Source organism: Chenopodium quinoa, unplaced genomic scaffold, assembly GCF_001683475.1.
Source record: "Chenopodium quinoa cultivar QQ74 unplaced genomic scaffold, ASM168347v1, whole genome shotgun sequence".
NCBI classification, from domain to species: Eukaryota; Viridiplantae; Streptophyta; class Magnoliopsida; order Caryophyllales; family Amaranthaceae; genus Chenopodium; species Chenopodium quinoa.
The window spans coordinates 5782733-5921432 of NW_018744633.1; the positions used below are offsets into that span (position 1 = coordinate 5782733).

The 138700-nt window shown below is 37.0% G+C and overlaps 21 protein-coding genes across 26 annotated transcripts; 9 read left to right on the plus strand and 12 right to left on the minus strand.

Moving 5' to 3' along the window:
* Positions 1-4846: 4846 nt before the first annotated feature.
* On the minus strand, positions 4847-22293 carry LOC110701284 (DNA topoisomerase 3-alpha-like). Of its 2 annotated transcripts, none has more exons than XM_021878909.1 (24): positions 21846-22293; positions 20852-21030; positions 20694-20766; positions 18967-19089; positions 18697-18818; positions 18539-18611; positions 18321-18437; positions 17294-17377; positions 16733-16912; positions 16397-16525; positions 14750-14824; positions 12941-13030; positions 12722-12826; positions 11674-11708; positions 10449-10578; positions 10252-10304; positions 9896-9995; positions 9275-9313; positions 8180-8258; positions 7948-8019; positions 7279-7362; positions 6553-6717; positions 5704-5824; positions 4847-5232 (listed from the first exon to the last, which is right to left on the minus strand). In XM_021878909.1, the coding sequence occupies exons 1-24, from the start codon at positions 22134-22136 to the stop codon at positions 4995-4997; spliced, it is 2757 nt and encodes a 918-aa protein (XP_021734601.1). In that variant the 5' UTR covers positions 22137-22293; the 3' UTR covers positions 4847-4994. The 2 variants fall into 2 exon arrangements, with proteins under 2 accessions (XP_021734601.1, XP_021734600.1); XM_021878908.1 differs by having other exon boundaries at positions 6553-6723.
* A 2193-nt stretch (positions 22294-24486) lies between these two features.
* LOC110701285 (F-box protein At5g39450-like) lies at positions 24487-29626 on the plus strand. The gene is made up of 2 exons (XM_021878910.1): positions 24487-27150; positions 29194-29626. The coding sequence occupies exons 1-2, from the start codon at positions 25286-25288 to the stop codon at positions 29207-29209; spliced, it is 1881 nt and encodes a 626-aa protein (XP_021734602.1). The 5' UTR covers positions 24487-25285; the 3' UTR covers positions 29210-29626.
* Positions 29627-30111: 485 nt separating this feature from the next.
* On the plus strand, positions 30112-34435 carry LOC110701286 (farnesylcysteine lyase-like). The gene is made up of 5 exons (XM_021878911.1): positions 30112-30698; positions 31917-32090; positions 32710-33069; positions 33236-33411; positions 33794-34435. Exons 1-5 carry the CDS (start codon positions 30195-30197, stop codon positions 34065-34067), a joined length of 1488 nt encoding a protein of 495 aa, XP_021734603.1. The 5' UTR covers positions 30112-30194; the 3' UTR covers positions 34068-34435.
* Positions 34436-36215: 1780 nt separating this feature from the next.
* LOC110701287 lies at positions 36216-40554 on the plus strand. The gene is made up of 5 exons (XM_021878912.1): positions 36216-37307; positions 37443-37516; positions 37897-38566; positions 39241-39336; positions 39944-40554. Exons 3-5 carry the CDS (start codon positions 37922-37924, stop codon positions 40298-40300), a joined length of 1098 nt encoding a protein of 365 aa, XP_021734604.1. The 5' UTR covers positions 36216-37307; positions 37443-37516; positions 37897-37921; the 3' UTR covers positions 40301-40554.
* Positions 40555-41648: 1094 nt separating this feature from the next.
* On the plus strand, positions 41649-44701 carry LOC110701289 (RNA polymerase II transcriptional coactivator KIWI-like). 2 transcript variants are annotated; one of them, XM_021878914.1, is made up of 4 exons: positions 41653-41959; positions 42057-42162; positions 44220-44242; positions 44356-44701. In XM_021878914.1, the coding sequence occupies exons 1-4, from the start codon at positions 41834-41836 to the stop codon at positions 44413-44415; spliced, it is 315 nt and encodes a 104-aa protein (XP_021734606.1). In that variant the 5' UTR covers positions 41653-41833; the 3' UTR covers positions 44416-44701. The 2 variants fall into 2 exon arrangements, with proteins under 2 accessions (XP_021734607.1, XP_021734606.1); XM_021878915.1 differs by lacking the exons at positions 44220-44242; positions 44356-44701 and having other exon boundaries at positions 41649-41959; positions 42057-42176.
* A 19-nt stretch (positions 44702-44720) lies between these two features.
* Positions 44721-45768, minus strand: LOC110701288 (small heat shock protein, chloroplastic-like). Its single transcript, XM_021878913.1, has 2 exons — positions 45415-45768; positions 44721-45241 (listed from the first exon to the last, which is right to left on the minus strand). Exons 1-2 carry the CDS (start codon positions 45671-45673, stop codon positions 44934-44936), a joined length of 567 nt encoding a protein of 188 aa, XP_021734605.1. The 5' UTR covers positions 45674-45768; the 3' UTR covers positions 44721-44933.
* Positions 45769-47669: 1901 nt separating this feature from the next.
* LOC110701290 (small heat shock protein, chloroplastic-like) lies at positions 47670-48892 on the minus strand. Its single transcript, XM_021878916.1, has 2 exons — positions 48545-48892; positions 47670-48204 (listed from the first exon to the last, which is right to left on the minus strand). The coding sequence occupies exons 1-2, from the start codon at positions 48783-48785 to the stop codon at positions 47897-47899; spliced, it is 549 nt and encodes a 182-aa protein (XP_021734608.1). The 5' UTR covers positions 48786-48892; the 3' UTR covers positions 47670-47896.
* Positions 48893-49965: 1073 nt separating this feature from the next.
* On the plus strand, positions 49966-51611 carry LOC110701466 (BURP domain-containing protein BNM2C-like). The gene is made up of 3 exons (XM_021879117.1): positions 49966-50035; positions 50455-51025; positions 51164-51611. The coding sequence occupies exons 1-3, from the start codon at positions 49966-49968 to the stop codon at positions 51609-51611; spliced, it is 1089 nt and encodes a 362-aa protein (XP_021734809.1).
* A 584-nt stretch (positions 51612-52195) lies between these two features.
* LOC110701522 (small heat shock protein, chloroplastic-like) lies at positions 52196-53538 on the minus strand. The gene is made up of 2 exons (XM_021879159.1): positions 53167-53538; positions 52196-52784 (listed from the first exon to the last, which is right to left on the minus strand). The coding sequence occupies exons 1-2, from the start codon at positions 53411-53413 to the stop codon at positions 52477-52479; spliced, it is 555 nt and encodes a 184-aa protein (XP_021734851.1). The 5' UTR covers positions 53414-53538; the 3' UTR covers positions 52196-52476.
* A 2002-nt stretch (positions 53539-55540) lies between these two features.
* Positions 55541-57502, minus strand: LOC110701523 (small heat shock protein, chloroplastic-like). Its single transcript, XM_021879160.1, has 2 exons — positions 56821-57502; positions 55541-56366 (listed from the first exon to the last, which is right to left on the minus strand). The coding sequence occupies exons 1-2, from the start codon at positions 57029-57031 to the stop codon at positions 56056-56058; spliced, it is 522 nt and encodes a 173-aa protein (XP_021734852.1). The 5' UTR covers positions 57032-57502; the 3' UTR covers positions 55541-56055.
* Positions 57503-58137: 635 nt separating this feature from the next.
* Positions 58138-60662, minus strand: LOC110701291 (small heat shock protein, chloroplastic-like). Its single transcript, XM_021878917.1, has 2 exons — positions 60321-60662; positions 58138-58675 (listed from the first exon to the last, which is right to left on the minus strand). The coding sequence occupies exons 1-2, from the start codon at positions 60562-60564 to the stop codon at positions 58368-58370; spliced, it is 552 nt and encodes a 183-aa protein (XP_021734609.1). The 5' UTR covers positions 60565-60662; the 3' UTR covers positions 58138-58367.
* A 1705-nt stretch (positions 60663-62367) lies between these two features.
* Positions 62368-63719, minus strand: LOC110701292 (small heat shock protein, chloroplastic-like). Of its 2 annotated transcripts, none has more exons than XM_021878918.1 (2): positions 63354-63719; positions 62368-62883 (listed from the first exon to the last, which is right to left on the minus strand). In XM_021878918.1, exons 1-2 carry the CDS (start codon positions 63649-63651, stop codon positions 62573-62575), a joined length of 609 nt encoding a protein of 202 aa, XP_021734610.1. In that variant the 5' UTR covers positions 63652-63719; the 3' UTR covers positions 62368-62572. The 2 variants fall into 2 exon arrangements, with proteins under 2 accessions (XP_021734610.1, XP_021734611.1); XM_021878919.1 differs by having other exon boundaries at positions 63396-63702.
* Positions 63720-65493: 1774 nt separating this feature from the next.
* LOC110701467 lies at positions 65494-67107 on the plus strand. The gene has a single exon (XM_021879118.1). The coding sequence runs from the start codon at positions 65494-65496 to the stop codon at positions 67105-67107; it is 1614 nt and encodes a 537-aa protein (XP_021734810.1).
* An 8991-nt stretch (positions 67108-76098) lies between these two features.
* On the plus strand, positions 76099-76644 carry LOC110701468. The gene has a single exon (XM_021879119.1). The coding sequence runs from the start codon at positions 76099-76101 to the stop codon at positions 76642-76644; it is 546 nt and encodes a 181-aa protein (XP_021734811.1).
* A 6417-nt stretch (positions 76645-83061) lies between these two features.
* LOC110701293 (NAD-dependent protein deacylase SRT2-like) lies at positions 83062-88280 on the minus strand. 3 transcript variants are annotated; one of them, XM_021878921.1, is made up of 12 exons: positions 88112-88280; positions 87312-87354; positions 86969-87206; positions 86686-86751; positions 86049-86094; positions 85387-85547; positions 85173-85302; positions 84636-84800; positions 84375-84502; positions 84045-84144; positions 83611-83718; positions 83062-83500 (listed from the first exon to the last, which is right to left on the minus strand). In XM_021878921.1, exons 1-11 carry the CDS (start codon positions 88145-88147, stop codon positions 83662-83664), a joined length of 1170 nt encoding a protein of 389 aa, XP_021734613.1. In that variant the 5' UTR covers positions 88148-88280; the 3' UTR covers positions 83062-83500; positions 83611-83661. The 3 variants fall into 3 exon arrangements, with proteins under 3 accessions (XP_021734613.1, XP_021734612.1, XP_021734614.1); XM_021878920.1 differs by having other exon boundaries at positions 83062-83503; XM_021878922.1 differs by having other exon boundaries at positions 83062-83532.
* Positions 88281-88745: 465 nt separating this feature from the next.
* On the plus strand, positions 88746-91231 carry LOC110701294 (psbP domain-containing protein 2, chloroplastic-like). Its single transcript, XM_021878923.1, has 3 exons — positions 88746-89287; positions 89396-89551; positions 90728-91231. Exons 1-3 carry the CDS (start codon positions 88901-88903, stop codon positions 90986-90988), a joined length of 804 nt encoding a protein of 267 aa, XP_021734615.1. The 5' UTR covers positions 88746-88900; the 3' UTR covers positions 90989-91231.
* Positions 91232-94492: 3261 nt separating this feature from the next.
* LOC110701296 (amino-acid permease BAT1 homolog) lies at positions 94493-98355 on the plus strand. Its single transcript, XM_021878925.1, has 7 exons — positions 94493-94745; positions 94861-95043; positions 96035-96154; positions 96248-96439; positions 96554-96856; positions 97258-97440; positions 97652-98355. The coding sequence occupies exons 1-7, from the start codon at positions 94665-94667 to the stop codon at positions 98141-98143; spliced, it is 1554 nt and encodes a 517-aa protein (XP_021734617.1). The 5' UTR covers positions 94493-94664; the 3' UTR covers positions 98144-98355.
* A 99-nt stretch (positions 98356-98454) lies between these two features.
* LOC110701295 (lipase-like PAD4) lies at positions 98455-104614 on the minus strand. The gene is made up of 4 exons (XM_021878924.1): positions 104185-104614; positions 103666-104008; positions 99580-100302; positions 98455-99493 (listed from the first exon to the last, which is right to left on the minus strand). The coding sequence occupies exons 1-4, from the start codon at positions 104202-104204 to the stop codon at positions 98690-98692; spliced, it is 1890 nt and encodes a 629-aa protein (XP_021734616.1). The 5' UTR covers positions 104205-104614; the 3' UTR covers positions 98455-98689.
* Positions 104615-105825: 1211 nt separating this feature from the next.
* LOC110701297 (protein INVOLVED IN DE NOVO 2-like) lies at positions 105826-110721 on the minus strand. The gene is made up of 7 exons (XM_021878926.1): positions 110485-110721; positions 109530-109620; positions 108589-108770; positions 108229-108321; positions 107455-107706; positions 107023-107235; positions 105826-106468 (listed from the first exon to the last, which is right to left on the minus strand). The coding sequence occupies exons 1-7, from the start codon at positions 110536-110538 to the stop codon at positions 106238-106240; spliced, it is 1116 nt and encodes a 371-aa protein (XP_021734618.1). The 5' UTR covers positions 110539-110721; the 3' UTR covers positions 105826-106237.
* Positions 110722-115115: 4394 nt separating this feature from the next.
* LOC110701469 (B3 domain-containing protein REM16-like) lies at positions 115116-116496 on the minus strand. Its single transcript, XM_021879120.1, has 3 exons — positions 115893-116496; positions 115625-115791; positions 115116-115454 (listed from the first exon to the last, which is right to left on the minus strand). The coding sequence occupies exons 1-3, from the start codon at positions 116494-116496 to the stop codon at positions 115116-115118; spliced, it is 1110 nt and encodes a 369-aa protein (XP_021734812.1).
* Positions 116497-133388: 16892 nt separating this feature from the next.
* Positions 133389-135927, minus strand: LOC110701524 (B3 domain-containing protein REM16-like). Its single transcript, XM_021879162.1, has 4 exons — positions 135660-135927; positions 134347-134899; positions 134047-134213; positions 133389-133934 (listed from the first exon to the last, which is right to left on the minus strand). The coding sequence occupies exons 1-4, from the start codon at positions 135771-135773 to the stop codon at positions 133653-133655; spliced, it is 1116 nt and encodes a 371-aa protein (XP_021734854.1). The 5' UTR covers positions 135774-135927; the 3' UTR covers positions 133389-133652.
* Positions 135928-138700: the final 2773 nt, after the last annotated feature.

Here is a 138700-nt window from a genome sequence, read left to right on the forward strand (position 1 = left end):
TTCCTTCCCTCTGACCGTTCAAACCTGAGTTGCTGTCTGACGTTGTAGATGTGTCTTCGGTTTGGATGGTCTTCTGGAAATTTCTCTAACACAGATGCTAATATTTTAGCAGGCTTGACTTGAGCATCACTCATTTCTTTCACAACTAGTTTCGCAGCAGGATTTAAGACGCTCAGTTGTCGATGACCCTCTTCATATACTATCATCTCATGGTTGTGATACCCCCATTTAGAGTAACCAATCACTTCCCAACCGTCACGACTCCGTAGTTGTCGAACCTTTACTCTGAACTCACACCCACAACCTTTCCGCTTTGTATCAAACCGAGTGGCTGTACGAAAATCTCTTTCTTCTCTTTTGCGATAACGGTCACATCTCAAAATGCGATCCATTCTACCATCCCGTTGAGATTTATGAGTTACTACTACCAAGCAAAATCCAGCTGCAATTGCAACCTGTTTTGCCCAATCAATCGCCTGTTGAGCTTCTTCGAATGGACCATCATGTCCAAATATCCCACTGTAATCATTTCCGTCTCCACCATATTCCTGCATCAATTATATATTACAATAAATACATTTAACGGATAATACATTTAATTTCTATATTTACACAGAATTAACACAAAAAAAAGTATAATTATATATAATCAAACTTAATTTTTATAAAAACCCAATTCGAATTTTCAAACTAAATTTAAAAATATACCATTTCGAATTTTCAAACTTAATTTTAAAAAAACCTATTTCGAATTTTCAAAATTAATTTAAAAAAAAACCCATTTCGAATTTTTTTAAAAAATCATTTTCGATTTTTTTTTTTAAAAAAAAATAAATAAAAAACAACAACAAAATCAAAAAAGAAAAAAAAATTTAATTTATAAGGGTGGCGTCAGCCAGGGCTGCCACAGCCACTGGACTGGCGCCTGGCAGGGCCGCCTCAGCCAGTAGAGTGGCGCCTGGCCAGGACGCCAGTCTGGTGGTCTGGGCGTCTGGGCTGGACGCCACTCTGGTGGTTCTGGCGTCTGGCTTGGACGTCCAGGCTACGGTTTGGGCGTCCATCCTAGGCGCCGGAGCCACTCCGACGGTAAACCGTGAATTTTAACGGTGACTTACCTCGTTTTCCGTCGACGACGACGTACCTCAGGCGTCCCCCGCATCTCCGGCCTGCCCTCCGGTCTCCCCCGGCGAGCCAGTACGGCTCCACATTTTTTAAACCGAGATTATTTCAATTTTAGAAAATGGGCATAATGGTCACACCAAATCATATTTGCGGGCTTTATATGGTAATTTGCGGGCGATGTTTAGCGTTTCACAAATTTTTACCATGATCCCTAATAACCTTTGGGAGTCCAAGTAGGTGGGTTGAACTCTCCAATTTGCCTTTAAACGGCCAATTTACCGGTTTACAACTTGCACCTATTTCATTAAATCAAGCCTACCACGAACATTTATGACAACATATAATGATCATAAATGGTTACAAAAGGCATTATATGACCCCGAGATGTATCCCTAAAAATTTCAAGACTTTTCGACACTGATACCCGAATCCTGCAAAATTTCTCAAAAAAGTGGATATTAGCCTTCAATATTGAAATTTTGACTTTTTTTCGCCCGAAAATAAAAATTGCCGAAATGTTTACCATGATCCCTAATACCGTCTGGGAGTCTCATTGGGTGGGTGGAACCATCCAATTTGCATTTAAACGACCAATTTACTGGTTTACAACTTACACGATTTCATTAATTCAAGCCTACCACCAACATTTATGACAACAAATAATGATCATATATGGTTCCAAACGGCATTGTATGACCCCGAGATGTATACCCTAAAATTACAAGACTTTTCGACACCGTGCCTCGAATCCTCCAAAATTTCTTAAAAAGCGTGGATATTAGTCTTCAATTTTGGAATTTTTTGACTTTTTTTGCCCAGAAATAAAATTTGCTGAAATATTTACCATGGTCCCTAATACCCGGCCTCTGGGAGTCCAACTTGCATTTAAACGACCAATTTACCGGTTTACAAATTGCACGGATTTCATTAACTCAAGCATACTACGAACATTTATGACAACATATAATGATCATAAATGGTTCCAAACGAAATTATATGACCCCAAGATATATCCCCTAGAATTTTAAGACATTTCGACATCGGGTCCCCAATCCCCCAAAATTTCTCAAAAAGCATGGATATTAGCCTTAAATTTTGAATTTTTTGACTTTTTTTTCGCCCGGATATAAAAATTTCCGAAATGTTTCCCATGATCCCTAATAGTGTCCAGGATTCCCATTGGGTGGGTGGAACCTTCCAATTTGCCGTTAAACGACCAATTTACCGGTTTACAACTTGCACTGATAAGCCTACCACGAACATTTATGACAACAAATAATGATCATAAATGATTCCAAATGGCATTATATGACCCTGAGATGTATCCCCTAGAATTTTAAGACTTTTCGACACCGGGCCCTAATCCCCCAAAATATCTCAAGAAGCGTGGATATTAGCCTTCAATTTTGAAATTTTTAATTTTTTTTCGCCAGAAAATAAAAATTGCTGAAATGTTTCCCATGATCCCTTGTACCGTCCGGAAGTTCCATTGGGTGGGTGGTATCCAATTTGCCTTTAAACGACCAATTTACCGGTTTACAATTTGCACTGTTTTCATTAACTCAAGCCTACCACGAACATTTATGACAACAAATAATGATCCTATATAGTTCCAAACGACATTATATGACCTCGAGATGTATACCCTAGAATTTCAAAACTTTTCGACATCGGGCCCCGAAACCTCAAAAATTTCTCAAAAAGCGTGGGTATTAGTCTTCAATTTTGGAATTTGTATACTTTTTTCGCCCTGAAATAAAATTGTCGAAATGTTTACCATGGTCCTTAATACCCTCCGGAAGTCCAATTGGGTTGGTGGAACCATTCAATTTGCCTTTAAAACGGCCAATTTACCGGGTTTATCACTTGCATGGATTTCATTAACTCAAGCATACTACGAACAAGTATGGCAACATATAATCATCATATATGGTTCTAAAACGGCATTATATGACCCCGAGATGTATCCCCTAAAATATCAAGAATTTTCTACACCGGGCCTCGAAAACTTTGAAATTTCTCAAACATCGTAGATATTAACCATCAATTTTTGAATTTTTTTTGACTTTTTTTCCTAGAAACAAAAATTGCCGATTTCGACTAAAATTTAAAACTAAAATAATCGTATTCCTGACTAAAATTATAAAATTATCTTATTCCTAACTAAAATTATAAAATTATCTTATTCCTAACTAAAATTATAAAATTATCTTATTCCTAACTAAAATAATCTTATTCCTGACTAAAATTATCTAATTCACAAAATGATAAACAAAGTCACAAAATGCGTATTGAATAAAACTTAATTAACACTTACAAACCAATAACAGATTGACTTGTGTGGACCTGGTCTACAATAATATATATTATTGTGTACCCGAGGTTTACACACACGCAACTAACATTATATTGAATATAATGATCCTTATTTTTAACATAGTAACCTTACTTATAACATAGAAACCTTTATTAGTCATACAATCGGTGAAAGTGATCTTGGCTTAGATTTTTTGTGCAGTTGAATGTAATTCATATGTTATTTTAGTCTCCGTTAAATTCTGCCCCAAGATTTTGAGTATTAGAGGATAAAATTTAAAAATTTACTTATTTGGAGTTAATTGCACTTCTTATATGGAGGTAATCTCAATTCTCTTGTTATCTAAAATTTCAGTGTCTTCCATAGCTTTTTTCAACTCTAAAGACTCTCTTTTAAACCTAATACAACTAGCTGGATTTTCAATCCTCCAAACTCAGATTCCAAACCAGCATTCAAGTTGAAAATTTTGCTGAATATGTAAAATATGAGCTTCAATTTTTGAAATCTTGGAAATTTCAGCTTCAATTTTGGAAATTTCATATTGGAATTCCATAATTTGCTTTTTAAGCTCTTCGGATTCTTCCCTTAATTTCCCAATAGCAGATTCATCAACACCCTCGTTATTCACCATATCTCAGCCCTAGTGACTGAACAAGTGTAGGAGAAAATCTTGGTTAATCTGTCAGCCTTAGTGACAGCCCTAGTAACATGAAAAATGAATAAGAGGAGGGAGAGAGGTAGGTGACAGCTTTTATACAATTTTGATTAGGGCTTTTATATTTGGGCTTAAATAATAGGTTCTAGTTTGATGTATCCTATAGGAAACCTATACTAGCAGGGTACCCTAAAAGTTTCGGGTTCAAAATTATGTTACCCGTAATCGGAACCTGTTGCAATAAGTTCCCTTTTTTATTACCCAAAGCCGAAACCTGATCTACTGATTTCGGTTCTAAAACCTACGATTCCGAGCAGGTTTCGGTTCCAAGTCAAGTCACCCCTAGTTGATACTTAATGTTCTGTAGTACTAGAATAAGATTGGCTGTTAAATTTGCATCGTATCCCCTAAATAATGTTGACACCTTAAAAATTAATTTTGACTTATCAAAAATTTCAATACCCTACTAATAAATAGTGCCAAAATGACGTCCCTACACTATCACTATGGTTAGACGACGATGTCAAAACAGACTCTTTCCTTACAAAATGACTTATATGAGTGTCTACCAGCTTTGGATACAAGTTGTCTGCGACTCTTTTCTTACAAAATGACTTATATGAGTGTCTACCAGCTGGGACATAAGTTGTCTGCAAGTTCTTCTGTTAGGCTGATCATGCTGATATCTGAAAAGCAATCTACCTCCCACTTTTTCTTGACTCTCACAAGTTGGAAACAAGGCAACAAGATAATGAGCTAACCCTTCAACTATAATATATTATAAGCAGAGCGTACATGATATAACTTTGAATCACAGTAATTTTGGATTACACTTTATACACAGAATACAGGATGTATGATCTATGATCTAACTGCAGTGATTACTCGGATAAACACAACCTATATGCCACGGTTTGGACAAGAATTTGCAAAGTGAGATGGATCACCACAAGTAAAGCATCTTCTTCCGGATACAGGTTCACCTGTTGCTGAAACAAAAGTCGTATCACTTCCACGACCCCCACCACGGCGCCCCCTACCTCGACCACCCCGTCTAGCAGTTGTAGCATTTGCGCCTCTTCCATTGGTATGCAAAGCATTCTGTACTCCACCGCCACCGTCAACCATATCTTCCCATCTGATTTCAGGTAATAGAAAAACATTAAAGTGTATGCATAGAGCTGGATAGCTGGCTTTGACAACTACATTGTACTTGAGCAAAAACCTACAGTGTGATCACTGTGATGTACCCAGTGGTATGCAACTTTGCATATATTCTTGTAAATATCCGGTTTGGACAAAACTTACAAGTCAACAACATTCTGAAATAAGAATTTACATGAAAATAGGGCTGCGTATGAGACTCCTACAAACCAAATCTTGGAGGGCAACTTGCTTAAGGCCTATGAGGTCATAAAAACAGGCAGCTGTTATTTACACAGAAGTACTAACACAGCCACACGCCCACACCATCTAAATAATGCTTGAAGGAAAAAAAGGGTCATGGTGGGGGTACTGGGCCAAGGGACAAGGCAGGTTTAGGAACTCACCATTCAAAAAACTGGGAAAAAATAAAATCTTAAGCACAAATTTGAGATTCGGTACATACACAAAGAATCTGCACTCCTGAGATTGACATGAATAAAACTTTCTGCCCCTATTATTTGCAGTATTTGCTGTTCGCAATACACAGGGTTCTCCACACGAACTACATGATAATGAGGAACTCTCTGTAACAGCAGAGTAAAGTCAGGAAACAGTTTATGTATATCCACATTAGCAAAAGTTGATCCTAAGAACATTCAAGACACTAAACTATATGAAAGCACAATTAGGAATAGACCCTTAAAACTTGAGAAAATAGACTTCTATCACTAAAATTTGACATTCATTAGTCATTGTTTTTGTTCATAATTTCCCTAATAACTTCTTGCTTAATTATTTTGCAATTACAGATTGGGCCTATTGACAAAGGAAATTATTATTTTGTTCTCATTAATTAGTTACGAGAATAGTACAGTGTACGAATTTATACTGTCAACAATGATGAAAACTGTCATCATTCCACATGAAAAATATAAAAGCATTAAAAATATAGAAGCAACAAAGATCAACTTCCAAATTCTTGACACCTGAAAAAAGCAATTTCAAATGCCCTGATGCATTGGTCCAGAAAGCTAATAAACTAGCCTCACAGTGAAGTTGTAAAAAGCTTGATGGTAAACAAAGCCAGAAAACTGTCATCACTCCGCAAATTTTTAACCACAAGATCCTTTTTATTGGACTAGCCATCCAGGAAGAAGAGAATGCTTTGTTTACCAAATATTATAAGACAAGCCGTGAGGATATCTAGTCATTAACTACAGACTCCATATAAGTTTGGCTGGCAATAGAAAAGCATGATCAGTACAGCCTTAAAAGCTTGAAGGGGAGTGGAATAGTAATACAATCACCATACCATCAGTGTGATTTGTTGCTCGAGACCTAGCACGTCCAGATGTTGAGACCTGGGAAGGGCAATCATTCGAACTATGACCTGTCTGTCCACAGTGGGAGCAGACACCACGCTGCACATTACTTGCCATATTTCTTGCAGAAGTGGTGGTTGGAGTTTGTCCTCGCACTGCAGCTAAATGGAAAGAAAATAGTCTGATAACCACAGATTATATGGGAAAGCAGGAAGCAAAAGTTTCTAGATAATTCCTCCCTATCCATCCAATCTTCTCAACCCCCCCCCCCCCCTGACACAAACAGTTCCAAAGATTATTTAAATACATTTATGTGTGTAATACATTCTTGCATGCAAGAGCACAAAACATAAGGAATTTCAAGGGGATGATGCAAGGATGTCCATTAACCTTTCAAAAAAAATTATTATCACAAGTTATTGTGTAATCTTCCGTTGAAATAGCTAAAAGTGACTAATGATCATCACCAACTCAAATACCCTAATAGAGGTTCCCACCCAAATCAGGATTGGGGTAGGAGAGGGAGGGGTCAGATGTATACAGCCTTATTTCTATAAGAAAAAGTTGTTTCCAATACTTGAAAATCTTTGGATACAACAAGTACAGCACAAACATTAAACTGTAGAGCATTGTATTGTAGAAGAACCTACAGGCATTCTTAATTCTAGGAAGAATAATCAACCTTAAATATAGCAATATTAAGAGAGACAACATACCAGATGTCCCAGAAAGATTGTGAGGACCAGTTCCACATATTTCTGTTAACTGTCTGAGTGTGTCATCACATCCACCAACACAGCCTGGGGGAATATTCTGAATTAGTATTCACAATGGTTCCCAATTTTTTTTTAAGGTCTAGTTTAAAGTTGATAATGATAAATAAATATACGACCTCCGTTTCAAATTATTTGCAACGATTTGACATAAAATGTGATAGATAATGTCTAATTGTTGCAAATAATTTGAAACATAGGTAGTATGCAACATATCAGTTAGTCCAGTTACAGTGTTTTTGGATTAGGAGAACTGAGGAAATTTATAAATTAACTATTTTGAAACATAGTTATTTTCAATTATGGAAGGCAAGGAATAGTAGAGATCCATATCCCTTCCCTTTTTATAAATCAAATCCTTTCAATAAGGAAAAGGCAATCCTTCCTTTCGCTCTTCTTTGTGCAATCTAAATAAGAGACTATTTCTCCTCCCCACAACATCATCCCTCTGCTCCAAAAAAAATGGTTTTTTCCAGTGTACACTCTTCTCCTGAAAGTAGTACAGGTTTGTATCTCCCTAAGCTTAATATGATGAAGGACCACCACCTAAAACAGAAAAAATAAATTGCAAAATATCTTGGCATAAAAAAAAAATCTTGGCATAAAAAGTACCTAAATGATCCACACTGTAATTTGGAGGAATTTCCAACTGCCGAAACTTGAACTGTATTAAGAACACTGGACCTGGATGCCAATAAGTGATTAGTGATACACTGTGTAAATGTGAAAACTAAAAAGGTAGCCCTCAATAAGGTGGAAAAAAAAATGGAGTACTAAGGATCTAAAGCCTATACAATCTCCCAATTGACCATACATGGCTACAGAAGTCAAAATTTATAACAACCTGGAGAGCACAAGTTGCATATATTAGAGGTCACAGTTGCTTCTGATATAGATCCAGGTAGCCAAACAACATTTCTACACTGCAAATTGCAGCAAAGTCCAATTAGTACTTGCCTGAAACAAAATCTCCATAATGGATGTGTAAAGCAACAATATAGCTACAGGAAAGAATCATGAAAGATCATGATAAAAGGTTCAAGTTTGAAGAGCAAGTACAGAACACAGAATATTGATTCCCTTCTGAAAAAAGATTTTGGTACTCATATAAATGATATTTGGCTATTTGGCACATCTCTTTTTACAGAAGCCTTATTATGTTTCACAGTAGGATTTGGCACTCCTATTCTGCCAAGAAGCCTTTTTATATTTCAAAATAGGATTTGGCACAAATATTGCAGCAATAATATAAACCAGGAATAGCATGGGATAGTTAAAATATCAAACAAAAAAAAAACGCACAGTGGACTAGTGGAGCATGCGGCAATCTTACGGAGTAAGAAATACAAGAGGCATCAATTAAATTTTGTGCCCAAAAGGGTTTTTTTTTATATATAAATTAAAGGTGATTTTTATATCCTAAACAGAAGTGTTAATCTTGAGACATCATATTATGAAAGTGTGAAAAATATAAAGGGACAGAGGGCATATACGGGAAGGGGAATTATGGCAGCTTATTGACAGACTCCAATGAGCTACAAGCCTAGATTAATGAAGTAGTGAGTGTGGATAATCAAAACCTCAAGCCTTCAAGACAAAGAAAACAAAGCCAATTCAAACCATACCATGAATCTAAGTCAAGAGGCAGCCATTTAAGTATGGTGCAGTCCAGGGGTCAAAATGTCCAACCTTACTGGTATCTTTAAGGCTCTTCCATGAATTGGTAAATTGCTAGAGCCGGAAAAAAAAGTACGGTCACAAGAATATTTGCAACAATGACAAAGATCCACTTAGTTAGACAATTCCCGTGCAACTAAAGAAAAGAACACTTGTACTATGATAGTATGATCAGTTGATTCAGTTCAGGATTCAAGTTCACTAATTTAAATAAGTAAATGGAAATATTCAAGATTTCAACCACCATACAAAACATAATTACCAGAGGAAAGGCCAAGCACGAAACCATGAATTTTCCATCCTGCATAAAAGAAATAAACAGTGAATAAACAAAATTGATATTTTATTCTGTAAAAGCTGCCATCTTCAAATCAGCAATCCTTAATCCTATTAGCAGCTGACAAAGCCTCTATAGTGAAAAAGCACTCCAAGTGACTTATAAGGAGCGCATATTAGATCATATCAGAATCACACACAATATCATCCCATAAGGACATTGATGGTTGTGGGTATATGTTAAACATCACAAGAGTGCAAAACTGGCTAAAAGCAAAAAAAAAAGTCAAATCAAGGCTTGCAAGGGCAATGTAATGCACTGCCTTCTGTTAAAAACATTTATATGGCATGCTCGATGCAACCATGAAAGGGTTCAGGGTAAGTGGCACAAACCAATGCCCGTCCTTTCACGGATTCATTCCATTTCCATACATGTGATAGAATAAATTTCACGCATTGTTTTTATTTCTTTAATTGTCAAATCCCACTCAAAGTGATTTAGTGAAACACTGCAAAACACAAGTAAAGTCGCCCTGAAAATAAAGGGGAAAAGTACAATCTGAACACAAACTATGCCTAAAAAAGCTATAATTCTTTGATTTCTCACCGGTTTGCGTTTCAGTGCCATATCAGCCTGTTGGCAAAGACCACAGCGGCGAACAACACCACCAATTGTCTGCTGCTCTTCTGCCCCAGATCTATTAGTTCTACAGGGAAGAAGAAAAAAAGAAATTAAAGCAAGGACTCCAACTTGAGGAATACTCCATTCATCAGACAATATAAGTGTAACCTGTCATAGACCAACCCACAATTTAATTAATATTGCATTGACAAATGAGTAGTAATTGTTAAGATATAGCACTAAACAAGAAACATAGTGCACTCGACAATAAACTGCAATATAGATGTTCCTTAACTCTACATAGTCAAAGTATAACCAACTTTTTCGTATGTAGGTTGTACCTGTCAAAAAATATTTCCATGGCTTCAAAGAGTTTAACTTTGTTCACCCTAGCCTGCAAATTCCCTCAAAAAAGCACCAAAATTCAAAATTTATATGTGAAAAAGTCACATTAACACACATCATAAATTGCAAAATGTTCAATGAAATGGTGCAAAGGCATACAGATGCTGTTTATTTGAGGGTCACAGACACTTACATCTAAGAAACAAGCTTTCATTTCTTGCAAACATGAAGCCAAAATTTCTGCTTTTCTCTTGGTTCCTAAGCTAACAGCCCTCATATCATCCTCCATCTTGGATCTGAGATAAGGTTTCCAGAGCTCATATCTGAATACGAAAACACAAGAAACATGGATGGACAATTTAACATCAGAAAAGAGAGTAGGAACTAGGAAACCATGGATTGAATGCATTTTGCCACCAAAATCTATTGAATTAGGTATCAAACTTTACAGCCTGTTAGTAGGAGATAATAAATGATGGTAATAGTGATGAATATATACGTTTTCTGAGATTAAAGTCACATGGAAAAGCCCATTATGGGACTCCACCCCCCAAACATGTAGTTTTCTTCATAAATGTTCATTACCACTCTATACCAACTCCAAAGTGGTGCTAGATGGTAACAGAAAAAAGTTGGGACAGACAAGTGTTTCCATAGAATCGAACACAAGAGCCTACAAGACCCAAATAAAATGATCACTATCACGACCATTTATAGCCTACCAAAAGGGAGGTAAGAAGAATAACTAGAACCAACCCTGAAACATGTAAGGGGGCACCATTTTAGGAGGAATAGCAAGGGATTTAATCATTTAACAATGTTCCAAGAACGAAACATTAGATGAATAATCCTACATCATCAGTGAATGTGTTAGACCCCAACTGCGCCACCATACTCATCATCAAGCATTGCTGCCAAGAAATCTGGCTGTCATCACTGGTCTCGCCCACAACCATAAAATCCTCTTTTTAGCATCTTTGGTAATACATTATATGGCAAAGTAAACTAGTTGTAACTTGCAAGGGGTGGGCTAGTAGCCAGTACAGAGGTGGAAGTGGGTGGAAATAAGATGGAGAAGAAGGTGGTCAAAGGTGGTTGCATGGTCCCATGGTAGTCAGTGAACAAGTTTTTAGAATTTCTTTTAATTTCCTAGACAAAGGAGTTCTAGACTTCTAGTAGGGGATGGGAGTGGAGATTTATAATTCTTCCCTTACAAAAGCAGTCCGAGTGGGTAAATACAGCAACAATAACAATAGGAACCAATATTTGATCTTCTTCCATTCAAGCGGGTAAATGATTTATACTTTTAATTTATTCAGTTTCAACAAGGTATAAACAAGGGAGTCCCTATGGACTAGGTATATAAATTAGATATTCTTGTAGATGGTGGGTGAAACTTGTGAGAGCAATTGACTTACCCCATGTCATCATATCCCATAACCAATGATTCGCCCTGAAATAAAAATAAAATTCGAAATAATTAAAAGCTGAAAATCAAATAACCTGAAAAAGTTAACAGAAAGCCTATTTTCCTAATAAAGTAATCTTTGTGTTGAAAATATTAGATGATTAAAATGCATATACTGAATTGTCAGCAAAAGTTGGAAGACACTTGTTTACCTATTTCTGAATAACCCAAAAATTCAATACTAGCTACAATATTCCACATAGATGAGGTTAGAAAGAGTAACATATACACAAATAAGGAAAAATAAACCAAACCAAGCTTGATTTAAACAGGCCAGCAAGTATAGAAAATGAAAATATAAAAGAAAGCTCAGGAAAGTTATATGCTAGAAATTGGCATGATAATGCAAATACGTAATCATCAAGCAAGGTATAAGATGAACTGCACTGGAAAGAAATAAAACCATTAATATGTTTTAATCTAGTAACACTAATCCCATCAGACAGTACAAATCTCGCACATATGAGCTTCTGGTATGAGCATGGAAACAAGATAGCAAACTCACGCTTTCACTTACAAAAACGAGGGTGCTGTAACCATTAGGATACATTTTGCATAGTAACTATGGAGCTTATGATAGTATACATAGCAACACCAATCACTCACATGTCGTTGTAAGTAGCTCTAGTATCTGTTCCAAACAAATACCCCAGCATAATCTTAATAACTGCTTTCCTAAGAGTTTGTTGTGGAAACCAGTTCCCAATTTGTTTCCCCCAAACCATCTGTATCATGACCAGGAAAATGATTCTACAAAAACTCCAAAGTATTATTAACATTAAATATAAATTATATATAAGATTTTAAATAAAAGCCACACAGCACTGATTTCCACTCTTAATTTAGGCATTCAAAAATAAGAAAATTAGTTTTGATAGCGATAAGAGTAGCTGGATTTTGCAAACAACTAGAGCAGAGGAGATTGAGAGAAAATAATATAGGTCAAGCAAGAAGCAACCAATCCAATAATTAAAAAATGTAAGGTAAAGATCACTCACAAGATTAGTAGGAGAAAAACGAGTATTTGCATCTTTCGTAGCATAGAAACGATCTAACAGCTTCTTGATGTGATCATGCATGGTTGCATCAGTACCAATTCCTGCCTATATGAAAGCCATGATGCATAATTACTGATTAAGAATAAATATACAGCACTTAACATTATTAATCAACAAATAGATTTAACGTATATAAGTTTAACTAAAAATCTCACACACTTTATCCATGCAGCTCAGCAAATCAGCTTCACTTAAGAGCGGCGGTGGTCTGGTCACTCCTGAGTCTAAAGTCAACGTAGTTGGAGTAAACTGCAAAAGAAAATCTCAAGTAATCATCTTCATGGTAACATAAAGGTGGAAACCATTTCTTAACACCATTGGTGGATAGACATATAAGATATAACAACTTCCAGTAGTCATTAAACTAAATGATTTTGTTCCTATCATGAAATGAACAGTTAGAAAGGATCGAATATGATCTCCTAAAGCGATTCTACTGCACCACAATAATTGTCACAACTAATTCTGATTCAGTTTGTACTGTTGCCCTTAATTATTCTTAGAGGTATAAATGTCTGATGCTCCAATCATTGTTATGGGAGCTTTGGGTTAGATATCATTACCACTAACATTGAATATATTATTTTTAGGCGCCTAATATTATAAACATAACAGTTTGAAATTTTTCTTATTGGAAATTTAAGCATTTTAATTTGGTTTTGAATTATTATTTCTTTTTCCTTCCATTTAATTAATTTCAGTGATAATTAGTGACCGGCAGATTTTGTGAGAAGAAAGGGCATAGGGAGTAATTACCATTCTGGGAAGATTGTAATGGGAAACTGATGACCTTTCTTCTCACGAAATCTTTTAGTCACCAGATTCCCGTAACAATTGGAGACAAGATTGGAGACAGAACTAACAAAGATCTTACGACGGAATGGGATTGTTGAATGCAACTCGTCACTAAGGGGTGAAGAGCTTGAGTAAAATTCCCTAGCCTTGCCTAATATCAAGATAGAAGATGAAGCCAAACCCATTACTAATGGACCCATGAGAGTACTAAGCATCTTAATTATTCCAATGACTGCTGACTCAAATCAGTTTACAAACATCCGTCAATCTAATTCTTATCACCTTTCACAAAAATATTATCATAAAAATACGATAAGAAAGGTCTTGAACCTTGAATTTCTTTCAAAAAGATAAACCGATAAGAATTCCCCTCATGCCTCCTCTCTTGAAATCACAACATATCTAGCTGCCTCTTGGCAAGAGCCTTAAGCATAAGCCATGGTGCTTGAAAATAAATATATGAATTAGATGACAATCCTCCTTGGGAATCAAAATGGCAAATACCTTTCAACCGCATGACAATATGAAACTACCAGATTTCATATTTATTTTCTTAAGAGTGCTCAAACAAACTTACTTAATGAAAATTAAAATCATTTAGCTTCAATATTGCTCCTACAGTCTTACAAGGTAGGGAAACCCTTTATAACATCACCCCTGAAAAACTGATCATGCAGTCTTTTTTGGGCTAATGTAACCAAGACTTTCAACATCATCCTAAGAACAGCTTTTCATAAAAGGCTCACTACTCTTTGAAAAGCTACTTTTCCTCCTCGGCTTCTATAGCCCAACAACACCAAAGTAAATACGTAGTAATTAACATAATGCCATATTTAGGATGAAAATTTTCTTCTTCCTGACAAACACTCCATACCATCGAGATACAAAGGAATAATTTAAAACTCATCAAATTATTATCCAAATCTCCATCCAAAGTCACCTACTTCAAGTGTATCTTAATTCTCATCAATATTTCATCTTTTTATTGATAATAAGCTGGAAAAATATCCCACCAATCTGTGGACAATACAGCAAATCCAATGATTAATCTATTAATCATTCGAAGTAACATCATTCAGCCATGTTAACAGTGTTCACGAAAGAACCTAAAAAACAGTTGATATAAATGCAGGAAGACTTTGAGACATATCTGGTGAAGATTGAAGAGCAAACCTGTTGTCCAAACATATAAGTTGGAATCATAGAACCTCCCCAACTTTCAAAACGGTAGACATCCAAATAATTTTTCTGCAAAGCAAGAAAGACAAGTTAGTAGTGAAAGAAATATAATTGTCAATATCATAATCAAGACACGTGTCTTCATACCACATTCCAGCTACCTACCAAAATTTACATGAAAAGAGTTGAAAAAATATTGCTTGTAGATACAAACATGCCTACATCACCAATCAAATCAGCAAGATTTAAGTATGCTCAATATAGCATTAGAGGCCCTTGCCAGGATATGAATTATTCGAAAATGGTATAGTAGGTCAGCATAAGTTGCCAAGCTCAACACGAAGAGTCAAGATACTTTCTCTAGCACCAAGCCACCAAACTAAGCTCTCTTTTACTATACTCCTGTTTCCGAAAGATCTACCCTTATACTGTAATCTCGGTTAAAAGTGTTCAAATTTTGACTACAAATTCTCACTAATATACAACAAAAAAAAAAAAAAAAAAAAAAAAAAAAAAAAACATAATCACATGGGGTGTCTTGCTTATATCTTCTTAATATGCAGTTTCCAAAAAGTAACTTTTAATTTTTTACAACACAAAATTAAAAATATTGACAATTAAACATGTGCATTGAAATTGTGAAAAAACAAATGTGTAAATCAAAAGAAAATAGAGGGAATATGTGTTACACAAATGTAATCTCTCTATGCATGTATGTCATAGCAGAACTTTGAACAACTCTCTCCGAATCTGAATAAGTAAATTACTAATTTTAAATGGTCGTATCTGAATAAGTGCATCACTTCCTTACACGGAACTATCTCTCTATATTTTATAATTTATCTTTCCTCCCACTAACCCCACTTGATATTCTGTACTATTTCTCTCTTCCCATGATCCCGACACATACTCACATTATCATTCTTAGAATAAAATAACCTCCCACTCAATTAATAGCAATATATATAATTGTCCATTTCATCCACTTACACATTAAAATACCCACTTTATTACAAATGTTTAAAACTTTGTGCACCGACAAGTGATGCACTTAAATAGACACTGGGGAGTAATATTTTTTTTATTATCAATGAGTAATTTTTTTTTTTTTTAAAAAAAAAATGATTTCTGAAAACTATATATTGAGACGCTTCCAACAAATACCCACAGCATTGGTCAAAGTGGATAATGTAAATAGTGCATCAATCCAAACTAAGGCAATTAAAATAATTGAGGGAGTAAAACACTAAAACATAACAACTTTACCAAGGTGCCCTGAACACTTTAAAGCCAAAGTTAAATATGATTTTTAAAAGGAGGAGGGGAAATATAAGCAAACGTGGCATAAGACTTTTAATTAATCATTGTCATCTCGTGAAGGTAAAAATTAATCTACCAATTACATCAATAAGAAAGAGGCAACAATGTTTATTTGAATGAACTTCGGGCTCTATAAACTACAAACAATTTGAGAAGGACTAACAAAACTAAGTTTCATAGGCAATTACAGCATCCGAACGTAACCTATTTCCTAGAATGGCGGGTTTATCTTCTTGCCAGTAACTAGAAGCGCAAGCTGGCTAAAGCTATTCCTTGTATCTAGGTCTAAATATTTTAAAGAAAATTGAACTACAAACTTACAGCAAGTATCACTCTTCCAGATGCAGAAAACATTTCACCAGCTATATCAATTTCTACCGTAGTCTCAGCGCTCACAGCTGGCTGTGAGACACAAGCCAGGAAATGGCGAACAACCAGCTCATATACATTCTGCAAACATGGGAGCGCCCAAAAATCAGAATATTAATTTAAATAAATAATAAAGCTTCAAAGCACCCTTAATATGAGATAAATAATTACACATTAACATTCACATTTTTGAGGATAGTGAAAAGCAAGTTTTAAAATCAGTGCATGCAATTTATAATGAGATTACTAATACAATTTCAAACAATAAGGTAATATAGGAGAACTAACATTGTGGTCCTGGCTCCATCCAGACTCCCCAGCAGAAAACTTTGTTGGATGAATTGGTGGATGAGCTTTGTCATCATGGCCACCACTTCCAGGATTTTTCCAAAGATCTGCCTCAGGGTCCAATAACCGTTGTGCATAGGTACCCCATACTGGATGTGCTTGTTGTTCTTGCACAATTGCCTAAATTATGAAGGTTTAAAATATCAAATCAATTCATAAACAAAATCAAAATTGCAGAAAGCAAAGCAAGATAAAGAAACAATAGGTTGGTGCATATGAAGATGTCATGTTTCTAGTGAGAAACAATTAAAAAAAAAAAAAAAGGGCAGCCTGGTGCACATTGGCATCCCCACTAGGCAAGGGTCCGGGGAAGGGTCCCGCCACAAGGGTGTATAGGGGGCAAGCCCTCCCTTGTCAATTTTGACAAGAGGCCGCTCCTAGGACTTGAACCCGTGACCTCAATGTCACGCAGCGACACCTTAATCGGTGTGCCAAGGCTCCCCTTTCTAGTGAGAAATGATGACTTAATTATAAGTAGAAAGATAGATCAGAGTTACCAACATGCAGATCAGTCCTAGCCGAGAAAGAGTCAGTCTCGGTTCGAGGATAGCTAATGAAACCAGATTGGTATAGCTCTTCTGCCACCTGAGAAGACAAGCAGAAATTTTTGAAAGTAAATGATGTGATTTTGTAGACAATAGAACCAGCATTCAGTCACTAATCTAGCATACATGTTTTACTTCACCGTTTCGATGGTCCATGATACAGTATAATACGTTGGTAAGACTAAAAAATTGGAAAGTTCTAAGATGACTTTGAACTTGCACATCCACACTTAAGACCAAAGCAGCCAAGAAAGCACTCATATATAGCAGAGTGGATATGTTAGTAAATCTTCAGGGACGAAACATTCAAAATGAATAAGAATATGGGGAAGTTTACATCTGAATAAAAAGATAATGGAATTTTTAGGCAGGCCAACAAAAAGTGTACAGCTTAAGCCTTAAGGAGCTCGTGAGCCAAGATTATTACCAGGGATCCTATTTCAAACCAGAAAACTTTGTCCAAAGAAAAAGAGACAAGCAAGTCATTCAGTTAAGTATTTGTGTGCACCTATATTTATAATTCTATGTAGTAGTATATTGGATGTAATGTGCAAATGCCTTCTTGACATAGTGGTCGTGATAAAGATTAATGGAAATATTAGCTAGTAGTAAAGTAAAATGTCATTTACAAATTACATCCAGTAAACTACTACATAGAATTAGCTAATAAAGATTAATGGAAATATTAGCTAGCAGTAAAGTCATTCAGTAGTGAAAGTTATAAAATAAAAGGTTAAAATTACTACAATTAGTAGTAGCCCATTACTCAACTATGCCATGAACAATAAAACAAATCTAGAAAAAATATTTGATTACTGAGTTAACAGACAATCCTTCGAAATTTTCCGGCCATTTCTGTAAATTATATTAAGTTTGCAGTAATTGCTACTCTAATTTCTTAAATTAGCAGGATTGAAATATTTTTTGACGATACATTTCTTCTAAGATCAATTATGATAAATAGTACTCCTGGCCATACATACCTTCATGGTGCGTTCGGAACTCAATCTGAAATATCGTGACGCGCGTTTTTCAAGTTCAATTGTACTTAATGGGTAAGGAGGATATTTTAGTTTTTCCTGCTGTCTAACCATTGTAACCTGGCATTAGCATTTTGTGAATAATCAGCTCTTGAAACTGTTGATTGCAACTTAATTCTAAACAGTTTGCTATGAAAGCCAATTAAAATCATTTTACTCACAGTAGCAGTTGGTTCCTCAACACACATCTCATAGATGATGACTGCACAGGTATAGTCAAACATATGGCCACGCCTGTAAAACAGTTCAAGATTTAATCTTTAATAGTTAAAAATTTTACACAGAATGACAGAACTAGAGAGATGCTGACAAATTTTACATCCAACTGAAATTTGCAATTCCTTCCTCTGAGTTGTGAGAACAATTGATAGTCCAAAACTCTTCCGGTTCATGTGCTTGTATTTCCCAATACCTTTCCACAACAAAGCCAAGTGTTGGAAACTACAAATGACAAGAGAGCTTCTATGTCAAAGAAAATGAGGACAGGGAGAGGAAGAGGGGGAGAAGAGGAGGTAGACAAAAGGACATGCATACATGCAAGATGACCAATGGAATAGGGATGAGTTAATACAGCAACAGGTGGCACTACCTGACATGGACCATAACTTAAAACAAGACTTCTGTCCTCAGTAGCAATATTGAAGTTGAAAGCATCTTTAAGAAGCATTGTCTGGAACCTAGTGAAAGAAGCACCAATACGTAGATCTATCTCCTGCAGAAGCAATGAAAATAATACCTGTAAAAGGATATAGAGAGAAGCTACAAGAAAACCAAAAAAAGGACCACTACGAGAATGACCCAAATGTATTACTTGGAGATTTCAACCAAACAGTAGTTATTAACTTATTATGGTCATATAAAACAAGAAGAGCTTTGAGTTTGAACTTCACATAAGTCTGGCTCCCCCGATTAAACAAGGGGGAGAAAAAGAAAGCCAGTCCAGAATCTGCAACTACGGCTCACAGGCATACATGTCATTAGACTGCTCACTATGTATGTCCGGATGTAAAGAAAAAACTTTATAATCTTCATTCCAATATCAGCATGTAGTTTTCTTTCTAACTCTTTCGTTATATGTTCAATTGATTTGCAACACAACAAGTCAACAACCAGTAAAAGGGTTACAAGCCCTTGCCCGAGCAGAAATATATAGGAAGGCCAGCAAACAGGTACAAGTCGTTCAACAACATGCTTCAATTCCACCCACTCACGTTTCCAACAACACAAAAAAAAAAAAAAAAAAATAAATAAATAAATAAAAACACGCACACACAAATGATAAGTGCCTGTTTGGCCGGGCTTCTCAAAGAGCTTCTGAGGAGTAGAAGGAGAAACTTGGCCAAACATTGTAATTTACAAAAGTAACTTTAGCTTCTTGAGAAGCCCACTGCAAAGAAAAGTATGTTGTTGTAGTAGAAGCTACTATTTGTTTCTTGGTTCAGTTTCTCAGGGAGGAGATTTAGGCCATTAAATGAATTTTTTTGCCGACCAATATGCCCTCATAAATGGTTAAAAAGAACCATATATCCTCACATAAAATCAAGTCCTCTGGTGTCTCTCTCCTCCCCCTCTCTCTCCTCCATCTTTTGTCTCCATAGATTTGTCCACAAGTGCATGCTCTATATCTGCTGCTAAAACGACCTCGAAGAATTACCATTCGCCGGTCTAATGGAGATTGTGGTGGCGAAATTGGTACACAAGTAGAGGATCGGAGGGTGGGGGGATTGATGAATCAGATAAAAGTTCAGATATCTTTAGGATGGGTTTCTAATTTATGGATTAAACTTTAACAAGTGACAGACTTAAGAACAACATTAGAGATTCATTAGTAATGGTGTTGTGGTGGTGGTGGTAATAATGGCATAGAGTAGCAGCACTAGCAGGGGAAAAGTAGATCAGAAATGTAAAAAAAAAAAAATGGATCTTCTATTTTTTTAAAAAAAAATGACATGATGAATACTCATTTTATTTATCAACTAAAATTAATCTTCATTTGTAATTAATCTTCATTTATTAGATAAACATTAATCGCTTTTTATCCAATAAACATTACTCTTCATTTGCTTGGACATATTATAACAGGCCAAACAATGTAAAATTGTTTTTATTTCTCAAAAGCACTTCTAAAATTTTGTGGCCAAACAAATATGTTTCCCACAAGTGTTTCTTTAGAAACAGTTTCTAGAAAACTACTTCTAGGAAACAGAAACTGTCGTACAGGACCTTGGCCAAACATACCCTTAAAGCATTTGAAAATCTGTATACATTGAATTTACAAAACATCGAAGTTTGAAAGAAATACACAAAGAAACAAACCTGCCTTGCATCTACAGCCTCAGCAAATGATTGATTTGGTCGAACAAGGTTCTGTACTGCTTCATGGATATCCCTAATAAATCCAAGATGACAATCCATTAGATTAAACCCCATGGTATAATAAATCCCTGTAAGGAACATATTATGTAGGTTCATACCTGTCAATCAAAGCAGAAAAGCGAGCCCTCCATGTATTCAAGTTGGGGTTAGCTTCTGCGCAAACCTCAATTACCTCAAACGCAATATTTTCTCCTTCCCTATCACAATCAAGCCACAGTATAAGCCACTGGCAGCCCCTTGCTTCCTGTTGCAGTGTTCTCTTGATATCCAACTTGTCCTAAATCATTAACAACAGTTACGATTATTAACCATTCGTCCTAGAATTACATAAGTTAAGAGAACTATGGAAGCATAACTTAGAGCAAAAGTTGAACAAGGCAGGATACCTCCATATATATCATACCAACTGTCTATAACTAAAACCAATTTAAATTCGTCTTCTCCTAATTCTCATAAGACCGAAACCTACATACTGAATCAAGTACTCCGTATTCCAAATAATTTGTCTAACTCGTATCCTATAAAAGCCCCACTATAGAACAGTTGCCACAGATACCTTTCAATTATAAGAACTCCCTATACCCAAAAACACTATGCTATATCTTTGTCACGAATAACTATAACCAATTCATCTTCTACTAATTCTCATAAGTCATAAGACCGAATCCTACTTACTAAATCAAGAATTCCAAACAATTTGTCTAACTCATATCCTATAAAAGCCCCACTATAGAGCAATTGCCACAGATACCTTCCCATTTTAATAACTCCACACACCAAAAACACAATGCTATAATTTTGTCATGAATAAGGGAGCCACAAAGGCCATAGCTTTAGACGAAATTCGGTTCCTCAATCCCAGGTACCAACCCCGACAATTTAACCAACTAAACTAATTAACATCCGCATTATATTGCACAATGGCACAATGCTATTCGAAACCAACTAAAACATTTACCAACTAAGCCAATTAACATCCACGATACTTTGCACAATGCTACTCAAAACCAACTAATTAATCAAATAACAATCACACTCAACCTGAATTCACTTAATCAAATTAAATTAAATTAGATGATTTCAGGGGCAAACCTGAGGAACAGTTTTATGAACGGGAGCTTGATAGAGGTCACTAGGATCACAAGAATGCCATTTTCGATACCGCTGATCAAACTCGAGCTCCATTAGATGACCGGTGACGGATGTGAAGAGCATATGAATAGGTTGACCTCGAATTGTATAATCGAATTCGAAGATTTTGTTGTACCTGGATCGTCCTTCTCTAACCCTAAGTTGATTTCTTGACAAAATTCCGGCGACGGCTTTTGCTACTGACGGCTTCTCCGCCACGTTTAAAGCCCTAATTTGGCGGTTTCCAGCCATCGGAGAGTCGCCGGCACCGAGGTTTAGGGTTTTGTTGAACAAAAAATTGAGATTATGAAATTGAGTTGAGTGTGTGTTATTTTTTTTGAAAGGAGTTGAGTGTATAGTTTAGAGGGGTTCCTTTGATTTTCCCGCCTTTTCATATTGTAATTTATAAATATAATTCTATTTATTGAGAGTGTAGTTTTGAAAATGCAATTGATATGTAATTACAGCGGTGAATCATCAACGAGCTTATTTGGTTAAAGTTTTTAGAGATAGTATTTAAAATATCATATTAGGCCTCGTTTTATTTGATGTAACATATTTTCAATGAAAAACACTATTGCAATTTAGTTTTCCTTTATTTGTTTGCATACAAGGAAATTTCAAGAAAAATAAAAAAAAATATATGATTGAGAATGTGAGGAAGGATGAGAGGGAAGTAAAAAATGAGGTAAGGAGGAGGGAGGAAAATGTGGTTTTCTTGTTTTGTAAAAGAAAAGGTTTTCCATCATTAGGCTATGTTTGTTTTAAAGGAAAACAATTGTCATGAAAATTCACTTTTTAATAGAAAGCTGATTTTAAAGAAAGTTTTTATTTGTTTGTTTTATTAGAGGAAAACTTAAAGAGAAAAGGAAAAATAAAGTAAAAGGAAAGAAAGGATGGGAGGAGAGTATAAGGAAAAGTAATGAGTGGAGAGGAAAATGTGATATACCTTCTTTTTCAAAGAAAAACGGTTTTTCTTTTTTAAAAGTGTAATTTTCCGCCTTTAGAAAAATTATTTTCTACTCGTATCTCTTATCAAAACAAACAAACAAAGGAAAGTGAAAAGATGGAGGAAAATCATTTTTCACGAAAAAGTTTTCCACCAAAACAAATGGTCTAAGATCTCCACAAACCAAACAACGGAAAATGAAAAATTAATTTTTCATGACAACATTTTACATCAAACCAAACAAAAGATTTTTCCATATTTTTTAGGATATTTTTTTAAAGGATGTTTACCCGGTTCACCGGAGCTTAGCTCCAACTACATTCGGATCCAACCCGAGACGCACATCTGACTTATGGTGGTGAGACTCCCAAGTCCCAACAAGGGTTTCCGCATACGGTGAGACTCGGACCCGATACCTCCTAAAGCGACATGAAATTGCTTACCACTTGAGCCAACTCTTGTTTACCATATTTTTAGGAAGTTACTTGTATCGATTTTCAAATAAAAAAAATAATAATAATACTAATGTCTTCTTTTCGTCAAAAAAAAAAATGTCTTCTTATTTACATAATTTATTGAGCGCTTATGAAATAGTGTAATATACCACTTGTAATATCATACAAGCAAAAGATTTGTAGAAGACAAAGTTTTGCATTGTTTGACAAAATCACATTAGGACCACAACCTATGCTTGATATAGTTTTGGGTGATAGCGTGATACCGAAGATTTGTGATCAAATCTCATTAACATCATTGTCCATGCAACTTTGTATGTGAAAAAAATTGAGTGCTTGTGAAATTGTGCAGGATACCATTAGTAAAACCATATAGCAAAAGATCGAGTGGAGCATTTGTAAACAAAGACCAATACGCATTCAATCTATCAAATTATGTTGCATCACTTTGCAAATTGAGGACTCGTAGACAATTTTTTTACATGAAAGAGTGAGAGTGATCCAAAAAAATGGACCAACGTGATAGCAGAGTTGTATAGAGAGTCTTAGGGATGTTTACGTGACATCTTTTCACAATTATATGTCATTCACTCACATTTTAAAAATATTAGATTTATAAATTGTATAAAACTCAAACCCGCGAACTTAAGTGTGTAATAGTAAAAATTAAGATGTATTCAATGAGCTATGCCATATCTTGTTTTTTTTTTTTTCTTACTGTTCATCTACGAAGGCATGAAAATTTTATTATAAGAATGCAATCAAAATATAATAATTAATTGTTATTTCGAGGCATTATCCAACCCAAAATAATTACTTTTTAAGCATATACTAATATATAATTTAACAATGAAAAATTAACACGATAATTCTAAAGCATGATTAAAAGTTGAAATCTTTAAAAGTAAATCAAGCATAATTAGATACGGGTATCAAAATTCCAATCTTAATTAATAATCCAATTAGCCCCCACACCCACATGAATTCACCATCTCTCCACAAAATATTCCATCCCAAGAATGATTGGAATGAGCAAAGCAAAGCAAGACCAAAACCAATAATGTGACATATGGAATCTTTAGCTACCTTTGATGGTAGGATAGGTGTCATGGTCTGGACCCATCTTTGGCTAGGACCCACTTAGCCTAGCTAGTCTTCAAGCTCAAGCTTCAAAAAACATTCAACTTCGGCTGGCTCAGCAGTCACACCATCTGGGGGGGGGGTGAAAAAAAAAAAGCGGAGAGAGAAAAAGAGAGGATTTCTAGAAAAGGAGGGATGACCATTCCAAGGCTAGAAGTGGGCTAGTTTTTGCTGACTATCTATCTTCTATATTTGGAATAGTGTATTTAGTTAACGTCTAAAACAGATTACTTTACTTGCAAATTTTTTTTGGTTCATTCTTTCACTTCACACATTTTGTTCTTCCCTGATTTCATGGGGTTCGTTTTTAGTTGATGGGTGCATGAAATCTCTTACTTTACTTGTGAGATTTTGTGTATTGAATGAATTAGAGTATGGATTTGAGCCAAAGTTTCAATCTTTTTAGAAATGGGTGATGAAGATTGAAGTTTGTGAGGTAAATTCATTTCGAATTGGTTGTGTATTTTTGTTGTTGTTTTGGATTTGATTGGTTGATTATTGAAAAAACCCTCTTTAAAATGTTACTCTATTTAGTTAATTAGTGCTCATTCTGTTACTGTTGCTTGCCCAAATTGGTGTTTTGATGCAAGAATTGACCAAATTGGGAAAAATATGCTTCAATTTTAGGTTAAAATTTTCTATTTTTGGGGAATTTTAGATGGGTATTACAATTATCAGCTTATTTGTTGGTTGATAGTCTTGGTCAATGGTGATAGTCTGTATTTTTGGGCAATTTATTTGATTTGAGAATGTTGATTGATACTTGATAGAGGTTTGGGCGCTTGTTGACTGTTGAGTAAAGAAATCAGATTGTAGTTAGATACCGAGATTTCGGTATCAGTCACTAGCGAACTGTTATGTCTACTGGAGCTTGTGGTTCTAGCTTGCTAGTAGATCTGCCTGATGATATACTTCTTATAATTGGAAAGTCTCTTTCGCCAAGGGACATTTGCTATCTTGGTCTGTGTTGTAGGAGTCTGAATTCCCTTGCAGCCTCAGATAAGATATGGCTCACTCAGTGTGAGTTGGTTGGGATTATATCCCCCAAAGATCTTGTTGAGTGGCGAAAGGCTGTTCTATCGTATAAGGCCATTTGCCGGTTTCTGATCAGTGTGAAGCCATTGTTTGGAATTTGGGTTCACCAGAACCCGGAGCTTGGAAATGTCGTTTATGTCATGCCTGGTTTTGTTTCGGTAGTTGGTTGTCGGATTATCCCTCAAGAGCTAGGTCCTTTAGGTATAGAGGATGGTCCTATTCTTTGGGCGCCTGTCTTTGAGGTGATCTGTGATGATAGTGGGGGAACCGTGTTTATGTTACATGGAAGAGATAAGGATCGTGATTATATTTACCCTGGTTCAGTTAAGTCGGTTGAGAAGACTTGTAATGTGTTGTTGCTTGAAGTTGAGCCTATAAAAGGGAAAAAGAGGGGTAACTTGGTGCGCAGTGAGAGCTTTGATAACCATTCGGATGGGGAATCAAGTAGGAAGGCTTGTAGATCAGAAGGTAGGATTTCAAAGTCACAGAGGTTTGCTGAACCAAGTGTGCTAACAGTGCCTTTCAGCAAGTTGTCATTTGGAGACAGGAGGAAATTACTTGAAATTGTTACCAGCCAAGTCCGCATGCGAGCTCCTGGATCAGCTTCTGCACTGCTGTTTCCATGTTTGAGGAGTGATGGAGATAGCTTTCCCATAGACATAGTGCACTTAATTGAACGTCGAGCAATGCTATTTAAAATGCATGGGCATGGAGAGGACAACATTGATGGGATTGATAATCATGGACTACCTAGTCTTCCTAATCAGATAGATTTGAGTGAAATTAAGAAGACTCTTGATCGTTCAAGTGGCTTTCGTAATTCTCTTAGTGGAGACGATACTCGCACTCAGTGTGCAAAGAAGAAAACACTTGGCGACTATGTCAGAGACTATACTCGACAGATGCTTAGGAAATCAAGCTCATTGAACAGTAACCGCGGAGTTAGGAAGAATAGCTCTACCAGCAGCGAAAATAAGCATGCTCAACTTCACGATTTCCTGAGTTCAGGAGATACAATAGGACTGACATTACATGCGTCAACCATGAAGTTGTCTTCATACCGAGCATGGCCAAATATGCATGATAGTCGATTTGCTTTGTACAAATTGCCTATTCGAGTACCTACAGTTGGTCAAGAGTATGCTGGTTTGTGGGGAGGAACTTTTGGCTGGCCTCCAGGAAAGCCTACTGAAGACAAACCTGGAAAGGCTTTATTCTTTCTTGTTCTTTCTTACTATGAAGAGTCACCAGGGGAAAAACTACTTATTGCTACCAAAATATTAGAAGGCACCCATTATGTTCTGCATCCAAATGGTTCAGCTATGTTCATTGTTAATGTAAATGAACCTTCAGATGAGCCATTCCCTTGGGATTCTGGTGCAGATGCCCTGCCTCTTACCGTTAAGCAATCTTTTTCTGGTGATGGTATTGCTAATGGTTATGGTTTTAGATATCCTGGCGCAAAGCCTGGTTCACTTTTTGTTCTCCAAGATGGAATGCTTGCATTTCTGTGGAAAGAATCCAGGGCTATTTTGACATTGCAGAGGCTTGATTTGGAAGAGCTTTTGAAGAAAGGCGAGAGAGTACCTGCTCTTCCGCCTATCACCAACTTTTCTTATTTAACAAAGTCCTACTCAAATGTGTTTGCAGGCTTTGCCAACATGACAACTTCTGTAACTTCACCAAGGTATGCCACTTAGATAATTTTATGTTGTTACTGCATATGATATGCTTTTCAAATTACAATAGACCTCTAGCTGCTCTTCTTTTAGAAACAGAAATTTACTCTGTATACTTTAAACACCTTGCTCTTGCAAATACTAGTAGAACCTAATTATGTGTACTTGTAACTATCTTTATTGGTAAAGTTATTTTCTAATGACTTCTGTTCAAGTGGATGTTTAACTTTCCTTTATTTGTTTATCTATGGCTCATTTGGTTATTGTAAAAGAATCTACTGTGTAATTTATGTGAAAGAGGCGAAATCAATTTAGGAGATCCACAAAGGACTCCTCAAGTTGAGCTGTCTATATGCAAAAGAAGAGTTGATCTGTGAGCTATTAGAGATATAATCTATGCACTGTGGGTGTTGGATTTATACATTTTTTGTCCATTGTTGTATCATTCAATTGACCTCGAAATTAATGTTATCACGTGTAGCTCCTAGTAAATGTTCTTGTTTTAGGCTTGTACATAGGAGCCATTATTACCATCTTGTAGTGACAAGAGTAAGAGAATAATCAGCCAGAAGTAAGATGCAGGGAAGTTGGTGGTCTGTTATAGGGGTCGTTGATGATATTACACGTGGGCAGTATGTAATGAACGGCGTTGTTAATTTACAAGATTCTGGTGCCTGAGTATTGAACTTTGTTTAGGTGGTTTGAAGCAATATGTATGGTCAATACATCTAATGAATTTATTTGAGTGTATTAGAGTAGGTTAGCAACCCTGTTTGACATAGGGGAAAGTGTATGCCTTTACTTTACACACATCGCTTTCTTTTAAAAGATAGATATAGCCCACCATTTCCATTGTCAATAATTGAGTTTCCGACATTTCTTGACAGTTAAGTAAATATACCAAGTATTTCACCCTAACTCAAAACCGAAGAACATGAAGTTTTCTTGTAGAAACAAAGACTTGGGGTAAGTTGCATTAGAAGCACTGCAGTTGCCATTCCATTTCCACTTGTGAACATTTAATTTAGCATATGCTGAAGGAAGGTGATTAGATCATTATGGTTCCCCTGTTTCTGTGATATTTTCCAAAAGAACGGTGAAGGGAGAAGAATAGAGAGGGGACGCCAGTTAGCATGTTTTATAACAAGGACGATAGGAAATATGATGCAGTGTTTGATCTGGTACATATCTTAGTATTGCCTTTTGACTTTTCAAGTCTTCATAAATTAAGATTGGTCACTGAATTATATGTCAAAGCATTCGAACAAAAGAGGAGGGGGTGCAATGTGGTGCTTGGACTTCTTTACCAAATCAATCATAATTTAGAATCTATCAACTAGACTTGGGTGTACGTATTGGATGCAGTACGCATCAACATATCCTCACCATAACACAAAATTAGGATACGGGACACTGTCCTAAAATCAGATGGGGATGCAGTGACAATATCAAGAATAATGAAACAAAAGTTATTAGGTAAACCATAAACAGGAGCCCTGGCCAACAAAGCAACTTGGTTCTATGGACCAAAGTATTGATTTTGTGAAAGTATTGGTTGATCCGTTGATGGGCACCCTTCATGCAGCTTGCTGCAATGCTGCATGTATTAGGGGACACATCAATGCTATAAGAGTATAGGCCAATAACAACATTAGGGTTGTGCATCTTAGTGTATGAATTGTTCAGTTTAGGGTCTTTGAGTACCCCAAAGTTACGGAACAGTAACAGCTGAAACCTGAACCAGGAACTAAAACCATACTGAATACCAAAATATTTGGTTCGGTTATTTGTTTCAGTTTGGGGTTCTCAGTTTTCAGGGTATTTCATACAGCCATAGTACCGTGTCAACTTGCTCACTCTGTCACTTTGCTTGGCCCCTGACTCCTTGTATATGTGATTCATCTGTATGACTACCCTACCACCATGTATAGTTTTGTTGCTTGATGCTACAATTACGACTTCATCTGTTATTGCCTTATTGGTATTGCTTTTCTTCCACGCTATTAGCAAGCTCAATTTACTAATGTTTCCTTTTCTTCATCTATCTGCAGGAGAAATCCTTCATAGAATGCATTGAAGACTTTGTACAGAAAATAAGCTCACAGCCATTGGTTTTGCTCAACATAAAAGTTTGGATGCTTTGAAGCTCTCGGCAGCCATACGGATACTAATCTTCTTCTCACGATACTTTATTGGCCATAAAGAACCTTCAAAATAGAGTTTGATTTTTACTTAATTGCGTAAAAGTTGAGGTAGTGTTCAAAAAAGTTCATGAAAAATGTATACATAAACATGGTTAATATTGCTTTGGTAATTAGCATAGTCTTTAAGACTAGTATGTTATTTTGTTGTTGTCTGTCTGATAACGTACATTTGCTTCCATTGTTAGGAGAGCCTTTCATGGCATAATATTAATAGAACTACTGTCAAAGTCATTCAAACTTAGTTTCAATATCAAGGGAACGAAACTCAAATTTTCATTAATCATTATCATAGGAATGAACATTTAGCCATTTACTGCCTGCCTTAAATGTGCAAAAAATGTGACCATTAGTATATGTAGTTATAAGACTGACTTCGTATAACACTTTGAATTTCATGCTTACAAACACACAATGAGTGTTTATATCTTGAATCATTATGCAACAACAAATAGTATACATAGTAACATTTTAAGTCTCGCGGTTAAAAAATTGAAGAAAATACTACCTAAATATCACAAAAATGGTTACAATTGTTTTTCCACACTAACATATTACGGAGTAAAAAAGAATTGCCTCAAATTGACTTGACTTCCTCCTCGCAAAGTCATTAGTGTGCACGTGGGCGTGTGGTATTGCATAATGCAATTCATGTGCATCATGTATATTGAATGGTGTGTCCGTGCTTTTCACAAGCAATCGAGTGTATCTTGACTTCCTAGTCACAATCATTAATTAACACTTAATCTAACCTCAAGATCTAAGATCTAATCTTCCATTTCTTAATCAAAACTTGCTAAATTATTTATTACACCCTCCAAAATAACCAACTTTGAACATTCTAGTCCACCATGAAACCACCACAACTTCTCCCATATCTTCTCTTCCTTCTCCTTCTTTCCTCTCAATCTCTCTCCTCTCCGCCACCTCCGGCCACCGTTTGCATCATCGGAAGCGGAATCTCCGGCGCATCAGTCTCCCATTTCCTCCGGAAATACTCGCCGGAACCCTCCCCAATCGCCGCCATTCATGTCTTCGAGAAAAACTCCATCGTCGGAGGTCGTATGGCTACGATCACAATTGCTAACAATACCTTCGAAGCTGGTGCCTCGATTCTCCACCCTAAGAATTACCATGCCTCGAAATTTACTGAGTTTCTTCAGTTGAAAAAGAAGGTTTCTGAAGATGATGATTGTGATTCTTTAGGGATTTGGGATGAGGGGAAGTTTGTGTTTACGACGTGGAGTTCGAATTCTGGGTTTTCGATTGTTAATAAGGTTGTTTCGTGGCTTAATTCGTTTAAGCTTTTGTGGCGTTATGGATTTTCGTTGTTCAGAATGCAGAATTATGTTGAGGTAATTTACTTTCTTTTCTAAAATTAGATAAGAGTTTTTTTTTTTTTTAATTAATTGGGGCGGAGTTTGTTGTTAGATACGAGTATGTGTCCAAGTGTTAAATTTTGAAGAGTCACGTACTCACGAGAGAGTGTCGAGGATTTAACACGGGTACTTGAAACATAAACTTTGAATTTTTAATGTGAGTCGTGTAAGTGTAGAACTTGGAATTTGGTTATCATTTGTTGGATAAATGTTGATTTACTTATTTTATTGCTTGCTAGCTAATGAAATGTACTTCTTTTGTGAATATATAGTTTATGGGATGTTAATTAATTAGGTAGTTATATAAAAATCAACAAAGAAGTATTCTGATTTTGTGATTTATATAGCCATATATATGTATTTTTGCTTTGTTCATACAAATGAGTTTCTAATCAAAGAAAGAATAGCTTGAATGGGAATGAATTTCCTTCTTGACTTCTATTAAAAAAAAACTCATAATTAGCGCAAAATCATGTATACATTGCATTATTGTTTACACAGTTAATTGGGAGCTAAGTATCCTGAATTTGGGGATATAGTTCACTAAAATTGTGTTTGGAACTTTGGATAGCAATGGTGGAGGGAACTGGGAAGGGGTGCAAGTGCAAAGGGAAAAATTGAGACAGATTTTAAATTTCCCTCCAAAAATTTCCGACATTATAAGTATATGTTCTACATAAGTGGAAATTGGACTCCTCCATTAACCATTTTCCTTCTGCCAATTCGTTCTGATCAAAGGAAAGTGGATCCATCACTCTCCATTTGACCGTTTACCTTCTGCTAATTCGTATCTGAAGTTCTGAATAAAGGAAAGTGGATCCATCACTCTTCCTCCTCTTCCTTTGAGATCCTCTCATCCAACACATTGGAAGGTTTGCATAGTTCATGGGCTGATATGAGTATATGTTTTATGCAGTATGCTAAGTTTACAAAATTGTATTTAATGACGACGATTTGTGTTAGGCATCATTGCAATTTTTTTGTTAAAAGTAGGTTGAGTGGGCTAGTTTCATTGTAGTTTGATGACTGCTCATTTGGGAGTTGGGATACGGTTCCTATCTTTAAAAATTAGCCCTAATCTTTTCTCATTCTGTTAAATAGCTTTTGATTTGAACTTCTTGTCTTCGAGGTGATGGGGTGTTCATCTGTCTGGTGATGGATACATCACTACTAAGTATTTTGGTTTTATTGCAGAGTATGCTAGATAATTTCTTGAAGTTCTATGAGGGTTTTGATACAAGGCCTGTCTTTAGTGGTGTGGAGGAAATGCTCAAATGGTCAGGTTTATATAATCTCACCAGCCGAACATTGGAGGAGGAATTAATCGATGCAAACCTCTCTCCTGTACTTATTAATGAGCTTGTCACGGTAAGGATTGCTAACAACTACTTACAAATAATTTTCAGGATACTTTTTACTTTACTAATGCTTTTTTTTAATCAAGCGTGTAATGAAATCTGTCCAATTTTGTTTAATCTGTTAATGATAAACTTTTAGCCGATCATTTCTTGTTCATCTGCTTCCCTCACCATCAGTTTTTTTTTTTTTCACTGTGCCTCAATTGGTATAGGCTTTAGTTTATACTTCTGGATAGTTGAAACTCGACACATTGTCTGCTTAATAAGTCAATATATTCAGCAAGCCCCTATACATTTGTTTGACTAGATATCTACATGAAAACATTCTTCCCCTATTTGGAGGCAGGTAGTGCTGTTGTATGGTACTTCTTTCTTTTATATTGGTGACAATTTAAGAAATGATTGTGAAACAGGGAAACAGCTCTTTGTGTACAATATTTTCAGGACAATATTTTTAAAGTGGACATTCTTGTACAATCAACATTCAAAGTGAAATTAAGAAATAATGATATGAGAGCTTATGATGAACCAAGCTTAGCTTGATTGTTATTGTTGAAACTTGAAAGTATTCAGAACATTTTTTTATGTTAGTATCATAGAAGCTAATTGGCTGATTTAATAATTTACAGGTTATCACACGGATCAATTACGGTCAAAGTACCCGCATGAGTGGATTGGCAGGGGCAGTTTCCTTAGCAGGTTCAGGTGGTGGGTTGTGGGCAGTTGAAGGTGGCAATTGGCAAATGGCTGCAGGACTTATTAATAGTTCAGATGTCAAATTGCATCTAAATGAAGAGATACAATCTGTCTCCCATGTTGGAACTCATTATGAACTTAACTCGACCAAAGGAAACAGTTATGTCTGTCAAGTCACAGTTTTTGCTACACCACTAGATGAACTAAAAGTTAAGATTGAGCCACCAATATCAATTCCTGATAGAAAGATGCAGCACACTCACACTACCTTTATCAGGGGCTTGTTAAATCCTGTAAGTTTCACCTTTTGTTAGTTCTACTTGTAATTATTGTTGCATAAAGCTGTTTGTAGAATTCTATTTGGCTTATGGTATATTCTATCTCTCTTGGTTCTTTTTTTTTTTTTTCCAAAAAAATAAATTTGAAGATTGTTTTAAAAATTCTTTTCACTTGATGAAGGCATATTTTGGCCTGGGAAGAGTTGGTGATATTCCGGACCTGGTTGGTACCCTTGAGGATTCCAAGATTCCTTTTTCATGTATATCTGTTCTGAAGAAGCACAGCATGGAAGATATGACGTACAAGATGTTCTCACGCAAACCTGTGGATGATGCACTGCTTGATCAAATATTCAGGTCAATATTTATTCATTTCATTCTTTTACCCTATGCTTATAATTGAAGGAAGAAAGCTTGCTTCCTAAACCTTAACAGAACATAGTTATTACATAAATTATACAATTGCACTGCAAGGACTCAGTAGTGGCAATTGTAGTCTTGTAATGAAAATGCTTATTTGTTAGTCTTTGCTTCTATAATTGACACCCATAGTGGCATAATTTTGTAATCATGTATAATACGTTGTATGAAGGTGATTTGCTTCTGTTCTGATATAGATTTCTTAAGGGCTATATGCTGTTTGGTACATTTGGCTTGTTTGCTCTTGTACTTTTTCCGAAAGTTTTATCTTTTTTCATCTTTGTCTTGGAATAATTAGTTTCTGTTGCCGTCAATGCAGCATCAGGAAAGAGACCATTCAAATAGATTGGGCTGCATATCCTCACTATGAGGCTCCAGAGGCATTTGCACCCTTTATTTTGGATGATTCACATCTGTATTATGTCAATGCTTTTGAGAGTGCGGCTAGTGCAATGGAAACTGGTGCAGTTGCCGGTGAGAATATAGCACGTTTAATCTTATCAAGACTTTCTACTGAAGCACTCTCAAGGTTACCTACCATGAAGAGCAACACTTTCAGCAGTAGCAGGGATGATCTGTACTCCGATTTGTAGTCTGATGCATCATGTTATGAAGGATTGTGAGTTTATGACTCATTGCACATGTGTAACAATATTATTAAACTTATCTGTATCTTATGTGTCAAAAATATCTATGTTAGATGGACTCGGGTACTCATGTTTGACATGGATATGTATCCAAGTGTCCAACTCGGCTATTTTGTGAAAAAATCTATAGTTTTGAACCAAAAGTGAAGTGTCCAAGTGTCATACCCATGTTCGAGTGTTGACGGTTCGACACGGGTATTTGAGGTGAAATGAAGAGTCCATGTAACATAGCAAATATGTAAGACTTACATAATGTTTACTTTTCTCTTTGCCACTTCGGTATACAAATAAGACTTTGGCTATGCATTTATTTATCTTTTTTAGTGTTTTCCACTTAAGCTTTTTATTTTCGTAGGTAAGACAAAGGGCTTACTAGGTTAGAATCTCTTGGTGGTAAACTTGACCTAGGTTAGTAGGTGAGACATTTTGGGAGTAGGAGAAAGGCCGAAAGGGTAAGGACTAAGGACAAACATGGTAGTAGTATTATTTGTGCAAGGTCATCAGACCGTCTTAAGGTAATGAACACAAATTATTTTATGGAGTATAATTTCGTCTATATTATTTACCTTATACTATACTTTTTAAGAAATACGGAATAGTATTTATATAATTAATCTTAATACAAAAATTAGAAAATTAACTAAAAGAAATAATTTTACAAGAAATATCCATAGAACAAGACCCAATATAAAATAGTTTTGAGCAGTTGGACTATGGTCTTGAGAACTGGAAATTTAAAAGAACAGACACATGTCCATCTTTCAAGTGGCAGCATATTTCAATCTTTCAACAAGTGGAGTTCTCCTACCAGACCCCTCCAAATTAACCCAAATTCAATGACTTTTCACTTCCAAACCTCAATATTTTCATTTTCTTGTAATAAGAAATTAACTCAAAATAATTACATGTTCTAATTTTTTGTAATTCTTATGAATTTTACTGTAAATTCTGAAAACCCAGAAAGTATTGAGAGTATCTTTGACTTCTTCAATGGCTGCTGAAGCAGAGAAAACCAAGAGACAGAGATTTTACATTGAACTTAAACATGGTGAAACAACCATTGTTTCTTGGAAGAAGTTACTCAGAAAAGCAAAGGAGAAGGATCAATGTGGACCCCACTTACCTCCTTCAACTGCTCTTGAAACTACCAGAGGAGCTATGGTAATTGTTCTGTTTCTGCAAATTTGCATTACAATTTTTTTTTTTTAAAAACTTTTTATGTTGGTTGTGAGTTTACTTTATGTTGTAATCAATTTGATGTGAAATTAGTAGTTGCTGTGTTAGCATGCATGTGATATGCGAGAATTAAATTCAATTGGGATTATAGGGGTAATATAATGTTCAATTTTGATGTAGGGATTCAAATTCTACTTAGGTTCAAATTTATTTGTTGTATTAGTAGTTCAAATTACCGTATCAACGTGACAATTAATTCCGAACTTGTTGGACTGGGGGAGTAGTCTATATATACTTTAAGCTACTAAGCAGACTTGTTGTGGCATAGTATAGTTGAGTGATAGTAGTTCAGTCAAATTGGTCTATCAATGTGATAATTAATTCCGGACCTAGATGGAGGGAGTGCAGTTTGTAAATCCTTTCTAGCAGTCTTATTGAGGCGCAGCAGTAGCTGGTAGATCCTTACAATACCATACCAAAACAAGGATACTTATGTTGGGAATCCTAATACGTAGTAAAAAGCATTGGTGCTCCATTGAAGCTGTATATCGTGTGTTTTTTATCGTTGCAACTTTAGCTGCAATAATGTGGATGATTTGTGGTAACTGAGAATATTGTGCTGGCTATTCCCTCAATCTAACATTAAGGGGCCGTTTGGTTCGCACAGGGGAATCGGAATAGAGAATGAAAATCCCCAATTTTGGGGTGTTGTTTGTTTTTAATAACAAAGGAATGGATTGAATAAAAGGTCACCAATCCAACCACCTTCACACCACCACATCACCACCTTCACACCAACCAACACCACTGAAAACCAGCCCAGACCACCGCCGCCCCTCCCCCGACCACCGCCAACTCTCCCCCGAGCCTCGCCGTCCTCCCCTCCCCCAAAAAAAACCACCCCTAGCCCCGATCTCCCTTGACCCAGAAATTCGCCGCCCAACACCACCTCACTCCTTCACTGCTCCCATGCTCCAATTCAAACACCAACCCGCAAAACTCACACTCCAACCACCAATTCACCGCAGCCAGCCACCAACCATCACCAGCCGCAACTGCATCTGCTAACGAACAACCCTAATCGCCAACAATCGCAGCGATTTACGCCGACTAATTGGAGTTTTTCGGGGCTGGGGTGGAGTTTTTCGAGGCTAAGTTCAGGGCTAGGTGGGGTTTTACAAGTTGGGGTGGAGGTATTCGAGGCTGGGGGTAGAGTATTGGGTGGTGTTTTACGGGGCTGGGTGGTTTTTTCGGGGTGGTGGTGTTTTTCAGGGGTGCTAGTGTTTTCGTGGCTTGGGGTTGAGTTTTTTGAGGTTAGGTGGTGTTTTCAGGACTAAGTGGGGGTTTTCAGGGTGGTTCTGGTGTGGTTGGAGAGTTTTTTCGGGTGAGGGGAGGGCGGCGAGGGTCGGCGGTGGTCGGGGGAGGGGCGGCTGTGGTCAGGGTAGGGGCGGCGGTGGTTAGGGTTGGTTATCCGGTGGTGTTGGTAGGTGTGAAGGTGGTGATGTGGTGGTGTGAAGTTTGGCAGGGAAAGGGAATGGAAAAGTCTAGGGGGGTGGGGAATGAAGTTGGAAGGATTTGGGGTAACGGAGAGGGTAAAGGGAATGATTAAAAGTGCTTAACAAACAACAACAAAGGGAATCGGGGCAGTTGATTCCCATTCCCTTTCCTGAATACCCCCAACCAAACGGCCCCAAGGGTTTTACTTAACTTGGATTATCTATGTATCAGTTTCCGTTTTGCTACAGGTGACTGAATATTGAACCTGTGACTGATGCACTTGCTACAAATCTGCACATTGTCACGTATCTGTTCAGGCACCCGCACCAAGCTTAGCAAGCCTGGCATATTGTGGAAATTTTGCATATTATTGACCTACCTGATATGTTCAAGGGTATCCATATGCATGCTGTAGAGTTCATTTATGGCACTTAGGGCCTCTTTTATGGGCATTAGTGATGTGGCAATGTGGCATGAAGTTTTCTATCTTATGCAAGATTCAGATTCATATTGGTAGGTTCAATTAGAATGGCTTGCAGGGTTTTCTTGTTCACTGCTTCTGATAAAGCAAGTTCTATATATTTGCGCAAGAAACCATATTCCATTTGTTTGATATTGGTTTTGAGACATATTTCTCTCTGGATTCAGGATGGGAACCATGATGGTGGCCTGTACAAGGATTCTTTCATTAGGAATAGAAGTGCCAATGGCGCCAAACATATGTATGATACTCCTCCCTCTTCTCTGTTATGATTATGATTGTCAATAGTTGATGCTTGCATTTTGAAAAAACTTTTCTGAAAAACCTGTTCACCCCCAAAAATTCTTCTATATTGATACCTTCATTTAATAATTTTTTAAAAAATCTTTCTGCTATCTTTGTTTGAGATGGTTTATAGTTGAGCTTACAATGTCATGTAGATGAGTGTCAACTGTCAAGTGCCTCAAGTTTATCCTCTAGCCACAAGAAATCTTTGGGGACTATTTGACGGATTTTTTCTGTTAAACTTTTCGTGGTCCTCTTTAAGATTTATATTCTGTTAAGACTGTTGGTGAACGTAACCTACTTCATAGACCTTAGAATGTTTCTTCATGTCCTCAGAAATAAAGACATATCATCAGATTGCATGCAGCCGAGAAAGGGAAGAGTAGAAGTGACGAAAATTGAATGTAAGAAGAATGATGGTCATTCATCAATTAAACATGCAGGATGGGAGAGCTTGAGTGCAAAGGCCGCTTCCAAGTCCAGCAATCTGTCAGACGAGACCTTTAAACAATCTAGTTCACCTGCTGTGGTAAAAGATCATCGATCCAAAGACCTGCAATTTAGAATGGATGCCCCTGTCTTGACCTATTCAAAGAAACCTGACAGACTTTGCAGTAGATCCAAGTGTCCACCTCTGAATGCAATTTATGAGGATGCTTCTATGTTTCCGTTGAATACAACACATAATTTCCTGCAGATGACTCAGAAGATATCTTCTGAGAAAATGAAAGTAGAAGTTGGAGGTGATTCGTCTGATATTGTGCATCAGAACTTTGAGGGTAGATGTGTTCCTGTGAAAAACAGCCCTACATCTGGGATGTTGTTTCATAATAAAATATCTTCCAAAAAATGGCATAATGACAAGAGTTGTGATTACAGGGGACTCGATGCCATTTTACCCGGCTACAAGTCTTCATTGAAAGATTCAGCAAGTATCAAAGTATCTGAAAATTGTGGCATCAAAGATGTTATTTCACCAGCCTACAAACCTTCAATGAAAGATTCAGTGAGTACCAATGTGGATCAAAGATTTTAGTATATCTTATATTTATAAACTTGGTTTTTATTTTGTATTTCGTAAGGAATCTTATATAAGGCTGCAGTCATTTGAACATCCCTACGACTATGTAGTTAGTATCATCTTTGTTGTTTGCTGCTTCATGCATGTTGTACGAATATTTTTTTTCTTTAAATGACTACCTTAGAGATTTATGATGCTAATTCCTTTGAGTTTGTGTATTTCTGGTGTAAATGCATGAGGCTGTTCAGTAGTGTTGGCACCCAAGTAAAACTGATGTGGTGTTTCTGTGGTATTAGAAAAATGTCAGAGCACCTGTTAAATGTTAATACATGTCTCATGTGTAGAGCCCATCACTGTCTGTGGCTTGCTAGTGTTGCTACCAAACAAAAATCCTTCGGTACCAATTAGTCTGAGATAGGAATTGTTGTGCATACCTCACAGAATAGCTTCCTGCGCTCTATATGAGAGCACAAAATTCAAATACCAATGCACTCTCTTTGGTGACATTGAAAAAAGATTGTAGAGAGATACTCCGTAGAAGGATATTCTGTACAGACCGAAAGTTAGAGTTGATCTTTTATTTTTGTGGTATCGATGTGACGCTCCAATTAAATGCATTTTGTATTTTCACGGTATTTTAATGTTCCCTATTTGATCAGCTTGTAGGGTTATGGCCTGGAGTAATGGATCACCATACTTTGACGGAAGCAATGAGCAGAGCAAAAAGTAGAAGAGCAATATCTGATACAAAACCGGTAAGCTTCATGCTTTTTACTGGCCATATTTTGAGGTTCTTATACTTGGATAATATGTATCCTTATTTCTGCTGAGAAACCACACCCTGGGGTATAGAAGTTTGGAATTTTATAATACTTGTTGAGCACAAGAAATAGCATGATACGGAGTAGTAAATGTTGTACACTTGTAATCCTGGAAAGTTTTTGTGCTGTTTTTGACGGTATGAAATTTAATTAGTGAGTTCTAAATATTTGGAATATGCTGCTTTGTCAATATCGCTATAGCCTATACATACAAGTCGGGTGTTAAGCTGCCAATAGAAAAGCCAAATTATAGCTTTTTCATCTGTGCCTAAAGTATATTCAAGAAAATAACATGTCAATGCACTATTGCTTGTCAATTTTATATGCCAATACATAACAACTCGATGAATGCACAACCTTAAAAAGACACCTTAAAAGCTGAGCTGGTGTCTGCTCGTAAATTTTAAATTCGAGTCGTTCTTTTAAGGGATTTATTTAAGAAGGTTGGTTTGTGGGATTTGGCATCTGTTGATTATCTATCCATCTATCTAGCTCATACAATTGAAGGATAAGGTTGAACTTGTTTATTTTCTTTGTTCAGGTTCGAAACATGGTGAATGATGTTTCTAGAAATTTCAATCGAATTCCTTGCCAGAAGAGGAAAGTTACTGATTTAAGCAACAGCAGTAATCCCATTCCTTATTGTCCCAGAAAGATAGCTCCTAAAAAGGCATTAATAGAGCAGCCTGTCCTACAAAGCAAGAGTTCTTGTCCATTTCCAAAGAATGTGAAACTAACTTTTAAGCAGAAGCAGCAGGTCCCTGAGAAAACAAATATGAAAGTCAGATTCCTTTTGAAGCAGGAGCATGAAGCTATCAAATCTAACGCGCAAGTCACCAAAGACACATTGGATCACTCGAGAACTGCTGCTTCTCTGACGTGCAATCAACCAATTTGATATGCACATCCTGTGAATAATGCATATATTCTCAAAGAATAGCGATCTTCGTAGCAATCGTTTAGGCTAATGATATCCCATAGGACAACACCATGCATAATTTAGGTTAGAAGTGTAAGTCTAGGGGAAAGTTTTGGCCCTTTTTTTCGCTAACTGCAGGTTTGTGATTTCCCCTACCTTACAGTTGTCCTGACTGGGAAATTTTGGTGGTCTTGTAATCTTATATTTTGTTTATTAAACGATTGAAAAAACACTAAAACCTTAAGTTATAGTTCCTGAAACACAAGCACCAAAATAATCAAACTCTTCATTTTACCTCAAGTATGTGTGTCGGATTCTCGACACTTGGACATGGGTATGACACTTGGACACTTCATATTAGTTCAAAATCATAGAAATTTTTCACAAAATAGTCAAGTTGGACACTTGGACACGTACCCGTGTCGGACATAAGTAGCCGAGTCTGAGTAACATAGCCAAAATGGGCTTAGGATAGTAGACTCCATTTGTAAAAATTGCTATTTGGGCCAGCCCACACCCTTCAAATGCTTGGTACTTTTGGTCCAAATACATAATTATTTGACTAGATGAGTGAGTACTTAATCCAATAGACTGCTAATCAAGGTGATCAACTGATTATGATTTCAGAAGTTCCATCATTCTCAACTAATTATTGATATTGTTTTTTTTTTTGACACAAAATTATTGTTATTGTTATTGTACACTTATAATCGTAAAGTTAGTAATCGTTCTAATGAGTTCTTAAAGATTGGCCTATTGCCTACACAAATTCACCTATAGGTCGGATTTAAGTAGCTTTGGCTTCAAAAGTATATCATACAACTGATACAAGTACTTATCATTTCTAAAAATCAGTTGCAAAATTGGCTAATGGTCAGTATGCAATATTATTATTTTTAAAATGCGAATTACTACGTATATTATAAAACAGGTTGACTAACCGACTACAATGTCTACAACTACGAGTACTCCGTACTTTTTTTTCTTAAGGGGACACTAACTACAAGTACTTGTACTACTTCCACTTTATATTTTTTGCAACTTTTGCCAAAAATGAATGCTACACATTACTCCGTATTTGCTACTAATGTTATTTCCTTTTTAGATTGTCATTTATCTCTATATATTTCCTTATCACATGCATTTCTATTTTATCTCAGTAACTATATTCACAAACAAATTTTACATTAAATCCGTACACCCTTTAAAGTTAAAAAAAAAAATAAATTGAAATATGGGTATTATATTTTGTCTACGCGTAGCTCATAAAATTTAAAATGAAAATAAAAAGGTAATTTTATAAAATTAAAGGCGGCAAGAAAGGAAAGTGAAAAGCCCAAAATGTGATTTCTCAAATTTGTTTCAACTTCAAATTTAAAACTGCTCCCAATTTTCACCGCTCACATCTCCACTTTCTCTCTCATCACACCATTTTTCATATTCTCCAAAACCGCTTCACTCCCTCTCCTCCACCACCACCACAGCCGTCGCACCTTCCACCACGACGTCGAAATGTCGGGGAAATTCAAGCGAAAAGGCGATGATAACCACGCTTCCGACGCCGATTCCGACGGAAACGCTCCTCCTAAGAAGTCTGCTAAATCCAATGACGACGAAGATGGAATTGTTGTTTGCGAGGTTGTTTTTTCTATCTCTAATGATTGAATTTGGAGTTGATTATTTGTTTGGTTCGGTTTTTAATTGATTTTGAATGATTGTTGAACTTAAACCCTAGATTTCGAAGAATCGGAGGGTTTCTGTGAGGAGTTGGCAGGGGAAAGTTATGGTTGATATTCGTGAGTTCTATGTCAAGGATGGCAAGCAAATGCCTGGTCGCAAAGGTATTTTTATTTAATTTGCGACTTTTTGGATTCATTTTCGGTAATTTTGCTGGTTTTTTAAGTGTATTTTTGGTGTAAATTGTCAGTTGAGTTTTTTCTAGGGTTTATGTTTGGTTGTTTAGCAAAATTGCAGAGAATTATAAGCTGGTAGAATTTTTTTGGATTATTTTTGCTCATGTTGAGTGTATATGGTGGTTTTGAAGTTCTGTTATTGCATGCCAGATTTTCTTAGGTTAGGTTTTGCGTTTTCATTGAATTTGAGTAGTAAATTATGTGCTATTGTTGTTGCAATTCAGTTTTTAGTTGCCTAGGTTTTGCGATTTTTGTTGATTTTCTCATGAGCTGGTAAATTATACCCTTTCTTGAACCGAGGATTTGTAGATATGTTGAATAAAACTCTAGAATTCCTCGAATTTTCGACTTATAGGAAGTGCTTTAGTTATTTCCTTGATTAATAGGTGGATTTTTATGCTGAGATTGGTGACTTTTAGCATCTTGAAGACTTAGCCCACTTAGGTTCTTGAAGGCAATCCCCTGTACTAAGTAAAGGAGAAATTATGTCGTAGTTTTCTGGTGATTTGATAGTTGAATATTTAGCTTAGTAAGATCATTCAGGTTTTCATGGTGTCTGGAATTTGTAGTGGTGGCATGCTGTAGACTCTTACCTCACATGCATGAGAGGAAGGTGCAGCTAAATGCTTTATAATAGATTAATAGGATTTGCCTGTCATTATTGGAACCTGGACTTTAAACTTGTATTATAATTTGTTGTTTAGTGGATTGAGGTGAGGTTGATTAGGGAGGGGTAGTGGATTGTGGATCAAGCATATGAAGAGATTGGAGACAAAGTCGCAAGCTCATAATATTGTTGTTACATCAACTGCCTGTTTTATTGGTGGAATAGTTGCAGACCCCTTCCCTTTTTATGCAGGAATTTGGAATGTGGTATCATGAATTTAAGAGCATGGTTTTAGCAGAATGTTTCTATTGGATTCTTTTATAGTTTGATTTATGGTTAATGGTTAGCAATTTAGCATCCAAGTGCTGTTGCTGCAAGCTCTCCAAGTCATTTTTGACTGATTTTGAAATATTTGGCCAATAGTTACCATTTTTCTCTGCCTTTTGCCCCTTTAAACTTGGTTTTTTTTTTTATGATAGATGCTTAGACTGGTATCCTCTCCCTTCCCTGGGGGAAAATATGCTCCAATTGAGGAGATTATAATTGCTGATTTGTTATGCTTAGTCTTGTAGTTGCAGTATTATATTTATTGTGCATTATAAGAAACTTGTTCTGAACTCTGGAGTATAGGCTTGAGCTTCTTGAGTGCTTGACTGCATGAGTCAGGTCTTGCACTTGGCATTGCTTTTGTTGATGTTATGCTGATCTTGTCTTCTGTAAATAAAAAAGTTGTTACAGAATAAAATCATTTATTCAGTTTTAGAGCTTGCTTGTTTACAATTGTATTGGCAATATGAGCTTTAGTCCGCCGAGGTGTACTATTAACTTGGCAATTAATTTTAGGCGGTGAGAGTAGGTTGTTACTTTGTTGAGACCTTGTCCATATTACTTGAAAATCAACTACGGAGTACAGTATTTGCTGTCATCTGATTTGTCTACATTGCATCTAGCATCTACTTCCCATATCATGCTTAGCACAATATGGTATTCAACTATACTAGTATTTATTTTGCATATATCTGTATATTAAGTCATTTCCAATGAAATATTGTATGGAATAGAATGTTTGTGAACGCACACATGCAGTGATGCAGGAAAACTTGTTTAAACTCTTTAAAGCACCTAGGAAAAAGAATTAATGGAGACTTGCTTCTTATTTGAAATATAGTATAATGTTTATTAATGTATGCTTTGCCCTAAAGAATTTGGCTGGGTTCAATAACTTTGTTTTAGACCCCCGCTCTCAACCCCACGTCCCCACCTAACATTTACTATGCCTTGCAAAGGGTTTCTGTCACGTTTCTGTATGATGTTTTCTGCTGCAGCTAAATGAAGCTGTGTATTTTTTTTACTGATCTGTAGTCATTGCTCATTTCAGGTATCTCTCTTACCATGGATCAGGTATGTATCTTTGCTAACTGGCTACAATTAGTTTCACTAATCACTATTATTATTTCTGCTGTGTTTTGTTTGCAATTGGATTCTGACCTTTGTTTTTTCATTGGATCCTGTAGTGGAAGGTGCTTTGTGAGCATGCTGAGGAGATTGATCAGGCTGTGACTGAGAATACGTAGGGCTGGAGGGCTGGGCTTTGTCGATATAGTTCTTGGATGCTGGTTTTGGGTTGTTACATTTTGCTGACTAGGACTGCGGCAATAGGTATTAGTGTAATTTCGGCTAGTATTCTGTATTTACGTAGGGTTATTGGATAATGTAATCTGCATAGCTTAGACTTGAAAGAACAATATCTCATGACTGCAGGTTGTCCACCTGTTTACGGATGCCTACAGACTATTTTGTTAAATTGCAGTATGTGCGTATTATGCTTATTAACGGAATACATTGATGAGGCAGTTTTAATACGGAGTACACTACTTAATTGTAACAAAAAGTTGTTTCACTATTATAGAATCATATAACAACCAAGTCGTCATACAACTTTAAACATACATAGAAAGCAGATTTAAAAGTAGAGCTTCTTATTTACCTAGAACAATTCCGAAGAAAAGCTCTTAAATTATACCCAGCTCGAATTGAGTGTTCAATGCAGTTCAGAAGACATTACACATGTAATGGCTCAGTGAGCTGAGCTTTATATAGATCTAACTGGAATGTGGATAAGTTTGTGCTCAAACTTTATAATTTTAGGCACAGTTATGTAGAGAACGCCATTCTTAAACACAGCGGTGATCTCTTCCTTCCAAGAGTTGAAAGGCAGGTGAAGTGTGGTCTCTCTTGGACTGAATACCTTGTTTCCGAAAGCATCAATACCGCCATCTCCCCTGATCACAAGCATGTTATCCACAACTTCCACTTTGATGTTCTCAGCTCCTAGTCCTGGCATGTCAAACCACATTCTTATCTCACTTTCATCCTCGGTTGTGTTCCAGGGAGTGCGCACTGTAAAATAAATACATTTCGATAAATTCTTTGTCAACGTTTGTAAAGTTTGATCACAAATCAGATCAACAAATCTACAACAAGCAATGGGAAAGGCGATGAAATATATCTAGGAAACATTGAATATGCACACCATGTTATTAGATTAGTTTCAGAAAGAATGGGAGATTTACCATAAGGGGATGTTTCAAGTAGGGCAACTTTTTTGTGGAAGTGTTCAGGTGCCATAGGATCAATCCTCTTAGGACTAACCCCGCCCTGTTGGGCTCTTACCACCAACGAAGACCTCGAAGAAGGGGTCTTCAATGACGGTGTTGAGGACACCACAGAAGGTGAGCCCAACCCAGCTGGTACCGAGCCACGGACAGAGGCTGCCCTGTTGATTGACACTAAAGTTGAAGCAGAACATGCCGTCAACACGTTGCTTGCCATTGAGTATGCTTAAGTAGAGCTTGCTAAGAATAATTTCTTCGCTTAATCAATGTAAATATCTTGAGTTTGTATGTTTTGACTAACTCATTTGAATGGGATGTATTTATAGGTATAGCAGAGGAATAGTTAAGTTGAATTCTTGAATTCTTAATGTTTGTGTAGCAGTGTTTTTTTTCACTTTATGCATTAAGAAGCCTCATTTGTTCCTAACATGTTGATGCTCTTTACTAATTGAAAGCAAAGTAATTAAGATTCTCCCAACAAAATTAGAAACATATATATACTAAATATTACAAGTACCAATATTTACATACTTTAAGAGTTGTTTATAAAATGTACAGATCTTACCATATTCAAGTTGTTTGTACTTGCATGTTATTATACTTGAAAGAAAAATGAAGATATGCCCCCCTATTAACTTTTATTCTTGCTTTATTAAGAATATATTTTGTTCATATTATGTTTTGATGGTGCTAGCTAGATTTTGGATTACCACTTTTGGCAACTAGGGGTTCTTTCTTCATATTTTTTGTTAACCTTCGCGTTAAAATATGATCGAAATAATTTGAGAAAACAACATTTTTATAAGAATAATGTAAATGGAACATTAAGAATGTAGTTATGCACTTATACATATTAAGAGCTTTTATAATCTTCAATGCATGGAAATTTTGAGCTTAATTAAGTTGTTTGCCTACGGCTATGACTCTCTAAGGCACCATGATCCCAAAAATTATAACACCATAAATGTAAGCATCCATTGATGAAACGACAAATAAAGAACTTTTAGTGAGTTCGTTTTAAGTGGATTGTTTCTCCTACTATCAATTGGTATTAGGACGAAACCTCACTTGGCCATATTAAGCGACGTTTATATGCTCTTTTATTTGTTTCTCCCCCCCATCCTAACACCTTCTTATGATCATGGGTTTATTATTATTCAAAACCAATGAAGGCAAGAGTATTATTACTTTATTATATATAGAGGATATGTCATATATGTACCTTTCTTTGGCATTTTACGTCTTGGATTCTTGTCATGCATACCATGTATATTGTGAAGCAATTTGCTATGGATTATATAGCTTCTCCTGGTCTCACACTCAAAGCCATTTAGATATTGAACTACATTATATTTTCCATACATGCTTAATTCTAGATAACTTTATATGGACTAGTTTTGAGAGAAGATTTTCCTAACTTCTCATTTATTTTTAAAATCCGAAAAAGAAGCCAGCCTTTTAGCACCATCAAATGCTACAAGTTTATGTCTTATAATCCAAAAGTACAACTTAGCTTGAATGCTCGATCATTTCTCTATATAAAAAAAATTACTCCGTAGATTATACACGTGTTAATGCACAAGGTACTTGCTTCAAAGATTATTCTAATTATAATTATTAAAATAATTAACTTCGTTATTGATTTCAAAAATATCAATACTTCCGGGAAGAAAATATATAAAAGCTCAGGTATATATAACCAGAGTAACTTTAAATGTTATTTAGATAATAAATTTTTTTGTATACATCCGGTTTACACTAATATTAGTGTACATCGAGTAGTATAAGGGTAACTTTTAGCTAATTTTAAGGTAACTTTTTGTCTTTTTTTGGGTAACTTTAAACATAACATAATTTTTATATAAATCAACAACAAGAAAAATTTTATAAAGGTAATTTAATTACATTCAATCACTAATAATTGATTTTTAGTCATTTAAAATTTGATTCTTTACTAATAAAGCGTAGATAATTTTTATTTGAATTGGGTTACTTTAACTCATATTGGGGTAACTTTTATTCATTTCAGGGATAACTTTTAATCACTTTAGGTTATCTTTATAATGAATGTAAAATAATTCATCCCATTTTTTTTAAAGTTTGTGTTTAGATAATCAATGGTACACAATTTCCATTGAGATTGAAAAGATGGATATTTACTCAACACAACACAACACAACGCAAATAATATATACAAGTATACTCTTTAACAATTAATTATTTTAATTAATGTCTTATTATATTAGAATACTTAAATAAGTCATACAAAGTACAACTTATAACATTGAAAGGAAAATACATACTTAGAGAGCTTCTCTATTACATAGCATCTCAAAGAAAAGCTCTTAAAACACACTCATAATACGAAGTATATAATTCAGTCTCCTATACATAAAACACTTCATATAGAAGACACTAAAGTAGATCTCTATTATGAGATTTAAACGGATCTAACTGGAACATGGATGATTTTGTGCTCGAATTTGGTGATCTTAGGCACAGTAATATAGAGAACACCATTCTTAAACACGGCCGTGATCTCTTCCTTCCAAGAGTTAAGAGGGAGTTGAACCCTACTATCATAAGGGCTAAATATCTTGTTTCCAAATGCATCAACTCCACCGTCTCCCTTGATCACTAGCAAGTCGTCGACAACGTTCACATCGATGTTTTCAGCTGCAAGTCCTGGCATGTCAAACCACATCCTAATCTCGTGGTCATCCTCGCTCGTGTTCCAGGGAGTGCGCACTGCAAATCAACAAGTATCATAATATATGTCATTATTACGTTATGGTTTATAATAAGCAATTCAGAAACAAGTGGGATCAATTGAACCATTTCTAATAATAGAAAATGCTCTAACACGTACTAATGTTAAATAAACTTGACAAGACTGACTCGTATCTCATTTCTCAAATCATATTATCTAACCCTAACCATGACGTGTGCATTTTAATGTTACAAGCCATAAAAGATTTATGTATGTACATTTTTACCCAAAACTAGTAAAAATATGCAATTAACCTTTTTTTTTTTTTGGTAAAGTAAGAAAAATGAAAAAGTAAAATGTAAGAAGTGGATTACTTACCATAAGGAGAAGTTTCAAGGAGAGCAACCTTTTTGTGGAATTGATCAGCTGCTATGGGATCCAATTTCTTAGGACTTCCTCCTAGTTGGGCTCTCACCACCATCGAAGGAGTCTTCGAGGACGGTGCTAGGGACACCGTGGAACGTTGGCCGAACCCAGCTAGGGCCGGGCTACGGCCGGAGACCGTGTGGTTTGACACCATAGTGGCAGAAGCAGAACATGTCAATGTGTTGCTTGCCATAATTGAAGATATTCAAATAAAAACTTACTAAAATAATTAAATCACTAAAACAATAATAATGTAATAAAATTAAATAAATATTGCAAGTTGTTGTATGTTTTGTTCAATCATTGGGAGGTTATTTATAGGTCTAAGTGGAGTTAATTTTACGTACATTGCTAATTAGTTATAATATAGTTTTTTTTGTAGGAGAAGCTTCTAATCATAACATTGATATATATTCTCTTTACTCAAATTAAAGCAAAGTAATGCGGCTTCTCCTAGCAAAAAGATGCATATAGTACAATATAAAAAAAAAGTTACAGACGTGTAAATATAATTAGTACGTACAATGTTTATTTATTTATATTTTTATTACTTTATAACTATTTACAATGTTCATATATTTACTTTTCAAAGAGTTAAGTACGTGATTTGCGTTAACAGGGGGAAAACGTTGAGTAAATAAAGAGAATGGAATTTCTACTATTTGATTTCTCCTCCCCTACCGATTTGAGACAACCTTAATAGTTAATACCTTTTGTTTTCATTATTGATTGTTAGAATATTTCTTGAATTAGCTAGTAATTAAGCCCCTATCAAAGGACTATGTAAGCTAAATAGGAGTATAGAACATTTTCAGCTTTAGGCTCATTTTTAGGCCTATTTTGAAGAAGGCTAGCTCGAACAAGCCTTATAAATATCTCTGTGATTATTTTTAGGGAAATTCTCAATGGTACTCTTAAGCTTTTTATTTTTCTCAATGGTAAACATCAAAAATTCGAATTATCTTTGGTAATCAACAATTTATGTTATTAATAAAATGGTGGCATTAATGAAATTAATCTACAATTTTAAGCCTAACTATAGTTAACTAAAGGCAAAATGACAAATATATCCTTAAAAATCAGATTTTATTTTATTTTTTTAACAATTAAATTATTTTAAAAAAAAATTAAAAAAATCATTACAATTTCCCTCAGCCATCACAACCACCCAATCGCCAGCCACCACAGCTAGTCAACCGCCAGCCACCACCCAAGCCCAGCCCAACCTCGATCCCCCTTCCTCGGCGCCGATTGCGCCCAGACCCCCTTGCGTCGGTGCCCATGAACCACCAGCTCCTCCCTACCCCCACGGAACCCTAAACTTTCTAAAAAACCATCCAAACTCTCGAAAAACCCCCACCGGAACCCTAGCAATGGTCGGGGAGGGCCGATTAGGGTTTTTCGAAGGTGGGTTGATGGTTTTAGGGTGTTTCGTGGCGGGAGGTAGATGAATTTATGCGAAGGGATTGGGTGGTTCGGTGTTCAGCACGGCGAGGAAGGTTTTGGTTGCGCCGACGCCAGGGGCGTTGAAAAGCGGTGGTGCTGGGCTGTTGGGGAATGGGTGGTTTAGTGGTTGCAGCGATAAGAGGTAGGGGGTTCAACGTGGCGCCGGCGCCGGGGAGGGGATCTTAGTGGGCATAGTCGGCGCCGGCTGGGAGTAGGGGAATTGGGCTGGCCGGGCAGAGGTGGCAGGGGAAAGAAGTGGTGGTGGGTTTTTGTAAAAAAGGGTAGTTTAGACATTTCTCTTTTTCCTCCTTTTAAAAACATAAACCATGGTTAATATTTTTTAAAATGCTTAACTAATGTTACCACTGAATTAGTTTTATAAATTATGGATTACCATTGATAATTTGATATTTTAGTGTTTACCATTGAGAAATATAAAAAGCTTGAGAGTACCATTGAGAATTTCCCTTATTTTTATTATAATGCAGAAAATGGTGATCAAAAGAAGAAGGTTGGCTCGAACAAGCCTTATAAATATCTCTATGATTACTTTTATTATAAAGGAGACAATGGTGACACGAAGGCTAATAGAGTGACATTCAAAACCAAACCCGATGATGAAAAGGATTCTAAAGAGACTCTACCCGTTCATCCAAATTCACTTCATCACCATCATCCTCACCATTTCATGCACAATGATAATAATGTAAACATAGAAGAATTGAGCTCGACGACTTCTTCTAGTGACACGTTATTTTTCATAGAGAAAAACTTGCAAGTTGGAATGAAGTTGCCACAAGATTTCCAAAAGATTCAAATCCGCCCTATTTTGCCTAAACACATTGTTCAATCCTTCCCCTTCGCCTATGAAAATTTCACAGATATACTCTCTTTATTTTCCATTAAATTCGAGTCTGAAGATGCCATCGATGTTAAAGACACCCTCCATCTATGTTTTAAAAGACCAAAGAGTACAAAAGAAATCAGGTATTTTTTTTTTTTGAAGAGTAACATATATTAATGATCAAAGTTGAGCATTATTTTTTTTTATTTTTTTAATTTTTTTTAATTTTTTAATGTTTTTTAACAGTTAATAATACAAAATAATGTGTATTTGAATGACAGTACTTGTGCGCAATCCATAGAGGAGGTTGTTGATTTTGTGGTACGAGAGTTGGGCACGAATGAAGTAGAGGTAAAAACAATGGACAAAAAGATGGAGGTGCCTAATGGAAGACAAGATTATATGATAAAAAAGGTGAAAAAATTGGATGTACCGGGCAATAATGCAGCAGTATGCCATAGGATAAGATATCCTTATACTGTGTACTATTGTCACCACCAAATAGGCATTGGCCATTACGACGTCACTTTGGTTAGCCTAGCGGGTACTGAGGTCCAGACTACGGCTATATGTCACTATGACACATACGCTTGGAACCCTAAGTCCACACCCCTTCGCGCCCTTGGTCTTAAACCCGGCGATTCACCACTTTGTCACTTCGCTTTCTTAAATGACATGTTTTGGAATATCAAACCCGCCGTCTCCAACTCTCTCGACATGGCTCAGTAAGAGTAATCGTATGATTGTGCAATTGTAGTCCTAAGCGTATGCTACTATGCATGTTTCTTGTTGTTTGATCATGAAATAATGTTGTATGTTGTACGTGTGTGGTTTAGGCCCCGTTTGGTTTAATGTAAAACATTTTCAATGAAAAATTAGTTTTCATGGAAAACATATTTTCAAGGAAAAACACAATTGCAAATTAGTTTTCCTTTGTTTGGTTGCATACAAGAAAAGTCCAAGAAAAATAAAAAATAAGAGTGGAAATGTAAGGATGAATGAGAGGGAAGTAAAAAAAGAGGTAAGGAGGAGAGAGGAAAATATGACTTTCCTTGTTTTTAGAAGGAAAATGTTTTCCATCATTAAGGATGAAATTTTCCACCTTTGAAAAATTGTTTTCCACTCCTTAACAAACCAAACAAAGGAAAATGGGAAAAAAATGGAAAATTCATTTTCCATGAAAACATTTTACATCAAACCAAACAGGGCCTTAGAGTGAGATGCATTTTGTAATTTAAATAATTATGAAATGAACGGAGTTGTTTTATGTGCAAGCTAGTCATACTAACTTCAAATTGACCTGATATAAACGACATGATTATCACCTCTAATTACCACATAACATCATTTGTCTTATTATAGTATGTGGCTCGATTGAGTCCAACAAATGAGCTAGTCATACAACTTACAAAGTTACAAAATACATTTCAAATGTAGAAAGTAGTTTAGCTTCTTTCTAAATTACAAGCAAAGTAACTATACAAAGCATATAGCTCTTATATATATTACACACCATTTATATATGTATATATATATGTCTTCTAAAAAGTTTAGAAGACTCATTTCACAAGCAATAAGTTAATTATGAATAATTTTAAATGGATCTAACTGGAATATGAATAACTTTGTGCTCAAACTTGGTAATCTTGGGCACAGTAATGTAGAGAACACCATTCTTAAACACAGCGGTAGTTTCTTCCTTCCAAGCGTTAATAGGAAGTTGAACGCTACTATCATAAGGACCGAAAATCTTGTTTCCAAATGCATCAATACCCCCTTCTCCTTTGATGACGAGCAAATCATCCATAATTTCCACATCTATGTTTTCAGCTGCAAGCCCTGGCAAGTCAAACCACATCTTGATCTCGTGCTCATCCTCAGAAGTATTCCAAGGTGTACGCACTGCACACGAATCACTGATTATTTGTGGGGTATGTTTGAAAATCTAATTATAATCTATTTCAAATTTAGGAAAAGAGCCTAAAAAACTACTTCTAGGAAGGGTTAACATATATACTTACAATACGTATGATAGGCGGAGATAAAAATGTGGTAATTTTTTGTTCAGTTATAAGTACGTTTTATATGGACATAAATATTCAACCTGATTAATTTTTCAATTAAAGTAACAATATAGATTTATGAACAAAAACATATATTTGGAGAAATTAATGTATGCATCAATGTGTAGGAGTGACAATTTTAACTTATTAACTTTAGAAAGTGATCTATTATTTATTATGATACAAATACATTTTTAAGGAGACGGAGTGGAAAATTTTACCATAAGGAGTGGTTTCAAGTAGGGCAACCTTCTTGTGGATTTGTTCAGCTGACATTGGCTCAATTCTCCTTGGGCCTGACTGTTGGGCTTTCACCACCAAAGAAGGCCTTGAAGAAAGGGTCTTAATTGGTGATGGTGTCACAGAAAGCCCAGAATGTGGGCCCAAACCAATTAGTAATGGGCTGGACGAGGCCCGGCTCGACAGTAGAGTTGAAGCAGCAGAGCATGTTAACACTTTACTTGCCATTGAAGAAAAAGACCTAAACTTACTAAAAATAAACTTCACTAAAACAAATTGTTGTTTGTTTATTCATTGATTGGGAGCTATTTATAGACTTATAGATATGTAGAGGTATAAGTGGTAACTTGTTGAGTTATTGTCTTATGATGCTTTATCTTTTTGCTATAAGAAGCCTCATTTATATCACATGGATTGAAGGCTTCTCCTAGCAAAAAGACTCGTACAAACTATGTGAAATTGACTCCATCCAAATCGAATAGGCTAACTTAAACAAATTTATTATGACTAATGGTAATTGGTTATATTTTTTTTTTTTTTGAAGACTGGTATTTGGTTATATATTATTTAGCGATATTGCAAATGTTGCAGGATGATGAGGTAAATAAATTATGGAATATTTTAAATGATTTTTTTTTGGTATACATATAATTTAATCTTAATGCGTGCATTGTAATAAGTTGTTATATATCCACCTAATAATACGAAGTACTTGTTTTTGAGTATCTAACTCAGTCAATTAATTAATAGCTTAATACGTTATTATTACCAAATACCAATCCAAACAACTCAATTTTTGTGTGCCTTTAAGTTGAGAAATTGGGAGATGTCTTGTTACTTTGCTTAGGTTTGTGGTAAGACATCAATTCCACATACTTTTATCTTTTTTATATGCCAAAACCCCATTTATAGGAATTGAATATATGACTCAAGTTCACATGTCACGCATGTATTTTTTTTATATACAATAATTTTTTTGTTGAAATGCGAATTATTATTTGCAAGTTAAAGTTTTTTGCTGGAATTCTTATGATTAAACGTTTTAAAAAAGATGTTTTATCACTTATCAGTGTAGTTATTTATTACTTATATATTCTTAATATTTTATTTTAATTTCTTATATATAAGGGCTGCATTATATGTCTATCATTTTACTATTTAAAAAAAATGGAAAATATGGTGTGGGAAGAAAGATAGTTTTTCCCTTGTACTGTAAAGGGCCCTCATATAGTCATATGTCTGGTGTGATTGGAAATATACTAGGGGCGTGTTCTTTTAAATTTTTTTTTTTTTTTTTTTTTTTTTTTTTTGAAAGCCACAAAGGTGGGTGATGAGAATCGATCCCAAGATCTCTATCTTGTAATCGGGAGGGGAGCTCTAACCACTTGAACTATCCCTCACTCTCAATTTTAATTTAATGTGTATAAGTGGTGTTTTAAATATTGCTAGTATTAATATTTCCAATTTTAATTTAATGTGTATAAGTGGTGTTTTAAATATTGCTAGTATTAATATTTCCAATCCCTAAATACCTGTTATTAGGTAAAATATTGCTAGATATATTAATCGGATGAAATTTATAAAATTTTCTACATTTTCACAAAAGGTATTACAAATTATTACTGATCAAAGTTGTGCATAACTTACAAATATAAAAGCGAATATTTATGTAATTTATACCTAATTAAAGTATGCGTGTGCAATCCTTAGAGTATGTTGTTGATTTTGTCGTAGGAAAATAGGGGACAAATGAAGTTGACGTAAATACAAGGAACAGATACATGAAGGTGCTTAATGGAAGACATATTATGTTGTGAACTTATAATGTGGCCATAGAAATGATACGATCATATACCTATTATGTTGTGAACTTATGATGTACTATTGTCACCACCAACTAAGCTAGGCATCGGCCATTACGATGTCACTTTGGTTAGCCTGGGATCCTAACTTCCTAAGTCCCTGGCCCTTCGTGCCCTCAGTCTCAACTCGATTTCATCAACCCCGGCGATTCACCCCTATGTCCCTCCGCTTCCTTAAACGAGATTAACCAATAACCATATGATGATTGAGCTTGTAGGTGTATGCAACCATGAATTTAATTATATGGTGCACGTTTCTTGTAATTCAATCATGAATATAGTTATTAATTGTAAGTATGTGTTCGTTCTAGAGTCATGAGGTGCATTTTGTAATAGTTGTGACTACATAATTAGGAGTACGTGCAAGTATCGTTTCACCTGCCATAATTATGGCTATATATTCAAAGTGACATGATTTGATCTGTATGACTTAATTGTCTCCTTTAATAATTAACCACATAACATACATACATCTTTGTCTTATAATATACGAAGTAATTAATAAGTGGCTGGAGTCCAATATACAACCAATTAAGTAATAATACAGCTTACAAAATATATTTCAAAATTAAAATATACTTAGAACATCGAGCTTCTTTTTATTACAAAGTAAGGAGTACCTAATACAAAGTACATTTCTTATTACTCAATAAAACAAACGCTAGTTTTATAGGATAATTTTATAGCGGTCTATTAAAAATTCACCATAATATATTAATAATGCATGATTGATTGGTTAGTTTTTCCACATCATCATTTGGAAATAATAATACAACTTTCCAAAATAAGACATTTTGGAAATAATAATAAGAATTTCCAAAATAATAAAGATGGTTTAATATTTTGTATTAAAAAAAAGGAAATGAAAATGATAATATCGACCTTTTCTTAAAAAAAAAAATGATAATATGGAGTACGGACAAACTAATTTAGCCAATTATAATGCTCAAACCCTTTTCAAAAGACTACTGTAAAATTTTCAATTTATATATGTAATTATGAATAATATTAAGTGGATATAACTGGAATATTTTTAACTTTGGGCTCAGATGACTTGGTAACTTTAGGCACAGTAATATAGAGAACACCATTCTTAAACACAGCTGTAATTTCTTCCTTGACAGTATTAGTGGGAAGTTGAACCCTATTAACATAAGGTTCAAGAATCTTGTTTCCAAATGCATCAACATCCACATTTCCTTTTATGATGAGCAAGTCATCCACAACTTCCACTTCTATGTTTTCAGCTGCAAGCCCGGGCATGTCAAACCACATCCTGATCTCGCGCTCGTTCTCGGAAGTATTACAGGGCTTACGCTCTGCAAAATAAATGAATTATATGTGGCGGTATGTTCGGAAATATAATCATAATTGATTTCAAATTTAGGAAAAGAGCTGAGCCTGGACAACTATATCTAGGAAGGGGTAATCTATATATACTTACTTTGTATGCTAGACTGTGATAAATTGTAAGTACTTTTTTTTTTTAGCATAAATAGTATTCCATACTTTGTATTTTATTAGATACGGCTCATTAAACTAATAAACGTAAGATGACAGATTTATGAAGAAAAACACAAGTTTGAATATAGACATTTGTATAAGGAATGGCTAGTTGAAAGAATACCATACAAATTTAGAAAGTTATTAAGTATATTATTTTAATAGTTGAGAGAGCAATAAGGACAAGTAATAAGAATCGATATATATTACTCCGTATTATGAGTTGTGACCTGAATACTGCGTCTTTAAAATGTATCAAGGAGATCTCACCTATATACGTCACCATTGGCTCAATTCTCTTTGGACCTCCTGTCTGTTGGGCTCTAACCACCAAAGAAGGCCTTGAAGAAGGAATATTAATTGGTGATGGCATCACCAAAAGCCTAGAACGTAGGCCCAGCCCAATCGGTAATGGGCTTTTTGAGGCCCGGTTTGACATAGGAGTTGAAGCAACAGTGCATGTTAACACTTTGCTTGCCATTAAAGGAAAAAAAAAGGTAAAATTACTAAAAATAAACTTAACTAAAACAAATTTTGCGAGATAAAAATGTAAGTTGTTGTTTATTCATCGATTGGGAGCTTATTTATAGAGATATTTGTGGAGGTATAAGTGGTGACTTAATGAGTTATTGTATTGTGATGCCGTTTCTTTTTGCTATAAGAAGCCTCATTTCTTACACATGGATGGAGGCTTCTCCTAAGACTCACGTATCAAAAGTTAAAAAAAAAATTAAAAAAAAAATGTGAAAGTAACTCTACCCGGCCAAATCGAATAGTTGAGCCATTGAGGAAGTGTCACATAAACACATTTAGAAACGATTTTAAATATATAATACGTACTCCGTATAATCTTATTATTGTGATATATGAAGGTACATTATCTAATTAGTACATGCATATTACTAATAGACTAGTAGTACGTAGTGCACGACATTTGTTATAAAATTTTCGATCCAAACAATTTAAGTATTGTGTCTATGTTGTGAAATTAGGAGATGCCTCGTTACTTTGCTTAGGTTTGTGGTAAGACATCAACTCCACACAGTACAGCTATCTTTTTTATATGCCAAAACCCCATTTTTAGGAATTGAATCTGATTCAACTGCACTTATCACTTCATACAATCAGAAACTTTAATCAATCACGTCCATAGGACCATTAGGTCATTAGGACTTGCACTAAGCTAACATACGTTGTTTATTATTATTATTATTATTATTATTATTATTATTATTATTTAATTGGCAATATGTTTTAACTTTGTAGCCTAGTCATATAACTTACTTTGACTTGGTTTTGTCATTTAATGTTAAGATTGAAAACACATAATCATGTGAGGTTCTATTAGATTCGTCTCAATGTTTAATTTCTAAATATCAAAATTTTATTAATTTTGCTAAACATATATACATTTATGCCTAAATGGCATAGTCAACTAATTAATATGAGGCGGAAAAAGTATTATTTATATAAAATGCTCTCCAAAAATATCATAAAGTTTTCAAAATCACGTGTAGCGCATGCCCTTAATTAACTGGTATTCGTATGTCCCGTTCAAAAAAAAAAAAAAACAAACAAACTAGGATTGGTATGTAAAAAGTTAAAAACATATCTTATTGTATGATCATAAGATATTAATTAAGCAACAAAGTCATACAACTTGATACATTGAAGCAAAGAAGTATGAAGAGAGATTCTCTATCACACATAATTATTCAAATACAAGTTTTTAAACACACACAAAACCTAGTCTCCCATATAGAGTATTGAAGACATTTAATTCATAAATATGCAATAACTTGTGATGAGAAAATTAATTAAACGGATCTAACTGGAACATGGATGATTTTGTGCTCAAATTTGGTGATCTTAGGCACAGTAATATAGAGAACACCATTCTTAAACACGGCTGTAATCTCTTCCTTCCAAGAGTTAAGGGGGAGTTGAACCCTACTATCGTAAGGGCTAAATATCTTGTTTCCAAATGCATCAACTCCACCGTCTCCCTTGATCACTAGCAAGTCGTCGACAACGTTCACGTCGATGTTTTCAGCTGCAAGTCCTGGCATGTCAAACCACATCCTGATCTCGTGCTCATCCTCATTCGTATTCCAAGGGGTACGCACTACAAAAAAAAAAATACAGGAACAAATTTAATTGGAGCCTTGAATGTATAGTTATTATCGCAATCTTTCTATATCATGCATGATATAATTTAACCTGACCTATATATAGACAAGTGAGTCGACTGAAACTTTTTTAAATAATTAATGGACTAGGAAAATAGATTGATCCGTACTTGTATATATAGACAAGTCACAATGTGAATATGTGACTATGTGAGTACCAAAATTAACTAAATAACTCATATGATACTATATATGTACGACATAGGATATAATGTTGTCAAAGTTGGTAAAATAAAAAGGTAACTAGTGAAATATATAGAAAGATTCAACCTAGGGGTGGCAAACGGATCAGGTCGGGTCATATTCGTGTTCGGGTCATTTCGGGTTCGGGTTGAAACCCCCTGACCTGAACCTGATCTGTTTAGCATTTCGGGTCGAAGTTCTTGACCCTAACCCGATTTATTCGGATTCGGGTCAACCCGAAGTTGACCTTATTCAACCTGTTTTTTTTTTTTTTTTTTTTTTTTTTTTTTGGGTAGATTAAAGAAAAATTTATTACCAATAAAAATCTTAAAAACAAAAAGAAATCAATACAAGTTGAATCTCAACCTTAAATCTGTAAATCATAAATAAATTTAAATGTAATAAATTTACAACCAAAACTTCCAATTAAAGGGATTTGAAACTTAAATTTACAACAAAATTTTAACTTCTCAAAATCCTTCACATGCTGGTTTGCTGTTCGTTTTTTCTTGCAAACAATAACAAAAACACATTAATAAATATTCAAGTCATCAATTTAGATTATATAAAATACAAAATCAACTTTCAATAATATGTATATTCAATTCCAAAACAATTCAAACCATAAACACTACGACAAAGTAGTAGAAAGTAGATGCAATTTTCACCAATTTCATAAATAGCCATCTTAATATAAGAAATATCAAATCAAACAAGTAGATCTAGATATTAAAATACAAGCTAAGAACATCTAGATGTAAAAAAATTAATAACTAATGATGAATTCGAATATAAACAACAAATGACTTCGAAATTAAACAAAAATTAACATGTTAAAAACGAAAAAAAAAAAACCTGAAAGCATGTAAATAAATTCAAGAGGAAAATTACCTTGAGATGATGGAGAAGGTTAAAGGAATGATTGTAGGACTGAAGGAAAGGAGTGAAGGAGACACAAGTGAGGCAATGAGACAAGGAGAGAGGAAGAAACTGAAAAACGGCTGTTTGCCTGTTTCAGAAGGAGAATGTGAGGGTTTTAGGGTTTTTCTCTTTTATTAGGTGGATTTTTGAGCTTGGGCTTAAGAGTTATTTTTGTTTTTTCTTGTTCGTTCTTTTTTTTTTTTTTCGGGTTGAAAATTTCAACCTTAACCTAACCCATTTAATTATCAGGTCGGGTTCGTGTCGACCCATTTAAGTTTTCGGGTCAGAAATCTCAACCCAAACCCGCTATTTTCAGGTCGGGTTTGGGTCGTGTTTTCGGGTCGGGTCAGTTTTTGCCAGCCCTAAAATTTCAACCCATTGTGGTAAAAAAGAAAAGGCAACCATTTTTTTTTCATGCAAGTATAAGAAATAATTAAGAAAAACTCCAAAAAGAAGTTGAAGGAGTGGAATACTTACCATAAGGAGAGGTCTCAAGGAGGGCAACCTTTTTGTGGAAATGGTTAGGTGACATTGGATCCATTTTCTTAGGACTTCCTCCTTGTTGGGCTCTCACCACCATTGAAGGGGTCTTCAATGATGGTGTTAGGGACACCCCGACACGTTGGCCGAAACCAACTAGGGCCGGGCTGCGGCCGGTGACCGTGTGGTTTGACACCATAGTGGCAGCACCACCAGAGCATGTCAATGTGTTGCTTGCCATTGAAGATAAGTAAGTTGAGCTTACTAAGACTATAATTAGGATATAATTAGATGTAAATAAATGTAAATTGCAAGTTGTATGTTTGTTCACTCATTATTAGCTTATTTATAGTTATGTAGGGAGATTAATAAATTATAAAACGGTTGAGTTTTAAGTCTTTTTTGTAGGGAGATTAATAAATTATTCTATGATCTATACTCAAATTAAAGCAAAGTATATATCCTAAATAAAACTTAAAAATAAAATAATTAAAGTAAAGTAATTTAGCTTCTTCTAGAAAAAAGATGTAGAGTACATTATATATACTATTATAGCATTTTATAATAAGTGCCCTATTTATTTACCAAGCACTTTAAAGAGTTCTTTACAATTTATAATGTCCAAATCTAGAGAGCAGAGATTTGTTTGTCATTGTGTTTGAAAAATTGATGGAGTAATTATGGAGAATGGAATTTTAATTTTCCTATTTGATGAGTACAAAATTTACGTGAGAATCTCTACTTAGTTGTAGGGTACATCTAAAGCTAGAAATGCCCAATATTTTTATTGTACATCATGAATCATGATTATTACAAATTACAATAATTTAATATGTAAATCAAATACTCACAATTCATGCTCTTTGATAGATAATTTCTCCTTCATTTCGAAAACTTCAGCGTTTCACGTATATATAGCACACTAATTTGATTATGAGAAGTGCTCAAGTGCCCTAACAATGCAAATTGAAAAAAAACATTCACGTATTAGCAAGTTAGGCCTCTTAGCTTGGAAATTAAACATTGGAAATAGAACTAATGCTAGCTAGTTAGATCCGGATAAATCAAGTTAATTAAATTTCATTAAGATAAGATAAGTCAACTTTAGAACCATTAAACAAGATAAGTTAATTTCAAGATTAATAATTCCGTATAAAGTGAGAAAACACACTGTAATAATGTACTCTTTTTTTTTTTTTTTTATAAGGGACCCTAATAACGTACTTAATTAAATTCATACATGCAATAGTAACATATGATGAAGTATATTCTACATACAATAATAATAATACATGGTCAACATGGATCTGTAAGCTTGTCATGAACAAAAGTAGGCTGCGTCGGTGATAGATGGATTGAGTCATGCGTACAACTCTATCCTAAGTTAAGAAAATTCAATTTTATATAGTAGTATACTTTGTACTCCGTATTAGTTTTAGACCATATTTTTGGCTTTTTTTAAGCTTTTGGCTTTTGCATAGTACACACTGTATGATCCTATATGCTTTAAGTACATTCTAATTATAACATTGCTGTTTTAGACACTAACATATGCGACATTGACATCATTTTTGGCTTAGTCGTCATTGATTGACACTTTGCACTACCCAAAAAAAAAAAAAAAGCAAATTAGTTTTAACTACCTTTCTTACGTCACTTTATTAAAATATATATTTTATACTTTCACGTTACTTATTGAACTTATCCGATTCTATCTAATCATAAGGTCTCGGTCGTGTTAAGAAATGAGAATACATCAAAGTTAGAACTTATTAACTCTAAATTTATCTTTTCTGAACTTATTATTGGTCACTTAATTAACTTCTTACAATCAAATATGAGATTATAATAAATGGATCAGACCGTAAAGTATGTATATATGGAGAATATAGAGCCTAAGAGTGAGGATAATGATCACATTGCCTTGAAATTATGCAAATAAATTTATAGTCCTTGTTGTTAATTGGAAAACATCTATACAATGTTATGAGCAAGCAATTTAAACACTATGATTAATCAGAATAATGAACAAGAATGAAAATAATTTTCACAACCACATAATATCGACCAATTGTCTTATTTATTATTAGTATAGGTAGCTTAGCTTTAACAAACAACCGATGTATACAACTTAGTACATACAATATAAGCTTAACTTGAGCTTCTCTTTTATTACACAATCATTCAAAGCAAATTTCTTATGTATGAAGCAATCCAAACTTCGTCTTCCAAACAGTTCAGTAGACCAATTATGAAATGGATCTAACAGGGACATGAATAACTTTGTGCTCGAATTTGGTGATCTTAGGCACAGTTATGTAGAGGACACCATTCTTAAACACGGCCGTAATTTCTTCCTTCCAAGAGTAATGAGGAAGTTGAACCCTACTATCGAAAGGACTCAAGATCTTGTTACCAAATGCATCTACACCCCCATCTCCTTTGATGTAAAGCAAGTCGTCTATAACTTCCACTTCTATGTTTTCACCTGCTAGTCCTGGCATGTCAAACCACATCTTGATCTCATGCTCGTCCTCACTAGTATTCCATGGAGTGCGCACTGCAAAACAAGTTACAGTTTTTTCCAGTAGGGTTATGTTTGAAAATCTAATATCATTGTTCTCTATTTAAATTTTAGGAAATTAAAGGTGACTAATTAATTAGTATATGTGACTCTTATTTCGAGATAGAAAAAAATATGCTTATAGTTTATTTTAAATTTTAAATTTATGAATTAAGTGCGTGGTGGAAATGAAGCGATTTGAGTTCATTATATTTTATACCAAGAGGAAATTTTCATGGTATCCAATAATATAACGCCTTACACCTTTGAGGTTCATTTTTTTTTTTAATAATTATTTGTATCGCTTTAGAAGAAAATTGAGTGTTATTATATTATAAAGAAAATAACACGTATGTGAAAACAGTTGAACTTACCAAATATAGAAAGTGACTTATTATCATGGTACATCCATAAGAGATGGAACGAGTAATGTACTTCATATTAAGGAGAAAAAGAATCCTCCTCACCTATGTAAGATAGCAAAGCAGTTGAAGGAGTGGAATATTTACCATAAGGAGAAGTTTCTAGTAGGGCAACCTTTTTGTGGATTTGTTCAGATGAGATTGGCTCAATTCTCCTTGGACTTCCACCTCCTGCTTGTTGGGCTCTCACCACCAAACAAGACCTTGATGAAGGGGTCTTAATTAGTGATGGTGCTTGGGACAACCTCGAACGAGGGCCCGACCCATTTGGTAATGGGCTGGATGAGGCCCGGTTCGACACGAGGGTTGTAGCAGAAGAGCTTGTCAATAATGTGCTTGCCATTGAAGAAGATTTAAGGTGAACTTAGAAAAATCTATCCTATGGAACTTATTTATAGAAATGTATATGAAGGTATGAATGGTTACTTGTTGAGCTTGATTATGCATCTTCTCTTTTTGTCAGGAAAAGCCTCATTTCCTACATATTTTGATGCTCTTTATTTTAATCAAATCAAAGTAATGAGGCTAGCTTCTCCTAACAAAAATTATGAGCTTCATGTTCGTACACTTTATGAGTACGTATATCATACTCGTAGCTAGCTAGACTGTACCGATTATTGTATAAATATCTTAATATGTGTAATGAAAAGTGTAACCTAATATTAAAAAAAAATGCTAGCGACATGCCAAAATCTTATATGAGACAGACTAATGAAAGTTATACGTAGTAATAATTTATTGTGATATCAAGGTGAATTCTTCCTTGTTTAATTTATTGTTTATACTTTGTTTAACTTTTACATTATTGTAAATAGGCAGATAACTATGATATACACCAAATACGTTATCCAAGCATGTACTCCAAGTTTGTGCGTGCCTTAATGTTCGGAGTGTGAGATGCCTCGTTACTTTGCTTAGGTTTGTGGTAAGACATCAATTCCTTCTTAAAGTACTTTTTGTGTTTCTAAATGCCAAAACACTAATCACATGTGATTTCACCTTACCAAGTGAGCCAAGTTGGGCATCGTACAAGTATTACTCGATTCCGGAGATGATTTCTTACATTTGCTAGTGTACGGGATATACCGGTAGAATCATAATATGCCGGTAAAAGAGTGTTGTGCAGTTTAAAGCCCTCGTTAATCATTGAATAATTCATGTCCTTACCGGCATTAGTCTCTACCACGCGGAGAGCTGCTTCTCGGAACGTGGCATGTCCCTCCAACACGTGGAGAGTTGCTTGGTGCCGCGTAGGCACCTACTACTTACAAGGTCGGTGTGCCACCTATCTGTATAGGTGGCACCTGCTTGGTTGTGTTCCTATAAATACCCAAGCAAATCCTCATTTCAAAGACACAATCTATCTCTCTCTAAAACACTTTCTCTCTCTTCTTTCACTTTCTTCACTTTCTTCTCACAAAGGTACTGACTTTAGCATCGGAGTGGTTATTCCCGGATAACCCCCGGGCTAGCTAATCTGTATTGGCTGTGCAGGTGAGCAATTGGACGGTAAACCTTTACCAGCCCTCAGACGTTAACGGAAGCAGTCCAGCAGGAACAATTGGCGCTAGAAGGAGGGGATAGTAATAACTTCTATCGTCCAACAGGACCTCTCACAGTCATGGAATGAAGTAAGGAAACTTCAGTACCGGTGCCAGAAGTTGATAACCGGCAATACGATAACAATGTCCTTAATGCTAACACGAATAAAACCGTACTACCAGAAATCATGGTCGAAGATGAAACTCATCTCCTTCACGGTAACACAATGAACAGGCCCATAACACCTGACCGTAGCAGAGCAGTGACCCCAGATCCCTTGGAAGGGTTTACCCCGGAGGAGCTAGAGATAACGGCCAAGGTCATGCGGGCTATGTCTAAGAAAAGAAAGGAAGCCGAGTTAACGGCATGGGGAATGCGGGATGAGGTACCGACAAAGCCGCTGATAGTGAACTTGGAGAGTCAGTTCAATCAGGCGGGACAACAACAACCGTCAAGAAGCCGGGGCCGAGAGACCACACTGGCCGAGCGCTAGCTCACACAAGGCGCCCAGGTGGGGGATTCAGGTTCTTATCGGCATGAGGTTTCTAGTGGCTTGGAAAGGCGGGCAGTCAGGGTGATCATCAGGCCCAGAGTATCTCCGTTCACACAAGAGGTACTTGACCAACAAATGGAGAAGATAAAGATGTCGTCCTGTACGTATGACGGTAAGGGGGACCCAAAGCGGTATGTGGCTGCGTTTGAGAGTCACATGTTGCTATATACCGACACCGATGCTGTGTGGTGTAAAGTTTTCCCTACGACTCTTACCGGCGCAACTTCGGATTGGTTCTCCAATTTAGAGCCGGGATCAATTGACTGCTTTGAGACCCTGGTGGAGATGTTTACAGGTCAATACATAAGTTATAGTGCGAGACAAAGGACATCTGGCGAGCTCATGGCTATTCAGCAACGAAAGGATGAGTCGCTCAGAGATTTCATTAGACGCTTCAACAACGAGGCTAACACTATACCAAAATTGCAGCAAGAAATTGTCGTGATGGCATTGACGAATGGGCTAGGTGACAACGACTTCAGAAAATATATGTCGCGGAAATCTTTCCCAAATTTAGGGGTAGCATTTGCCAAAGCTCATGAATACATAAAAAGTAAGGAGCTGCTGAAAACGAGCCGTCAGATATCGTCGGCAGAGCCCTCCAGAAGGCAAAGTGATAATAGCTCGAGTTCTCAGATGGGTGACGTAAGCAGGGCGCTGCCGCAAGGCCAGCAGAGGTCCGGGAGGCCGACAAGGGGATTGGATCGTTATAGTAGTTATACGCAATTAAACACCCCGAGAGCGGCAATATATTCAATAAACCAGAATAGAGAAGATTGGAGTCGACCGGCACCGATGATAACGAAGGGCCGGGACGTGAAGAAATATTGCATGTTTCATAGAGACGTTGGTCATTACACCGAAGAATGTGTTCAGTTAAAAGAGAACATTGAAGATCTCATAAGGAAGGGGCGATTATCCCAGTATCGTACCCAGGCAGGTCCCAGCCGACCGCAAAATTCACAGCCTAGGCAAATCGAGTACCGAAAGCAGGGAGATCCATCAATGCAAGATGATACTTACAGACAGAATCATGCGGAAGCATCTAGACAGGGAGGTAATCCGACAGGGCATAAAATAACAATCGACGTTATTACGGGAGGGCCAGTATATGGAGGTTCCGTAAGCGGGGCCAAGAAGAGTTTGTTGGAATACCAACACCTAGTGAACGCTTTGAGCGTAGAGGAACGACCTCGGCCTTCTTCCATGCTTTCGATATCTTTTTCGGAGGAGGATGCTAAGGGAGTAATTTACCCTCATGATGATCCGTTGGTGCTGATATTGACGGAAAATGGAGCATATATCAAGCGGGCACTCGTTGACGACGGAAGTTCCGCAAATATCCTGTTTGCTAGGGCTTTTGATGCCATGAGGATTGGCCGAAAATACTTGACGCTAGTGTCCTATCCCGTGATAGGTTTCAACGGATCGACGGTAAGACCTGAAGGTAGTATTGTTCTTCAGGTTCGAATGGGAGAGGGTCCGGCAGTAAGAGATGTTATGGCGGAGTTTTTGGTGATTGATGTGCCATCTGCTTACAACGCCATTGTCGGCAGGCCTCTAATTCATGACATGCAAGCTGTGGTCTCAACGTACCACTTGACGATGGTGTATGTATCCAACGCGGGAACGACAAAACACGTACGGGGTAGTAAAACTATGGCAAGAGAGTGTTATGTATCGGCACTGAAGCAGCCAGGCTGACAACCAACTTGTGAACAGACACCAGCCAAGCGAGAACGAATTCCCTCTACACATGACTTGGCTATGGAAAATTTTGATACCCGGCCGGTAACTGCGCCACGTCCTTCCCCAGGAGGCGAAACTGTAGAGATCGAATTGCAGCCTGGAGTTCCCGGTAGGGTAGTGCGTGTCGGATCTGATATGGATGTCGACACACGCTGCCATTTGGTAGAATTGTTGCGAGAAAGTGCTGACGTGTTCGCTTTCTCGGCAGACGAGATGCCAGGGATACATCCCGACGTCATAGTACATAAGCTAAATGTCGACAGGAGGGCAAGACTTGTTCGGCAGAAGAAGAGGAACTTCTCAACAGAGAAAATGGAGGCTATTCGGTCAGAGGTGAATAAGTTGCTAGCGGCAGGGTTTATCGAACCTTGCACATACCCTGAATGGTTAGCAAATGTGGTTATGGTGAGGAAGCCGTCAAGGAACTGGAGAATGTGCGTGGACTTTACGGACTTGAACAGAGCCTGCCTGAAAGATTGTTATCCCTTACCGAGGATAGATAGATTGGTAGATTCAACTTCCGGTCACGCGCTATTGAGCTTCATGGACGCTTTCTCCGGATATCATCAGGTCAGCTTATATGAGCCGGATCGAACAAATTAAAGCGGCATTCATTACCGACTCTGGAGTTTTCTGCTATAGGGCTATGCCACTTGGATTGAGAAATGCAGGGGCTACGTACCAAAAGCTGGTCGACAAGGTATTTGCGAACCAGAAAGGAAGAAATGTAGAGGTGTATGTGGATGATTCAATTGTGAAAAACCGTTTGGCTACAGACCACGTCGCCGATTTGAGAGAAACTTTCGAGACACTTCGGCGTTACCGGATGAAGTTAAACCCAGAGAAGTGCGTGTTCGGCGTGCGGTCAGGAAAGTTTCTCGGTTTCATGGTGAGCGAAAGGGGGATAGACGCCAACCCCGATAAGATTGAGGCGATTCTTAGTTTACCAGAACCAAAGTGTATAAAAGACATACAGAGGCTCACTGGTCGAATGGCCGCGTTAACAAGATTCATCAGCAAGTCAGCTGATAAGGCCTTACCGTTCTTTGTGATCTTGCGTCAGAACAAGCTGTTTGGATGGGGGAAGGACCAATCCAAGGTGTTTCAGGCTGTTAAAAATCACTTGAGGTCCTTACCCACCGTTGCAAGGCCAGAACAAGGAGAAATATTACAGCTTTATATCTCTGCGTTGGCAAAGACGGTAGCGGCGGTGCTCTTGGTAGAGCGGCAAAAAACACAACTGCCAATTTACTTCGTGAGCCACGTATTAAATGCTGCCGAGAGAAGGTAACCGTTAGTAGAAAAGATCGCGTACGCGGTAGTTGTGGCCGCACGAAAGTTGCGCCCTTATTTTGATGCACATGCAATTGATATCTTAACGAATCAACCGTTAGAGAAATCTTTGCAGAAGATGGAAACGTCTGGCCGACTGCTTAAATGGGCTATTGAACTGTCTGAGTATGTTATTGCGTATAAACCAAGAGTATCAATTAAAGCCCAGGCTTTGTCTGACTTCATTGTGGAAACATCCTATTATGAAGAAGAGGATGCTATCGGCACATGGAAGGTATCAGTTGACGGCTCTTCTGCTTCAACCAGCTCAGGAGCTGGAGTAATTATGATCTCTCCCCAGGGAGATGTGTTCGAGTATGCCGTTAAGTTCAAGTTCAAAGCCTCAAATAATGAGGCAGAATATGAATCAGCGTTGGCAGGAATACAGTTATGCATATCTGCGGAAGCAAGGCGTATTGAGATGACAACTGACTCGCAAGTAGTAGCAAATCAGTTTAATGGCACTTACGAGACTCGAGAGCCGAGCATGACGGCATATTTGGCAAAACTCAAGAGTGTTACATGCTGGAGTATTTCGAAATCAAGTTGGTCCCTCGAGCAATGAACACACAGGCAGACGCCTTGGCTAAACTCGCAAGTTCAAGCTTCAATGACTTAAGAGGACGGTTATGGTAGAGGTTATGAAAGAAAGAAGTATTGATGAACAACCTCCTAAGGGCGTATGTTGTACAATTGCGGGACAAGAATGGTATGATGATATCTTGGCTTACAAAATACATAATGTCCTTCCTGCCGGCAAGACGGAGGCAAGAAAGGTCCAAAAAGACAGTGTCTGGTTTATCATGTTTCGAGGTTTGTTGTATAAGCGGGGGTTTTCGTTACCGCTGCGAAGGTGTATAATGGCTTATGAGTCGGCAAGATTGATAGAAGAAATACACGAGGGTGATTGCGGTAATCATACGGGGGGTCGGTCAATGTCCTTGGAAGCAATGAAACGAGGCTACTATTGGCCAACAATGAATGCAGATACCATGGAATACGCTAAAAAATGTGATAGATGCCAGAAGTACGAGCCGGTAATTAATCAACCTCCCAATGATTTATCACCTATTCTTAACCCAATCCCGTTTTCTCAGTGGGGAATGGACATTATAGGGCCGTTTACATCGGCAACAGGTGGCCGTGAGTTTTTTATTGTAGGGATAGACTACTTCACCAAATGGATAGAAGCAGAACCGGTAGCAAAGATTACAGCGAATGAGGTAAAGAAGTTTATCTGGAAAAGCATTTTTACGCGGTTCGGATTGCCGACAGCAATGGTGTTTGATCACGGATCACAATTTGACTGTAGTCCGGTAAAGAACTTTCTAAGCATATACAAAGTGAAGTTTGCGTATGCGGCAATATGTCACCCGCAGTCAAATGGTCAAGCTGAGGCCGCTAACAAGAAGATACTAGGGGCAGTTAAGAAAAAAGTAGAAGACGCTAAAGGCTTGTGGGCAGAGCTGATACCTGAGATTTTGTGGGCGAATCGTACGACAACAAGAGAAACTACGAGGGAATCTCCTTTCAACCTCGCTTTCGGCTCAGAGGCAGTGGTTCCGGAAGAAGTGGGATTACCTTCTTTTCGGGTATAACACTTCTGCGAAAGTCAAAATGATTTGTTGCTTCGACAACAATTGGATTTTCTACCGGAAGTAAGGTTGACGGCTGCCATAAAATCTGCAGCATACAAAAACCGAATGAGCCACGCTTATAACCGGCGCGTCAATTATCGGCCCATGGAAGATGGTGATTTAGTTCTGCGCATAACGGTCGCAACCGGCAAAGGGAACGCAGAGGGTAAACTTACTGCAACCTGGGAGGGGCCTTACCAAATATATGAAACACTTCGACAAGGGTCTTATCGGCTAATGTCCCTTGAAGGTGTTCCCTTGAAAAATGTTTGGAACGCTAGTGTATTAAAGAAATATTTTATGTGAAATGTGTGTTCTATTTTATGTAGTATAAGTTTTGATGACATGTTGTCATATGTAATTTTTCGGCATTTACTAGTATTGTAACCTATTTCAACACTTATGAAATACAATCACATTACCTACTTTCGATACGATCTGACCACAGCCTAGCTAGCTGACTCGATCGTTCAAGTGAGGGAAGAATAAAAAATAAAATAATAATGGACCTCAAGGGGAGTTGAAAGTGCGGATTGATCCACTGCCTTTGCTCAGCCTGACAAAGGTTGGATAATTTATCTCGGTATGTTTTATATCCAATAGTCAACACAGGCATTACAGAGTTTTCCCAGAATTTGTTTACGAATAAATTCTGTCTAAAAACTCGGGGAGTATTATTGGTAAGGTATATCTTTGAAATACCGATAACAAGGTGTTAGGGGTAAGATTTATTTTGAAAATATCGATAACAAAATTCTTAGGTTTTCTAAAAAAAATTTTAATTCGCAAAATTAAATACCGAGAAATATAATTTTGAAAGCCGAAAAACGTAAACTCATGTTAAAAACCAAGGAATAACTAAAACGCGATTCAAAGAGGGCGATCATTACGTGTTAGTTAAGAGGTAAATAACGACCATATCATAAAACAAAGTAATATGGTAAGGAAGTAAATAACTAGCTGATTAGAAATAATTGTAACGAGTATAGACATACGCAAGTAAAATATTCAAACAATCAAAAGAAAAATTGTTGCATATTACAGACTAGTGTAATTGTTTAAAACATGGCAACGGGTACAGACAAGCATAAACATCGTAACCCAGAGATGACTGCCCTCCTGATTAAATCTTGTCGGCCTCCTTGGTTGATTCAGCTGCATTAACAGACTCTTTCTCAGCTTCTTTATTGGAGGGACCGACAGACCCATCTTCACCAGCATGAGTGGTAACAAGGCTATTGATAAGGGCGTCATCAAACTCCACTTCCGGCAACTCGCGTGGGTCTAGGTTTGTTATCATAGCATGCGGGGGGAGCTCGTCAAAGTACTCACTCTCATAGCTGGTAGGAGAGTGGTTCATCTCTTCGTTAAAAGCCCTCTCGACGGCCTGCCACTTCGTTGAATTCCACCCCTCCGCTTTGCACACACAACGATGCGCAGAGACCCAACCGGCAGTATACCGGTCAACCAGCAAGTTGGCGTAAAGGTCGGTCTGCAGGAACCGATTAACGGCTCGACGCCTGATTCCCGGCTTGTCGCGCTCCATTTTCTCAACTTGGCTGGCCAGCTGTGCCTTAGCCTCCTTTTCGTACTTCAGGCTCTGCTCAAGGCTGGCTACCTTCTTTTGCAACATCTCCTGGTCCGTCAGCTTCCTGTTTAGTTCAGACACTTGCTTTTGCAGGGTCTTCACATCAGATTTAACCTTGTCGCGCTCCTTGACGACGAGCTTGCAAGCGTCGTCAGCCTTTTTCAGCCTGGTCTCGACGTTATCGGCGGCGCGCTGATAATGCTGGTACATGTGTACCACCTCGACAGTAGAGTTGACGGTCTAATTGACGATAACAGAAATTGTCGTTAGTAAACATAATACAGGTTTATAACGTAGGAATGATAGGTATCTAAAGGTAATAATGACGTCTTACCCGGAGCATATTGTTCATAAGCTGGCCACAGGGAGCAGTAATGCGATTGGATGGCCTGTCGGCTGGAGTTGCCAAGTCCTTCAGCATTCTCCACCCCATGCTCCCGCCAGTGCTAGGGTCGTCACTGAGAACGGACTCCCCACGATTAACATTGATTCGGGGATGCCATGGGTCACCGGCAGCACCGAACAGTACAGCCAACTCCTCAGCAACTCCTTCCGGGATTCTGACGTGCGGAATCTCGATGAAATCACTGACAAGAGCAGGGACGAAAGCGCCCTTGACGAGACCGCCAGAGCGCGTCGGGATGACTGCCGGAGTCTCCTTGGGTGGAGGCTTGTCGATGCTAGCCAGCTGGCCTGTTTTGGCCCCTACACTGCCGACGCCGGTAGCAGTCGAGTCCCTTAAGGTGACCGTTAGTTTTTTCAGCGGCTGGAGTTCGGTCTCATCCTCCAAGTTAACGACCCCTTCCGGCCAGCTCCCTTGTGCATCCTTTTCGAGGGATGCCGCCTCATTGTCATGATGTTTTTGTTTTTTTTTGTTGTTGTTCTCGGCCGGAGGACTCAGACGTCCTCTTTGACGCATTTCCTCCACCCATTTTCACAGCTAGGGTGCGAGGTTTGGTAGCGCGGTCGGTAGGAGCCATGTCATGTACTCTTGTTCTTTTTCTTTTACTGGCTCTGGTGGCGAAGGCGGGGAGAGTGTCGTATGACTTTCTCGCCCAATCGGGGCACTTTTGTTTCACTCGCCCGTCAGGATGCAAGCCTAGTCGGCTGAAGTCGAGTTTCTCAATACCTGACGAGAGACATACCCAATAAGAAACGTCAAAAATAGACATTATAAAGGTAAACCTAAAATAAAAATAAAAACAAAAACGCAAAAATTAATATATATATATATAGTGTGTTTAGGTACAGTAAGAGAAAAAACAGGCAAGGTACTTATCGAAATTATTTTCAGAGGCAAAGTACATGCACAATAAAGATAAATTTAAATACATGTATATAATTTAATAACATTTCCATACTAAATGCATCGGTATGGCAGAGACCGACATGAGATAGAGGGGCGTTGCCCAGTATATAATTACAATGGGGCAACCACACCCCCGGAACGACTTTATTCTTCTTACCGGCTCTAACATATGTACAATTAAACCATTTAAAAGCTTTTTTCTCCATCGGTCCTAACACTCTCGACCGTATGGTCTCAAACATGTTGTGTGGATGATGAAATGTCCTACGGACGGTAAAATCGTCAGGAACACTCATAAAATAAAATTCATTCTTCCAGTTCTTGCAACAGGTCAATTTTGGCCACACTGTGCATTTACCGGGAGCGGTAAAAAGGGACCACCATCCGGGTGACTGACTATCTCTTTTTATCCAATGTAATCTCCGAAATAAGTTCAGGGTAAGGGGAAAGTCCATAAATATCATAACCCAGACAAGAGACACAATATTTCGGATGGTCGGAGGCGTTAACTGTGTAATTGAAACATTCCAAGCCCTGAATATTTTTTCGATGTAATGATGGAGTGGAAACCGTAAACCAAACTCTAAATGTTTTGCATACACAACAATGTGGCCGGCAGGACAGTCCAAAGCCGTTTGACCGTTACTTGGTAGTCTCAGTTCGTAACCATCAGGGAGACGGTAGAAGCGTTTTCCATGTTGGCAATAATCCTTTTCGGTGGCTGTCTGCAACCATACCGGATCCACAGTTGACTCAGTTATTTCATAGCTACTGGGAATTTCTTGAGGTTCCAGATACTTTGGTTCATCTTGATCTGAGTCGTATTCCTCGTTGAGACGTTCCTCTTCTGCAATCTGAGCAGCAAGGTTGAAATCTGTAGCAATTTCCTCGTCGGTCTCGCTGTTTTCACCCTCATCATCTTCTCCCTCCCCAACCTCTTCAGACCCATCTGCATCGTCTTCGTTACCGATGTTTTCACCCCCGCTTTCTTGCCGTTCTAGGCTATCTTCGACTGACCGGATATCTTCTTCTCGGATATCCGAAGATTCAGGACCTAGGTCAACCATTTCTTCATCAACGTAAGGTTTACTGCTTTCACCAACCTCACGTTGGTAACTAGCGTGTTTCGTTCTCGGCATCCTATCAAAATTAGTGTCGTATTGATTAAATAAATCCAAATTTGACCTCAAATGATATTGAACGCTAATAGGCTCAACATCAGCAATCTCTATGTCCTCTGGAATATCAGGGTTGGTAGGACGCAAAGCCTTCTCGGCGTCAGCTAGAAACTTATGACGATAATAAGCTTCTCTTTCTTCTACAGAAGTTAAGGGTGTACAGAGTTCAGCCTCATTGGCTTTACCCATGTTTGCATGCATTCCAGACCAGACATTCACAAATAATGAAATAAACGCAAAATCTACTAAACCACAAACCAGTGAGAAATCGAAAAGAAAGTTAGGGTTTTTTACCTCCTTTTCAACTCAACTCTTGAAAGCGTAACTCGGGAATAAAGTGTCCTCTGTTTACAAACACCGGTCACAACACAACTGAACAAACCCTTGACAAATTGAGCCTTGAATCGCAGAAATACAAGCGCGCTACGAGCGAAGTGAAGTAGAATTTTTTCGAAATTTTTTTCGCAACAGACATGAAGGGTCAAAAGTACGAAATTTACTATTTATACTGTACAAATGAAGTGGTTGATGTGACATTTACTGCATGCAATCCAACGGCTGTAATAAAACGCCTTTTCGAAAATAACCTACTTCGATGACTGACACGTGCCCCATTATTTTACTACATTTTCCCGCCAAATCCTGGGGGATAAATTTTCAAATGTGTGAAATCGTTTTAACTCCTATTTTCGGTTTCAGTATTTTATTGAGCCAAAACATGTCGGCATTTTACTCGGTAATTGAGTAAAGTCCTATCGTCAATTTGCTCACTTGGGGGGCAAATTGTAGATTTTTTCATGTATTGAGCAAAGTCCTATCGTCAATTTGCTCACTTGGGAGGCAAATTGTAGATTTTTTCATGTTTTTATTGAGCAAATTACTATCGTCAATTTGCTCACTCGGGGGGCAAATCGTAGATTTTCTTTTTGTTTTTTAACACATTCTTGTATGACATATCGTACATACCACCACCGTGTTCCAACGCAAGTGAGTACGTCAGTTTTACTAACGCCCTCATTTGGGGGGCTAGTTGTACGGGATATACCGGTAGAATCATAATATGCCGGTAAAAGAGTGTCGTGCCGTTTAAAGCCCTCGTTAATCATTGAATAATTCATGTCCTTACCGGCATTAGTCTCTACCACGCGGAGAGCTGCTTCTCGGAACGTGGCATGTCCCTCCAACACGTGGAGAGTTGCTTGGTGCCGCGTAGGCACCTACTACTTACAAGGTCGGTGTGCCACCTATCTGTATAGGTGGCACCTGCTTGGTTGTGTTCCTATAAATACCCAAGCAAATCCTCATTTCAAAGACACAATCTATCTCTCTCTAAAACACTTTCTCTCTCTTCTTTCACTTTCTTCACTTTCTTCTCACAAAGGTACTGACTTTAGCATCGGAGTGGTTATTCCCGGATAACCCCCGGGCTAGCTAATCTGTATTGGCTGTGCAGGTGAGCAATTGGACGGTAAACCATTACCAGCCCTCAGACGTTAACGGAAGCAGAATCCAACAGGAACAACTTGACCAATTGTTATTGCTTGGTGGCGATGAGATTGTCAATTATAACGACGACAATGATGATCGTAATGACATAGGCGAGTCGTAATTGCTAGAAGGCGTAGTAGTATTAGAGCATTTACTTGCCCTCTTATTAGTAGAAAGTGATAGATATTATTTTCTAGATAATATTTGTCGGATATATTTGTATATATTTTGTATAATTATCTTATTAGATTCCTAACGTGATTAGGAATAGGCTTGTAACATTATATAAAGTAATCATTGGTATCACAGCTTTAGGTTACGATCCTAGTTTTATTATTTTTTTTTTCTTGCTTCCGCTACACATACTGCCGCCCAACCTTCTTCTTCACTGATCTTTTCACCTAGCTTGCAGCTATGTCACAAGATGGCGACACACCACCTCCTCCGCCGCCAAAACCACCAGTGAATGAATTTCACCCGGCCCTCGCGGTCAATAATATCAAGACAGCAATCCCGATTACCCTTGACTACACAAACGTCCACTATTTCACATGGGTTGAATTGTTTGAGAACCATGCTTGTGCATATAATGTTCTTGATCATATCGATCCCAAGACTCCGAAACCCTCTGACATCTCCGATGCGTTTTGGACTCGATTAGATGCTATTGTTAAGCACTGGATTTATGGAACGATTTCTGTTGATCTTCTCAACACTGTGTTGTCTAGGAAAGCTACGACTCAACAAATTAAGGATCGCATCAAGGATATTTTTCAAGATAACAAGAGTACAAGGGCGGTATACCTCGAGAATCAATTTAATACTCTTCATCTTGATAATTTTGCCAATGTTACCTCGTTCTGTCAACAATTGAAAAGCATTGCTGATCAATTAGCCAACGTCGATCAACCCGTTTCCGATCAGAAATTGGTTCAATTCTTCGCTTGGTCGCGGGTTTGAACAAAACTGATTTTGACACGGTGGCCACCATGATTGCACAGTCCGAACCCCTACCATCGTTCAACACAGCTCGTTCTCGGCTCTTATTGGAAGAAACCCGCCGGAATTATGATTCCTCACCACCACACACTTCGTTTGTTGCCCAGCACCAATCGGGACAGCAGACCAAACCCACATAGCAGCAGCCGCAGCAAACAACCACCGTCAGGGGCGGTGGTGCCTCCGGGAAGGGACGCGACGATGGCAGTAAAGGCCGTGGGAAAGGCCAAGGTAAAGCCAGTGGTCGTGGTGCTCCAGCCACCCCGCAACAGCAGCAGAACAATCAACAACAATCACAACATTGGCAACATCAGCCCAGTCCTATTGGGCAGCCTAATTGGGCCCAACAGCAGCAATGGCCCAATCAGCAACAGGCCTGGCCACAACAGCAAACGTGGGTTGTTCCTCCTGCGCCATTCCCCACAACAGCTCACTATCAACCTAGGCCGATTCTAAGTAGGCCACCTCAGCAGGCCTACTCTATGGGGTCGTCCACATATGGCCCACCGATGAATCCAACCGAGCTAGGCAGTGCGTATTCATCAATGAGTTCATCAACTCCGGAGAATGGATGGTACATGGATTCGGGTGCAACGTCTCACATGACAAATAATCCCGGTACTCTTCTTCCCCTTTTTAATTTAAGCACTAATAATCATATTTTAGTCGGCAATGGGCATCGCATTCCAATTACTGGTTATGGTCATACTTCCCTTCCAAATAATAACCTTAGGCTTAATAATGTTCTACTTGCACCACAAATTACCAAAAATTTAATTTCTGTGCGTAAATTTACCTCAGATAATTCGGTGTCTATTGAATTTGACCCTAATGGTTTTTCTGTGAAGGATCTTCGTACGGGGAGGGTAATAACGAGATGCAATAGTGTCGGGGAGCTCTATCCAGTCACAACCCATACTTTAAGCACATGTCTAGCCACATCTCTCACTGCAGTCAACCCGTGGCATGATCGTCTAGGACATCCCGGGCCTTCATCTTTACAGTTTCTTAAGAGCAATAATTTTATTTCTTGTAATAAGGAGCACGACCCCTCTTTTTGCAATTCTTGTCAAATAGGAAAACATGTTAGACTACCGTTTTATGATTCAAATAATAATACTGTTTCTGCTTTTGACATTATTCATGCTGATTTGTGGACCTCTCCAATTCGGAGTATTAATGGTCATAAATATTATTTGGTTCTACTTGATGATTTCACACATTATGTTTGGGCTATCCCTCTTGCTTATAAATCTCAAGCCTTCCAATCATTCTTACATTTTCGACAATATGTGCAAACACAATTTGAACGTCCTGTTAAATGTTTTCAAAGTGACCATGGTCGCGAATTTGACAATGACCCCTTCAAAAAATTTTGCCTTGACAATGGATTGGTTTTTAGATTTTCTTGCCCACACACTTATTCTCAAAATGGGAAAGCCGAACGGATGATTAGAACCATCAATAATGTCAAACGAACTCTATTATTCCATGCTTTCTTGCCCCCTTCATATTGGTCACATGCTCTAGAGACAGCCATTTATCTTCTTAACATTTTGCCAACTAAATCTCTAAAACACATGACCCCGACTCAAGCTTTGTTTCGTAGAAATCCATCATATGACCATTTGCGGGTTTTTGGTTGTCTTTGTTTTCCTAATCTTTCAGCAACTGCTCCACATAAACTTGCTCCTAGGTCCACTCCTTGTGTTTTCTTAGGGTACCCTTCCAACCATCGGGGTTATAAATGTCTAGATCTTACAACTCGGAAAATCATCATATCTCGACATGTCACTTTCGATGAGTCTTCCTTTCCCTTTAAAAACTTGGAGAATTTTCAACTTATGGACTATGATTTCTTGGGGTTTGTTGCTCGGTCTCCTCTCCTAACTCATTTCATGCTCCAGCAGCACCTAGGCCCAATCCTCAAGCCCACACTACACCTCAAAGTCCACCAACCCAAAACCCCCGGCCATTGGGCGCTGGATTTCCAGCGGCCCAACCAGACGCTGGTGGCCCAGGCCCAGCGGGCGCTGGAAATCCAACGGCCCAGCCAGACGCTGGCAGCCCGCGTCTAGCAGGCGCTGGATCACCAGCGGCCCAAGGCCGAACCCCCCCTTCTGCTGGGCTTCCTTCCCCTTTTTCGGCCCAATCACACCAAAACACTCCTAGCCCACCTCCTTCCACCTCAAATCGCCAATCAGCCATGCTTTTTAGACCCAACCTTCTTTCCTCACCTCAAATGCAGACGAGATCTCGTCATGGCATTTCTAAACCAAATCCAAAATATGCCCATTTGACCATTGAGCATAAATCCCCATTACCCAAAAATCACAAACAAGCTTTGCAAGACCATAATTGGAATGCCGCAATGTTTGATGAATATAGTGCTTTAATTAAAACGGGAACTTGGATTTGGTACCTAGACCTATGGGGGTGAATGTGGTTAATTGCATGTGGCTTTTTAAGCATAAATACAAGTCTAATGGTGACCTTGAAAGGCACAAAGCTCGTCTTGTATGTGATGGCAGGTCGCAGGAAATTGGAGTTGATTGTGATGAGACATTTAGTCCGGTTGTTAAACCGGCAACTATTCGCACAGTATTCAGTTTAGCCATGGCTAAAAAGTGGTCCATTCATCAGTTAGATGTTAAAAATGCTTTTCTGCATGGTGACTTACAGGAAACAGTTTATATGCATCAACCTCTTGGTTTCTATGATCGGAGCAAACCTGACTATGTATGTCGTCTTCGCAAGGCTCTATATGGTTTGAAACAAGCCCCTCGGGCTTGGTATCAACGTTTTGCGAATTTTTTGATCAAGTTGGGGTTCGTCATTGCTAAGAGTGACACTTCTCTTTTCACTTTTCGGCAAGGGAATGACTTGGCATATTTACTGCTTTATGTTGATGATATTATTCTAGTCACTTCTTCTGACAGGTTGCGCACGGAAATTATTTCTAGTTTACAGATGGAATTTCCTATGTCCAACCTAGGGCCATTGAGTTACTTTTTGGGGATTGCAGTTACTCGCACACCCAACTATATGTTATTGTCTCAGCAGAAGTATGCACAGGAAATATTAGAGCGCGCAGGTATGACTTCCTGTAAACCTGTCGCCACTCCAGTCGACACTAAGTCTAAACTTAGTGCCAATTCGGGTTCTCCGTTCCGGGTACCTACTTTGTATCGCAGTCTTGCAGGCGCACTTCAGTATCTTACTTTCACTCGTCCGGATATTGCTTATGCGGTACAATAGGTGTGTTTATTTATGCATGATCCCAGGGAGCCGTATTTTGATGCGTTAAAACGCATTCTGCGTTATATTCAGGGTACTATTGATCACGGCTTACATTTATATCCTTCAGCTCCTACTCGCTTGATTACTTATACTGACGCTGACTGGGGCGGTTGTCCCGACACCCGTCGTTCCACATCGGGGTATTGTTGTTTTCTTGGGGACAACCTCGTTTCCTGGTCAGCAAAGCGTCAGCCTACTTTGTCTAAATCAAGTGCAGAGGCGGAGTATCGAGGCGTTGCGAACGTGGTTTCTGAAGCTTGTTGGCTTCGTAATTTATTATTGGAGCTTCATTGTCCCCTTCGACAGGCTACTATTGTTTATTGTGATAATGTCAGCGCAATCTATCTCTCTAGCAACCCGATCCATCACCAACGCACCAAACATGTGGAATTGGACATCCACTTTGTTCGGGAAAAGGTTGCGTTGGGTGAAGTTCGGGTTCTACATGTGCCTTCACGATTTCAGTTTGCGAAATCTTCACTAAGGGCTTATCAAGCTAGGGAGCTATTTTTAGACTTCAGATCCAGTCTGTGCGTACTTCCTCCTACCGCTTCGACTGTGGGGGTGTGATAGATATTATTTTCTAGATAATATTTGTCGGATATATTTGTATATATTTTGTATAATTATCTTATTAGATTCCTAACGTGATTAGGAATAGGCTTGTAACATTATATAAAGTGATCAATGGTACACACTCCAATTTGAGGAGTTTTCCCGAAATCTAACAGAAAGATAACCTAGATGCATCAAATATTTTTTTTTTTTTTTTTTTTTTTTTTTTTTTTTTTTTTTTTTTTTTTGGTGTTTAGAGAGCCACAAGACGGGGTGAGAATCGATCCCAGATTTTCTTAAATCGGGAGGAAAGCTCTAACCACTTGAGCTATCCCTCAGAGCTATATATGAATTGAACATTTATGAATGGAGAAAATTTAAGTTTTGTTGGTCTCCAATTTTTACTGCTTAAATTAAGGCAGTTTCCCTTTAATTTAAATTTGAAATATTTTTATGTTTAAATATTTTTGTTACTACTATATATTTTCCGGATTGGTAAAGCTAGAGTTATGGAAAAGGATAGACTTTTGATTTTAAAATGATATGTTTTAAAGATTTTTGAGTCTTATCTAGGTTAAATTGGTTATTGTTATGAATGCAGATTCAATCCTACTCCATATTATTAGACTGCCAAAAATCGACACAAAACAATTGCAATTTTACTAGCTTGATTTTCATATGAAATTTAATGTTATGACTAAAATGACCTTTTATGAGCACTAAACTTTTTTTTTTTTTAATTAAAAGTCTAAAAATTGTTGAATTTACGTACTTTAATTTGAATTAAACAACATTTTCATGGTTCTGACTATGGATGACTATGTCTATATGTATTATGACTAATTGGGATCGAGTTATTAGACATATCATGTGTATATAATTTGTATATTTTAACTTGTTAGTTGGATCCAAACCCAAATATTTCTAGGCCTCAACAAGCATTTGATCATCAACTCAAAATTGAAATCAGCCATCAAATCCAACAATTGAATTAGACCCACTATTTTATTCATATTGACCGATTGAAGCTAACCCTAAACCCTCACCCCTAAACCAAGGTTTTTTTAAGGTGGACAGTTAGTTATTGATTATATCATCCCAACATTTAATTGACACAAAAATAACAACATTAGCTAAAAATTAATACTCCAAAGTAAATGAACAAAGTAAAAAGATACACAAGATTTAACTAAAAAACACGTACATTATTATCGCTAAACACAAATTTATAAAACCTAATTAGCTAGCTCAAATTCAATCAACTAAAAGCAGCAGATCTCTTACAAAAATCAATAGCCTCTTTCAAATCTTCCTCTCTAATTTCATCACTTCCTTTCCTCTTATGAACTAAAACTCTAGAAATATTAATATCACTACAAATTCCCTTACACTTGCTTTGTTTCTTGTTATTATTAGCCTTAAAACATCCCATACAACTAGACTTAACCGCGTGCCACAACTTCCCATGACCTTGACACATTGCCAAGTGAACTAAGTAGGGCACCTTAGACGACGATGATGATGACATTGACAACGATGATCGACCTTTTCGTGTAGATGACTTCTTACTCTTACTATAGCAATTATATTTGTTACTACATGGTAACGACGATTGTAATGGTGATGATGATGATGAGTCGTCGTGGCACGACTCGTAGCTAGTGGGCGTACTAGGAGCATTGGAACTATTATTATTACTTGGGGTGCTTTCATTAGTAGAAGAAAAAGATGTCATTAAGTCTAGCACCCATTCATCTTGTAATACGTCATAAATTAACCCGAATGATTTCACCTCTTCCATATCTCCGATCTATTAAAGATTGAACCTTTATACTTGTATTTTGTGTGTGTGTTTTTTTTCTTTTGATTGTTGTGTTTAAATTATGATGATTGAATAGAAATATATAGTGTTAGCTTAATGGAGTAGTTCTTTTTAGGTTAGGTTTAGGAAAATAGCAAAATAAGGAATATTTTTGGTAATTAATTTTACTGCCAAAATTGAGGTCTTTTTGTTTCCATAATTGAATATTTTGTGCTGAAAGAAATCTTTTCTCGCTATTTTTTTCCGGGTTGGAAATTTATATTTTTGGAAAAACAGATAAACCTCATGATCTTAAGAAGTGACTTGAGTGTTTCCAAAAAATAAAAGAGTGACTTGAGTTGAGTCAATTGATAGCGAGATTTTCGAGGGAAAAAAAAGGGTAGATATCCCAATTGTTGCACTAATGTATGAGGTGGTTTCAATTATTTATGAAATTGGAAAAATTATTGGTTTAACTATCCATGTTTATCACATTATTTGTGATCTCAATTAAATAATACGGAAAAATAATCATAAAATGATGTAAAAAAGGTTGATTTTCCGATTGGATTCTACTAGGCACTAGCTAGCTTACTTTAGTAAACAAGAAATAGTATAACGTGTAGATCAAGGACATGACCTAATACGTATATATACTGTAAACTTTAAAAAATATGACAGTGAGAAAAAGTGACGAGGATATTTTGAGGCAATGTTCACCATTGATTTAGAAATGTAATTACTTGAGATGTTTTTAATACGGAGTACAATATTGTCTATTAACATAAGACTTACATTTAATTTTTCAAAGAAAAATGGACTTTTTGATTCATACACAATACGAAGTAATTTCAATGAATTTACGAAGTTTACCCCTAGAGGCCCTAGACTAAATTACTACCACATGAATGTTCATATCTGTAACATGGATCCAAGTTTGTTGATCATAATACACTAATACTAATATAATGGGCAACATCACTAAACAATTTTAACTTATCTCATAATTTCTCCATTGCGCGCAGTGAAAGCTTGGGAAGCAAACCCCCAATTCGCAAGAATACCATATTTCAAAGTCTACCAAACACTTGCAGATTCATGGGATATTAACACAATGTAAGCCAATGGATACAGACATACAGTCTACCACTTCTGCAACAGCTGCTGAAATAGGAAATAAAAAAATGTATAATCTGTGAAAACAAAATTTTTGAATTTTTTTAGAAAATTTGCAAAGTACATTACAAAGTAAAAGAAAAACTTATGATTACCTGTTCACTGAAAATGAAAATCCAAAACGTTCAACCTGAGTCACTTAGGTGTCATGATTGAACAGCCGGAATACTCAGAGATCCAGTATGCAGCAATCTCGGAAGTATCTGCAATGTCAACGAATACATCAATGGAAAACATTCTAGAATTCAAAACAGCAAGGACAATACATAAGCTAGCCAATTAGATCAGGTTTGAGCTAAATCTTAATCAGGTCATATTCAAATCTATTATCAATTTACTTACGAAAAACCAACCATATTTAGCCATTTTAATTTTCAGGTTGGATCAGGTCAAATTGAGTTATGTAATTTTGGTTTTGGGTCAATCATTTCAGGCTGAGGCAATTTCACAACATTCACCAGGTCTCACTGGAAGCAATAGCATCATACCGGCCTCTTCCATAAAAGTATGTAATTATAAAAAGGCATACCTCACCACATCGAGCACTGATCTTCAAGGGCACAATATCATCAGCCCTGGTAGTACCAATATTTATAATTACCGTAGCTGCACCTGCCTCATGTGCTGCTCTGCAACATTCATACAGAAAATCCTTCTTTAGAAAAGGTAGAAGTACTCTGCATGTTCACCATTCAGTGCATAGCATAAAGTTTTGTTTGCATTGAACTTTTTAGTGTAATATTATAATGAACATAACTATTAGCAGATAGATTGCTGTATACGAAGGAAACTAGGTCATCATTCTTCAGCATGCTTATAATACGAAATCAAAATAATCATATTTAGTAGTTAGTACTACCTTACTAATCTGAGAGCAGAAAATGTCATTAGAGAAGACCCAATAACCAGAAATGCATCACAACTTTTAGCTGCTTCCATTGCTCTGTCAGCTCGGTCCTTGGGCACATTGTCACCAAAGAAGACAACCTATAAATGAACAGGGCCATAACATAATCACAAATATGCCGATATTGCAGAAAATGACTTCTCATCAGAAAACTCAGTCAGCAAGGAAAGGTGTTCTCTAGCAGGGGTTAGAGTATCACGGAAACTATGTTACCTCAGGTTTCAGTACTCCATCACAATCAGGACAAGTAGGAATGTGAAAATCTTCTTCCCAAAATTTCTCATCAATGTCGATATCACCGTCAGGCCTCATCCGCATTCCAAAACTTTTGTCCGACCCTGGGTTTTCAAAAGTCAAACTATCAAGTGCTGCTGCCCACTGCAATATAACATCATCTTAGTTTCCCAATAATGACAATGCAGAGTATCTAATACCATCTCAAAGGCCATAAAACTTCCTCCATTAGTAGTCAATATAATCACATATCATTGGAGTAGAGCAAGCCCAATCAATGTCAATACATCAGTATGATATGTGATGAAAAATCACGAAAATCTCCATTGAAAAAAAAAATGTCATAAGCAAACAAATTTCTTAACTCTGCTGTTCTCATAACTGCTACTCTGCTAGACATAATATGAACCAATAACAAGATGCTGGTTTAATAATAACAATATTCTCTGAGGGAATTCCTAGACACCCTGGTAGCAATATACAGCCTCCAGATTCAATATATAAGTAAGAGCTGACCTTAGGATTAAGTGCCTTCAGTTGGTCCTGGAATGAGTGCCGACAAAATGAATAGCCACATTCAATACAACCCACAGTATATACAGTGCCATGCAACTCGAGAGGATTGCTGCCAGCTCGATGATGTAGCCTGACAAAACCACAAGCACTTGCATCAAGGATTACATATCTAAGTTTCTACATACTTTAAAGCACAGGTTGGGGATCAGAATACCTATCAACATTTTGTGTGATTATATAACTAATTCTTCCAGCTTTTTCTAGAGATGATAATGCAAAGTAACCAGCACCTGGCTGCGCTGAAGTGAATCGCCTCCACCCAGCATAACTCCTTGCCCAGTAACGCTTGCGAGCCTTGCCTGAGCGGATAAACTCCTACTTATATAAAGTAGCATATAATAGGGAGGAAACAGAAATCAATTGTTTGAAAAATTAAATGCATAAACATTTTGAGATGAAAATCAAAGAAAAGTGAAGAACGGAAACATATACTCAGTCCTTTCTGACAGAACACAGCTGATTCCCTTCAGTTACAATTTTGGCTCAAGTGATAAAAAAACACTAGAAGATGATAATTTAATTGAACAAAATCGCTTACTGTAGTTGAACAAGTTCGAATATGACAAACAAAATTGTCATTTGCCAAACATTCAGCATAATAGACCTAGACAATTGTTTAAGCAAATTGTGACATTTGAGAACTAAATGAAATGCACTCGTGAAATAAGTTACAGTATATAGGAGTAAAATAAAAAAGTTATGTGCTAACTATGAAGTTCTTGAGTACTGTAAATTAAAAAAAAAAAAAAAAAAAAAAAAAAAAAAAAAAAAAAAAAAAAAAAAAAAAAAAAAACATGCCTTCAGAATTTAGATCACCTGATGGGTAATGGGTCTGAAACCAGAACTATATGCTCCATTTGGGCTGCAAGTACGTAAACTAGTCAGCAGGTTATCTTTTGAGGATTGATATAAGTGCAAAAAAAAACCATATATTATATTCCTTTGTAAGATGCTAAAAAAATTAAATCATCGAGATATTAATCAAAATGTTGCAAAAATTAAATGATTATGGATTAATCATCTTCTCAAGATTCAACCACATCCCTATGACAGCATGATATCCGTATCTATATAAATTAAGTATCAAGAGATAATCAAAGCATCTCATTCGAAAAAGCCAAATACCTACCATTAAAAATTACAGCAGGCAAATTTCTAGTGCCACAGTATCATAATTCTCATAAACCATTAGATTGCTTTCCATCAGCCTACAATTGACCTCATTTTGTAATACTACAGGCACAACTCATGTTTCCAAGTGTAAAAATAAATGCTAAAGAACAAAATCAACAGAAGCAAACCTGAGTGAATACCCATTAATGATAAAGTTGGAGGTCAAGTTATATTAGGGCAACCCCTAATACAATTAGGGAGGTTTTCGGAAAGCACATATAGGCATCAACTCTACAGGATAAAGAGTGGGAAAGATATATACAAGAGAAATTAGTTGTACCTTCTATAATCTGGGATCCCACTCTCAGTACTCATTCCAGCTCCAGTCAATACCACCAGCTTATTACTGCAATGGGTAAAGCAAGCATGTGTGTCACGGTCCGGGATTTGAAAGGAGTTGGATTCTAACAAAAAGGCAAGACAGAACTTTTCTACAAGCAAACTCATTAGTCAATTTTATATTAACCTGCATGGTCAACCCCTGCCACACTCTAGGTAAGGTTACTGACTCATGCTTCTCTAGTCCTAATAAGGATTGCAGATTGAAGAAAATTGCTGCTGACCTTTGATCAAAAAATTGATATAAAAGGTCGATGTCCTTACTGCTGGGAGCAGATGCATCGGGAATCATTTTCTTGTCCCTCAGATAGTCCGGAATCTTATTTTCTTTGATAACAGGTGAGGTTCCAGGGACTGACATCCGGTTTGTTGTCTGCACAAATCTGACCTGCTTTCTGAAGAGCAAAATGTTTCTTCCTCCATTTAATAAATGCCACCTTCGGTTATTTGATGGAATAGCATCTGTAACCATGACAGCAACTCAATAAAAGGCCTCGCAAACAACACAAAGCGAAATTGTAAAGAAAGGCATTACTCAATCGAAAGAAAATAATGCACACGGCTTGCCTGCCAGAGAAGTCCCTATAAATTTTCTTGCACTCTTGAAAGTCTGAAGGTTCAAACAACAATTACTGAGTGACATTCAGAATGGGAGTTAATACTTAATAACAGCTACTCATATATAAGTATGAATCAGAAACTCTAGAAACTACCGAAAGTTGCAGAATATGTCAATCATGATGTATGTGGTTCTATTGGCTAGATACATAACCCATTGACTCAATTTGGTTAAGAAGATATAAAACTGCCTTGTTACTAGGTTTGGGCTATGCCGCGTGGTTCCATCCCAAAATCAATTGGTATAAGTAACTCCCTACGGATGTAAGGCGGGTTGTTTTCTCCCTGCTCCTCCAATGTGGGAAAACTCACATGTGTACACAATAGACGCATATGATTCAAACATCACTACCTTCAATCAATATATAATGCCCAATTTCAACAGTCTTGTTTCACATGTACAAAACCCACATTCCAATTTTCTTAATTGAGCTATAGGGTTCAAGCTAAATCAAGGTCACATTTTTCTTTCATCAAAGTTTTTTTCCATCAAATGGGTACCCATATAAATGGCAATCACCTAAATTTGAAATACTGGAATTCAGAAAGACTGTCCTAACCCATACGGGACTAAATTTTTTAATCATGATAAATTAAGTTTGAATTGTAAAAATCAATCAAAATCACACCCAAATAAAATTGAAAACTAAAATATTAACCAATCGAATTCAGTTTGTATCAACATTCAATCAATAACAGAAATGCACAAAAACAAATAGTTGGAATTTAAAGAACGGGATTAAACTTACAGAACCAAAAGGGTAAAATCTCCAAGCAAGAGGCATGATGTGAATTTGGAGAATGCAATAGTTTCTGGGTGCTTCTCGTTCTTGATTTCTTATTAATTCTTCTGTTCCCACAACTGTTGGCCGTTTCTCAGCCGCCAAAATTACAAACTACATCCTTTTTTTTTTTTTTTAATTTTTTTTTACTGTATTTTATTTTGGGGGTGGGGCTGTTTGTCTGTTTGGGTCGTTGGGGGTTTGGTTTGAACTTTGAAGTTTGGGGTTTGGGTAGGTTATATGGGCTAACAATATACTCCATCCGGTATTAAAAGTGTTACTTATGTTCTTTTCTAATCTAGGAGAGACGTCTTTTATTTATTTGATTCGAGTTTGGTGTAGATTGCATCATATTTAGGTGATGAGTCTTAGTATATATGCACTTCTATCGAATTGAGTCAAGTAACTTAGAAGTCTATGCAACATTACATATTACTCCGTATTAGATATATCTCTATGGCTCTATGTCAACTAAATGCTTATTTCGATTCAAGTATACTAGTTTATTAGAGCGGGATTAATTTTATCAGGTTTACTCTTCACCACCCACTCCAACTTCCATCTATACACTCCTATATGTTTGAAAATAAGATTATTGTCAACTTTAGACAACACTACAGTTTCAAATCATCTTAAATCAACATACGTGAGTATGTGACTAATAATTTCGGAGAAAAATAAGGGGATGTGTAGGGATATTCTAATGAGATCTCCATGTCCTAGCACCCACTCCCATAAACAAACACCTCCCTCCTAATGGCACTCCAACTAAAGATAAGTCCATGGAAGAAAACAGTGGGAAAACACAAACAGAGATTTCCAGCCATGGAGTTATTCACAATTCACCTTCCTATCCCAAACCAACAATTCCCACGTTCAAAAACCCTTAAAACACTCCAACCCTTAAAAACCCATCTCCCCAAAACATCAAATTCAATCATATTATCACCACATTCTTCAATTATTACCAAAAGAAGAACCCTAAATCTCTCAATTTTTGCCCTCATTTTATCATCTTCTCTCCCATTTACTATTCCCAATGCAATTGCAGAGGATATTCAAGAAAAATCAGAGCTTGAACTTGAAAGATACACAGATTCCAAAGAGGGTTTCACTCTTCTTAAACCTTCTTCCTACATTAAGGTAATTTCACCCCCATTTCTTTCTCTTCTTTCAGTGGGAATTTAATAAAAAAAAAATTGTGTTTTTTTTTTTTTTTTTTTAATTGGAATTTTGTTTGTTGGTTTGAAGGTGGATAAAGCAGGAGCAACTGTATTGCTTGAGGAGGAGAATAAGAAAGCAAACAATGTAGGGATTGTGGTGAACCCAGTTCGGCTTACAAGTCTTACAGAATTTGGGACTCCTCAGTTTGTGGCTGATAAGCTCATTCAAGCTGAAAAACGCAAGGTTAATTTTTCCCTTCTTTTATTTTAATTTGTGTTGGTTTATTGAGAAATTTAGTGTTTAATGAGTATTGATTAATGGGTATTTCCTGGAAATTTGAATGGGTTATTTTTGAAATGTTGATTGAATAAAGGATTATTCTGTTCTAAGGTGAAATAGCAATGTTTGCAAGTTACTTCGATTGGAAAGGTGGATAATTGTGACTTTGTGAGGATAAATGAGGATATGGATTGATTAAAGAAGATAATTGTAAATTTGTAAGTCCAATTACTTATGTTAGTGTAGTGATTGTTTCGTCTGATGTTCCTGGTATGATAACTTGCTCGGTCTGTTGTATGTGGTCTGTAGTATGTAGTAGTATATGCTTGGCATTGTATAATGAATGTGGATTATAGTTGCTTGATTGAATAACAGTCAAATGTTTAGTGCTGTCCAACTATCTGGTTCTTTTGGTATTGAAGAACATAAATGGAGGAGGTCGATTCTTTAGAGATACTGAGAGCGGCTTAGGGGTCTGATTGAAGAGGGTATATAGTTTGATGATTATAGGAGGACTTAGCTACAAGCCTACAAGTTTAAACACATCTACATGTTCAGTCGTCATACTTGCCATGCTCCAAAAACGTGCATGGTGTCACCTGTTTTAAAATGTTTATGCTTCCATACCCATTTCTAGAGTATTAGATTTTTGGACACGGACTCTTAACAGGTAATAAGAGCCTAAGTAAAGTAACTTCAGTTGTATTTGTGGCAAATACAATGATACTGCTATACAAGTGTAGCACACTCAAACTCTATATGATAAACTGAAGTTTCCTGGTGATGCCGATTTCTATATTAATAGTCTCTAGCTAACCATTACGAAAAGACTTTTATATCATCTTACATCTTCGGTTGCCCTGCTTTTCGTAGATGGGAGCTAACCTCATTCAGTGAGCAGTAATTTCTTGAATTTCTAGATCCTTGTGGATGTTATAGAATAGGAGGGGCTAAGTAATGAATAACTTGACAATAGATGATGTCTTTTGCAATTTGAAATGTCTGGAGATTGGCTTTCTTCTTGCAATCTTGAGTTTTGTCCCACACATTTAATACTCCATTGCATTTCACAAAATGCGCTATGAGTTTATGACATGGGTTTTCTTCTTTCTGGGATAAAATTATTTTTGGTGTTAATAGGAAAGCACCAAGGAAGCTGAAGTCATAGGAGTAGCAGAAAGACCTGGCCTCGATGGCTTACCAGTATATGAGTTCGAATATGTAGTTGATAGCACAAGAGGAGGAATGAAAAGGATATTCTCAGCTGCATTCGTCTCTAGAAAGAAACTCTACTTGTTAAACATATCTCATGTCGACAAGCCAGAAAGTCCTCTTGACAACCATACGAGAACAATACTGGAACAAGTACTTCATTCCTTCGATGCTGTACCTTCTACATAAAACTTGTTTGCACATTCTTCTCCCTCTGGTTAATGTATATTCTCATACATCCTTCAAATTTACAGCTTATTGTTCATCCAATTACATTCTTTTTCCTCTATAACATTTTTGAGAACAACAATTTTGGAAACAAGATCCAGATTTAGCATCATTTGTTCCATCTTCTTTGTAAGCTGCTAGTATCTGCATTATAGCAGGTTTTCAATTCTACTTGCATGTATGGCTCTCGGTGCCTGTCGCAAACTACACAAGAATCCTCTAGTCTCTGTATGTGATGATATATAACATGAATCTTGTGTCCCAAATTTGTGTTCTATAATGTGTGCCCATTAAATAAAACATACATACTAGTTACATTATTGGCTGCGATATTAAAACATGAACTGATGAACCAATAATAAGAATAACAGATTAACAGGTTGCAAACATTGTGGTACATAAAAAGATTTCCATTTGCCCCAACTGGATTAAAGGATGTCCATTGTGGAGATTATTTGGGAAGTTTGCATTCCTCTAGAAGGAGACATATGGACTGTGTGTGTAGACGTGAAGTTCTTATGTAAGAGGTTCCAGCAATACAAACGACGGTCACTTGGTTTGTACGAACAAGTCCACATATGACCGATATGGGAATTGCTTCCTCGGTTCCTCCTACCGGATATGCACCTATTCGGACTCATGGATGAGAACAACCTGAAACCCCCTTAAAGAGATAGAACAAGTCTCAGTTGATAGACAAAAAACACACACACAAAAGTCATTATTTCTATCTATTGGTAAAAGTCATTATGGACGTTATCAAATCTAGGTTAAAAGTCAAAAAAAACCCCTTTGAAAGAGAACCATATTACATCATTTACATCATTACATGAGTAACTTTAAGATCCCTACTTTCCTTAAAAAAAAAAAAAAAAAAAAAAAAAAATAATAAAAAAAACTTTAAGATCCCTACACTTCAACAAGGAGCTTATTTTTATGACATTATGTTGACCATACTACAATTTTTTTATGACGAACATGTAAAGCTTCCTAAATAGATTTCCTACCCATATTTTTTGGGGCAAGTGGAGAAGTCCACATGATGCTTGTCTTTTAACTACTTCCTAATTAGATTAATCTAATTTTTATTGTAGCGTAAGACTAACGATGACTCATTATACTATTATATTTATATACTACGTATTTACATTGTTGCATCATATGGTTACCCTAATACTCAATATCTGACTGATTCTTGCTATTATATTATTGTAGACAAATTTCAACCTTAAATTGCGTGCTTAAAGTCAGAACGACAATGTCTATGATAATGTTTGTCCAATTCCGAAAATTTTCATGAACATATTACTCGTAGTATCATGCATAAGGAAGAAAAACACATTTTTGAAGATGAAATTAAAGACCGAGTGACTCATTGTTTGGCCATTAAACCTTACACAAGTACATAAAAATGTGTTATTTTATTTAGTATTAATGTTGCCAACTTGCCATCTAGCTAATCGTACAATTTGTTGTTAGTGTATGAGTAAATTTATGGGGAACATATAATGGTTTATTCTTTTAATGAGCTATAAGGTTTGGAGTATCTCCTTACAAATGCTCTTTGGAATAAAAGACAGGTAGATATAGTTCTAGTCTCTACCTTAGACAACAAGCTTTTGCTATTATGGTCTTCAAAGAGGTTAACTTTAAACAACTTGTGCAAGTGCTATTGATGGAACTAATTGACACTTTAGTGCCAAATAAACTGCCAACCACAAACCCAAAATATAAAGCATATGGAACATATTCGAGAGAGGACATTACTAGCTAATGAATCAATTTTTTTTTTAAAGTTATGTAAGAAGAATTGCTTAATGGTGTCGGAATTTTGCACATATCAATTTGGCTCATATTTGCTGCGTAGGCCCTTTGGGAGTCAAAAGAAAGGTAAGAAATCCGCACCCTAAAGTGTTAACGATGAGAATAAAACTTCAATGATGAATTAGAAGGTAGATTGCCATTCTGTAATTTAATAACAAAAGCTGATGTCAAGTGGAGAAGTACACACAAATACACAATGACCTAATTGCATGTCCATTAACCACTCTCTAATAACAATATTCTCCTTTTGGTTGTTGCGTAAGATTAACGATGACTAATGACTGATGATACAAATAGGTTTAGTTGTTGTATCATATGGTTATTTTATTCTATGATGATTGATTATAGCCGCATTGGCTGACTGATTCTCAATCATCATCTGTCTACAACTCTAACTTCTCTAACTTAGTACAAAATATCTAAATTTCTTATGTTGAATTTGATATGAAATGGATAGTAATCTTGCTATACATATATTTCTCCCTAAAAAATTTAGTGCACTATACATTTTGGCCTTGTTTGACAATTGGCTGCTGGCTGTAGGCTGTCGGTTGGGTTTGATTAGCTAGTTTGACTGGTTGTTTATATTGGTTTTTTTTGTTGGTTGTTTGACTTATTATTAGTTTAAAAACATGTTTGGTAAAATTGGTAGTGTATGTTATTAATACTACTCCAAGTAGCTTTTTCATTTTGGCTTAAAAGTCAGCTTTTCAGCTGGCTGAAATGAAAATGAAAAAGCCAATTACCAAACACAAATTTTGGATGTTTGACCAAATGAAAAAACTAAAAGCCAATAAAAAAGCCATTTACCAAACAAGCCCTTTATTGGTCCATAAAAATTATTCATTCTATTCAAAAGTAGTATTCGTCATATTGACTTAAGTCCAGTCTCAATCTTTTATAATTAAATAATAACTTTGATTTTACTAGAAAATTTATATGATAGATTGGTTTTTTTTATTCCATAACCTTCAAATTTTAACATGAATTTAACGGTAATTGATAGTAGTTACATATAAAGAAATGTAATACTACTTTTAATTTTCTATAAGACATACTACTCCATTATACATATAACCAGATGAAACGCACGGTTTGTTAGTATTTTTTTTAAAAAATATTTTTCATATTTATGTGATTAAAATTGTTATTATATTAATTTTAAAATATTAGATAAAATTTTTAATATCAAAAGATAATATTTTATATTTAATTAATTTAAACTTTAAAATCTCGTTTGTCAATTTTACTTACGTGGCATTTGAATCATTTAATTGTAAAAGATTTTAATAATCTCTTTTTTAATTGGCTACAACTTAACTTTATTATCCTACATGGCGCACTAAAATAATTAAATCCTAAAACTCGGGAAAAAACTCCCTTTTAAATATATATATTAGATTAGATTATAAATTTGAGAATGCTGTCTAATTTTTTCAACTATAATTAAACTCTGTTTTATAAATCTTCATAGTATTGCATGCATATACATATCAATACAACCCTAAAATATAGGAATAATACGACAATTATTTCGATTAGAGAATAATATATCCAGTTATTATGAGAATCATCTCAAATCTTTTAATATTAATATTATTGTATTTTTTTTATTACTCTTACGAGTCAAGGTGGGACTATTCTTAAGAACATTAAATGAAGCGCAGCTAAGCTGGTCTCAAATCATTTGCATCAGTCAACCCTTCTCTCTAAACTCTTTCTCTCTCCTCTTAACCGAAGAAACCCAGCTTCAAACTCAACTTCTAAAGCTGGGTTTCTCAATTTTTCTGTAAAAAATCCAAGTTTTAATCCAATGGAGAAACACCCAGAAATTGATTCTGGAGAAAAACGGCTCAATGAGCTTGGTTACAAGCAAGAACTCAGAAGAGAAATGGTTAGACCATTAAATTTTACTTCAAGATTCAATCTTTAATCTTGCATGCCTATTAAATGTTTGTTGAAATGCATCAATGAAATTTAAGAACTAATTTTTGGTTTTGAATTTGCAGACTTTGTTCAAAACATTGGCAATATCATTCTCAACAATGTCTCTTTTTACAGGGATAACTCCCCTGTTTGGTTCAAGTCTTCAATATGCTGGGCCTGCTAGTCTTGTTTGGGGTTGGGTTGTTGTTTCCTTCTTTACTGGATTTGTTGGTATTGCTATGTCTGAGATTTGCTCCTCTTTTCCGGTTAGTCAGCGTATAATTTCTCTCTCCTCTGTTTTTCTCTTTTGTTGAAATTCTGATTCTTGTTCTTGAATATGGTTAGTTCTTTTAATTGTGTAGAATTACTGTGTTGTTTAGGATTAGTGATGTGTATAACTTGTTTTACTTCGGACTCTTCATTTCACCTCGATTACTTGTGTCAAATCCTTGACAGTCAATCCAAAATAGGATGATAAACTTCATTTTGGACCAAAGTCATAATTTTCATAGAATAGCTGAAACACATACTTGGACAAATATCTGTGTTCAGTAATTATACCCGAGTCTGAGTAATATAGTATGTAATAGTCTATTTCTTCATAAACAATTTCCATACTAGTCTCAATTGAGTTAGGAGTAAGAGCAAGGCTGTGTTCTATATCAGAAAATCAATGAATTTTCTTGAATTCGTTTTTTCAACAAACATTTGAACATTTTGGACTACCTTGAGTTTCTGCGAAATTAAATATTTTCTTCTTAAACTGTTTCAGAAACCCTTGATCTCGTTTGTAAAGATCATAGTATCATAATTATGGTGTGTTATCTTGTTAAGTAGTTCTATTTTTGGATTATGAACCAAGGGCTAATTGATCTCACTTACTACTATAATTTAGAATTGGTTTAGGTTATCGAATATATGCCTATAATCTGTCCTGGTACAAACAAAATTAAGAGTTGAACTTGAACATAAGTTCAGTTTATCAAAAATAAGTAACTAGAAAGTTTTGTGTTCTGCTGTCATGATTTTTTCACCCCCTTAGTATTCATGAGCAGGTTATAGAATTTATCACTCCCTCCGTCCCTTAATACAATGCCTCTTTCTAGCATTTATTACTCACGTAATAAAGAGAAAGAAGCTTTTAATTTAGGGATGGAGGGAGTAGAATATTTACACATAGTGCTTCGTATCTTTTTGAGTCTCATGCACTGTCCTTGAGTTACAAAGACTAATATCTCTTGGTTATCTATCTAACAGACAACAGGCTCTCTTTACTTTTGGGCTGCACATTTAGCAGGGCCGAAATGGGGGCCGTTTGCATCTTGGTGCTGTGCATGGTTTGAGACCATAGGTCTTATTGCTGGCATAGGTACTCAGGTAAGTAAAGTACTCTGAAACCTAAGAGCTTCACTTATCAAAAGAATTAGTTCAAGACCTTAGATCAAGTTGTTTTCATGGTTTGTTTTACAGGCTTATGCAGGAACAGAAGTTCTGCAGAGCATTATATTGCTGTGCACTGGAACAAACAAAGGTGGAGGATACTTTGCCCCAAAATGGTTGTTTTTATGCATTTATATAGGATTGACCCTCATATGGGCTGTGCTCAACACATTTGCCTTGGAGGTCATTGCTATCCTTGACATAATATCGTTGTGGTGGCAGGTGAATTCCATAATTTCTCGCTATGTACAAATAATCACAAACATATTCACTGTCTTGAATTTAGCTTTGTACTGAGTAGAACTTAGAAGACATAACAATATTTTTTTCTTGTAGATGATTGGTGGCGCGGTTATCATTATTATGCTTCCTCTGGTGGCTATGACTACAAAGCCAGCCTCGTTTGTTTTCTCTCATTTTGAAATGGCAAGCTCAACAGGGGTAACAAATCATGCATATGCAGTCATGTTATCCCTACTTGTTAGCCAATATTCACTTTATGGATATGATGCAGCTGCACATCTTACTGAAGAAACCAAAGGAGCAGATAAAAATGGACCCATTGCAATTCTTTCTAGTTTAGGCATCATTTCAGTTATTGGATGGGCATATATCCTGACCCTCACCTTCAGCATTCAGGTATATGTTGTAACTTGTTCCAGTTCACAAGTATCTTTTTTTAAGTATTTATTTCTGAGTAACTGAATATAGAAGATAGTACAGTAATGAGTAGCACTTGCAAATTCTATTTCTGCATACAGAGAATCAATCAAAATGTTGCTAAACACCTTTAAATTCTAGTCCCTCAAAAAATGGAACTTTCTAACTAAGCATATGAATGAGAATAACTTAAGATCTGCGTTCACTTTCTATAATGGAGTCTGTTAGACTTTAGTAGGATCTTAATATCTTAGTTCTATTTGATTTTGATTTCGAAAGTTAAATCTTTCAATTAGTCCCTGGTTGAATATTTTTCTGATATTGTTAGAAATGCGTTATCATTTCTAAAGTGTAAACTTGGACTTTACCTGACCATTCAGGATTTGAACTACCTATATGATCCAAACAACGAGACTGCAGGAGCATTTGTACCGGCCCAAATACTTTATGATGCTTTTCATGGAAGATATCACAATGCTACTGGAGCAATTATCATGCTTATTATCATTTGGGGATCATTTTTCTTTGCTGGGCTTTCTATCACTACAAGTGCAGCCAGGGTTGTAAGTAACACAGTCCTTAATTCAGATGCATTAGTAAAGGAAGAGACTTCTCTTTGCAGTCTATTAAATGAATTTAGAAGGACATTAATTCTGTTTTTGAAAACTTCCTATTTTCCCCTTCATTTCTCATGTCCTCTTCATAAGTTCATATATTCAGTCCACTTTCTTCAAAATCTCATGAAATGCATTATTTTCATATATTCTTAATCAGGTATATGCATTATCTAGAGATGGAGGAGTCCCATTTTCAACCATTTGGCGAAAAGTGCACCCAAAGCATAAAGTTCCCTCTAATGCAGTGTGGCTCTGTGCAGCTATCTGCATTCTTCTTGGATTACCAATACTCAAACTCAATGTTGTCTTCACAGCTATAACATCAATTTGTACAATCGGGTGGGTTGGTGGCTATGCAGTTCCAATCTTTGCAAGGATGGTTATGGCGGAAAGTAACTTCAGACCTGGGCCATTTTATCTTGGGAGAGCGAGCAGGCCAGTTTGCTTAATTGCATTTTTATGGATTTGTTACACCTGTGCAGTCTTTCTCTTACCTACTTATTACCCTATCAAATGGGACACTTTCAATTATGCACCTGCTGCTTTGGGTGTAGTTTTGGGTCTGATTATGCTTTGGTGGGTTGTAGATGCTAGGAAATGGTTCAAGGGGCCTGTTAGGAATATTGATGGCCAAAACGGCAAAGTTTGAAAATCTTCTCTCTTCTTGTAAACAATATAGTTTTACACGTATTCTACTCTCTTTGTTCGTAATGATATGCATCTAGACAAAGATGACTAACAATCTCCGATCAGCCAACAACAAGATTCATACGAGAAGATTGTTGTATATTTTTGTTAATGCCTGACAGATCTTGTAATAGGAAGGAAAAAAAGGGGTATAAAATTGTTAAGAGTATGATACTTCTGTTGGGTATGAATTGATCTGGATACAGTTAGCCAGACTTGGCATGATTCTGATCATAAGTTCTGCTAGTATTTAGACAACAACTAATGAGTACATCACAGTGGAAATTAAGTTTGCTTTCTATATACTTATGTTTATACATTGCACTAATATAGAGCTAAGTATTGGCCTGAAAAATCAGGTCATAACAGAAAAAGGTCTGTCAGAATCTGATGAAATCAGGACCAAAGTGGTCAGAAAATTGTGATTGGGGTCAGCCACACCGCCACACCCCATGATATGGTCCGAATGAGCAAAGTTTTGGGCCAGACCATACTTGATCAACTATGACTACTGCCTAGGAACCATTTCTGCATCTACAAAACTCGGCAACTGTGGGAATTGCTGCATTTGTAATCTCAATTCTCTAACCTCCTCTACCCAAATGCTGTAGCTTGAATTCTTTGCTAGGACATCAGATGAAACCTCCTTGTTGTCTATCAACTTTTTTGCATATCCTTCGAATTCATCAATACCCTGCAATAACTGAGCCACATTGCTTGAGTTCTTCTCTTGTCTAACCTTCTCAACCAACTCCCTAGCTTCTTCCACATGTGCCCAAAAACACGAATCTTGTGTTAAACTCGCAAACTTGCTCCTCTTGCTCTCCTCTACGACATCACTATACTTCTCCCTCCACCACTTAGAGAAAAGCTCGTGTCTTCTCTCTCGCCCATTCCTCAGGTAATGTCCTTTCTTCAAGTGCTCACCACTTCTGTAATACTCTGCAATATCCAATGGCTCAACCAAAAGCTGATAAAAGTGAGAAGCATTCACCCATTTCCGCCTTTTGTGAAAATCATGAGGAAGTTCATTGTTATCAATTTTACTGATCACATTATCCCAAAAACTTGCTAGCTTGATTCTGAACAAGTTAACTTGATAGTCTCTTTTTGATGCTCTTCGCTTGAAAGAGTCGTAGTACCCCATTTGATTCTCCGACTCATCACAGGATGCTTTATACCACTCTATCTGTGCTCTGTGAGGTGTTATTTTGGCAAGAGCTATAGCAAGTCTTGCACTGTTAAGACTAGGAGTCAAACGTGTTTGCTTCACCATTTTAAAGCTGTTTTCGGCCTGTCTAGAAACTGATTCCTGCAAAACAGACCAAAAATATGTAAGCTGAAGGAATTATCTGATGTTATAATCAGATTTCATGTCAAATTTTATTAACCAAGTACCTGACTTGCTAATCCTGATGACTCTACTGCCAACTTTAACCCTGCATCATAGCTCGACGCAGGAACATCTCCATGTATAAACCCTCTTCTCATCAGAAACTGAAAGGACATTCTCTCTACACAACCACCATACTTCAAGTGATCCTCGCAACACGATCCTGAGCTCCCCATTGCAAGCATCAAATACAGCAACTTAACAACAGCATCAGCATTGTCAACACAGACAGTCCCTTCATCTGAGTAGAACAAATAATTCCCAAAAGGCCAGTATAACCCTGCAGGAATTTCCATATTTTCTGCAGTCTCTTTTGCTACTGCCTCAGTATAAGCCAGTACAAATCTAAACAACTGATCCTTTATTTCACCAGTTACATTAAAAGGTAGTTGCTCAGATTGAGATGTTATCGACAACTGAATTAACTTAAGCAAGCAATGGAGTTGAGTGTTGATGGGAGCTAAGGGTGCAAAGAGAAGCCTTGGAATTATATCATGTTTAAGCACAACATGACAGAAGTTTCCTGCCCATCTTTGTCGAAGGAGCGATTTCGAGAGGGATTTGTTGCCTAAGAGGGGTGAACCAAAGGTGATACAGAGGATTTGTGGAGGTGAAGGAATAGTTTGAATGTAGGAAAGTAGCCATAATGTTGTTAGTGATGCTATTGCTCCTCCTATAGAATGTCCTGTCAGTATAATTGACTTGCTTTTCTCCAGTAGTGATTTCATCTGCATGTAAAACAATATGATTAATTGTTTTTTCCATATAATTAGAAAATTTTGGGTAATTGGGTTCAAAGAACAACAAAGGTTTCATCTTGACTTGTTTTGATTACACTAGATTGAACTTATAGGGTTGTACAAGTTAATTTCACCCAAATGTATAAATTGATAGAGTATAAAACATATTACTGGACCTTAACCACCAGTTTAAACTTTTGGTTAAGTTGGTTCTCTAACATGGCATCAGATCCAGCGTGATACAAAGGTCACGAGTTCTCCCACTTATAAGTGGAATGTTTTGCGCGGTATGAGAAGGGCTCATGCTACATATTCCTGGAGGCATGACCTCATTAATTACTTAACAATGTAAAAACGTCGGTTAAAATATCATAGATTTGTAGGGATAAGTTGTGGTAGACCCCAAAATGGTATGAAGTACCACTTCGTAACAATGATGCATGATAAAGTTGAACTAAGATCATTAAGTGGGTCAAGTAATGGTTGACTTACGTGTTAGGTGGCTATTGAAAATTTGTACTCGGTAAAAGTTAAGTCGTCGCACGGAATGAATGTCTGGAACGTGTCCTTTATTATATGCATAAATACCGTTACATTTTCAACCTTAATTGCATAATTACAAACCACTAAACTAGAAATCATTTTCAACCTCGATGAAAAGAGTGTGAACATCTCATCACATCTTATGTCCACTGAATTATGATTTAAGGGATATTGATTTAGACATTTAGTGCTAATTCTAAACTTAGCAATATCTAAATTCTAAAGTTGGGAAGTGGCTTTTATCATTAGCCTTTGTTTATATTGCTTGAATTCTTGTAAGGAGGTGTGCATTAGAGTAATTTACATATACAAGTATGGAGATATTTTCTAAGTTATAACTCCGTTTAATACAAGGATTTCACCCAAATTTACTTCTAGTGAAACTAATTGGAGAGTTGTAAAGAAAAAGTTCACTGAAACTTGTATCGACTTTCCCAAGTCATGGATAATGTATAAAATCATTACACGATAACATCGATAATTTTTCATAATGATCTCGAAATTCCCAAATCATGGATAATGAATAAAAATATTTCACAGCAATAATTATTCCTAATGATCTCAAAATGTTCAAAACTTCAAACGTACATAACTTTTATTTATTTTGATCTTTGACTGATAGATTTTATTTCTTAATTACTATAGACAACTTTACATCTATGTTTACAGAAGCTACAAAATATCAATATTTAGTCAAAGTAGTAGCAAACTAAGGGTGGCATTGCTGTGGTTTCTGTTTTTTGTTTTTTAAAATGATATGATATGTGTCTTATAATTAATCAAAAATTATATAAACTTATTAAAATTATGATAATTTTGAAAACTGGAAACACCTCATATTTTTGGTTTTTGGTTTTCAAAAAAAACTGAAAACTGAAAACCGAAATTGATGCCAAACAAGCCCTAAGAGATTAGTTTTAATTTCATTGTTGTTTGATAATCCAACAACCAAATCTGAAATTTACCATCAAAACAATAATAGTTAGACACTCCTATTTCAAAAACCCAACGTCACTCTCTCTCTTCAAAATTCAAGCTTTACCTCTTTGACCAAAGATTCAACTTTGTGCCTTGTTCTAATTTTTGCAGTCCTACCACGAGTTTCTTGACCACTACAATTGATATGACAAGAAAAGGTATTGAACCTTTTAAATGTGAACGCAAATTGTATCTTATGATTCTAAGTCTAGTCGGTCAATCAACTCCCTTCCATATATCAAACAAGATTTAGTAATTTCATTCTATTAATACTATTGTTTATCCGAATTAACAACAAAGTCACTTATTTATAGGTTATTTATAGAAAAGAGAAGTTCGAACATGTAACCTACCGTACATATGCTATCAGTTTATGCTACTATGCCAAGATCACAATGGTTTCATAATCTCATTATGATAAGGGAAGAAAACATTAACCAGTACTCGTACTTAATGTTTCAATGTGAAAGGTGCTGATTTAATTTTACCAAAAACTGTCATTTTCCAAGGTTAACTGGCTTTGACAAGCGTGTTATAACAATGTTGTATGATATACTTGAAAGACAACGGTTCCTAAACGTATCTAACTCTTTTAAGTTACAATTAGGTTTGTTAGAAAGTGATTTTTTTTTTTATGCATGTCATTGTCCTCCAACATTTTTTTTTCTTTTCAAGTGTGATGTACTAAAAAAGTAAGGGATGCTTCTTTGAAATCATCTATGTAGTCCCATCACTATCTTACTAAGAATATGAATAGATTCATTTCTATAACATGTTAAAGGGATGAAGTTAATGTAGGATTTTAAAATCTTATTGATTGCTACTATGCTTGATTACTTGGCTAGTATAGTGGTATTGCATGTAGGTTTCACACAATAGAAACACTCTAATATTCGGTTCTAGTACAATGATGTTTCATATCAAATTCAATCACTTTTTTTGTATTTGGATGGATGAGCATGAGAATCGAATCTTTCCAATTGAGATAATTGACACATTTATAGAAATATACAAGGAAGCTTACTAACCAATTAGAACATCAATCCCCCCCATCCCATTAAACAAAACTAAGATTGTATAATAAACCTCCTAAAAGAGTAAAAGTGCTAATCATAAAAATAATAATAATAATAAAAATATATATATACTTAATGCATGAAATTATATCATCACATCATTTGTTAATCTTGCTTTAAATAACCCTGCTAAAAGTCCTAATCATAAAACAAGATTGTATAATTTTATAAAAAGAAGAAAAATTAGATTTTGAAATATCACCTAGCAGCCCTATGAATCTATGATCAATACTCAACAGTATCTAAACAAGCAAGATAGAAACTTACCAAGATAATAGTATTTCCGAAGTTTATTTAACTTTGAAATGTATAAGAAGCACTATTTACTTAAGTAATGGTATTATTGAACACTATATAGTCTATATTTCAAATTCACCTCAAAGAAGAATATACGTATTACAAATTTATGTTACATAAATTGATAAACATAAAGGCCCAACAAAAGTATGTGTAAAAAAAAAGTGTCTATGTGTCCAATTTAGTTATTTTGTGAAATTTTCTCTTAACATCAGCCTAATATTAAGGGTTGGAACTTAAAAGTGTTTCAATTCAACCCATATACGAATGTCAAGAACCCGATACAAGTGGTTGAAGTGAAAGGAGAATTCTACACAAATTTTTTGTATTTTTTAATGTCAAGTAAACTTTAAGCCATGCAATAAAATACACGTACATAAAACTCTAACAAAAACACTTACGTTAGTTATCTTAATATGAACGGTCCAAAACACAAGCAAGATAGAAATACACAAACCTGAGCTTGAAAACTAGGGCAGCCATAGATGCCAAAGAAGAGCTGCAAAAGGCCAACATGAACCATAACAGGAGCCTCATCATGATCATCCCCATGTCGGCCGAGCCCGGAGAAAAGCTCACCAATCTCACCTTCTTGAAGGGCAACCATGTCGTTCATGTATGAGCCCGACCCTAACCCGAGATCATGCATGCCAGAGAAGGCAATGAGCCCGACTGGCCCGTTATGTTGAACAAGAAAAGGCCCGGATGCAGGGGAGTTAGCTTGGTTGCATAATCTCCATGAATCAAGTAATAGGTTTGTTGATGCTAAAAAATTTGCCACCATTTCAGTTGTTTCAAATCTGTAGTAAAATTATAAGAAAATTAATGTAGGAGAAAAAAAAATGGAATTTAGAAAGAATTCAAAGTCAAGTAGAAAAGAATGGAGAAAACAGGGGAAAAAACAGAGAAAAACAGGGGAGTTTGTAATTGTTTTTGTTAGAGTTAATGTATTTTAAAGTTTTTCTAATGAACTTACATTGAACCTTCGGCTTCCATCTTCTCAGACTATTTTCTTTCTTTCTTTTTTATTTTTCTTTTCCAAGAAATGAGGTTCAAAAAGATGAAGGAGAAATTTTTGACAATTAACTTTTTTTTGGATATTTTATTTATTTATTTGTTATTTTGTGGATACTATGATTAAAGTAAGAAAATGAATGTTGAGGGTTATATTTTGGGAGGATTGATAGGGTCATTTATTGTCAATGTCAAATATTGTGGGAGTGTTGGGACTTGGAGTGTTGTTATAATGATTATCATTTTATTAGTTTAAATTATCATAATATGATTATTCATGGTAAGTGTATCATAATATGCATGTCAAATTGTCAATAATGATAAGATGTGAATTTTGTAGGGTTAAATTTTCGTTTTAAGATGTAGTAATTCCGTTTTTGCTCCATTAGAAAAGAATAATATAATACTTTGTAGTACATTGAATCGGTGACAAACGTGTAACCATTATAAGCGACGAGACAAGTGTCAATTTGAGATTTTACTCTTTGTAATTTTAGCTGCCCCGACTCACATCACCTCACTCTTTACGTAAGTATTTATAATAGTTGCCCTTCATTTTGAAATTAAGTACTTCATGTAAGTTGGTTTAGTAATAGTAACTCTCTCGTCTTCACTGTTTGTTCTTTTTGTTTACACAATATCTTTTATTGTCTTTTGTGATCTACATAAAGAAAAATATTATTATTGACAATTAACTATATTAACAATCAAAATAACTTGTTAGGAGTGGGCTGTCAATGTAGAAAGGGTGTATGGGTGATTGGTCTAAAAATACAAGGTTTATTTTTTAAAAGGTAAGAAGAAGCATTCCGATACAACAAAATTTCTCACCAGTTTAATATATAAGGCTCCTTGAGAATAACAAAGAAAAAAGTAAGAATACTCATAGTCTCCTACTCTCAAAATGCCTCTAACAAGATTTAAATTTTCCGATTACAAACCTTACATTTAGATCAAGTACTAATTGAAATAGCTTGATAAAAAGACGAATAAATTATACGGAGAACATAAATTATTAGTTATCTATAAAAGGTGGGACAAAATATTTTAATTTATACCCTACTGTCGGGTAAGGTAGGCTATAATAAAACGATACTAAAAAAAAAAAAAGAAGAAAGTCTCCAAAATTGAGGTCTAAAACGTGTAATTTGGGAATGTGAAGTGAGAAAAGGAGAAAAAGTCATCTTTCAAAGAGTTTGATGCTTAAGGTAATCAAAAAGTATTTTTGGTATTGTGGTGGATGTTTCAGAATTTAGAGTGGGCTTGCTTGACAACAACTAACAAATTATGTGGGCCTCTTAATTAGTAGAACCCTTAATTATGATTTGAAATCATAGGTGCTTTGAATTTGAATCGAATGTTGAAACTACTGTCAATTTGTTAGACTTGAATCACTCCATAATCACTACTCACTAGTCACTATAGTGATTTTTATGAATGCTCAGTATAAACGCGGTTCTATGTCTTTTAGGGGATAATCACGTCCTAATCGAGTTCGCCCCTTCTTCTTAATTTATCAAGTCATACGGAGTATAATTATAATGTGTGTTCAAGGATTGTCTTAAATTGATTTGTGCGGAATGTTAGTCTAATATGACATTACACCTTACCATAAGCAAATACGTCGTATACTTATCTAGAATGATATGATACGTGACATGAAATCGCTAATTTTCACACAAGAGCAAAAATATGTTGAAGTATATACATAATTTTGAGTGTTATCAAAGAACAAAAAATCATGCTAGGATGAAGTGACATACAGTGATATCATAAGGACTAAGCCATTTTGGGTTGCCCATTCCTTGTGATTGGAGTTTTTCTTCGAAAGATTTACAAAGACGTGCACTCCAATACCATTGACGTCCAATAGCTTTGATAACAATAGTTAGCAAATGATCCATATACATTGGACAAAGCACAAGTTGAATTAGAGCTAATATAATCTGCATTCCTTGCAGTAGATTCTACCTGTACACAGCCAAGATTGAAGCAAAGGCAAACCTTCAACCCGTCTATCTTTTTCTTCGTTTGAGGGTCCTCCACTTCTGCAACAAAAATTCAGCCCCTTCTCTCAATGAAGCCTTCCTATTAAACTCGTAGTTCCACAGTTCTTTAACAGGAAGCCTCCCATTGGGATTATACTCAATAAGCTCCCTCAGTGTATTTGTCACGGTATAACACAAGTCTTCTCCCCACTCGTCTTTAAGATTTTTCAACCTTTCGTCCTCCATATCTATGTCTTCCTTCATTACAGCAAGAAAATCGAGGAGAGTTATTAAATTACAGTAAATGTGAAGAACTATGAACATAGGTTACATACTATATCGCTGAGACAAAGGCAGGACTTAGCATCATAAAAAATAAATCATTAACTCATAAGTTAATTAATTATATCCATTAAGATAAGATAGTAGTACAAAACTTAGGTAGGCCAAACTTTCAGCACTTTACCACTTCATCATAATTAAGCTAGGTTTGTTGTCATCCCTTTTATTTTTAAAGGGAAGCTGCTGAAACCCAACCATAAAGCCACCAAGCTAGACCGGCCCGGCGGCCCCAGGCCTCTTTGCATAATAAGCTGACCCGCTAACTGGACCGTTCAAGACGGACTCAGCTCAATGACTAAAGGTTTTCAATAGGTCTGCTAAAAAGTTTGAGGGGCCATAAGCTACATGAGCCCGTCAAAGGTTGCATTATTGTCCGTATCTTTGCCTGGTTTAATTGATGGATGCCAAAAAGATAGACTTATGATAAAAGCATAAAGAAAAGATGATTGACAGAGTCAATTATTAAGTACCTTTATTATTACTCCATCACAGAGAATGGCCTTAAAGGGATGCCAATCAGAAAAATCTTGAAGATTTGATTCCCACAAAGAGCATAATTCTACAGCTTTAATTTCTGCTATTTCGATGGGATATTTTCGCTTGCAAGCTTTCAAGAAACACAAAGAATCAAGCTCCCCTAGTTTCTTAACGCCAATGGTAGGATTTGGAAAATCTATCAACCCCTGAAACTCAAGCATACATATAAAATTAGCCTTAGATTTTGAAAATAAGTATGATAATAATTATCTTTATGTCAATCTAATTTCATGGCTCTGCACGTCAAAAATTGTTAAAGTGCAGAGCCATGAAGAAAACCCAAAGCTACTATAACTAGATCATGAAATCAATACGAAAATAAATAAGCTAACCAGACTACCAGAGTATGGATTTCAAAAACCTACATTCATCAATGCTCCACGAGCTTCATGCAGTTCACCCTTAGCCCTTTGTTCATTCACGAGTAGAACTGTTGCAAGGTTTTCTAAATCATCTACTTGTTCTTTCTTCTCTTGAAAATCTTTTCTCATTCCTAGAAATTGCTCGCAATCAGCTTCAAAGCTTTTCAATGTCTCAAGTTTTAGCTCGAGTCCTTGTCTACCATTCAGCTGGTTTTGGAGGTACAGTATTCTCTTGTGAAGATTTTCCAGCTCCAACTGTCATAAAAATGACACCTCCAATTCAGATATAAAAATTACTGAATACTTCAAAGTAACTATAATTATAATAACCACGCATTTAAAAGTATTGTTCCCATCAAGGTCTCATCAGCCTCTTGTTGCACTTTTTGGGGAACTTCAAGATGAGAGTTACGATCCTCGGATTTCTGAAGATTGATATAGAGTACTAAATAGAATTAATGTAGATCACATACATGCACAATGTAAAAACATCTAATGATGAATACACAAGAAAAATACAAGCATTCTAAAAGCTTGCTTATACCCCTAACATCAAGCTTTAGCTTTTCACGAATATTTAGAGCATCCTATCAGAGGGAAGTACTTCAACATTTAAGTAGTAAAATCTGTTTATGTGTTTTATCAAAAGTTGAATATTCTAATTAGACAGGAACTGTCATAAAATGATACCACCAAATCAGATATACGGAGTAAAAAATACTGAAAACTTCGAACTACAATTATAATAACCAGGCATTCAAAAGCATTGTTCCAAACCTTCTGCTTTTCTGCCAGCTTCATCAGGGTCTCATCAACCTCTCGTTTCACTTTTTGAGGAACTTCAGGATAAGAGCTACGATCCTCGGATTTCTGAAGAATGATAAGGCTAAGTACTGTCAAATACAAAGTCCTATACAGAATTAATGTAGATCACATACATGCAAACATAAAAACGTCTAATGATGAATACACAAGAAAATACAAGCATTGTAAAAGCTTGATTATACTACATAACATCAAACTTTAGCTTTTCATGAATATTTGGAGCATCTGTACTTCCAAAACTTAGATACTAAAACCTGTTTCTCTGTTTTTATCCAAATTTGAGCATTCAAATGAGATGGGAGGGAGTAACACCTTTCTGTTTTCCGCTGAAAGCTTTTCTCTTACACTTGCACATTGAGCTAAATGCTTCTTTGACTCTTGTCGGAGTTTCTCAAGCTCTTGTTTCCCAGATTCAAGCAACGACTGATGCCTTTCACATTTCTGAATGATCTTCTGAAGATGATTTTCAGCATTCAATAGTATACTTCTGTTCTCTGACATATATCAAAACCCATAAGAGTAGTTATAGTCTTTAAAGCTAACAAGTGTTACAAGATAAACTAATTGAAAACAGAATATACCAAACAATTGTCATTAGGTGCTTTTATATGAATAACTTCAATCTTAAAGAAAGCTAATGATCGTTTTTCTTTCAAAAAACATTAAACACAAAAGTATATACTCGTATTTCATACTAAGAGGACAATGGTTTCTATTCCATACCAAGGAGTAGTAATATTTAGCTGTCTGTAATACACTATGGTGAGATGATTGGTTTACAATTGAAAAAAGAAGGCATTTTCAAGCTCTCCTAATTATCTGACTACTATCAGCATTACCTAGAATGCAACGCAATACATCCTTATCAGGTATGAGTGCAGATTGCTACTTTTGTCAAACTAGTCCACAAATGTATCAGTAATTGTATACCATGTACTAAAATAGCTACATATAGCACCAATTTGCATGTTTTGGATTCATGGTCAGCACAGGGGTTTTTTGGGGCGAGAATTGGATTCATACTATGCGGGAAGGTTATTACATAAACATTGGAATCATTACCATAACAAGAGCACTAACGCGCCTGCAGCCCTGCAGGTGTGCAGGGGGTGAAAATTGGGTTGAGCAAATGAAGTCCATTTATGCATGTAACATAAACACTGGAGTCATTTTCCACTACCAGATGACAAACAACCCTTGATCTCCTTAATACTACTAAAACAAATTAGTTAAAGGGAATTTATATGAAGTACCTGCTTGTACTTTGAGGGTTTGGGTTGAACCAACAATCTGGCATCCATCTCTCCAACCTCTCTTTCGGTCACCGGCTTTCTTGTGAGTCATCTAATATACAATGTGAAAATTAACTTCAGAATCTAGATATAGAATCATGAACCAGTGTAGCAACCAAGGCCATCATAAATAATAAGCTCACATCAAGTTGCAAGTAATTTTTATTCCAAATTCATTTACTCTTTCATGACAGAAACAAACCAATGAATCAAATGATCATTAAAACCAAATAATTGGTCATCTAATGATTCTAATCTAGGCATTAGCTGAAATCAAATGTACGGAATCAATCAATCTCTTTATTAAAATCCCATTTGAACATACACTAACTATAATTATGTTGGCCTATGTATTAAAACAATATTACTCCTTTAGTCCCACAAACCATTTATCATCACTTTTACTTTTTGCACTATTCATAAACTTAAATAGACCAATTTTCTTAATTATATATAAAGAGCAAAGATTGCTCCAAATGTATAAAAGAGCGTATAAAGAGCAAAGATTACTCATATATACCTACTTTATTTTTCGACCTTATTTTATTTATCTGAACTTATCGGAACTTATATTTAAGTAATCTGAACAAATTTAGTTATAAAAACAAAAGGATCCTATAGCAAAGACAAAGGGTTATTTGAAGGTCTCTTAACAAAACTACACACTCCTATTAAAACCCAACTTTCACAGAAAAAGGAAAAGGAATCTGAATCGAAAATTGTTAATTGAATTCCATTCCGTTTGTTATATTGACAGTGAAACAAAGAGCCTAGAAAAAGCAAAAGGAATTTCAAGGGTATAAATAATTGCATGAACAAATTGATCAGAAAGTGTGTTTTAAAACAAACAAAAAGATTAAATTTTTAACAAATGTATTAAAGATTGAGGGTAAACTAAATTACAGATTTTACTCACAATTTGGGTATGGAAATATGTGGACGAATCATCAACAATTCCGCTTTCTTCCATTCCGCTTGAAGAACAAGTTTTAATTTTGAATTTTTGATGGTCAAGTGTAATTAGCAGAAAGATGAATTACTACTAGGACGGTTTTTTTTTTCCTCTTTTTCAATGCTTTCGCCCCACAAAAATTACTTACGGTCTGTTCTAATACGTTTATTTTCAGTTCAATTTAGCTCTAAATTTTCTTCTCTTATAAAATATTCATTTTGGTTCAGTTCAGTCTATGAGAACAGACCCTTAATAATAGTTGTAAATTTAGATTTGAATTTGTAGTGAGACTATTGATACAACACAAATTTGTGTGAGTTACTTCGTTAGTGTTGTAGCGGTTACTTCGTCAGAGTTACGAGAGTTACTCCATCAGTGTTATGGGAGTTACTTCGTCAGTGTTATAGAAGTTACACGGTCAGTAATATAAGGGTTACTCGGTCAGTGTTATAAAAATTACTTTATTAATTTACAAACGGTCACATAGTATGGTCAGCCATACACAAGACGTACTTATTTTAGCATAATTCAAATTTAAGATAGGCTCGACGTGTTCTAACTCCATCAAATCCCAACTGCACACTCGAATACATACTCTCTTTGCCTTAAATTTTTTTATTATTTATTATACTATTTTAATTTTTTAATAATATTTACTAAGTTATATATCGACTAATATACCAGTCAAAGTAATGCAAATATAACCATTTTTAAGAGCACAATGATTGCTCTAATCCGATAATATATCATGAACCTAACCTAAAATAAGTGACTCGGATTGAGAACTTCAACATGATCTAAAAACAACACCATAGAGCACTTGTGGATCCAATGGTCTATTGGTGTTAATGCCACCTTAGTTGCCATTTTGTTAAACATAGAAATTAAAATTTTTGGGGAAGTTATTTTCTCATGTAAATTTTGTTAAGTAGTTAATTGATTGATAATTTGATGTTCCACTTGAGAGTTGAGATGAACCTAGGTAAACAACTTTTATACAGAGTAACAAAGTCGGTAATGTTTCTACTTTTTTGTGTAGGCTTTAGAGTATTTGGTGAGAGTTACATAAAGATTTTCAACATCAACATACGGGGTTGATACCTATCAAATATACTCTACATAACCATGTACTATCAGTAGTAGTAATAATAGTTGATCAAAATTACTTGAAGTATATTACAAATTTGTGACAATTTCAATAGGTAGGTGATAGAGTATAATGCATGCTCCTCGGAAACCTCATTTTAACGCTCTAAAGCGTATTATCAGATATGTCAAAGGCACTTTTGATCATGGATTACATTTGTACCGTTCTGCACCTACGAGCCTTACTTCATACACAGATGCCGATTGGGCCGGGTGCCCGGACACACGGCGCTCCACGTCAGGTTACTGTGTTTATTTGGGTGATAATCTGGTCTCATGGTCCGCAAAACGACAGGCTACATTATCCAAGTCCAGTGCCGAAGCAGAATATAGAGGTGCCGCTAATGTTGTTTCTGAATTATGTTGGCTCCGGAATCTACTTCTCGAGTTGCATTGCCCTGTTTGACGGGCGTCTTTGGTTTATTGTGATAACATTTCTGCCGTATACTTATCTTGCAACCCGGTACAACACCACCGTACCAAGCACATTGAGATAGACATTCACTTTGTCCGCGACAAGGTTGCTCTTGGTGAGATTAAGGTCTTACATGTTCCTTCTTCATCACAGTACGCAAATATTTTTACTAAAGGTTTACCTCGCCAACTTTTCTTGGATTTCAGATACAGTCTCAGCGTCCGTCCTCCTCCCGTTTCGACTGCGGGGGTGTGTATATTTATATTATCTATCTTGTGAATATTCAGTAAAGGATATATTTTGTGTATTTTAGGTATTCTCATATTTAGGTTGTAAATCCTATATATATTCAATGAATGAGAAAGCCTCCTTCAAAGAGAATTACACAATTCTACAGTAGGATTACTAACAGTCATACAAAATGGAAGGAAATTTCTTCACTTGAAATGTACTCTCGCAGTCTTGAAATATGCTAGTGATTGTTAGGGTAAGGCAAGTCGTACTTCACATTTTCAACTGCCTGCAAATACATACAATACTAACGACAATAAATCAACAAGTTTAATATTAATAGTATAGATAGCATAATAGATTAAAACAGGGTACTTAATCTAGTATGTGTAATAGTAATACTGTAATAACGTTATAATAATAGGAACCACTAGTGGGAAAAACGCTATTAGTAACTGGCGAAAAGTGGCTTTTAGCAACTGGCGTGTGGGAACTACTAATGAGAATATTATTTGCAAGTGGCACTTGTTTGTTGCTAATAGTATTTATTCGAAACGGGCCGTGCTGGCACGCGGGCGGCACGACTCCGGCACGGCGGACCACTTGTGGGCCGTGGGCCGTGCTGTGAACAAAAAAATAAAATTCGGCACGGTCGTCGGCCCACTGGCACGACCCGTGGCACGGCCCATGCCCGATTATATAAATTTATTTAATTTAGTTTATTTTTATAAACTTATTTAACTAAGTTTATTTTTATAAACTTATTTAATTAAGTTTATATAAACTTAAAAATTATTTATATATACTTAATTAAATTAAAGTTATTAAAAAAAAATACTTCCTCTGTTTTCTTTTACTTGCAACATTTCTCTAAAAAGGAAATGTCACAATACTCGCAACACATTATAAAAGGAAAGTTACTTTAGGAAAAAACTATACTATTTCCCTTATTTAAAGCACATGGCCCACTAAATTACACTCCTAACTGTTAAAGGACCAACTCAACCAAAAACTTAAACTTATGGACCCATACCTGGTGCGAATTATTTCCACTTTGAAGGAGGGGCGGATGAGATTCGAACCCGTGACATTTGTGTCACGCTGGCTCTGATACCATGTTAACGGACCAACTCAACCAAAAGCTTAAACTTATGGTTGAGGCCCAGGAATATGTTTTATACTCTTTCACTAACAACCACTCATCCTATTTTAAAGTTAATTATATCAAGTAAACCCCACCTTTCTTAATTACCGCGCTAAAGAGTGTGTTGCATCTAAAAGAAAACGGAGGAAGTATATTACATAAACATAAACATAAATTAATAACATTATTTATATAAAATTAAGTTGTATTAAAAATACTACATCTGTTAACTATTATTTGTAACAAAGGAATATTTTATATCTCACAAATAATACCCCTTTGTTGCAAATAATAGTTAACGGGGGTAGTAAATATATATATCGTTTTTTTATTTAGATTTATTATAAAAAAATAAATAAATAAATAGGTTGACCCGCGGCCCAACACGACATGGCCCACCTGCCGTGGGCTGGGGGCGTGCCGTGGCACGGCACGATGCCATCTTTACTTGAGAACAATGGCGAACTCACTTAAAAAACAAATTTATGATGATGAAGTGTAATTAGCTGAAAAAATGGAGTGGTGAAATGAGTATTTTTCAGAGGGAAATTAAAAATGTCAGAAGCAACACCAAATTGTCAACTAAAATGTCATTTCCAAAACCTCGAAATTGTAGCATAAGGTTTACAGGTTATGGCAATTATATAGGTAATTATTACGATTAGAAATTGATTTTAGGGTAATGTTATATGTAGCCCTAAGGATTATATATAAGCATTAAATACATTCTTGGAAATTATATAAAATTAGGAATTTATGACAAAAACACGCGTAAATCAGTGTAATTAGTGTTTATATTTTGATGATTTCTTAACTTTTTACGATTTTCAAGTGTAAATTTAATGCTTATATATAGCTCTAAGGGCTATATATAACATTTTCCTTGATTTTATTGGATTATACGAGTACCATTTATATGGTTTATTTATTAGTTGACACGTTTGGACATTTTATTTTACTTTCTCTATTTTATTCTAGCTGGCACGTTTTGATTATTTTAGTTTTTCTATTACTCATATTCAAATTAGACATTTTTTTTCCTCTATACTTTATGTCAAGTCGTTGCACATAACCTGTAACGGAGACCTTGGGTCTCCAAGTATTGCAACATCATAAATTACCCTTGAGCTATAATTTTTCTATGTATTCATATAAGAAACATTTACTATTAACCTAATCTTAAAGGGGGCCAACAGTAAAGATAAAAGAGTTGGCGTTTGGGCCAAGACCTCCGCCTCTGCATGGAGTACTTGTTACTTAATGGTCTCCGAGTATCTAATAATTGAACAAAAAGTATATGAAACTATTTGAACAAGATCATATATCACACATCGCCACAAATGTTGCAATAATAATTTTTTTATTTATTTTTTTTTTTTTTGGCAAAAAAAAATAAAAAATTATTAAACAGGGGAGGGGTTCCCAACATTTTAGTTACTAATAAACAGGGAACACTATCCAAAGAAAAGTTACTCTGTGTATTTCATGTTTAATAGGAGTACGAAACTACGAATTAACACATAAATTAAATGTAGTAGGATCGCACATGATTGTCAAAACACAAGTGTTTCAAAAATAAGTTAACATGATCGGGAAAACATACGACTTGTTTCTCAAAAACACCATTCTTCATGCGACCATCCATGCATTTATTAAGTCCTACAACTGCATCATGCGCAGAGCACCTCTCTGTTGAGTGTCTTGACCACTTTTACAATCACTTGGAAATTCATCATTTTCCTCTTCATCAATGACCCTAATTATCTTGACATCTAGGCTAACTTTGCCATCTTTTCGCCCAGCTAACGTAAACACACAGGCATCAAACTCATGTAAAGCATTGTCGCGAGCAAAATGAATCCATCCGCTAATGAACTGGCCTACAACTCTTTTCTTGTCGAAGTTGTACCTTGCACGCCATTCCCGACCATTTAGCCTAAGGATCACGTCTTGATGGGAGGGGGACATATACTTGTCTGTCCATGCTTTTGGAAGAGCCTAAATATATAAGCCCCAAATTAAATTATAGTCGTATTAATTTATTGGATACAAATATGTAACTGAAAAAAGGGTTCAATGTTACAAGTACCAATTCACCACATAAACAATGTTACAAGTATTGAACAAAATACTAAATGCATATGTTTAAGCACGTATACATGACTTACCAATCGGAATGTCTTGGACACATGCGAGGATGACAATATTATGTAGAAGCTCTCTTCTGTTAACCCTTGTGATGCTAATTTCCGAGCCCTATCTTTTTCACCATATGTTGGCTCCCGTTTCCTGCTAGGGATTTCATGCTTTGGTGTCTTGTCGTGGATCAAAGCACCTTCCAATGTGCACATGATTGAAAAAACACTCATTATAGAAATCGTGCACAAATTTGAAAGGTTAGGACTTAGGAGGAGGGCAGGATCAAGAAAACTATACCTTGTCGAGCTTTCATTACACTTCTAGGCCATTCCAAAGGTTCTGTAATAGGCTTTCTTATGCTCTCAAGAGGACCTATGCTTTCCTCATGTCGAGTAGTACCCCAAACATCGCGAAGTTCCCCCCTTGGTCTCTTTCCCGGTGTCCATACAGGGTCATCAATTTTCCGTTTAGGGTTTAGTATCTCAACTTCCTCATCCAAGTCTTCATTAACCTCTATAGACATGTACTCAAACACCGGCTCCCTTGTATCAACTCTTGTCGGATTTTGATCACTCCCTTCATTTCTCTCAATCAAAACATTGGAATCATGTGGAGAAGTCTCTTTCCTCGAATTGGCTATCTTTTCCTGACTATTCCCATCATTATGATCACTTCTTGGTAAAACATATTTCTTCACGAAATAAGACGATTCCTTCTCAACTCCACAACTTTGTGCATCAAACGTGGAAACCTTAAAACACGCGTTATTCTTGTACTTGAAGATGAGAGTGTCCTTTTCCTTAAGGTTGTACGCGGTTACAAACTCATTCCAACCTTCTCCCGACAATTGAAGTTGTGTTGTTACTTGTACTAAGTTGTACTTCCCAGCTATGGCTGTCATCAATATCAGATGTTGGGCCTCTAAGAAACACTTTGTCTGGTAATCTTTTCCTTACATTTTCTGTGAATTTCTTCGGAATCATCTGATATTCACATCAAAATGAACAATCTTACTAATTAACTGTTTACTGCCAAAAAATGTAATATGCATTTCAAAAACAAAAATTTAAGAACAAGGCCTAAATGTCATATTGTATCGAAGTACTGTACTCCCTTCACTTCGTATAATCAAAACACTTTCCTTTTACATTTGTTTTAAACGGAATATAATTGCAACACTTCTATATTTAGATTGGATCCACCGTTATTTTTATAATTTTTCTCCACCAATCCTACTTTCACAAATATTTTATTTTTTTTCCTACTAACCCCACCTATACTACTTTATATTATTCTGTCTCCTACTAACAATACTTTATACTCCGTGTTATAAAAAACTAGATATAAGCCCGTGCGATGCACAGTTCTAGTAAATATTTTAATTAATTTAAGATTTTTTTATAGGAAGATCATTCATCGGATATTTGAATAAAATTTCTAATATCATAAGATAATTTTTTTTTAATTTTAACACTAAAGTTATCTTTTGTAGGTTTATTTATTTTGCGTGGCGCTTGAATTTAAAATCCTAAACCTTATTCTTCAATTTTGCTTAATAAAAAATAAATGACAAATCAATTTATTTATTGATTAAAATAAGTCCTTTGCAAATGCGTTTTTTTATATACTCGTTCTGTTTCAAAATGTTATGTCATCTAAAATCTTTTAACTATTAAAAAAATAAGGGGGAATCTTCTGAATTTCTCTTTGTATATAAGGAAAAACATAGTGATATGAGATTTAGTTTTATTCGTTTCGATGAGTACATTTTTAATATCTAATATATCCTCAAAATTAGTGAACATTCTAGTGTTGCAATTAATACAAAATGTAGGGAGTATAGTAAGAGTATACCCAATGGATGACCCAAAATTCTTGGTCATGGATTGTTATATAATTTATTTGTCTTTCCACTCATCTATGACCAACCATGACCAAAGACTCCCAATGATTGCCCAAAATAACTTTGGTCATGATTTTCTCTCTCCTACTTTTACCATACAAATACCCATTTTCTTCTTCCAATAATACACTGCCACTTGTCCATTATTTTCTTCATGACCAAATTTTCAGTTTGGTCATTACAAAGACCAGGTCATTAATCTCTTTCATCCCTTTTCTTCTTTCTTCCATTTTTTTAATATAAAAAGCCCTCTCTCTCTCCTCATGACCAGTGACCTGGTCATCCAATGGCCACACTCTAATTCGCAATAGAACTCTGAAACAAAGGCTAGATCCGAACCTTACATTGTCCATAGATGTAAGTATGTAACCTTAATACCTTATAATTCTTGAATGGGGGACGGAAAATTGAACATTTGAGTATAATCACTAAACTAAAGTAAACATCTTTCAAAAACAAACAAACAAAAAAAAAAAAAAAAAAAAAAAAAAAAAAAAAAAAAAAAACCTTTTAACAAATTTTCATTCCAAGCAATCAAGCATCCACTTCGATCAAGTACCACCATACCCAATTAAATTTTTTTTTTTTCCAAAAAAATAAATCAAATTCTCAATAGCTTGAGATGAAAATGAAATGTATAATTCAAGCATCATGAGTTCATGACATTCAAAAACATAAACCAACCGAGCAACATTTTTTTCCACACTCAAAATTTGGTGTATGTCATGTGTTCCGTATCATTAGTTCATGCATGATAATTATTTCGAGACAAAGAGAGTAGACAGTGTTTCGGATGAAAACAATCGAATCTCGGAAGATCCTTTTATCTTGAGGGAACTTGGTCTCGGTCCGAACGACGCAGGAGCCGAGGGTTTCCTGCACAACAAATACACGTAAACTAGCCTCGGGGGGGACGCCGAGGAAGGCCCCTCCGATGCTTAAGTCAGTATATTAGAGAGAGAAAGCTGTGCAAGAGTTTAGTTGCTTGAGGCTTTTTTGTCTTACCAAGAATTGACCAAATTGTTGGCTTTTATACCTTGGCTAATGAAGGAGGCGGATTGGGCCCGGAAGTCAGTTGGGCTGGGCCAAGCTGATTGGGCCGTTGACTGACCTTGACATGGCTTTGAGGATGTTGATTTTTGACTTTAGCACATTTGGAGAGTTGAACCTTAACCTTGGGCTTTTAATTGGATCATTCAGTGACCAGGCCCAATTGGACTAAATTGGACCCAAACAACTTGCCCCCCAGACCCGATTTGGAAGGATGACGGGTCGGGTTTGATTTAATCAGAAAAGGAGGGAAGTGAATGATTTGTTAATCCAAAAATGTGAATTTAAACCGTAATTAACCCATGATTAATGAGATAACAACAGTTAATGTGGATAATTGCGGAAGTTGGACGGGTAGTGGGCGATTTAACTGCAAGGTCGTGTGTTTAACGGTTACTTAGTGGGGTGCTTGAGAGAAATTGAAACGCAGACTCCTTGAATTCCCATTTCTGGAGATATAAATAGAGGCGCGTCTTCTCTCCCCACTCATTCATCAACACAAACCCAGAATTCTCAAGAACGCTCAAGAGCCCGCATCAAAACTTCGCAAATTCCCCGAGCATTAAGCTTAGAAGCTGAGACTTGTCACTACCAATTCGTAAATCGGCGACTTTTGCTTCAGATCAAGGTAAATTCCTTTGATTTTATTTCATTTTTCTTCGACTTTGCACTCTTTCCCCTTTTTCGACTTTTTCCTTCGAAATTCGTCAATGGTGAGGGGAGTTAGAGGTGGAGCCCGTGCTCCAAGAAGAGCAAGGCTAATCCCCGATCCCAGGGACAGGATTGGGACCTGGAATGGACGAAGGACAGAGTCTGACCCTGCTGAAGGGGTTAGGGCGACTCCCATTTCTTCGGCTCCTCCTCAGAGGGCTGAGGGGGTGAGCGCTTCAGGACGGGATGATGAAGTTCCCGCTGTCCTTTGGGATATCCTCCCAGGGTTTTCAGAGTGGGAGGATGCCGAAGTAGCTTCGGCCATGATAAAGAACCGCCCCTACTCATGGTGGGTGGAGAATGCTGATCAGTACCGGTTTGCCGAGCAAATTGAGTTGCATTACGGCATCCTTGAAGCCGATGGGTATTGGTGCCGAATGCCCACGGCCTCCGATAGAATCCACCGTCCACCCCCGGGGTATGTGGGGGTGTACACAAGACAACTCCAGTACGGGCTGAGGTTCCCTTTGGACGTATTCGTCCGAGACTTGCTGATCCATTACAACATTTCCCTGTGCCAGCTGACCCCCACCAGCATCCGAAGGGTAATGACGTACTTATGGGTCTGCAAATTCTTCAGGTACGTGCCGAACCTGCATTGCTTCAAAAGGCTCCATCGGCTAGTGCCAAACATTCAAAGTGGGCACGGATGCCATGGCTCTGGGTGGTATCGGATTGAGTCTCGGCCCCCGTTCCTAACCATGTGGCCGAACGACTCTTCAGACAAGGACTGGAGAGGTCAATGGATTTGGGTTAGGGCACCCACGGAGCCGAGCCACCCTTACGTTTTCAGCGCTCCCCGGTATCTTGCCGAGCCGGATCCTGATATGGGAAGTTTAGGTCCTCCCGAAGATAGCGGGCCAGACCCGAACCTTAATCAGCAGAACATCTTCGGCAAGCTGCCGAACCGGGGAGGCAGCGGCCGAATGCAGCATATCCCGGAGACTTGGCTCCCCGATACGCACTATGTTTTCCAAGAGAATATGCTGGCAGCTGTCGGCCTCAGCCGAAAGTTTAGGGATGGTAATCTTCTTCGGCTGGGGCCGAGGCCTTTTAATTATCTCTTTTCTTCTTTCATTTTGCTTTCTTGTGATGTGCCGAACTAACTGAATTGACTTCTCCCCTTTTCTTTTTCAGAACGGGACGAGACCAACGTCGGCATTGATTACGCTCGCCTTGGCGTCAACCGAGAACGAGTCGTAACTGATCGGGCTCCCCCTATCACTGAACCAAGGCGCCGAGAGGTTCACCTAGACTCTTCCCACTTCCAAATTGAGGCTGTTGCTCTGTATCAGAGGCAGAAGCCTTGGTGGAAGAAGAGAGATCCCTTGTTTCAGCTGCTGGAAGAAGAAGCTGAAGCTGCCCGTACAGCCGAAGAGGTTGCACGGGTTATTGAAGCTTGTGAAGGTGGAGAAGGGTCCTCCAGAGTTGCTGAAGAAGCTGCGGCTAGGGCAGCTGAAGAAGACGAGGCTTTGCTGAAGACCTCGGTGAGCCTTTAGACTTAACTTTGTCTTTCTTCTTCTTTTTTTTTTTTTACTCACATTCTTCCCCCTGCCTGCCCTTTACAGTCTGAAGAGAGCAGCAGACACAGGGAAGGGAAAGCCCCTGTTCGTCCCGAAGACCAAGTACAAGAAGAGTCTTCAGACTCGGGTATGGACGAGCAGCCGCTTCAGAAGAGGCGCCGAAGAATGGCCATCATCGGCCCGCATGACTTTCAGCGGAGGCCGATGACCATCGGCGTTGAAATAAGGGAACCCGAGGAAGGCAATGGATCGCCGAGGGTTCCCCGGCCACCGCCTCAATCACCCCCAAGGGCCTCTCCGCCACCCCCCGAGATGGAGGTGGATCAGAGAACTCCCAAACCTAAGGGAGAGGTTCTGGAAGAAGCTCGAGAGAGTGCCGCCGAGGACAAGGATGGAGACGCCGTGATGCCCAGTGCTGAGGGTTTCACGGCGGACATTGCCAGAGAGGTTGGGGCCTTCGTCCTCACACCTGAAGAAGAAGAGGTCACAATAATTGACTCTTCTGAGAAGGAGGAGGACGTTGAGCCACCCAAAGCTAAAGAGGCTCCATCGTCATCCTTCCCTTCCTTCCAGACGCTGCAGTCTGGAGAAATGGGTTTCTCGGCCCCCCGAATTCCAGTCCCAGACCACATCTGGGACCTCATATGGGGTCAGAACCGAGAAGGTGCTGCAGCCTACTTCGGCGATTTTGCTGGCCTGTCCGAAGTAGATAGGGCAAGGATTTGGTCGCTGAAGGCCACTGCTGGGATGGGCGAATCCAGCAGATCAGTTCCTGACCCTGCCAGGTCCAACCAACTGCTGATGATGCAGGTAATTCTCCTTGCCTTGATTTCTTTCTGAACTCAACCTTTCAGCTATTATTTTTTACTTTTTTAACTTGTGCCCCTGTTTTCAGTTCGTGCACAATCAGACTCTCACTGTAGAGCTGATAGATTCCCTACAAGATAGGGTGGACGCTGCCGAGCACGATCAAAGGGTAGCCGAGGAAGAGCTAAAGCTTGCTAAGCTGAAGCAGGCAGCAGCTGAAGAGAAGCAGCAGAAGGCTGAGGAGTACGAGAAAAAGGCTGCTGAAGCCCTCCAGACCTTCTGCGACGCTATGGAGAAGGAAGTTTTTCCCCCACTGATGGAAGGGGAAAAATTCCTCCAAGAGCACCTGGGGGTGGACATCTCCAAGTTCAAGGCTGCTATCGAGAGCCGAATCCAAGGAGCTGCTGCACAGGCTGAAGTGCAGCATCAGCTAGAATCTCTTGAAGCCAGCAGAATGGCTGCTGAAAAGATGCTCCAAGCTAGGGATGTCCAACTCTCAAGGGCTGCTGCTGCTGCTGAAGCTCAAAGAGCTAAGCTACAAGAGGCTGAGGATCAGCTCACTGCCAAGAAGGAAGAAATGGTCCAAGTTCAGGCCGAGGCTTCCCAGGTTCAGCAAGAGTTTACCGAGCTGAAAGGCTCCTCCTCCAAGCTCGTCGATGAGCTGAAGAGATCCGAGGAAGACTTGGAGGAGACGAAGAAGAAGTTGGCCGATGCTGAGGCTCTACTCAAAGTCCGTATCTATACCCAAGAAGAGTATGAAATGGGTTTTAGAAACGGGTTCAGAGTGTGCCGAAGGGTCTGCCTTCATGCTGAGCCGAAGCTGGACTGGTCCAAATGTGCTGAATGGGTCCACGATCCCGAAGACCCTCACATGAAGTATGCCACTCCAATCGAAGCTGAAATCCTTAAGGCTGAGGAAGCCGAGGAAGAAGCTGAGAGGATGGAGTTGGAGGCTGAGCAGAGGGAAAGGGAGGCTCGGCAAAGTGCAAAGCCTGCTTCTTCTGCTGCTGGAGCTGAGACCACCATTGGGCCCAATGAAGCTGATCAGTCTGATCCTCAGGCTGAAGCATAGGAACTCGGGCAGTCGTCTTCAGAATCTTGCGGTTCATCATGCGCTCAACTTTAGACTTGCCGCTTTCTGAATTTTTGCCTTTTGTTTTTTTTTTGCTTCAGCTTGCCTTATCGTACAACAGCTTATTATATTTTTATTTTGCCTGTACGTATTTCGGAAGCTGTTACTTTCCGCTTGTGGGCGGCTGCCGACTATTTTTGTAATTCAACATTTTTATTTCAAAGAAGTTCACTTTCTCAGCTTTCTTGTGTATTTTTTTTTTTCTCTTCGCTTTACCAGTCTTCGCACTTTACTGCTTTCTTTGAATGATCTTTCAAATATTTGCTAAGTGCAGAACTTCGGCTAGCGAGAATCATTTCTGCTGAGACTTCTTTTTGCCGTTTGTACTCGGATGTTTTCAACTTGTGAAAAAACTGACATAAGTATCAAACTTCGGCTGAGCTGAAGGGTATTAGATCAGTTGTGCCATTTCTCTATTTCCCTCTGCCCCCCCAGAAATCTGAAGATGAGGTCTTCTGAATTCTGGAATGGCTGATAATTTTTCTCGGCTAAGCCGAGGATCTTTGAACACTTTGCTTTATTTTCTACATCTGTTTTTAAAGTACTGATTTCCCACCTGAGAGTTTTCACTCTAGAGATGGTACTCTTGTGACACTTTCTTCAATTCATCCAAGGGAACAACTATCCGAAACACCATGCCGGGGCAGCAGTTTATCTGAAGTACGAGGCATCATCATGCAATACTTCAGAGTTGCAACTACCACCCGGAACTGATTCATCCGAAGTACAAGGCATCACTATGCAATACTTCGGGGCTTTATCAGTTCCTATTTTTTAGGCTATGTTTCGGATAAGTCTATGGCCTTTTTGCCCAAAGGAACAGATTCTCCGAAGTACAAGGCATCACTATGCAATACTTCGGGCTTGTATCTTTTTTTGGCAGGTTTTACGGCTTGCCGAGGTACAAGGCATCATTATGCAATACCCCGGACAGCGCCGAATGAAACCTTGAATTTTTGAAAAACCGTAGAAAGCATAAAGACTTAAAGAATACACGCAATCTGAATGAATACTGGCTCGATGGCCTTTTTATAAACAAAATCAGTGTACTTACATAGATTGTACTATCCGAAGGATTTACACATAGTATTTTTTGAGCACATCGGCATTCCAATGGTTTTTCAGCTCGGTGCCATCCATTTGTTTGAGTCTGAAGGTACCGGGCTGAAGCTCTTGATAAATTTCATAAGGTCCCTCCCAAGATGCTGAGAGTTTGCCATGAATGCGACTTTTTTGAACAGCTGCAGCATTCCTCAAAACTAAATCCCCAACTCTGAGAGGTCGTTGATAGACTCTTCGGTTGTAGGACTTGCTCATTCTGAGCTTGTGTGCAGCCATCCTTTCTCGGGCTAGATCTCTAATCTCGTCAAGGAAGTCGAGGGACTCTTTCATGAGCTGCTCATTTTCCTCGGCTGAGAAGAGATTCACTCGTAGGCTTTCTGAGCCCACTTCCACTGGAAGCACTGCTTCGGATCCATACACCAGCTGAAAAGGTGAATGCCCCGTTGCCTCCTTCTCGGTTGTCCGGAGTGACCAGAGGGTTCCCGGAAGTTCCTCTACCCACTTGGACTTTTGATCCTCTACTCTTTTTCTGAGAGCGTTAAGGATCTGTTTATTTGCGGCTTCGGCTTGGCCATTACTCTGAGGGTGGCAAACCGCGGAGTAAGCCAATTTTATCCCGAATTGATCAGTGTATCGGCGCAAGGGCAGGTTGTCAAACTGTCTGCCGTGGTCGAACACAAAAACTTTTGGGATGCCGAACCGAGTTATTATGTTCTGCCAGATGAACTGTCTGACAGTTTGCTCAGATATGCTTGAAGCAGCTTCCGCTTCAATCCATTTGCTGAAATAGTCGATTCCGACTATCAGCCACTTTCTTTTGTATGGGGCCTCGGGAAAGGGTCCCAGAATATCCAACCCCCATTGTGCAAATGGAAGAGGATTAAGAATTGGCTGGAGATCTAGGCATGGCCGATGGATTACCGGTGCAAATTTTTGGCATTTCTCGCATTTTCTGACCATGTTCTTTGCATCCGAGATCATTGTAGGCCAAAAATACCCTGCCCTGAGAGCTTTGTGGGCTAAGGTTCTCCCTCCTATGTGGTTTCCGCAGATGCCGAGGTGAATCTCTCGGAGAATATAGTCGGCATCCGTTGGACCCACGCATTTCAATAATGGAGCGGAGAAGGATTTTCTGAGGAGTTGGCCGCCGAAGACGAGGAATCGTGAACTGATCCGCTTTATCTTGGAGGCCGAATTCCTATCCTCGGGGAGCTCGTCCCTGAGTTTATAAGCCAGGATGTCATCCATCCAGCTCGGCTCGAGTGCAGCGCAGCAGATTGATATTGCTTCGGCTACACTCTTTTCTCGGCGCACCTCCACATAGACAGAACGGCTTAACTCAGTCAGAGTTGAGCTTGCAAGTTTGGAGAGTGCGTCCGCTTGAGCATTTTGACCCCTTGGGATCAGCTCTACTTCGAAAGATCTCAGCTTCGCAATTGTCGATTTGATCCTTGTGAGGTAAGCTGCCATTGAAGGCTCTTTAGCCTCATACTCCCCCCGGATCTGATTGGCGACCAGCTGAGAATCTGTCTTGAGGTAGACATGCTCGGCTTCCAACGATATGCACAGGTCTAAGCCAGCAATGGCTGCTTCATATTCGGCCTCGTTGTTAGAGGCTTTGAATGAAAATTTTAGTGCATACTCGAAGGTTTTGCCTTCGGGAGAGGTGATGACGACCCCTGCCCCCGAACCGTTCACGGTGGAGGACCCATCCGTGAAGACGGTCCAGATTTTCCTCCTTGCATCCAGAGTCTCCTGATAGGAGCACTCGGCCAAGAAGTCTGCCAAGGCTTGCGCCTTGATGGCTGTTCTCGGCTGATAACCGATACTGAACTCGGTGAGCTCGAAAGCCCACTTTGCTAGTCTACCGGATTTTTCAACCTTGCCGAGGACTTTCTCTAACGGCTGATCAGTTAGAACCGCTATTTGATGAGAATCAAAATAGGGTCGCAACTTCCGAGCAGCCACCACCACTGCATAAGCCACTTTTTCTAACAATGGGTAGCGCGTCTCGGCATCCGTCAGGGTGTGGCTGACGAAATAGATCGGCTGTTGAACTTTTTCTTCTTCCCTTAGCAGCACCGCGCTTACCGTGGCTGGACTGACCGCCACGTATAAGTATAGGATGTCTCCTACGACTGGCCTTGCCAGTGTTGGGAGTTGAGCCAGGTGTTCACGGAGCTGCTGAAAGGCTGACTTTTGTTCGTCTCCCCATTCAATGCCTTTTGAATTTTGGAGCTTCAGCGCCTTGAAGAAAGGGAGCCCTTTGTCTGAGGCTCGTGAGATGAACCTGGACAAGGCAGCCATTCTCCCGGCTAGACGCTGAATATCCCTTTTTGTCTTCGGCTCGGGGAGGTCTAAAGCAGCTTGTACTTTGGCGGGGTTTGCATCAATCCCCCTCTTGCTGACCATGAAGCCGAGGAACTTGCCTGACTTCACGCCGAAGACACATTTCTTCGGATTCAGCTTCATTTTGTATTTTCTGAGGGTGGCGAAGGTTTCGGCTAGGTCCGTGACATGATCTTTTTCTTTTATGCTCTTGACGATTGAGTCGTCAACATAAACCTCCATGTTTCGGCCTTTTTGCTCGGCGAAAACCTGGTCAACCAACCTCTGATATGTTGCCCCCGCATTTTTCAATCCGAAGGGCATCATTCTGTAATTGTACAACCCGGAACTTGTTATGAACGCTGTTTTAGCTCGGTCCTCGGGGTGCATGAAGATCTGATGGTATCCCGAGAATGCGTCCATGAAACTGAGCAGAGCATGCCCGCTTGTCGAGTCGACCAGTTGGTCGATCCTCGGCAGCGGATAGGAGTCCTTGGGACATGCCCTATTCAGGTCCGTGAAGTCAACGCACATCCTCCAGTTACCATTTGCCTTCTGAACCATTACAACATTGGCCAGCCACTCCGGATACTGACAGGGTTCAATGAACCCAGCATCTAGGAGCTTATCGACCTCAGCTGCGATGTTCTGGTTCTTTTCGGCGGAGTAGTTCCGCTTTTTCTGCTTAATGGGTCGACTGGAGGGGTCGACATTAAGCCTATGGGAGACGAAGTCCGGATCAATCCCGGGCATTTCTGCGGCTGAGAAGGCGAACACGTCTCCACTGGCCCGTAGGAGTTGGACGAGTGCCGCACGGGTGTTTGGCTCCAGTGACGACCCGATGCTAACACATCTGTTCGGATCTCCTACGGTCAGTTCTATTGACTCGGTCAGGTCATCCGTCTCCATGCTCTTAGAGTTGGATTCCTCGAATTCCGGCCTGCTATCAATATTAGCAGACTTTCCTGACCGCGGCTGGCCATCAGAGTCGTTCGGCTCTGAGGCGGAGTCAGCCTTTTGGCCCCCATCAGATTTCTCGTTGTCTGGGGCTTCATTAGCCGAAACGTCTGAGCCTCTCGGCTTTTTGGCGTTTCGGTCCCGGTGCTTTTCCTCCCCATCGCCACGGTCGCCTCGGCGAGACGTGGATGGCTTGAGGTGATTGCATCGGCGGGCTTCTTTTTGACTGCCCTTTATTTTCTCGGAGCGTCCCTCGTCTGAAACGTATATCATGATTTGATGATACGTGGAGACGACTCCTTGAATGCCGTGAATGAGGGGTCTCCCCATGATCACGTTGTATGCAGATGGAGCATCTACGACCAAAAATTCGGCCATGATATTCCTAGCTGCTCGGCCTTCGCCGATGGTGACAGGAAGTGTAATCTTCCCGTCAGGATACGAGGAAGAGCCGTTGAATCCAGACACCGGGTAGGGTGCGGGGGCCAGGTGCTCGGCTCCCATCCTCAGCTGGTCGAACGCTCCTCGGAAGAGGATGTTCGCCCCGCTACCGCCGTCGACGAGGGTCCGCCAGACGTTGCGGTTGGCGATGCCCAGAATGATTACTAGTGGGTCATCGTGGGGGTATACCACCCCCTCACAGTCTTCGGCTGTGAACAGGATGTTCGGCGCCGGTGACTGGGACTGCCGAAGCTCAGCCTGATGAATCTGATGGGTTAGACCCCTCAGTTGGCGTTTGGCTGTGCCTCGCGAGATTCCCCCGGAAATAACTAGGATGTCGAGGGACTCCTTGCCCTGAGGTCCCTTATCCTTCTTCCGAGCGAAGTTGAGGTCCTGCCGAGAATCTTTTTCAGCTTTTTTCTCCTCGCGCCTGTCCGCGAGGTATTGGCTCAGGTACCCCTTGCGGACCAGATCCTCAATCTGGTCCTTCAGCTGGACGCAGTCCTCGGTGCGATGTCCGGGTGAGTCATGGAACTCGCACCACTGGTCCTTTCCCCTCGTCTGATGCCAGGGAGGCAACGGACGAGGTTTTTTGAATCTCCCCTCGTCCTTCGTCGTGCTGAAAATCTTAGCACGGGGAAGGGAGAGTGGAGTGTATGAATCGTACCTTCCCGTGTAGGGAAAGTGTCTTCCCTTCTTCGGCTCGGCAGCAGAGGACGGTTCTGAGGCCTTAGCCTTCCCTTTCCTCTGCGCCGAGACTTCGGGCTGCTGCCCTTTCGGCTTCTCAATTCTCGGACGAGACTGAGACCTGGATCTGTTCCACTCCTCGGCTCGGATGAACCTATCCGATGCTTCCAAGGCTTCCTCCAGGGTCTGCGGGGGATGCATGACCATGAAGTCCGGGAACTTTCCAGCTTGGAGGCCGTTCCGTAGCGCGAACACGGCCAGGCCTTGATCCAGGCTTGTGATTCCGGATGACTCGTTGCTGAAGCGAGTCAGATAGTCGCGGAGGCTCTCGTCCTCCGCCTGCTGCAGACTCATTAGCTCTGCAGTGGTCTTCTCTCGGCGGTTGGCCGTAGAGAATTTGCTCTTGAACTTGTTGGAGGGGTCGTTCCAACCGGTTATGGAGCCTTCCTTGAGCCCTTTGGTGATCCAGGATTGGGCAACACCTTTGAGGGTCGTAGGAAAGTATTTACACCAGGTAGCCTCAGACCTCGGGTTCAGATACATGTGCCCCTCGTAAGAGGCAATGTGATCCTTAGGATCTGAGGTACCATCGTAAGTAATATGTGCCGGGATTTTGACCGTTGGCACATGCTCTTCCAGAATCCACTTCTGGAAGGGCGAGTTCGATGGAACCATGACCGCCTTCCCCTTGTACCCGGCCTCAGGGACCTCGCTCCCTCCTCTCTCAGAGGTGGAAGTGGTTTTCGTCCCCGGCTGAGACAAGGTTGGGTGGGGTCCGGTATCCTCTGGGAAGGTGAGGCGGCTATGCACACTCACCTCCCTCGAACCCAAGCGTTCGTGAACGCTTTGGCGGGCGAATTCCGGGTCCTTGGAGGGCCCCATGGAATTCTGAGCTTCAGAGTGGTCAGAGGGTTGAGGGTTCCTCCTCCTCTCCTTACTGGAGTTTCGGGTGTCCCCTCGCCACCTCTGGCCGAGCTCTCTATGTGGTGGAACTTGTCCACCATCATCCTGACCGATCCTCCTTTTCAGGTTTCTCGGCTGGTGATCATCAGGCATCTGGATTGGAGCCCCTTGAGCTTTAAGGAACTCCATGCAGATGGCCACTGCTCTGGCCACTTCCTCGGTGGAGGGTCCGGAGGGAGGAGTCTCCCGCGGATGTGACCTGGATTGCACGCTATGGCGCGGCGGGGAGTTCCTCGCACCTGAGCCACTCGGTCTCGGGGATGGCCCCGGCTGCCGAGTGTGGTGCGAGGTGTTCTCCTCCTGGAGGCTAGGACCTCTTGAGGCTTCCCTTTCCGGAGAAATGGGGGCCTCCGATTCGGAAGAGGCTTGCTCCGGGGAGGGATAAACCGGCTGGCGTTCCCTCACCGTAATCCGGCCTCCTCCCTTCTTAGCCTTCTTGGAACTCTTTCCACTCTTAGTCATGGCGACTGCCGGAGTGTTTGATGACTGACGCGAAATTTAGTAGCGTTCCCCACAGACGGCGCCAAATTGTTTCGGATGAAAACAATCGAATCTCGGAAGATCCTTTTATCTTGAGGGAACTTGGTCTCGGTCCGAACGACGCAGGAGCCGAGGGTTTCCTGCACAACAAATACACGTAAACTAGCCTCGGGGGGGACGCCGAGGAAGGCCCCTCCGATGCTTAAGTCAGTATATTAGAGAGAGAAAGCTGTGCAAGAGTTTAGTTGCTTGAGGCTTTTTTGTCTTACCAAGAATTGACCAAATTGTTGGCTTTTATACCTTGGCTAATGAAGGAGGCGGATTGGGCCCGGAAGTCAGTTGGGCTGGGCCAAGCTGATTGGGCCGTTGACTGACCTTGACATGGCTTTGAGGATGTTGATTTTTGACTTTAGCACATTTGGAGAGTTGAACCTTAACCTTGGGCTTTTAATTGGATCATTCAGTGACCAGGCCCAATTGGACTAAATTGGACCCAAACAGACAGTATAGTCACTCAGATAAAATATGGTAAAACTAGTAGATGATGAAAAAGACTTACAAGTTGGGTTTTGAAATCCGTGGGAAGTTGAACAGAAAAACGCACAGTGTCGAAGTGTTTCCAATACATAGTTTCCTCTATTGTTTTCTTAGTATTGCCACTTTCACTAAAATCACCCCTTCCTTCCATATTCTGCTTCTTTTCTTTTCTACTAAGAAATTATGTGAGCTATATGAGAATTGACAAGTTTGGAAATAGTGAATTAAGTGAATACTTGTAATTTTTCATCATTTTGAATATAATTAAGACATATAGTAGCAAATAAATTAGGTACTCCATTACTACTCCATAATAAATGAATGTAGCCTTTTTTTTTAAAAAAGGAAATGAATGTAGCCTTATACTCCTAAAGTCAAAGTCTTCTGTAACTTTTAAAACTCTTTTAAAAATCCCTTACAATTTAATTTTTCCTGTCTCCGGAACTTCGACCCCTTTGGACATTTTTCAAGAGTATTAAGAAACTTAAATAAAATTAGTGGAGTAAAATCACATTGAAAGGTAAATTTACATGGATGTGCAAAAAGATAGAGAGAAAGCAATAAAAGTACATGAAATTAAAAAAAAAAATACTTAAAGAAGCTAATTTTACACAATTATTATTGCAAATTAAAAGGCATTTAAATACAAATGAGATATTCATTTTCAGACTAAATTTTAGTCATAAGAGTCGAAGTTTCGGGGGACGAAGGGAGCAATATATTTTTACTCACTAATAGTGTCCACACTCCTTTTTGACAATTCCGAGCTCATCAATTTGGTCCCTTAAGCACTTTAATGAACCCTAAGACTTTAACGAAACATTGTTTGGCACGTAAATTTATGAAAAAATTGAATTGGATTGCAATTTACGGCCCGAGTATAATTTTTTAGTACTTTGGGCTGCAATTTGCAATTTTATTTTTAAATGGTTGCAATTTGCAAACATCAAACTTAAAATGACTGCAATTTGCAATTTTATTTTTAAATGGTTGCAATTTTCGAAAATCATACTTAAAATGGCTGTAATTGGAAATTTTCCATACTTCAATTACTCCACTTATCACTTATTTTATTAAAGTCAATTAAATTGCCTAAAACTCAAAGTGTAACACTTATTAAAACACGGAGAGAGTAACTTAATTGTTGTTGGTTTAACTTAGTTTGTTGGAGTTACCTAAATATGTTCGAGACACATCTAATAAAATATATCACATATATACCAAGTAACTATTTTCTGATTACAAGATTGCAAATGAAAATAATTACTTCGTAATATTAAAAAATTGAAGGAAGTATGGAGTATATGCGAAGAATTTAAGTCTTTTTACAATTTTCCTTTTCATTATTACTTTTAACATTGGAAAATTTGTCATTGCAAATGAAAAGGTTTTTTTTTCTGTCTTTTTCTTTTTGTCTTGAAACTGCCATTTAAATTTTAAAGTTTACACGGAGTCTTTTGCAAATATCAGCCATTTTTATTAAAAAAAATTGTAAAATTTTGTACTAACTTGTTAATTGCCACCGAATCCACTTTTTTACTTAATTTGCGTGCTAATAAATTTTTTTATTAAGATTTTAGGGATCATTTTTGTCTTTCAAGTGTCCAAATTGAGCTCGAAATTGGCAAAAAGTAAAGTTAATCTTTTGTCAATGCATTATTTCAAACGAAGTTTATACATAGTGTATTTATTTAACTACGTATCTTGCATATAAGTATTTCATATGCATTGAAACTAATTTAACAATATTTTTCATAGTTAGTTATATGTGTTTAATAATTAATACTGATATGCTTCGTATATTAGAAAATGTGATAAAAGATACTCCAATAATCAAAGAAATGGATGAATAGTGTAAAATATTTGATTAGTTTTAATTATAAGTTCATGTATGATGTATCAAATTCATATACACTATCCTGTGGAACAAACATTAATCACATTTTGCTTGTTACATTACATTATCTTTGTTCCACAGGAGCAAAAACAATCAGAAGAACTTGAACACAAAGATTTTACGAGTATTACGAAGTATCATAAATTTAGGGTTTGTTCTCTTACGTTGAAATTCAATTCAGTTCAGTTCAGTTCAGCTCCTAGTTTCCTTCTCTTATAAAATATTCATTTCAGTTCAGTTCAGTTCAGTTCAACTGAGTTCAGTCAATGAGAAAAGACCTTAAATACTTCTCATCATAATGATCACATTTCATACGGTATCTTTATAGTTCATTAGATCCTCTCTAGGAACACACATTACATACATTGCACGGATGCACGAGATCCGTTTCAAACCAAAAATTGAGGGTTCTTGTACCTACATCATCTACTTGTGTTAATATCAAAAGTGCACTACTAGAGCTACTAATCTACTACTACTATACATCCAAAAAGCAAAAGAGCAATTAGTATTAGGTATTCCTGGAGTACCTAGTATTATACTCCAACCCAATCTAATAAATAGGCTGGAAACCCAACTTAAAAAAAAAAAAAAAAAAAAAGAAAAAAGAAGAGGACGTATAATTTATTTCTTGAAATAACAAGTTAACAAAATGAAATAACATAAAAACATAAAATAGAAGCATATTATTCCATGAACATGATATGTATTGTTATTGAACATGTTATTTTAGAACTACTCAATGTTATGTAATATTTTATGACTTTAGAAACATAATATTTTTATAACTTAAAATATTATTTTAGAACAAATTGATAAATGTTTTTTATTACATTATTTTAGAATTAATAAATGTTATTTTATAAATAGAAGAATGTTATTTTTATAACTTGGAATATTATTCCAATTCTTATAAAACATTATGTTACTTTATAAAAAGAAACATGTTATTTATATAACTTGCAAATTAACTGTTAAAACACATGTTATTTTTAATTGACGTTTTGTTATTTAGATTACACTATATGTCACTTTTCAGAAAGAATCATCAAATTTGCAATTGCGCAAAATCGAGCCGCCCCACCCTAGCAGGCTGGTTGGTTCCACTATCGTCACCAGGGAGCTTTGGCAAGGGTTCTGCTTAGCTTGCCTTATTCAACAAGGATCGTACAACTTGCCATGGTTTGGGATGAAGCCAAGCCGATACAAATCGAACATCAACGTAGATACACATCAAATATCGCAAAAATCATCTTCAATTTAGAAGTATAATTGATGAAAAGAGGAAAAAGAGTGATTGATTGGATTGAGAGAAAAATCAGAACAAAATACTTGCAATTGGAAAAAAAGAGGATTAAATTCATTACGATTGAAAGAAAATAGAGGGATACAAAGCATATCATGAAGAAAAGGGAGCAACTAAGGAAGAAGGAGAGGACACTAGAAGAAGAGCTGAAAACGTCGTCGTTATGAACCCGGAGTACCTTGCTCACGGTACTCCGGGAGTAAGGAAGAAATTGCGGCAAACGAGTTAAAACAAGCATTATACCATTCACCATTTAATCGTATCTTGATCTTCCTATGAATTTATAGCACGAATTATCTCAACCTCTAGGTAAATAAACTCGTAGTTATCTTCCAATGGCTTAGCGAGACTGAAGACACAACAATCATGTTCATACAATGAATTCTCCTGAACAAACTTCCTCCACCCGGTAGTGATTGTACCCGTACAATTCGATTTATCATAGTAGCACACATACAGATGTGGATCATACTCGTCTTTGCCCTTAACACGAAGTTTCAAACATTTATCAAACTGGGACTTGACGACTTCATTCCACCACTGTTTCGGAATCCCCTGCATATATCCATCAGAACATCAGATCATATGGCTAGACATAAAAATTAATACATTATTCTTATGTTAGTGAAAAATTGTGCAAGGACTAAGGGGATGCAAATGAACACACCAATTTCATTGTCCCATAAACATGGGATCTTGACAAGGCAACAAAAAAACTATTTTCGCGGTGCATTTGCAGCTCTTTAGCACGTTGCCTAGCCCTTTGTATCTCCATTTCTTTCTGATCCCGACTGCATGAATTGCGCGGATAGGAGTTATACTCCACTTCTGGTTCTAAGGCCACATGAAAAACATAAAATGAATGAGGAATATCAATCCATAACATAAAAGTTTCAACTCATTTCTCAAAACACCAATGAATACTTGATAGAATTCAAGAAAATTGAGCAAACTTGCAAACATATACCTGTTTTCCTTTTAACAGCTCTACAAAAAGCCAATGGTGTTGGACATTTTGGTTTTACTGCATCTTTGTTACGAATAATACATCTCAAGAATAAAGGTTTATCATCATCTGATTCAGAGTCTTCAAATAACACTCTTTTCTCCCTTGAACCTCTTGAGATTGAACTCTGATCATTGTTACTTATCTTCTCAACTTCACCAATAGTTTCCTGCTTTAGGCTACAGGTATCCTTAAGTAGTGAACAACTTTGTTGCGATTGCTGAGAAACTGATTTTACGACGAAATGAGATGATTCCTTCTCACATGAAGTTTTCTCATTGAAAATCCTGACCTTAAAATAGGAATTGTTTTTGTATTTGAACACCAAAGTGTCATTCTCTTCCAATCCGAAAGCAGACACAAACTCCTCCAAACCCTCTCCAACAATCCAAGTGGTATCGTCGTGTGTTTTAAGCTGAACTTCCCAGGTATCGATATTGACACTCGGCCCCTTGAGAGCCACCTTATGAGGTAACTTCCCCTTGACATTTTCGGAGAAATACAGGGGAATCTCCTGATCATAATGTTAAACATGAAGGAAATTTCTCGAGTTGTAGTGTTGTATAACATCAATGAATGAGTGAATCAGAAATTTAGCACAGTTCAATCAATCAATAATACGTGAAAAAACTTGTTGAATTGCACAAAAATTAAGATTCTTACGAACATATGAACATGGCTCTCAAGTACGTCTCAACTTTCTAAGTAAAAATAGCCTATTCTTGAATATCTTGAACCCATTTTCTAAGTAAAAAGTCAATTTGATAAATTTGTTAGACTACACAATATTACTCGGATTTGAGTACTCATGTCTGACACAGGTACGTGTCCAAGTGTCAACCTTGGCTATTTTATAAAATAAAAAATCCATAATTTCGAACTAAAATGAGGCGTGTAAGTGTCCTAACCATGTTCGAGGGTCAAGGGTTCGACATAAATACCTAAGGTGAAATGAAGAGTTCGAGTAACATAAAGGCAACTAATAGGCAGAGAAATTTACTCAGTACTAACTATTTGTAATTACTAATTAGCAAATTGTACTAAGATAATAACACCCTAATTGTAACCATTAAACAGGCAAACATCTTCTTGATAGTATTTGAAATACATTAATCAATAATTCAGATACGTAAATCAGATTCAATTAGAAATCCCACCAAAGATGGGCATAAATCCAAATTAAACTAGGGCATAAATAACAATATAAATTTTGTATAAAAATATGAAGACAAATAAATAAAATTGAAGAAAAGAGAAATACTCGTATTACTTACAATTCCGTAACGAAAATTAGGACGAAGATGAATTTTAAAGAAAGGATTCAGACTTTTCCAATACATGATCTCCTCCCTTGTCCTTGCGTCGCTACCATCATCTCTTCCTAACATTTTTTTTTTAACAATTTGAAGAATCAAGTTTCTAAAGTTTGAAGAGATAATAACAAAAGGGTTCACTGCTACTGCAAAGTTGAGGTAACGGTAACTTTATATAAACCACTTCGTTCGGAATTTAGAAAGACATGATAACCAGTTAACCACCCTCACCCTCACCCCCACCTCCCACCTCTTTCCTTTTTAAAAAATCTTGTACAAAATATTTGAATATTTTAAAAAATTTATTTTTTTTTATTATTATTTTTTTTTTTGTAACAACGATTTTTAATTTTTTTTTTAAAATATACTCCTTCCGTTTTTAAATACTTCCTTCACTTTCTTTTTTCGGGCGTTTTTAAATACTTGTTCTATTTCCTTATTTGGAAAATATATACAATATTTAATTAATTTTTCTCAACATGTGGACCCAACAATATTAATTCCATATTCCCTCTCCTTCAATTCTTTCCACTACTTTTGTTTTTTTTACAATTTTTTATTCTTCCACCAACTCCACTACCTCTATATTTTATTACGTTATCAAATTTCTCCTAAAACTCCGCGCATGGAGAAATGGAGCAAATATTTAAAAATGGAGGGAGTACTCCCTTCGTGCCTTATTGATAGTCATTTATGTCATTTTTGGGCACCCAAAATGTTAGTCACATTTGCTTTTTTCAAGTACCATTAATATTATTTTTTTTTACCAAAATTCTCTAACATTTGCAAAAATTGTGTAAATTTAACTTTTCAATATAATTTTCACTCTCTACTTTTTTGTATACCCAATATAAATTTACTTTTCAACGTACTTTCTTTAATTCTCCTTAATTCCCGTGATTTTTCTTCAAAAATGACTATCAACGAGGACAGAGAGAGTATTAGTATCCCTTCTTTATTAAAATATTTTAAATACAATAACTAGGAATAAAATATATAGTGCTATAAGTATATCCTTAAAATATTTATTTCCTTAATTTTTTTTCTTATTTCCTTATTTGTCTTCATTAATGTTAATTAAACTTTAAGTAAATACTCATAGTGATTGAATTTAGACCATATCATACTTTCCAAAAAAAAAATGTCCATATATATCATACTATGATAGTAATCACACTAGGGAGTAGGGGACTATACCGTCCAATATTTAAGAGGACATAATTCCTTAATGGCTTAATGTACCAAACAATAGGTAATTCATTTTTATTCAACCAAAGATAACATTAAACCATATGATAAGTACTATGATAGACATAAAATATATGTATCTTTATTTCTATTTAGTTGATGCGTTTCCATAGAAGTGGGAAAGAAGAATGGATAAGTATACGTAGTTTCTAGGGATATAGTTCATTAAAAATGTCAGAAGCAAGACCTAGTAGTATTCTTGTTCATTTGTTTTTTCCAAGTATCATTAATATCAATTTTATTATAAAAAAATCCCTTTAATTTACAACAATATTTGTAAATTTAACTTTTTCATGTAAATTTTGTTTTTTTTTTCATTTACTTTTATTATTTTTTCTCTGTACTTTTTTGCATACTCAATGTAAATTCACTTTTTCAATGTACTTAACTACTTTTTATTTATGTTATTAATTCTCGTGAAAATTGCCCATGAGACGGAGGGAGTAATTTTTTTTCTTTTTTAAACAAACACCAAATACTCCCACCGACCCATAATACTTGGGAAGTTGGGGTGGATACATATTTAAAGAAAACTACAAATGGGTCCATTAAAATATTTGTCTATTAAAATATTTGTTTATTGTATATATTATTCTATTTTTTTATATATATATATATTAAGAAAACAATAAAGTGGAGTGGGAGTGAGAGTGGGGTAGGTGAGGAGAGGAGAGAGAAAATGTGGGAAAATATTCTTTATTTGTGGTCTCATTCTATTATTAATAACGTGTGAAGTATTATGGGACGGACGAAAATGGAAACTATGTCAAGTATTATGGGACGACAAAAGTAAAAAATTAATGAATCTTTTGCCCTAAAAAACTCTTTAGTTTTCACTAGTTATTTCCGAAACCTTGAAATTGCATCATAAGGTTTACAGGTAATTATTACTACTCCATTCTTTTATTAGATTTTCATTTTTCACGGGAATTAAGGTTTTTGTAGATTCCTTAAACCATTTGATTGGAACTATCAAAGTACATTAAGTGCATTAAATAACAAGTGAGAGAAAAAGAAAAAAGAGGTTAATAAATGCCAAAAAGGATAAGAAGTACCTAGAAAGAAAAAGAAAAATAAGGAGAGAGAACATATGTTCGTGGATTAATAAATGCCTAAAATATTTGGCACAAAAAATCAATAAAAATTAAGGATAATTTGGAGATTAAATTAGGAGAATGATGTTAAAATTGTAAAAAAAAATCACTTAGTAAAAAGAAAAATATTTTAACAATGGGACATAAATTTTGATTTGCTAAAAACGGAATATTGGACTCTAATAAAATGATGGATGGAGTAGTAAAAATTGATTTAATTGGATTATACATTGTACTATACGTCTATACTTCATCAGATTTTCCAGTTGACACGTTTTGATTAAATTTACTTTATCTGATATTCGAATTTCTAAATTGTGATATGTGTAAAATGAAAATTTAGATTGAAATGAATCAAACTCATACAAATATATTTTGCCTAAAATATTACTCCATAATTAAAGAAATGTGATCAAATAAGAGAATATAAATATTGTAATTTTTTCAAACGTTGTTACTAAAAAATATGGAAAAATATAATTTTGCAATTAAATATACAAAGCATATAATATGAACTAAACTGAATTAAACTGAGTTGAAATAAGGGTTTGTTCTCTTACGTTGAAATTCAGTTCAGTTCAGTTCAGTTCAACTAAGTTCAGCTCAGCTCCTAATTTCCTTCTCTTATAAAATATTCATTTCAATTCAGTTCAATTCAGT

Coding starts and splice junctions, on each gene's coding strand:
- LOC110701284 (XM_021878908.1), bottom strand. CDS start 22,136: ATGGCTGGAAACCGCCAAATTAGGGCTTTAAACGTGGCGGAGAAGCCG. Junction 16,913..17,293: donor CGGCTAGGACTGATCTGCAT/GTTGGTAACTCT, acceptor TTCATAATTTAG/GCAATTGTGCAAGAACAACA. Junction 5,233..5,703: donor CAGGAGTGCAGATTCTTTGT/GTATGTACCGAA, acceptor ACCTGAAATCAG/ATGGGAAGATATGGTTGACG.
- LOC110701285 (XM_021878910.1), top strand. CDS start 25,286: ATGTCTACTGGAGCTTGTGGTTCTAGCTTGCTAGTAGATCTGCCTGAT.
- LOC110701286 (XM_021878911.1), top strand. CDS start 30,195: ATGAAACCACCACAACTTCTCCCATATCTTCTCTTCCTTCTCCTTCTT. Junction 30,699..31,916: donor GAATGCAGAATTATGTTGAG/GTAATTTACTTT, acceptor GTTTTATTGCAG/AGTATGCTAGATAATTTCTT. Junction 33,412..33,793: donor CTGCTTGATCAAATATTCAG/GTCAATATTTAT, acceptor CCGTCAATGCAG/CATCAGGAAAGAGACCATTC.
- LOC110701287 (XM_021878912.1), top strand. CDS start 37,922: ATGCAGCCGAGAAAGGGAAGAGTAGAAGTGACGAAAATTGAATGTAAG. Junction 38,567..39,240: donor AACCTTCAATGAAAGATTCA/GTGAGTACCAAT, acceptor CTATTTGATCAG/CTTGTAGGGTTATGGCCTGG. Junction 39,337..39,943: donor CAATATCTGATACAAAACCG/GTAAGCTTCATG, acceptor TTCTTTGTTCAG/GTTCGAAACATGGTGAATGA.
- LOC110701289 (XM_021878914.1), top strand. CDS start 41,834: ATGTCGGGGAAATTCAAGCGAAAAGGCGATGATAACCACGCTTCCGAC. Junction 42,163..44,219: donor GCAAATGCCTGGTCGCAAAG/GTATTTTTATTT, acceptor TGCTCATTTCAG/GTATCTCTCTTACCATGGAT. Junction 44,243..44,355: donor TCTCTCTTACCATGGATCAG/GTATGTATCTTT, acceptor TGGATCCTGTAG/TGGAAGGTGCTTTGTGAGCA.
- LOC110701288 (XM_021878913.1), bottom strand. CDS start 45,673: ATGGCAAGCAACGTGTTGACGGCATGTTCTGCTTCAACTTTAGTGTCA. Junction 45,242..45,414: donor ACTTGAAACATCCCCTTATG/GTAAATCTCCCA, acceptor TTTATTTTACAG/TGCGCACTCCCTGGAACACA.
- LOC110701290 (XM_021878916.1), bottom strand. CDS start 48,785: ATGGCAAGCAACACATTGACATGTTCTGCTTCTGCCACTATGGTGTCA. Junction 48,205..48,544: donor CCTTGAAACTTCTCCTTATG/GTAAGTAATCCA, acceptor GTTGATTTGCAG/TGCGCACTCCCTGGAACACG.
- LOC110701466 (XM_021879117.1), top strand. CDS start 49,966: ATGGTCGGGGAGGGCCGATTAGGGTTTTTCGAAGGTGGGTTGATGGTT. Junction 50,036..50,454: donor AGGGTGTTTCGTGGCGGGAG/GTAGATGAATTT, acceptor TTGATATTTTAG/TGTTTACCATTGAGAAATAT. Junction 51,026..51,163: donor AAGAGTACAAAAGAAATCAG/GTATTTTTTTTT, acceptor TTTGAATGACAG/TACTTGTGCGCAATCCATAG.
- LOC110701522 (XM_021879159.1), bottom strand. CDS start 53,413: ATGGCAAGTAAAGTGTTAACATGCTCTGCTGCTTCAACTCTACTGTCG. Junction 52,785..53,166: donor ACTTGAAACCACTCCTTATG/GTAAAATTTTCC, acceptor ATTCGTGTGCAG/TGCGTACACCTTGGAATACT.
- LOC110701523 (XM_021879160.1), bottom strand. CDS start 57,031: ATGGCAAGCAAAGTGTTAACATGCACTGTTGCTTCAACTCCTATGTCA. Junction 56,367..56,820: donor GCCAATGGTGACGTATATAG/GTGAGATCTCCT, acceptor TTTATTTTGCAG/AGCGTAAGCCCTGTAATACT.
- LOC110701291 (XM_021878917.1), bottom strand. CDS start 60,564: ATGGCAAGCAACACATTGACATGCTCTGGTGGTGCTGCCACTATGGTG. Junction 58,676..60,320: donor CCTTGAGACCTCTCCTTATG/GTAAGTATTCCA, acceptor TTTTTTTTGTAG/TGCGTACCCCTTGGAATACG.
- LOC110701292 (XM_021878918.1), bottom strand. CDS start 63,651: ATGGCAAGCACATTATTGACAAGCTCTTCTGCTACAACCCTCGTGTCG. Junction 62,884..63,353: donor TGCTTTGCTATCTTACATAG/GTGAGGAGGATT, acceptor CTTGTTTTGCAG/TGCGCACTCCATGGAATACT.
- LOC110701467 (XM_021879118.1), top strand. CDS start 65,494: ATGTCGTCCTGTACGTATGACGGTAAGGGGGACCCAAAGCGGTATGTG.
- LOC110701468 (XM_021879119.1), top strand. CDS start 76,099: ATGTCACAAGATGGCGACACACCACCTCCTCCGCCGCCAAAACCACCA.
- LOC110701293 (XM_021878921.1), bottom strand. CDS start 88,147: ATGCCTCTTGCTTGGAGATTTTACCCTTTTGGTTCT. Junction 84,801..85,172: donor TGAAGGCACTTAATCCTAAG/GTCAGCTCTTAC, acceptor GTTATATTGCAG/TGGGCAGCAGCACTTGATAG. Junction 83,719..84,044: donor TCAGTGCTCGATGTGGTGAG/GTATGCCTTTTT, acceptor TTGACATTGCAG/ATACTTCCGAGATTGCTGCA.
- LOC110701294 (XM_021878923.1), top strand. CDS start 88,901: ATGGCACTCCAACTAAAGATAAGTCCATGGAAGAAAACAGTGGGAAAA. Junction 89,288..89,395: donor AACCTTCTTCCTACATTAAG/GTAATTTCACCC, acceptor GTTGGTTTGAAG/GTGGATAAAGCAGGAGCAAC. Junction 89,552..90,727: donor TTCAAGCTGAAAAACGCAAG/GTTAATTTTTCC, acceptor TGGTGTTAATAG/GAAAGCACCAAGGAAGCTGA.
- LOC110701296 (XM_021878925.1), top strand. CDS start 94,665: ATGGAGAAACACCCAGAAATTGATTCTGGAGAAAAACGGCTCAATGAG. Junction 94,746..94,860: donor AAGAACTCAGAAGAGAAATG/GTTAGACCATTA, acceptor TTGAATTTGCAG/ACTTTGTTCAAAACATTGGC. Junction 97,441..97,651: donor CTACAAGTGCAGCCAGGGTT/GTAAGTAACACA, acceptor ATTCTTAATCAG/GTATATGCATTATCTAGAGA.
- LOC110701295 (XM_021878924.1), bottom strand. CDS start 104,204: ATGGAAGCCGAAGGTTCAAT. Junction 100,303..103,665: donor GCCCTAGTTTTCAAGCTCAG/GTTTGTGTATTT, acceptor TTTTACATGCAG/ATGAAATCACTACTGGAGAA. Junction 99,494..99,579: donor CATCAGGATTAGCAAGTCAG/GTACTTGGTTAA, acceptor TCTGTTTTGCAG/GAATCAGTTTCTAGACAGGC.
- LOC110701297 (XM_021878926.1), bottom strand. CDS start 110,538: ATGGAAGAAAGCGGAATTGTTGATGATTCGTCCACATATTTCCATACC. Junction 108,771..109,529: donor AACCCTCAAAGTACAAGCAG/GTACTTCATATA, acceptor GATATATGTCAG/AGAACAGAAGTATACTATTG. Junction 106,469..107,022: donor GTGATGGAGTAATAATAAAG/GTACTTAATAAT, acceptor GCTGTAATGAAG/GAAGACATAGATATGGAGGA.
- LOC110701469 (XM_021879120.1), bottom strand. CDS start 116,496: ATGACAGCCATAGCTGGGAAGTACAACTTAGTACAAGTAACAACACAA. Junction 115,792..115,892: donor TGTAATGAAAGCTCGACAAG/GTATAGTTTTCT, acceptor GCACATTGGAAG/GTGCTTTGATCCACGACAAG. Junction 115,455..115,624: donor TGTCCAAGACATTCCGATTG/GTAAGTCATGTA, acceptor TTATATATTTAG/GCTCTTCCAAAAGCATGGAC.
- LOC110701524 (XM_021879162.1), bottom strand. CDS start 135,773: ATGTTAGGAAGAGATGATGGTAGCGACGCAAGGACAAGGGAGGAGATC. Junction 134,900..135,659: donor CTAATTTTCGTTACGGAATT/GTAAGTAATACG, acceptor CATTATGATCAG/GAGATTCCCCTGTATTTCTC. Junction 133,935..134,046: donor TTTATGGGACAATGAAATTG/GTGTGTTCATTT, acceptor GGATATATGCAG/GGGATTCCGAAACAGTGGTG.